The 136,605-nt window shown below is 59.1% G+C and overlaps 4 protein-coding genes and 1 long non-coding RNA gene across 20 annotated transcripts; 3 read left to right on the forward strand and 2 right to left on the reverse strand.

Annotated features, from left to right (window-relative positions):
* Nucleotides 1–11,578: 11,578 nt before the first annotated feature.
* MRGPRD (MAS related GPR family member D) lies at nt 11,579–30,897 on the reverse strand. Its single transcript, XM_013060029.2, has 2 exons — nt 30,789–30,897; nt 11,579–13,825 (listed from the first exon to the last, which is right to left on the reverse strand). Exon 2 carries the CDS (start codon nt 13,822–13,824, stop codon nt 12,880–12,882), a length of 945 nt encoding a protein of 314 aa, XP_012915483.1. The 5' UTR covers nt 13,825; nt 30,789–30,897; the 3' UTR covers nt 11,579–12,879.
* On the reverse strand, nt 26,114–32,777 carry MRGPRF (MAS related GPR family member F). Of its 2 annotated transcripts, XM_013060027.2 has the most exons (4): nt 32,642–32,777; nt 31,264–31,394; nt 30,789–30,902; nt 26,114–27,932 (listed from the first exon to the last, which is right to left on the reverse strand). In XM_013060027.2, the coding sequence occupies exons 2-4, from the start codon at nt 31,267–31,269 to the stop codon at nt 26,949–26,951; spliced, it is 1,104 nt and encodes a 367-aa protein (XP_012915481.1). In that variant the 5' UTR covers nt 31,270–31,394; nt 32,642–32,777; the 3' UTR covers nt 26,114–26,948. The 2 variants fall into 2 exon arrangements, with proteins under 2 accessions (XP_012915481.1, XP_012915478.1); XM_013060024.2 differs by lacking the exons at nt 31,264–31,394; nt 32,642–32,777 and adding an exon at nt 31,035–31,167.
* On the forward strand, nt 32,353–43,899 carry LOC101687446. The gene is made up of 2 exons (XR_006602275.1): nt 32,353–32,662; nt 43,433–43,899. It is a non-coding gene; the product is annotated as an uncharacterized LOC101687446 (long non-coding RNA).
* A 9,442-nt stretch (nt 43,900–53,341) lies between these two features.
* Nucleotides 53,342–88,703, forward strand: TPCN2 (two pore segment channel 2). 15 transcript variants are annotated; one of them, XR_001180664.2, is made up of 27 exons: nt 53,343–53,524; nt 56,691–56,755; nt 57,468–57,544; nt 57,917–58,094; nt 60,083–60,199; nt 64,144–64,250; nt 64,795–64,867; nt 66,085–66,187; nt 67,110–67,175; nt 67,941–68,089; nt 68,460–68,560; nt 69,101–69,182; nt 69,400–69,486; nt 70,239–70,358; nt 70,480–70,539; nt 72,374–72,502; nt 73,276–73,325; nt 74,699–74,798; nt 76,488–76,559; nt 76,898–76,971; nt 77,461–77,542; nt 77,631–77,713; nt 78,199–78,280; nt 78,635–78,729; nt 86,766–87,333; nt 87,677–87,841; nt 87,927–88,703. XR_001180664.2 is itself a non-coding variant. In XM_013059975.2 (26 exons), the coding sequence occupies exons 1-26, from the start codon at nt 53,428–53,430 to the stop codon at nt 79,723–79,725; spliced, it is 2,619 nt and encodes an 872-aa protein (XP_012915429.1). In that variant the 5' UTR covers nt 53,342–53,427; the 3' UTR covers nt 79,726–79,990. The 15 variants fall into 15 exon arrangements, 13 of the variants coding, with proteins under 13 accessions (XP_012915429.1, XP_012915431.1, XP_012915430.1 ...); XM_013059975.2 differs by lacking the exons at nt 86,766–87,333; nt 87,677–87,841; nt 87,927–88,703 and adding exons at nt 79,201–79,368; nt 79,524–79,990 and having other exon boundaries at nt 53,342–53,524; XM_013059977.2 differs by lacking the exons at nt 86,766–87,333; nt 87,677–87,841; nt 87,927–88,703 and adding exons at nt 79,201–79,357; nt 79,524–79,990 and having other exon boundaries at nt 53,342–53,524.
* A 38,545-nt stretch (nt 88,704–127,248) lies between these two features.
* Nucleotides 127,249–130,842, forward strand: SMIM38 (small integral membrane protein 38). Its single transcript, XM_045068870.1, has one exon. It carries the CDS (start codon nt 127,249–127,251, stop codon nt 127,402–127,404), a length of 156 nt encoding a protein of 51 aa, XP_044924805.1. The 3' UTR covers nt 127,405–130,842.
* Nucleotides 130,843–136,605: the final 5,763 nt, after the last annotated feature.

Genomic DNA, 136,605 nt, shown 5'->3' on the forward strand with positions numbered 1-136,605 from the left:
TCACACACCTTCCAGATCTGCGCCTCGTCCTCCAGGCCCCCAAATGCCTGTGGTCACTATGTACCTCTCTGCCCTGCACCCTGATCTGCCAACTGCTCCTCTTTGCTCAGGTTTCAGAATGTGCTCGCCTGTCCCCGGACCCCAGCAGCGGCTTCACCCCAGGGCCGCGGTGTTCCCACCACATGCTTCTGCTCCAGATGCCCCTTTCTCCTCTGCTCTCTGACTCGGGGCAGACGCTCCGAAGGGGACTGGGAGTGGGGAGGAGGGACTGTGGTCCTGTCCTTCCCAGCGTTCGCCCAGCAGTGGCAGCTGCCTCCTGTCCGGGCCTCTCCTGGTACTTCCCAAAGCAGCTTCTCGCCTGACCTCAGAGGCTGCACGGTGCCCCTGGAGTTCTGTGGGGCTCGTCCTGTGAGCTCCTGCATTCTGGACACGCTCTCTGTCCCCATCCGTCCTCCCTGTGCTGAAGGTGGTGGCTGCTTCCCGTGGTGATTCTCTCTGTGAATCTCAGTGTCCCAGATGAGATCCCGTGGTTCAGGGCGCCTGCTGTGGCTTCCCTTATTCCTGACCAGATCCCCGCGGATCCCCCGGCCTTCCAGCCTCCTGCCTTGATTCTCAGCCGGGCAGGCAGAGCGGCCATCCTGGACGCAAGCGGGGTCTCTGGAGTCGGGCGGACAGAGCGCGGAGCTTGATGGGAACGGCCCGCGCGTGTCGGCCGGCACCGCCAGCTTCGTGCTCGGTTTTCATCTTCCCAGTGGCCGGCCGTGAAGTCCACGTGCTAGGTGGTGGGCAGGGCGGTGACCAAGAGTGAAACGAACGGACTAGAAGGTGTACAGAGCCATCAGAACAAGCAGACGTGGTGCAGGGAAGCCCTGTGGGGTGAGACCTCCGTGCAGGGGTCTGCGCGCGCTGCCCACGTGGCTCTTTCTGTGACCCCCACCCCCGGGCGGGAGCATTTGCCTCTTGGAGGTTTCCAGGCATCCCTTGTCGAGCGCACCACTTGGGTGGCCCCCTCGGCAGCTAGGGCAGTGTCTCTTCATGCTTCTGTCCAGGAACCTTTTCTGCACCCATTGTGCTGATTCCTCTGCTCTTTTTAATTTTTTTTTTAAAGATTTTATTTATTTGAGATTGAGAGAGAGCGCACGAGGGGGGTGGGGGGGAGGGAGGAGGGGGAGAGGCGGGAGAAGCAGGCCCCCCGCGGAGCAGCCCCTGCCCCCGACTCAGGGCTCCATCCCAAGACCCGGGGTCATGACCTGAACCGAAGGCAGGCGCTTAACCGACTGAGCCACCCAGGCGCCCCTTCTAATTAGGTTGTAAACATTTGCCCACGTTTTTACGGTTGAAGAACTATTTCCTGTGTCCCTCTGTGTCGCGCCCTCTCTATGGTGTTGGGGGGTGTTGGTGTGTTGTTTGAGGTCTGCTGCTTCCTGCCTCGTTTTTGTTCCATATTCTTCCTGTCTCCCGTTGGCACGAGGACTGTCCCCAGATGCCCGGTAGTCACGCGCTCGTGCCCAGGGAGGGGCCGGACCCGGGCGTGCCCTCGGGCCTCACCCACCGCTTCCTTCCTCCCTTACACCGCCGCACCCCGCCTCCCGGGCCCCCGGGGCCCCCGTCCCCGAGCCTTCAGGGAGCGCGTGGTGCGTGTCTGTTTCGCGAACCTCCATCGGTGTGGGGGTTCTGTCCGTCCTCTGTGCCCCGAAGCTCCTCCGTGACGTGAAAAGTCTTCTTCTCACGGACACTGTGTAAAGTGAACCAGTGGAATCATTTTTTTTTAATATTTTATTTATTTACTTGACAGAGAGAGATCACAAGTAGACAGAGAGACAGGCAGAGAGAGGAGGAAGCAGGCTTCCTGCTGAGCAGAGAGCCCGATGCGGGGCTCGATCCCAGGACCCTGAGATCATGACCTGAGCCGAAGGCAGAGGCCTAACCCACTGAGCCACCCAGGTGCCCCAGTGGAATCATTTTGTCATTGCAACACACGGTCACGAGCGGGAATGTTTACCGGTAACGGGAGGACGTAACACTACGTACTCAGTGTCCCACTTATTCGGAACACCTGTCTACGCACAAAAGAAGGTGACAAGGCATAAGGCCAGACGGTGAACGTCTGTCACCTTTGGGATTTGGTGGGATTCTTACTATCTTGTTTGCACTTGTCTTCCTTCAAGTTTCCGCTGATGCTGAGTACTGGTTTTGTTGCTGGAACGGAATGACTCCTATTGGCTGGCTTTGCAGCCGTCGGTGGAGCGGGTCACAGGCAAGGGCAGGCGGGAATCCCCCTGGGTCTGGGGTCCACGCGCACCATGTGGGGCCCCGTGTGGTCATTGACTGTGGCTGTGGGTCTCACACGGGTTGGAGGAGGGGAAGGCAGGTGGCGGGGAGAGGAAACAGGCCCCAGCTGTGTTGTAGGAACATGGCTCTGGGGAGGCCATGAGGAGCGGGTGCCCCGGGGTGGGCGCGGATCGCATAGGGGGCCCTGCTGGGAGGGCAGCAGGAGTGTGCGGGGGCGCTGGGCAGGGCGGCGAGGCCCAAGTGTAGAACATTCGCAGCTTCGGGCATCAGAGCTCGCCCAGCTGACCCATGGTGGCACGAAGGGTGGGGAAGATCTTCAGGTTTCTGGCCCAGGTGAACCATGAGTGGTTGAGGAAGGGCCGCCCCAGTGTTCTTAATAATAATGTATTTCTTTCGCTTTTAATCCCCACGTGCCGCCCGGAAGTTCTGCGGGCTCAGGGATGTATGCGTATGAGGAACTCCGGATTTTCCAGTCCTGTCGGGCCGCGTGGCACCTGCCGGCAGTCTGTTCTGCGGGAGTCCCTCCGGGGCTCACCGTGGGCGGCACGGGGCCGGGGACAGATGCACGGAAGGCTGCAGCGTCTTGGTGGAAGTGGAGCTTCCCGGGAGCTCTTTGTCCTCTTCAGGGAGAGGGTCCCCGTCTGAGCTCTTCCCCTCGATGACCCAGGGTCTGCCTCCCGGGGGTGCTGGTGCGTGTGTATTGGGTGGCAGAGCCGTGTGTGTGTGTGTGTGTGTCACGTGTGTGTGTGTCTGTGGGAGGGGCTGGTTAGGACTCCTGGCCTGGCTCTCGACAGCCCCCCACCCCCAGGCCCACTCCCCGGGCGCTGCTTTTTTTTGTGGAGGTAAAATTCACAAAACCTAAAACTAACCGCTATAAGGTGTGCGGTTTGGTGGGCTTCGTAAGGATGTACAGCTATTATCTGTAGCCCCAGAACGTTCTCACCACCCTACAAGGAAGCCCTGTATCCGTTCGCAGTCACCTCTCCTTCTGCAGGCCTGTCTTCTGTCTCTATGCACTCTCTCTATACGACATTTCTCGTATGCGGACTCGTACGCTCCGTGGCCTTCTGTGTCTGGCGGCTTTCACTCAGCAGAGTCACTTCAAGGCTCACCGACGGCCCAGGATTTCCTTCCTCTCCACGACTGGACACGATTTCATTGTACGGCCAGACCCCACTTCATGGACCCGTTCCTAGTCATCCACTCAGTTGGGTACATTTTTGGCTGTTGTGAGTCATGCCGCCGTGGACATCCGTGTACACGTTTTTACGTGAACGTGTTTTCACTGGTCTCAGATGGTCAGTTGGAGTCCCCTTGACTTTTTTTTTAAGATTTATGTATTTATTTTAGAGAGGGGTGGAGGGGCAGAGGGGGAGGGAGAGTCTTTTTTTTTTTTTTTTTTTAAACGGTTTTACTTATTTATTTGAGAGTGAGAGTGAGAGTGAGAAAGCATGAGAGGAGGGAGGGCCGAGGGAGAAGCCGGCTCCCCGCTGAGCAGGGAACCCCATGCGGGACTTGATCCCGGGACTCCAGGATCATGACCTGAGCTGAAGGCAGTGGCTTAACCAACCGAGCCACCCAGGCGCCCGGGAGAGAGCCTGGAGCAGACTCTGTACTGGGCACAGAGCGCGGTGCGGGGCTCAGGCTCGGCCCCGAGATCAGGACCTGAACCGAAACCAGGAGCTGGATGCTGGATGCTGGACTGATTGCACCATCCCAGCGACCCCCCCCTCCGACCCCGCCGTCCTCCCCTGACTTCTTGAAAAGTGCCCCAGACTTCCAGCCTGCCTTGTCCGCCAGGCTCTTCGTGACGCCCACTCCGTTGGCCCTTACTCTCCTCGGTGAGGGGCGTGTGCTCGCTAGCTCCATATTTCAGGCGAGGAAACTGAGGCACAGGGCCACGAGAAGACTTGCTGACTCTCCCTGGCCGGTCTGGCCTCCCCACCTGGGCTCCACGCCTCCCTCTGAGCGAGGAGAGCGCGGCTAGTGCCTGTGTGGGCTGGGCCGGGCTTGCTGGCAGGCCGGGGGACGCGTGCGGGGCACTTGCTGACCACCAAGACACGGGAGACCGTTGTCCAGGAGGTGCCCATGAGGGACCGTGACCGAGGAGGACACCACGCGCTGCAGTTAAGGCTCCGAGGAAGGTCCCCGTGGGAGAGGCGTCTCCACACCTGCGGTCTCCACGCCAGCGTAGGGAGCCTGCCGGACGCTGGTGCACACTTCCTGCTCGCAGCAGCCCCGGAGAGGAAGCGGGGGCATAGCCACGGCAAGGTCCCAGGAGGCTTAAGGACCAGAGCCGGGATCAAATCCGTTTCCAGCCAAAAGTTAGGATTTTAATCACCGGCTACACCACTTCCCCCAGCCTCCGAAATCTCATTTTGCGACCAGAGCCGTTCCTTGTTATAATGGTTCTCCTTGGGAAAAAAAAAAAAAAAGTGAAGAAATCATGATAAAAACTGCTCATGATATGCTAACTGAGCACAGCGGTTTTAATATTTTGCAGATTACCCTCCGCACGCGTCACACGTTTGCACGGTTGCCATCAAACTGCCCAGACCCAGTGAGCTCCGCTGTTTCTCACTGAATGAGACACAAACATTTCCCATATTTGTATTTGTCACAACTGTCATTTTAAATAGCCTCCTGGGGTTGCATTGTGAGGTTCTCCATAATTTTGTAAACCACTCTCCCCGGCGTTTCTTATTTAGATGAATCGGCACGTAGAGCCCGCCGGCCAAAATCTGGGCCACCACCACCTTCTTTGTATGGCCCGCAAGCTAAGAATGGATTTAACTTTTTTAAATGGTTGGGAAAATAAAAGTCAAAAGAAGACCTACAGTAGTGGTATTAAGTGTGAATTTCAGTGTCTGTTGGCAAAGTTTGATTCCAATTCGTTTACCTGTGGCTGTTTTTGACTGAAGTGGTGGTGCCAGGTAGCTGTGTGGGGACTGGGTCGTGCTCAGACTGTAATGTTTCCTGTCCTGGACTCAGGACGGAAAAAAGTTTGCTCACTCCTGAGTAAGATCATTTATGATTTTTTTTTGGATTCTTTATTTCTTCAAAATATATTGTGAAATGGCAGGTGCTATCCAATCCTGGGGTACAGTGGGGCGTGGAGTGAACAAAGCATCAGGGTTCCTGATGCCCTTGGGAATGGAATGTTCTGGAAGTGATGCTGGATGGGGTGGGGAGAGGGACAGTGAAGTCAGAGTATCTCAGAGAGTGGCCAGGGGAAAGTCATGGGATCCAAGAAGACTTCTCCAAAGACGTGACACCTGCGGAGGTGATATTGGAACCGAGATCTGACGTTGAGAAGGGGAAGCCATGTGAAGAGCATGGACAGGAGTGACTGCGATGTTAGCCAAATCGTCATCGGGGTGATCATTTCAGGGTGTGTGTAAGTCAAACCATAATGCCGTACACCTTAAACTTGTAGAGAGATGCATGTCAACTAGTTCTCAGTCCAACTGGCAGAAGAAGAGTTAAGTGCAAATGCTCGGAGACAGGAACCCGACGGGCACTGTGGAGGAGTCAGTAGGAGGGAAGCGTGAGAGGGACAGAGTGATCGGAGGGTCCAAGTGGTGCGACCTCAGAGACCATGGAAGGGAGCTTGGATTTTGCGTAGAGCCAACCTGTATGAGGTCCTTGGCAGACCCCCAGGATTGTAGAAAACAGCCTTCAGGGACAGAGAGAGTGCAGGTTTGATGGAGAGAATTGGGCGGATGCAGAATATTTTGGGTGTTGGAACCTACAGGGTTGCTGAGAGACTGTGGGAGATGAGGGGTTGAAGAGAGGGGTTAAGACACCTCCTCAGGTTTTTTTTTTTAATTTTATTTATTATTTGACAGACAGAGATCACAAGTAGGCAGAGAGGCAGGCAGAGAGAGAGAGAGGAAGCAGGCTCCCCACTGAGCAGAGAGCCCAATGCGGGGCTTGGTCCCAGGACCCCGGGATCATGACCTGAGCTGAAAGCAGAGGCTTTAACCCACTGAGCCACCCAGGCGCCCCACCTCCTCAGTTTTGGGCTTAGGCAGCTGGGTGGATGGGGTTATAATTCCTGAGATAGAGCAGACCAGGAGACGAACGGAGTTTTGGAGCTGGGATTTACACAGGACTGCAAGGACTCTTCGGGTGATGTGTGAAGTTTGTGGAGCCTATTTGACACCCGAGGAGAGATTTTTTTTTTTTTAAATTTATTTATTTGACAGACAGAGATCACAAGTAGGCAGAGAAGCAGACAGAGAGAAAGGGAGGAAGCAGGCTCCCCGCTGAGCAGAGAGCCAGATGTGGGGCTCGATCCCAGGACCCTGGGATCATGACCTGAGCTGAAGGCAGAGGCTTTAACCCACTGAGCCACCCAGGCACCCCCCCGAGGAGAGATTTTTAAGAAGCCAGATTGAGGGCGCCTGGGTGGCTCAGTGGGTTAAGCTGCTGCCTTGGGCTCAGGTCATGATCTCAGGGTCCTGGGATCAAGTACCACATCGGGCTCTCTGCTCAGCAGGGAGCCTGCTTCCTTCTCTCTCTCTCTGCCTGCCTCTCAGTGTACTTGTAATTTCTCCCTGTCAAATAAATAAATAAAATCTTTAAAAAAAAAAAAAAAGAAGCCAGATTGATACGAAAGTTGGAAGCTCAATAGGCAGGCGGGTGATGGGGTACAATAGGGGACAGGGTATCACGGACTCTATAATGCTAATAGGCCATGGGACTAGATGGGCTCATGTGGAGGACAAATCAGGTTAGAGGAAATAAATATGATAAGTGCTGATTATATTTCCTTTCTTGGACAACTCTTTGTTTTTACTAGTTATTGATTGCCTTGTTTTTCTCATTTGCTTAAATTTTATGTACTTTTAAAAATGATTTTATTTTATTTATTTGACAGAGATCACAAGTAGGCAGAGAGGCAGGCAGAGAGAGAGAGGAGGAAGCAGGCTCCCTGCTGAGCAGAGAACCTGATGTTGGGCTTGATTCCAGGACCCTGGGATCACGACCCGAGCCGAAGGCAGAGGCCTTAACCCACTGAGCCACCCAGGCACCCTTTTATGCACTTTCTATGCACAGCCTCAAACACTCTCATAAAACTCAAAACCCCTCTTTCTTGCTTTTTGCTATTAGTGGCCTTTAGAGAGTAAAGGTATGGTAGAATTGTTGTTGTTTTTTGGGTTTTTTTTTTTTTGGAAGACTTTTCTTTATCTGGTCTCAGACTTGGGTTGATGGTTGGATCATAGGCTGAGGATCGTTTTCAGCCTGATGCTGGAAGGCAGTATTTTCTGCTGCTTCCTGCAGCACCCTGCACGGTCTGTTTCCTCAGAGTTTCTTTCTCCATTTTGTTTTCACATCTTGTCTTTCATGTTTAAACTTTCCCTGGAGATCTTCCACTCTATTTTTATTTAAGAGTATGGTACTAAGAGCTGATGGATAATTCTGTGGATGGGGGGGCCGGCTGAGTTGACTACTGGCTTCACTATCAGTTTATAGAGAAGGGACCACTGGTTTTTGTAAGAAAGCACTACACACACTCTGTAGGTCTCATCTCTTGGATAGGCCATTTTGCAGGATGGTAGACAGGATAATGGTCCCGCAAGGATGTTTGTGTCACTCACATCCTCACCATTAAGGATGTGAGTGACTTTAATGGTGAAGGGACTTTGCAGACATAATGGAGCATCTTGAGATGGGGAGGTGGTTCTGGATTTTCTGGGCTGACTTAATAAATCCTTAAAAGAGGGAAGCAGGCCTGTGAGAGGAAGGTGATGGGGTGTAGCAGAGAGTGATGTGAAGGTGGTGGCTGACTGGCTTTGATGATGGAGGAGGCCGATGGCCTCCCGAAGCTGGAAAAGGCAAGGACACAGATTCCCTTCTACAGCCCCCAGGGCGAACTCGGCCCTGCTGATCCATTTTAGATTTCAGACCTCCTAAACCGTAAGATTATACATTTGTGTTGTTTGAAGCCACTCAGCTTGTGGTCCTTTGTCGCATCAGCCACAGGCATCCTAACACACCCGGTGAGGACCCTCCCACCTTCTGCCCAGGGAGCTGGGGGGTCTCTGCTCTGACCAGGGTGTGCTTTCACTTTTGTCTCCTTTCCAGAACGGCCCCATATTCCTGCTCTTGGTCTTGTCGCCAGATACAAACCTGAGGCTGGTTTGTTTTACTTTGGAGAATACTAAGCATTTGTCATCCGCTTGGTGTTTACGAATATGAATTTGGGCTGGGCTCTGAGTTTGCTGAAGAGTGTGAAATGCAGCGATGCGCTCTCCCACGCCGGCGCCCACCCTCCAGAGGCAGGACAGCACGTGGGCCGAGCTCAGGGACCCTAGAGCTGAATACCTGGCCTCAGAGCCTCCTTCTGCAGCCTCCTGGTTCTCCGACAAGCCAGTCAGCCCTTTCCCACCCAAGCTGCCTCAGCTGTAAAGGAGGTGCTGGTAGAAGCACCTCCCAGTGCTGCGGGGGACTGTACAGTTCATGGCCGTATAGTGTTAAGAATGGCGCCTGGTCCGTCGCGGGGGCTGCCGGCCGGCAAGTCATGGCTGGTTTACAGTCACGTGCTGCGTCCGTATTATGTGCCTGGCCTTATGCGGTCCTTCCCCTGCTCTAGCTCATTTCAACTTCACTGTAAACCTGTACGGTAGATTCAGTGAATTCTTTCCCTACGAGCAATCCCCTGGAAGGGGAAGTCCTGGGTCATGTCGCAGCGGGGGACGGAGAAGGGGGCGGCTGTGGTCATCATGCAGGGGGCCTTTACTTAGCCCATGGCCTCCCCTGACCCGGCTGGGTAAGGGGAGGCTGTCTCAGGCGCCCCTGGGATCCAAGCTCAGGGGGCAGGGACTCCAGGGTGGGGATGTGGCTGCTGGAGGCTCTGTGCACGAGAGGGGCTCTCGCGGGGGGCTCTGGAGCTTCCAGGGCTCCCCGGTACTTGCCCCTTCTCCAGGCAGGCCTGCTCCTCTTCCGCCAGGCAAGACACTCCAGCCCTTGCTGGGGGAATCCTTTCTAGGAGGCTGAGGGTAGGGGGCGGGGCCCGGCGGGAGCTGGGCCCGGGTGTTCTTGTGGAGCTTGCTAGGCAAAGCGGGACTGGGCGTGGGGCTCAGGCGCGGCCTGGGAGGGGCCTGCAGTGGGCAGAGCAGGAGCCTGTGGGGGTGTGTGGAGCCTGGGGCATAGCTTAATTGAAGGGGCCTGCTGGAGTGGGTGCTGGGCTTGGGATGGGGCTTGTCTGGGTGGGGCCAGGGCTGTGCCCTATGGCAGGGGCAGGCGCGCCCAGGGTCCTGATTCGCATCCCTGTTCCGGTGATCAGGTTCTGTTTGTGCAGGATGAACAGCCTGGCCAGAGGACAGCCAGCTTCAGGTCACTCTCGGAGGGCTGAGCACTCTGCGGGGCGGTCACTGTGCCACAGCACCCTGTGTGCCTCTCTCGTGGGGCCTGAGAAGCTTCTCTACACCTACACCTGCAGGGTCTCGGGGCTCTCTTAAGTGGCCCTCTCTCCCCTGCTCCCCACTCCCTCATCGATGCTTGAGAAGGGAGAGGAGTCTGGGGCAGGAGGAAGGTTCGGGAGGTGACGGCCCATTTCTCCTTTTTCTCTCTGCATTTCCCTCTTTTGCACGCTCCTGGCTCTGCCCCAGACAGACCGCAGGGAGCCAGGTCTGGAAAAGGCAAATGTTCCCTTTGACAAAAGGGAGGTGAGAGGAGCCTCTGGGGGTGGGGGTGGGGGATCTTGGCAGCAGAGTGGACTGGAAGGGAGGTTGTGTACCGCCAACCCCGCTGTCCCTGTCATCTTGACTTCTCTTGTCCTCCTAGTGCCCCTGGCCAGCCCTCTGTTTACTCTCCTGAGTAGGTCCTGGGCTTTCCAAGTTTGCAGCAGAATGCCCCAGTGCAGGACAGAGTTCAGCCCTGCCTCAGAAAATGCAGCATAGGAGACTCAAGAGCCAAATAAATCACGACCTTATTTGAAAGGAGCGTTCATCCTTTGGGAGCCTGCAAGTCCCCTTGCGCTGACATCTTTTAATGGACCCTGGTGGCCCTGGGACAGGATAGAGTGGCCTGGGATAGCTCAGACAGGGCTGGGCTGTGCCCATATATCTCTAACCCACTACAGGCCCAGGGTTCCACCTTTGGGGTGGTGCTTCTCAGTGCCCAGTGATGGATGGATGCGGGACCTGTGTGTCCTTTCCACAGAGAAGGTTGGTAGAGGAGGGAGGTGATTGTCCCAGTATACAGAGGAGAAGACAGCTCAGAGAGGGTGCAAGGTGGGCCCAAGGGCACCCAGGACAGTGGTGACAGAATCGGGATGAAAACCAGAGCCCGTCCTTTTCCTCAATCACTAAAACAGCTTAGTGAGGACTGCTCACCTGTACAGCTCATCAGGACTGACAGCCGGGAGGGATGGCGGACCAGGCCTGCTCACTGTAGTGTTGGGTTTAATGTCCAAAGGTGCAGCTCAACCCAATTCTCAACTGTTTAAAAGTGATAGATCTAACAGCGAAGAATACCAAAAGGTCAAAAGTCAAAGAAGGCAAGGAGATGCAAGTGCCCTCCAGAAGAAAGCTGGTGCAGCCAAGTTAGTATCAGACGAGATAGATCGTAAGGCGTATCATGACTAGGATCAATGATAGTAACTTCATAATTTGTCACCAAAGCCCCAACTCCCCAGGATGATATAACATTCCTAAATTTGTATGCTCCTAATAACCTAGTTTCAAAATAGATAAAGCAAATTGGCAGCTCATGCACGGACTTGTTTTTTCATTCTGAAAGTCAAGTTCTTTTTGACGGATGTCAGTCTTTGCCATTAGCCTTGGATGAGGCTGAAAATAGCCAGGCCCGCCTCACAGGGAGATTGCCCTCTAGAAGGGAGAAAAAAAAATATCACAGATTCATGAACAAGCTGGAGACGAGTGGCTGGCCCCAGCTCTGGAGGGTGTGGGTTGTGTACTGAAGACACACTCAGTACTCACAGATTTCTTTCCACAGTGTCACAGAGAGTCCCTGAATCGCAGTCCTAACCTCAAAACAAGACATTAGAATTTTGAGTTGTCATTCTGTTCACATGAGCTATCCTGGGCCATTGGAAGCAGCCCCCTGCCCTGTGGTCCTGGGGATCCTCCTACTCATGGATGTCTATGACAGTAGCTCAGTGGTCCCCCTTTGAGTCCTGCTGACCATCCTGGAGTTTGGTAATTCCTCTGTCCTCCATCCTAGTACAGATTCTGTGGGGACCAAAGCTTATCAACAAGAGGGGGATGCTCCTTAAGAAAAAGAAAACAAAATCATAAATACAAAGTTAGATGCAACAATGACCATTTATTTAGAACAGGACAAGAAATCATAGCAAACTGTAGATTTTTATAAGTGACAAATACCACAAATAATGCAAAATACAGGAAAACATCTGCAATATTTTTTCTACCATTCTTGCTGCGCACTCTTTGACATTTTTTCATAGGTAACAGTTTTGAATTTCTTCCATAAAGGGAACTGAGAATTAATATAATCTTTTTTCTTAGCATGGTTGATCAAAAATTGTGTTGTATTATAAATAGTTTAAAGATACTACTTAGCTTTACAACCCACTCTTTTTTTTTTTTTTTCCAAATATTTTACTTATTTAATTGAGAGAGAGCAAGAAAGAGAGCGTGAGCAATGGACAGGGAGGAGGGGCCGAGGCAGAGGGAGGAGGAGACTCCCCGCGGAGCAGGGAGCCTGACACGGGGCTCGATCCCAGGACCCCGGGATCATGACCTGAGCTGAAAGCAGACGCTTAGCTGACTGAGCCACCCAGCACCCGTCACAACCCATTCTTGTAATGTCACTAACATCCTACACATTTTTAGGACTAGTAACAACTCTGGGAAGACCCCTATCCAGTTTTTTTTGCCCCTGCCTCCTGGGCACAGTCCCATCAAGATCTGTTGTGCATCTCCAGGGGGTCAGCAGGGGCTCTCCTGGTTCCAGGGCAGCCTCCTGGAGCAAAGCAAACAGACCTGCCGTGGTTGCCAGGTGTGGTGCTGCACAGCAAGCCGAAGGCAAAGGTCAGGGGTCAAGCGCTGTCCTGGGCCAGGTGGAGGACGAGGCTTACGGCCAGTGGGTTTGGTCAGTGGTGGACATGGCTGGCCAAGGACTGCAGTCATGGAAGGGGTCAGCAGGACCCCTGGTGGAAGGCAGACCATGGGCATCCCCCTGGCGGTCAGCTGGTGCCACCAGCATGTGCCCAAGGACCAGCATCAGGCCAGAAAGTCACAGGACCCACACCCTGCCTCCTGCACAAAGATGTCCTTGGAGGGGAGCAGGAGGCTTGGAGAATGTGCTTCTGCATTCACATGGAAGCAGGCTACCCACCCACAGAGCCTGGGGGACAATCAGGCTCCACAGGCCAGGCCTCAGCGAAGGAGAGCCCTGTGACACCCAGGAGAAATTGCATTTTGTCTTCCCAGCTGAGTCCCATTGTGAGAGCCAGACCACATCAAGGCATGGGGGGCTTTGGCCTAGAAGAAAGAGACCCCAACAGGGCAAGGGGCAAGGCTCTGGGGCTGTTAACAGCAGGCCAGACAGACACTGGGCAGGGAAGGCATGCAGATCCCCGGGGCGCCCAGGCTCTCAGGCCCCCAGCTCGTTGGTGCCCGTGGGGGGTGTCTCCCTCCCCTCCCTGTCAGGCTCCTCCCTCAGCACCCTGCGGAGTATGGCCCCTGGGGACTCCCGCAAGCAGCAGTGTCCCTGGCTGCCCACCACGAAGTAGATGACAGGATTGGCACTGCTGCTCAGGGCCGAGGAGAGGCATGCCATGTGGTGGAAAAGAGTCTTCTGATTCTGGGGCAGGTCCAGCCAATAGAGGAAGAACCAGCTGATGCCGAGAGGCAGGGCGCAGATGAGGAACATCGTGACAGAGGCCAGGATGACCACGTACAGCCGTGTGGGCTGCGGCCGCCCCCACTCCTGTGAGCTCCTCCGCACCCGCACGAAGAGGGTCACGCTGGACAGGGTCATCACTGGGGTGAAGATCCCCATGATGAGGAAACTGAAGACGGAGTCCACCGTGTAACACTGCCTTAGGCTGGCCCAGAACTCCCTGCAGAAGAGTGAGACCAGCACGTTCATCAGGAGGGACAGCAGCCAGAGCAGGGCACACGCCACGGCTGACAGGTGCCGGGGGCGGCGACACTTGTACCAGATGGGAAAGAGGACAGACAGGCAGCGCTGCGCGCTGATGGCCGTCAGGAGGGTCAGGCTGGTGGTGTAGGCGAAGGACCTCGCTCTCTCCATCACCTCATAGGCCGGCAGGGTCGGGTCGAGAGAGAGGGTGACGGCCGTGCAGAGGAGGAAGAGGAAGTCAGCCACGGCCAGGTGGAGGATGTACGTGCAGAACGGGGTCATCTGCCCCGGGCAGCTCAGCAGCCAGACCACCAGGCCATTGCCCATCATGCCGCACACGCAGACGAACGTGGCCAGGATGCTCAGCACCTCGGGAGCGGTGTCCGGTGTGTTTATCATGGAGTCATTTGGGGAGAGCTTCTGGACATAGGAGTCCGCTATAATCCCGTTCATCCTGTGGAAAGAATATGGACCGACTTGAGGTTCTGTGTTGCTGGAGCCCCAAGGGGCTTCTTGGGGCCCCACACCCCAACTGTCCAGTTTCAGGGCTTTCTCCTGGGTTCTGTTTATAAGAAACATAACCAAGAGGGGCACCTGGGTGGCTCAGTGGGTTAAAGCCTCTGCCTTCGGCTCAGGTCATGGTTCTAGAGTCCTGGGATCGAGCCCTACATCTGGCTCTCTGCTCAGCAGGGAGCCTGCTTCCCCCTCTCTCTCTGCCTACTTGTGATCTCTGTCTGTCAAATTAATAAATAAAATCTTTAAAAGAAAAAAAAAAAAAGAAACATAACCAGGAGGCTTAGCCCATTCCCTGCTTTCCTGGTTCCCATCCCGCCAACTCTGCCAGCCCTGCTGTGACATACCCCAAGTTGTTCTAAACACCCTTTGTCAAGTGAAGAGGTTCTCTTGCATTTTGAGTTTATTATTATTATTTTTTAATCATGAAGAAGTATTGACTTTTATCAAAGGCTTTCTTTTCGCTCTTGACTTACCAAGTTCCCTTTACACATGAGACCCTCAAAACTCTGTTCTGGCTTCTCTGTCCTACATACTGCTTTTATGGGCACGTGTGTTTAAAATATGTAAGTGGTTTGGTGTGAGCTCTGGTGCTGTGTGGCTGACAGCCACTCAGTACTCGTTCTGTGCCCTTTTCATGATGTTTCATCCTCCAGGAGACCACTGAGCTCTGGCTGGTTTCCCCCTTCCAGAGAGCATCTTCAGGCATAAAGCTGGGGTGATCACAGGGCTCATCTCTTCTATTTCCCTTTTCTTGGAGCTCACACTCCGGGGATGCCTCTTGTCCAGTATCTGAACACAGCTGAGTCTTCTGTTTTCTCCAGTTTTCTGGTTGTTGACCGTGGGAGGGCTGGTCCAGTACCAGTTCCTCCCTTGTGGCTAGACACAGAAATGCCTCTGATGTATTTTCCTCTTGATCATTGCTGGTGTGGAGGAACCCTGTTGATTCTTGTCGTTTTTATTAATCAGGCAAATGTCCTAATATAGCGGACCATACCTATCCATTTTTCTGTTGACAAGTTTGATTTTCTTATCCCTCTAATTTCTTTTTCATGTCTTATAGCATAGCCCAGAACATCTAGTCATCTGCTGAGCGCTGGTTGCAGTCAGGTGTGCTTATCTTCTCCCTAAACTTCAAGTTTCTCTATCAGATGTGATGGTTACTCTGAGTTTGTGGTATTATCTTTGATCAGGGTGAGAAAATTCCCTTCCTGGTTGTCTGAGAGTTTTTATCATAAATGATGGAATTGATCACAATTATTTTTCTGCATCTACTTAATCCCTTTCTTTTTTTCCTCCCTTTGTCTCTTTATGTGGTGGATCTATAGTGGTACGTTTTCTGGTATTTACTCCTTGTTACATTTTTAGGATAGACCATTTCTATTTGCTCTGGTCACTCCCCTTTCCCCTCAGGTATCCTGGTTTTATTTAGAAAATGTCCCCCCATGTTCATAAGTGAAATTAGCCTATAATTTTCCCCTCTTGTACTATCCTTGTCTGTTTTTTATTTCAAAGATGTGAGATTATACTGGTTGCATAAAATGACTTGAAGAGATTGCCTTTTTTCTCTACCTTCTGGAACAATTTGTAGCATGTAAGGATTATCTTTCTTTGAAGATTTGGCAGAAGGTAAAACCATCTGGTCAGGTTATTTTTATGTGATTGTTAGGAGACAGGCATGGCTTTGTGAAAAGAAAATTACAAGTGCAACTATATAATAGGTTTAATCAGATTTTGAATCTCTTCTTGAGTTAGAGTAGGCGATGTTATTTTTCTGGGTAATTCTTCATGCTTATGGTTTCACATTTATTGGTAGATACTGTAAATAATCTACACAATATTCCCTTATAATTTTTAAAGCCCTAATTCAATCTTCCATTTTAAATTTGTGTGCTCACTTCTTTTTTTAAAAAATCAGTTTGCTAGAGGCTCAGTTTTACGAGAACTTTTTCTTAAACGTCTCTATTGTTTCTTTGTTTCCAGATTTCCGTTTTATTTATTTATTTATTTAAAAGATTTTATTTATTTATTTGACAGAGAGAAATCACAAGTCGGCAGAGAGGCAGGCAGAGAGAGAGGAGGAAGCAGGCTCCCCGCAGAGCAGAGAGTCTGATTCCGGGCTCGATCCCAGGAGCCTGGGATCATGACCCGAGCCGAAGGCAGAGGCTTTAACCCACTGAGCCACCCCACTGAGCCACCCAGGCACCCTCCAGTTTTCTGTTTTAAAAAAAGATTTTATTTATTTATTTGAGAGAAAATGAGAGAGCATGAACAGGGAGGAGAGGGAGAAACAGGCTCTCTGCAAACAGGGAGCCCAACGTGGGACTCGATCCCAGGTCCCTGGGATCATGACCTGAACTGAAGGCAGACGCTTAACTCACTGAGCCACCCAGGCACCCCCGGTTCCAATTTTAATTGATGCTTTTACTTCTTTTACTTTCTTTGGATTTACCTTGTGATTGTTTTTCAGCTTCCTGTGTTGAACTGCTAGGCAACTATCAAAATTTCTCTTTCTAAGGGGCATTTTGGGCTCTGGATGACTCCTAAGTATTTCTTTAGCTGTTTCATGCATTTTGGTTTATAGTGTCTTCATTGTTGTTCATGCCTAAATATTTTAACGTCGAAAACCACTGAAAATACGTAAAATTTAAATTTCCATAAATTTGTTACAGATATTATTTCATAGCACTACGAATATTTTTATCTGCCACAAATAAGTTTTGTCATTTTCTCTTCGGCTTTTGGAATCTTTGTTAAGTGGGGACAAATCTGAGATGATCATGCCGTCCCTGTCGAGTGTACCTTTTATGTGGTGGCCTTCTTCACTTTATTTTTTATTTTATCTATTTATGAGAGTGAGGGAGAGAGAGAGGGAAAGAGCGCACAAGCCAGGCAGAGAGGCAGTGGGAAAGGGAGAGCCAGACTCCCCGCTGAGCAGGGAGCCTGATGGGGAGCTCAGTCTCTGGACCCTGGGATCATGACCTGAAACTAAAGCAAATACTTAACCGACTGAGCCATCCAGGCGCCCCAGGCCTCTTCACTTTCAATGCTGAGATCTGCTACCAGGATTTGGCCCTGGTTTCTGTTGGTATCCACAGGGTGTCACTGGTCCAGGAGCAGGTCTGTGGTGGGGTTCATGGGTCGGAGATGTGGCATCGTGCAGACGTTTGTAAATTCAGACTCTGTTACTGTGAATGCTGCAAATCTGGGGCTTTAGTTCCTGAAATTGGTGCCTGACTCAGCTCATGCACCCTTCCCCCACAGTCTCAGGCAGGGGGGAGGCTCCTGAGGGCATTCTGTGCAGAAAGCTGCTTGTCTAAGCAGCAGGGAGCTCCTGGGCTTGGCCTTGTGGAGCCCCCTCTGCTCCAGCTCCAAGGGACTTCCCAGCCCCACAGCCCTTCCTCATCCCCACCCCACCTAAGCCCCATCTGATGTTCTCTGGGCCACCGGCGTCGCTCTAGGACCCAGAGATTTCCTACCTCTCCAGGGCTGGGTAGGAGGGGGATTGTGTTTTCTCCCCAGTTTCTCGGCATCCACAGTGGGAGGGTGGGACCATGACCCACACAGCCTCCATAGGTGCCCTGTCTGTCGTCACAGTCAGGAGTCCCTCCCGCAGGATCCACAGATGTTTAAGTAACATTGATCAAACTTCTACTATGTGCCAGGTACCTACATGGTGCTCTGTGTCCCACGGGGTAGATGATAGCATATGGACATGCGCGGAATGCATGTCCGCACCCAGGAGCACAGATGCACACACAGATAGTACAGATACACATAGAAACACAGTATAGATGCACAGCAGTGGCCAGGACACAGAAAGGCCGTCCTCATAGAACTCAGGGTCCAGGGTGGGGAATGTACAATAGACAGGATTATCCCCTGTCCCCCAGGGGGTACATAAGAAGGCAGGGACCTGCTGGAAGGTGCTGAGGTTGGAGGGCGGCAGGGAGAGGCTCGTTGGAGGGGCTGCTATGAGAGACCCATTGCTGTCTGTGCAGGGGGCTGGGACCCTGCTCCCCTGGCCCCTCCCCAGCCAGCGGAACCCTTTACACACCGCCCTCCCGAGCCACTAGTGATTGGTCCCTGCCCAGTGCCAGGCTCAGCGAAGGAGTGTCCTCGAAGCCCCACGCTAAGTAAGGAATGTGTGGGCCGCTCCCCAGGGATGGAGGACGCGGGTGGCACCTGCTCCTCGGGCAGGGCGGGATGCACTAGGTCACCCTGTGGGCCGACTGACGCCCCCCAGTCCAGTGCCCCACCCCACCTCTGAGTGCATGTAGTGCCCCCCGACCCTCTGCTCTGGTCAGGGTCCCAGAAGCCTGGACAGGGGCCCTCCGCACACCTGGGCTGCTTCTCAGCTGTCACCTGATACCCCGCTGATGGGGACAGAGGGTGGACCAGGCCAGGGCTATTCTGGGTCCTGGGCTACAGACCTTCCCGGGGATGCTGCTCGAAGGGGAGACCATCGACAAGCAAGAATATGCAGCTTTCGGGGTGGGAACTTCCAGAGGGGCTGACAGCTGCTGGGAGAGCAGTTTTAGTAGCCAAGCGGCAGTGGGGACAGAGCGCGTGGAGGGACGACGGGTGTGCTGCAGGCGCGGCGGCTCCCTAGACCCCTCCAAAGGGGCGGCTCTCGGCAACAGAGACCCCCAGATGTGCCGAGGAGGCAGCTGTGGAGGCAGGGGTGCGGGTGACCCTTTGAAGGGGTGTTGTAGTGGGCAGGGGGGAGGCGAGGGTAGAGAAATGGGACCAGGGACGGAGGACCCAAACGGGAGCTGCTCAGCAGAGGGAGACCTGAGGGCGCAGGCACGGTCACGGCTGCAGGGGGGCGGGGGGAGTGCGCCTGGGGGCAGAGTCGGTACCGCGGGCAAGCGGCCTGGGAGCTGGGCACTGCCCAGGAGAGACGGGAGAAGCGGGGAGCCCACCAAGCTTGCGGGACCCCATGCGGGAAGGTTCCTCCTTTCCAGTGAAAGAAGGAAGAAGAGGGGAGGGGTGTGGGGGGCGGGGGGAGGGGGCCTCCTCCTGACAGCTATGGGCCCAACTGTGTCCCCCTCAGTGATCTGTTGAGGCACCAAGCCGCTGCGCTCCTCTCAGAGGTGGGCCTGTACGAGGTGTTCAAGGTGAAACGATCCGATCCGGAGGGCGGGTCGTGATCTGGTAAGACCAATGCACTTCTGAGACGAGTTGCTGGAGCCTACTCTCCTCCCCCGCTGCCTCCCCTCTGCTGGGCTCTTCCCTGAGCCCCGCACTCCCTCCGACTCTGAGCTACGAGGGTTGTCACTGGGCCTGTGAGCCCCTCGGGCAGGCCAGCATCGGACTAGAGCCCCTCCACGCCCTCCCCGCCCTGGGCCCAGGCCTGCACGTAGCCAGTGCTCAGTGATCACACGTGAAAGGTGATGGTTTAGAAGACGGTGCCTGTCGAGTTAGCTGTAGGATGCCTGTCTTCAGAAGCCTTGTTTGAATTTCTGTCTACCTCACCTGACGCCTTCGGGAAATGTCATTTCTAGCTAATACGGTCCATCTCTCCTTGTCCTTTAAACGTTTAAAAGGTCACCTAGATGAGATAGTAAAACAGTCTCCTTTAAAAGGTCTGAGGGTCAAGAGGACGTAGGTTTTGCTATGCCCTCGTGCTGCCTCCCAGTGTTAACGGTAGGATCACACCCTTGAAGGATTTTTTTTTCTGTGCATTTCCATATAACGTTTTTACAGAAATGAAAACCTATGACTTGCTGCTTTCCCCAAAACAAAGTGAATGTCTTCTTCAGTTGTGCTCACCTGACACCTGTATGTCCCTCCTTTGTCCTGGCCTGGCTGTCACCACTGATGGGGGCTCCCCATGTGGCTGGCCCCCTGGGGGTGATCTGAACCACTTTAAATATGGGTGTGAGCTAGGCTTCTGTTGTCCGTTTTATTTGGAAGATGCCAGCTCGGGGAAGTTGAGGCACCTCCCGGGCCATCCAGCCATGTCTGGCTGAACAGGGACTCTCGCCCCGGGGTTGTTGCTAGGCACCACCCATCACCACCATGCTCTCCTCCACCCAGAGAGTAAAAATGTGAGGCTCCTACCTGCTCCCGACTTGGTGCTCAGTCCTTCGGGGAAAGGTGACCGGGCTCTGGTGTCTAATTCCAACGCCTGGAAGCAGCTCCACTGGCTCCATGCCCCCGAGCTGCTCCGGCCCAGTCCCTGCTCCCGGCTCTGCAGGGCTTCTCCCAGCTCGCCTTGGCTGCTCCCCACCCTGGCCTCACAGGAGTCCTGTCCCTGGGATGCCTTCACTCTGCTCTCTGAGATGCTGGAAGGGGAGCTTGAGGCATAAATACAGGAAGGCACCCACCCCACCCAGGAGGCCTGCAGACAAGCTGGCTGGGGACTAATGGACCTAGCTGGGTGTGGGCTCTCAGGCTGCCCATCTAGGCTGGGGGATGCCTTTCAGGGAAATGAGAATAAGGCTGGGGGCCGTGAGGAGCTGCGGGAGTGTTCACGTCCTTCCTGTGCCATCCTGGCAGTGTCTCCCTGCCTGAAGGCCATCTGGGACAGCCAAAGAGGCCTCAGAGCATCAGCAGGCCCTATCATCTCGGCGTTAACATAGCGCTGTGCAGGAAAGAGGGTCTCTTGTGGGCCGGGAGAGGCCATTAGGTCGACACAGCCCTCTGCATGGAGAGATGCTCTGGCTAATGGACCTGCCCAGGGCTCTGCTTGCTGAGGGGCGGAAAGGAAGGAGCCTGGACCCTGGACTCCAGAGCCCCATTTCAAGTCTGAGTTTGTCCGCCTATTAGCTGGGGAGCTTTGTGGTTTAGGGGACCCCTCTGAGCATCCGAGGCCTCACTGAAATTCATGGAGTCCCTTCCGGTCTCTCTCAACAACTTGAGTACAGCGCTCGAGGCAAGAGAGAGGGAATCATTCTGACCTCAGTTGGTGACCTTTCCCCGCATAGGCTGAACCCACTTTCCTGCCTGGGAATTCACGAGTCCTCTAAAACTGAGCCCCCTCCCGGTTCGGATGGAGGCTGACCTCACGGCTGTGTAGCCTGGCGGTCCGATGCCCCGCGGGACATGGTGGCTGCTCTTGGGGTCTACAGGCGTTGACTGACGGGTGGCTGGGGCCTGGGGCTGTCGTGCCCACCCTCATGCCCGGTCCTGGACGTGAAGGAGAGGTCGGTGTGGGAGACCTCTGGCCTCAGCTTTGGGAAGACACGTGAGTGAAGAGAGGAGAGGCACGAAGCTCCGATGTCGAAGTGTCACCAACGCCCCACGTCATGGACAGGTGACGGAGGACAGAGAGGCCCCATTGTGCTCATGGGTGTCCCCAGGGGACACAGAGCATCCCCATGTCAGAGGAGCAGCTCGGACCGTCCCAGGCTCTTACTCTGGGCTTGCCGAGCCGGGGTGGTGGACGTCTTACCCCGAGGAGGTAACACCTAGCCTGAGAAGGGGAGGGGACACAGGTGACCCAGGAAGACACGGGCTTCCTGGCAGGAGCTGTCCCGTTCTGGCACCTTCTGTGGCTAGAACTGGGCCTGGCAGGTACAGAGGCTCACATTTCCCGACTAGTGACAGGTGAGGGACAGAGTCCCTGGAATCAGGGGCCCGGATCCAGCTGTTCCCGGCCCGCGACCGCACCCCGACTTCTCAGCGACAGGAGCCAACCCGGTTCCAGTGTGGGCCCGTGCGTGCGCGTGCATGAGTTCGTGCGTGCGCGGGGACGATTGTACGCGTGGGTGGGTTGGTGCGCCTGCGTGAGTAGTTCGTGCGCGTGCGCCTGAGTGCGTGCGCCTGCGCGCTTCAGTGCGGCTTCTGTCACGTGCCGCCCAGGAGCCTAACCCGAGGGGAACGCGGGACCCGGAGGAGGCGCCGGCTTGGGTCGTGCTGGTGACACGGCGAGGACCGGCAGACCCCACGGGCCACCCGAGGCCGCGGGCGTCGGGACGCGGGCGACGGGCAGCGCCTTGGACGGCGGCTGCGGTGCGCCCTGGCTGAGCCGCGCCCGCCCCGCGCAGCCGGGCCGCGCCGCTGCCGTCGGGCGTGGAGCGCGCGGTGCGCCGCCTTCCCGCGTGGGACTCTGGAGATCCGCGCTTGCTCCTCCGGGGATGGTGAGTGTGGCTGCCGCGGGACCGCGGCCCTGGAGGGCGAGAGTCTGGCCGAGGGGCGGACCGCCCCCGGGGCCTGGGCCCAGGGCTGGGGAGGCGGGCCCCGGGAGCGGACTCCGGGTCCTGTGTCTTGGGTAGGGGGAGCGCACGTTCCGGTGGCAGCCCCGGGAATGGTCGGCGGGAGGGAGGCGCCTGCTGGAAACCGCTGATGGAGCTCCCGGGTAGGGCAGTGGGTGGACTTCCGAGACACCCACCCCTCCGCACCCCAGCCCCGGGCCGACCAGACTCGTTTCTGTTTCTTATCACGTGCTGTGCAGATCGGCCGGGAGCAGTCTGTCCGGTGTGACCTCGAGTGGCCTAAAGCACAGGGGTGCGGGGCGGGGGTGGGGGCCTGGGACTCTGGGGCGCTAGGACATTCTTGGGGGGGGCGGTGTGATGGAAATGTTCTTCGAGCGAGGACACAGACGTTCCTCGCAGCGATTTGGTGAGGTCGCGAGTGTGCATACGTGTGTCAGAGATCATCGACCGCGTTAACAGTTCATTTCATTGTGCCTAATGTCAACCGCAAGAATTTTCTTTTCTTTTTTTTTTCTTTTTTTTTTGGACGAAATCTGCCCGAGTAGGTGAGCCTTCTCCCAAATTGCCAGGAAGCTTAGCGCTGGCATTCTGACTCACTGCGGCGGACTTTTCCATGAACTTTTGTTCTGTGAACGGAGCCCTGTTGTCTCCAGCCCCCAGTGGCCTCAGATACACGACTTCCGTGCTCGCATTCCGAGTTGCCCTGAAGGGACCGTGTGGACGGGGTGATCTCTGCGACGGGTTTTGGTAGCTCCCTGGTCGGGTCACGCACGTCTGTAAGAGCACCTTTCCTTGGGCTGGGCGGCTTCCCATCCGGGGAGAGGTGACTGTTAATGGACCCACCCCTTCATCCCACCTTCTAGATGGATCCCGCGGCTCCTGGAAAAGACGGGGTGTCTTGGCAGAGGATTCTAGACCAAGACGTGCACATGTGAAAGGATCTCAGGCTTCAGAATTCTGGCCCCAAAGAGAAAACTGGGTTATCTCACAAGCACAGCCGGCAGGGTGGGAGCCAGCAAGGCCGATGCCGGAGAGGCGTTTCTGTTTGGTCTTACGGAGACAGGCCAGGAAGACGCAAAGAGGCCTCAGCTCTCAGGCTGTGTGTTGTGCTGTGTGCCGAGCACGAGTCCCCGGCCTGCTGCCTGCCCGCTTCATCTGCCAGCTGCCCAAGCCTGGGTTGCGCCCTCCTTTGGTCTCAGGCGCTGGACTGTTGGCTCCAACAAGGCCGGTCTGGGTTGTCCTTGGACTTTGATGGGCCTGTCCTGTCTAGTCAGTGCGGCATCCCCGGGGCCCCTACTGCCGGTGCTTTGCTGGTGGCCACTGCCAGCGGCCTGGGTTCCAGGGCAAGCACGTGGCCACCAGAGAGGTGGGACAGTGACGGGGGCTCCACCCTGGGTTCGAGCCGCCTGTCCCTGGGAGCCCAGCTGTGCAGGTTAAATGAGCTGGTGGAGGTTTTAGCCCAGGGCCCACTGCACACAGCAGGTCCCCTGCGAATGGCAATCTGTGCCCTGCTCCCCAGGCTGGGATTGGTTCTTCCTTGTCCCTCCTTCCTGGCCACCCTGCTCTCTCTTAGAAGGGACACTTTGCCTCTGCTCCAGAGGCCTGTGCTGGATCTGTGAGAAAACCCAGGCCCACAGCTTCCGGGTGGCAGTACTCTGTCTCCCTGAGGCATGCTCTTGACTTTGCACATTTGGCCCTGTTTCTTATGTGCATCATCCAGGAGTGTGCTTGTCCAGACAGCGGTGGCGGGGGGGCACCGAAAGCAGGGCCCCACAGCCCTACCCTGGCGGCTCTGCAGTCCTCGCCCCGCATATCTGGTGGTGGTAGCACGTTGTGCTTAGTAACAACTGGAGTGGCAGGGAGACCAGTGTTTGTTCCTCGTGGGGCCAGCTACGGGTTCCTTCGTAGGGATGGCGATATGCAGCCCCTGAATTCGACTCCTGCGCAGTGTTCAGGGGAGGGCGGTTAGACCCCTTGTTCCAGAGAGTTCCATGGTGGAGATCTGTGATGCTCGGGTCCCTCTGCTTCCTGACTTTCCCAGACACCAGAAAGAAGGAGGCTGGGGTGGTCCCAGCTGAGCTGCCTTTGGTGGGGGACCGCAGAGGCTTCTGTGCCCCGCCCCTGCGGCCAGCTCCCTGGGCCCAAGGTGGGAGGAGGAACGAGCCCTTCTCCTCTGCTCCCGCCTCTCCATGAGCTCAGATGGGAGGCTGTCCAGGGTGGACAGGATGTGCCGGCAATCCCCATGTGGCTGGGGACTGGGTGGGGGAGGAGAGGCCTTACTCTCGGGGAAGACTGTAGGGATCCGCACCTGAGGAGGGTCCAGACGCTGGGCAGGGCCGATCCTGGGGTTCACCCCCCACCCTCCCAGCCCGCTGCCCACTAAGCACGGCCAGATGTGTATTCTTGTGGGGCTCCAGCCCTTCCCCGATCTCCAGGTCCTGCAGTGAGTGAGGCTGCCCGCCCGCTCACTGGGCTGGGTTCTGAGCTGCTGCAGCTGGGCCCAGGCCAGGAGGTCAGTTCCTGCTCCCAGCGGGTGGCGAGGGGTAGCTCCTGGCATTAGACTCAGGGCCAGAGGCCTAGGGTGGGAGCTCCTGAGGAAGAGGTGAACCTCCAGGGACTCAGATTCACTGGGTCCCAAGACAGTGGCTCCTCAGAGGCTCCCTTGTCCGTCTTTAGGACTGGGAGGCATTTCTTTCCAGTGGAGGCCTGCTGGTGGAAGCTTTCCCATTGAGTGGATCCCGCCCCTCATTCGTATCCTCAGGACCTGACTTGGCTTCTTTGAGTCCCCAGAAGTGTCAGAAGTGTCTCTGCTTTTTTGGGGATTCTTGGACTGGCTTTCAGGGTTGGAGGGATGGGTCAGGAGGTGGGGGGAGTGTGCGAGGCCGGGGCGGGTGCACCCCATGCGGGGAGTGGGAGAGGCTGGTGCCCCGGGCTCCGCTCTCTGAAGCTCTTCTGCCTCCAGACACTCAGGGTTCTCTCTCTGCAGAGCAGGGACCTTGATGGAGGAGCCTCTGGGCTTGTTGGAATGGGGAGCACAGGAGCAGAGGCCTGGAGAGGCCAGGAGGAGCGAGTCCACCACCTGGGGATTGGTTGCCAAGAAATGCATTTGGGGGTCAGCCCACCCCAGGGTGGTCCTTCAGCCCTTGCTCTGGGTTGACCAGGGTAAGGAAGAGCAAGTTCAGGGTTTGCAGGTGGAATGCCAGGCACCAACTGGGCCAGCAGGAGAGGCTGGAGGTACCGCCGCACCCTGGGTGGGCCGGCTGGTGGTTCTGTTAGCCAGCTCCCTCCTAGCCCTCTCCCTGCTTTCTGCAGATGGGGGCCTTACCCCAGCCTGGGCCACTGGTGCCTCTGCCCTGGTCTGTCCTTGGGCCTATGTAATGAGCAGGTTCCCCCAGAGCTTCCCTGCCCTGGGGCTGGGGTCCCAGGCTGGACACCTGGAGCCCAAGACAGGCCTCTTCGGGGACTGGCTGGAGGTGGGCAGGGGGCAGTCAGGGAGCCTCTGACCCAGCCCTAGTTGAGCTGTCTCTTGGGAGGGGCTCCAGCCTATTGCTGGGCATTGGGTAGGTACCAAGTTCAGGGAGGCCAGCCCCAGCCCCGCGTCAGAGAGGGTGGGAGAGGGAGGGGCATTCTGGACAGGTGGCAGGAGGAGAAGCAGCAGCCGTACCCAGGGGACCTCTGTGTGGACACGCTGTGTTCCACGACAGGACCTGTATTAAGCAGCACATGGAAACTGTTTCCAGGGGGACCAGAGAGCCCTGAATGGGTGAGAAAGGGCATAGGCTTTAACCAAGAGGACAGGGCAGCTGACCAAAGCTCCATTAGGCAGAGGGGTGGTTACCCTACCAGGAGAGGGACCACTCCAGAGGTGTAGATGGACCATTTGGGAGAGGGAGCTCCCCAGAGGTGTAGACGGATCAGCCAGGAGAGGAGCACAAATGCCAGAGGACAGAGCAGGTCGGGTGGGTGGGGCATAGCTTGGGAAGGCGACCATCTGGGTGGGCTGTTCGTCACCGACGGGGCCTCACTGTGGAGCAGGTGCAGACAGGACAGAAGGCAGGAAGCCTTGCTCAGTGCACGTTATAAAATGTTTATTGATATACATTTATTGTCTTCTATAAAATTTGCATTGGCTACACAGGGCCCCTGTGCTTGGAGGTGGAGCCAGGGCCCACTCCTGGGTGAGGAGTGGAGCCCAGAGACTCCTGGACAGTGGGCCAAGGTTCGAGAACCAGGTGCACAGCAGCATGGACATGCTGTGCTCTGGGAGGCTGCCCAGGGGCTGGCCTGCAGGGAGTCGGAACTGAGAGTGACCTGCCCCAGCTGCCCGAGGCCGCTTCTCGTCTAGCTGCTTGCCATGACCGGAAACTCCCCCATCAAAGTCACCAAAGGATTCAGGGCAGGGATGTTGGGTGCAGAAGGACGGAACTACAAGGCAGGTTAGCCGGAACTCTCTTCCAGGTAGCACCGTCCGTTCAGCTTGGCTCGCCAGTACTGCCTTGAGGGGGCGGAAGGGAGCGAACAGGTGCCCTGACGGGGGCAGAGCTGCAGCCCCGCGGGGGAGCAGTGGTGCTGGCTACATTGCTTTCAAGGAGGCCTGATTGAAAGGGGTAGGAGGGGGAGGGGGCTGGCTGACCCCTCGTCCCCTCCTTTGCTGACCAGCTTCTGGCCACGGAGGAGAATGGCAGGGGAAGCTTGGCCCGGCCAGAGGGCCTGCATGTAGGTGGCTGCTCGGTCTCCCGGCCAGCCACCCCAGAGCCTCCAGCCCACGGAGAAGGAGGCACGAGGAGCCAGAGCAGACCTTCCGCCTTGCACCTGGGCCCTGTGGCCGCGGCCCAGCTCCTGTCTCGGCAGCAGAGGATCTCCGGAGGCTACGGCCCCTGCCGCCCAGCTGGCACCTGCCTCTCAGGACGCGTTCCCGGTGGGGCACTGCATCTCCATGGTGACTGTGTTGGGCGTGCCGCCCCCGGCTTCCCCCAGCTCGGCGCCGTCCCGCAGGGCCCGCTGGAAGACCACCCGGAGAGGCTCCCACAGCCGCTGGGACTTGTCCCTCCCCGCCAGGAAGTAGACGACGGGCTTGGCGCTGCTGTGGATGCAGATGCAGAGGTCGGTGACGTACTCAGGGAAGGGGGCCGGGATCTGGAAGACCCAGAAGAGGAACCAGTCGATCCCCAGGTAGATGGAGGACACGAGAAACACGGACACCATGGCCAGGATGACGTGGTTGAGCTTGGCAGAGCGCTGGCGTCGCCGGGCCCGGCATTCCACGTGCAGGATGAGCAGCAGACAGGGCAGCACCATGAGCGGGCAGAAGACGAGGAACAGCAGGATGCCCAGGAAGGTGTCCATGCGCCCACAGGCGCTGCCGGAGCCCCGTGAGGCCAGGAACACGCAGCAGTAGTGGTGGACGCCGGTGACCAGAAGCGACAGGGTCCAGAGCAGGGCGCACACCACGGCCGACAGGCGCTTGGGCCGGCGGCGCCAGTACCAGACGGGGAAGACGACGGACAGGCAGCGCTCCGAGCTCACGGCGGGCAGGAGGCTCACGCCGGCCACGAACGTGCAGAGCCCCACGACCCTGGTCACGGCGCGGACGTAGTCGGCGAATGTGCCCAGGAAGCCGCCCGTGTTCAGGATGGAAAACACAGCCTTGCTGAAGAGGTAGCTGACATCGGCGCCGGCCAGGTGCAGGAAGTACACGGAGAAGGGGCTCCGCTTGATGGAGAAGCCGAAAAACCAGAGGACCAGCCCGTTGCCCACCAGGCCGCACAGACAGAGGAGCAGGAAGATGTAGTTCATGATGGCGGGCGGCGGCAGCATGGTGATCTGCTTGATGGTCAGGAAGCCGCGGCTGTAGAGCTCGGGGGCCTCACTCATGTCAGGACACATCTGGGCGGGTGCAGAGGGGGAGACACCTGTGATGCGGGCCGGGCCCCGCCCCCAGACCTGCACCTGTGTCCCAGCTGATCACGGGGGTGAAGCCAACGAACTGGCTGGAACTAGAGCAGAAGACAGCCCTGCTCCCACCTAGTGCCCCTGCTCTGTGTCCCCAAGTCTGCAGCTCGCGGCCTGTAGGAGCCAGAGCAGAGACCGTCAGACAGAATAGAGGCCCGGGACGGCCCACCTGTGGGAAGAGACTCGTCCAGAGGTGTCTGTGTCACGAAAGATACGAACCACGGAAGAACCTTTCCAGGTTGAGGGACCGTGGTGAGCCATGGCCAGTAGATACGACACCTAGATTTCAGAGCGGCCCTACGGGTCACTGTGAAGGCTGCTAGCGGGGTGACGGGGAAACGCTCGCCTGCGCCGGGTATCCTCGTGCTGCACCAGCGTTAGATTTTCTGAGTCGGAAGATGCCCTGTGGCCCTGTACGGGAAGCTCCTTGTTCTCAGAGGCCCCAGGCTATTCGGGGTAAAAGGGGGCTTGATGTCTGCAATTTACTTTCCAACAGTTCTGGGAAAGAGTCTGTCTTGGGAGGCATCGAGAGAAAACACAGGCGCCAAAGGCCACCTGCTGCTGAAGGACACACACGTCTGCACTGCACTGTCCGTGCAAATTTTCTGTGCATTTGCCAGTTTTCACACCAAAATGTGAAAATATTTATTTCAAAAAAGTAGAATAAAATAATTGAAAAGGTGGACCCTGGCCCTCACTGGAGTGGGAGCCTGCCCTGTCGCGGGATCAGAGAGACAGAGGGATGTAGAAGTGACCCCTGCAGGGCTGGGGTGACCCTGGGTGTCTGGATCGTGAGGGATCTGGGTGTGGCCCAGCCCCCCCCTCCGGGAGGTGGAGACTTGTGGTGCTCTGGGGAGGCATTCTGATGCTCGAACAGTCTGGCCGACCGAGGGCACGGGCTATCTTGCCTGCAGGGTCTGGGCCGGGGATGAATGCGTGAACCCGGGCCCGGAGCAAGACACTGGTTTGGGGGGCGTGCACACAGCAGCACCTGTCCCGAGCACAGTGGCAGCTGCTCTGTCCAGCTGGTGGGTGCTGGGGGGCGGGAGGGGGCAGCGGACACGGGACCGTGGGCTGAGTGGCCCGTCCGTCATCCTTCCCCCCTCCCCAGAGAAGCCAGGAAACCCTACATCGTGATGTGAACTCCCCTGATCTTTAAATGTTCGCATTTAAAAACATCGTGTGGGCCAAACATCACACATCCACAAGCTGGATTCCTTCTCAGGCTGTCACTTTGAGCTCCCATTCCAAGCGACAGGGCTGCGCAGAGCACAGGAGAGCACTCCCCTCCTTCGGCCGGGCAGACGTCACTAGTCCATCCAGCACTCCCTCCCACAGAGCCTGGGCCTGACACCCCCACCCTAGTCCCCGGCAGACCCCCCCCCCCCCCAGTCAGGCGGGCTATCGGTTCCCATTGCTCAGGACTTTCCCCAAGAGGAAACAAACGGAAAGGTTTTTGAGGCTGGAACATTCCACCGCCTTCCAGATGGTCCTCAGCTTTGCCAGGTACCCCATAACGGGGGGAGGGGGTTCTGTCAAGGGAGTCTGCAAGCAGAGACTGGAGGTGTTGGCGAGACTTCGGGGAGACTGTGAGGTCCAGGCAAGCACGCGAAGGGGGTCTTCTATACCAGGCGCGCTTGTTGGCTCAGCATCTCTGTCCGTCAGCCTCCAAACCCCTTAGCTCGCTCTTTGCTCAGCCTTTCCTCTTGGTGGCTTTGACCACTTTGGGCCGCGGAGCAGTGGTCCCCAAGACCCAGTGCCCAGACAAGCCCATGCCGAGGGATCTCTCAGAGCTCCTCACAGGCTGGAAAAAGTCTGCAGTTCCCTCCCCTCCCCGGAGTCAGAGCGGGAGGGCTGGTGAGTCACTGGGCGTGTAGCTACCACCCCAGCCACATGCGGCCTTGGAAAATGCCTCTTCTCAGCCCGGCTCCCCTCCCTGGGCTCTGCCTTTTCTCTGGGGATTTCTGGAGACTTCTCCCCAGCCGGTCCCGTCTCTTCCTCCCGTGGCTGCTGCTCTACAGTGGTCACCAAGGGAGAAGACCGAGGGCCACAGGCCCTGGGCAAGAGTCCAGGCTTTGTTCCGACCTCTGGGCTCATCCCAGTCGAGGTACCGTGCTGTCGTGAGCCTCCGTTTTCTCTGATGTGGAGGAAGTTGTACCGGATGAACTCAGAAGGGCCTTCCAATGTGGAGCGAGCTTTGCCCAGGATTGAGAAGGGGGCTCCGGAGTTTTCCAGGAGCTCAGAGAAGTAGGGGGCTGGCAAGGGCAGAAGGGGTGGGTTGGCTTGATGCCTTGTTGGGGTCTTGGCCACAGCCGGTGCCGAAACGTAAACCATGACTACCAGACCCTGGCCTTCAGCAGCTTGGGCAGGGTGGCCCAGCGCCTGTGATGCTCTGTGGGGCCCATGGCTTCAGGGACGCCTTGGAGCCCGCTCCTCCGGGTCTCCTGGCAGGGCCTGGCCCTGGGATATAGCTGACCCCCATCTCTTCAGGGAAGAGACGGAACAAGGCTGCTCGAGGGAGAAACGGCTCACACAGGGTATGCACGGCGAAGGGATTTGAGGCTGCTGGGGATGCTGGCGACCGGGGGGCCCTGGGAGCAGGGCTGGGGCACATCGCCCAGAGGGTCTCCTGCCCACCAGTGTGTCCTGAGACAGAGGATTGGTCTGCGTGGCAGAGTGCAGGGGGAGGGGACGCTGGGCTGAGCCCGCCTCTGCCACCCCACCCCTCCTCTGCCACCCCACCCTGCCCCACCGTGCCTGGAGCCCCCTCTGCTGCCCAGCAGCACTTGCCTTACTCCGGCTGCCCGGATGGGCCTCCCAGGAACAGTTCCCCACCATCTCCAGGCCTGGCGAGTCCAGACTTCTCACGGCTCTGCTCTCTGTGCGCTGGCCCGCACACTTCTCCTGGCAAAGGCAGAAGGGGTGGCGTCAGGGCAGCGGTGTTCCCCACCCGCCTAGAAGGCCCCTCCACCTTCCAGCGCCCCTGCCCCAGCCCCCACAGCTGTCTCCTTAGAGGACAGGCCAGCAAGCAGGCACCTGGCTGCCTGAGAGGTGGGCTCTACGTGGGCACAGGGTGGTCCTGCGGGGTCCAGGGTGGGTCATGTCTGTACACACTGCCCCCTCCTGCCCAGGCTCCTCGTTCACGTCTTTGTCACGGCCAAGATGCTTACTGCTGCTTGCTGGGGGAGAAGCCTCTGGCCTCACCCCTTCTTGCTTGGTCTGTGTGATTTCTGAAGCCAGGTGGCTTTTGGGCAGTTATGCTCACGCGCATTGGCCTTGCACGTCCTTTGTGCCAGCCCACGGGGGCTCAGGGCTTCCCGGCAGGCAGTCCCAGCCGTAGGGTCAGGCCCCGTGTTTGTAACGCGCTACGGTGCAGGGTCTTCCCACAGTAGGTGACTGCAAGGCAGGACAGCCTGGTCAGCCGTCAGCATCACTGACCCCACCATCACCCCTGGGACAGCGACTCTCAGCCAGAAGCTGGACACCACGCCAGCCAGCCAGTGGCTATTGCCCCCTGCGGTCCTTGTTACTGGCTAGGAAGCAGGGATCATCGTTCCCCTATGACGGGGCCTCCGAGGCTCAGGGAGGTGTGGCCACCTGCCCAGGGGTCCCCTCGGTAACACCTGTGCCCACTGTAGCCCGGGAGATTTGCGTATCGTTGAGCCCCGAGGGGCTGCAGAGGAAGAACAGGTGGAGGGAGTTGGCCAGGAGAGCCCCGAAGCAGCCCTGGCCCCAGGCCGGAGGAAGGGCAGCATACTAAGCGGCGGCCCCAGGTCAGGAGGCCTGGGAGGGGTGACAGCCATGAGGGGGGCATCCCCACCTGACGGAGATAGCTCCATCCTGGCCAGGCAGAGCTTCTGGCTCCATGTGCCCCAGGTCCCCTTTGAATGGACTCCCGCTCCCCAATTTGAGCCCTGCCCCAGCAGACAAGCACGGAGCTGTCCCACTGTGTGGTTGGAGAAGCTGAGGCCAAGCTGTAGGCCACTGGCCATGCCCTCCTCTCCAGAGGGAACGCTGGGCTCCTCGGCCAGCATCCCCCAGAAGTTCTTCCCGGCCCGCCGTGGCACGTGTCCCTCCGCTCCCTGAGCCAGCGTGGGACCCAGGCAGGCGCTCCTGTCGTCGGGCGGGGAAGGGTGGCCAATGGTGGCCTGCGACCCCTCTCTCGGACAGCGCGGCCATGTGCCCCGTGGTGTGGGCAGGTGTGCGTGTGCCTGGCGTGTGGGTCACAGCGCGGCATGCGGTGACAGCGGGGCGGGAGCCCTTGTACTCCAGAGGACGTGGGCGTGTCCAGTGCGGGCCACTGAGTGCGCATCTAGAGCCCACACCCCCTCCAGCCGGGCCACTGGCCCAGCCGCCTCGGACGGGCCTTCCCTGCGCGCTGGGGCTTGCCCAAGCTCTGCCTGCCTGCGGGCTACCGGCTTCGCCCCCGGCCTTGCTGGTCCCCTGTGCCCCCCGCTCACAGTGCTCCCAGTCCCCCTGGCGGTCCTCCTGGTTGGATGCCCCCCCCGGGCCTGGGCCGTCGCGCATGTCCGGCCGCCAGCCTCGTCGTTTCTCCTCAGCCAGGTGGACCCCCCGCCGATACCCAGATGACCCCCAAGGGTGGCCGGCTGGGGCCAGGCACGAAGTAAGGGCCCCCAGCTCACCTCTGCGGGTCGCTTCCATAGGTAGGTGTCCCTATTGTGTCTCTGAGCTTTTCTCCTGCCTTGCCTGGGGCAGTCCGAAGGGCTCGTGCCCCCTACAGAGATCTAGAAGCCAAGGGAGCCCAGAAGGGCTTTGAGAAGATACGTGTGCGACGTTTGTGTGGCACGTGTGTGAGCACGGGTGAGTGTGTGCGCTCCTCGGGCTGGGATCCGGCTTCTGCTAAAGCAGAGGACAAAAGCTGCCGGCTCCGTGCACTTCTGACCCTCCCTCCCAAGCGCCAGGCCTCCGAGGGCTCTGGCCACCTGTCCACCTCCTCTTTCAGCCCACCTCCCCCAACCCGCCCCCACACTTGCCGGGGACAGGTGAGGCTGTCCTCCGGAAGGCCCAGGTGGGCATAGCCAGACTGCAAGCCCCCAACCCTTCTTCCCAGCCCCTCTGTTCCCAGCTGTCGCCGGCTGCGCCCCACCACAGGGAGGCTGGGGTCCCCTGCTCACGGCTCAGCTGGAGGAGGCTAATCTGGGGACACCGGGGGCTGTCTCCTGGGAGGATGGGATGCAGCTGCTCCGCCTTCTGAAGGGCGGCCGTGCAGCGAGCTCGCTGGCGGGCATGGGAGAGCCCTCTCTCTGCGCTTGGGACGCGGCCGGCTGGGTGTTCCTTCCCGCCCTTCCAGAAAGCAGACTTGGATGGCTGGCGTGGGTGGGGCTGGGGACAGAGCGGGACCCCCCCACCCCCAGTCAGGAGGACAGAGCAGGAGTTGGAAGTAGAGGAGGGTGTGGGGGTCGGGCACTGCCGCCAGGACAGGGACTCTCAGAGCCACGGGAGTGTGCCCGAGTCATCTCTGGAGCCTCAGGGTTCCTACTCGCAGCCACGTGATGTCTGGGGGCCGAGTGCCCTGACAGCACCCACCTCGTTCTCCCTCCCCGCCTGGCCTTCGCCCTGCAGCCCTGGTAGCCAGAAAGCCCTCCCCTGGGCCGCGGCCCGCCCGCCCCCGGCACAGCTACCTGCAACTGTCCTGACCTTCTGAGGTCTTTCCTTCGCGGAGCACGACACTCGCCCCTGGCCGCGGATCCCCGGGGCAGCAGGCCAGCTCCGAGCACGGCCTGGAGCCTCGGAAAAGGCAAGCTCAGAGTCGAGGACAGCCCTTGCCTGCCTGCCTGCGGAGGAGATGGCTTGGGGAGCAGAACCCGCCCCAAACCCAATTCCAGGCCTGGAGGGAGGGGGAAGGGGAGGAGGAGGGGCTGAGCCAGGGCTGGGATGAAGCTTCGGGAAGGAATGCCCCGCTCAGGAGCCCCCCCGCCCCCCCCAGCCTCACTGGGAACTCATCTCCCTGCCTGGTGACGTCATGTTGGCAGGAGCACTGCTGCCGGAGTCCAGCTGTTCCTCTCCCTCGGTCCCGCAGCTCCTCGGGGCTGCCCCGGAGAAAGCACAGGGCTGGGCACTTGCTTGGTTCCTTCCTTCTGCTCCCGCTGGGCATTTCGGGGCATGCAGCCCCAGGAGGGGCAAGTCGCCTCCTATTCAGGGCCTGATACAGAGGAGCCAGGAGGTAGTGAGGCGAGGGCTCCCTGGAGAGAGAGTTGCAGGCACTTTTGAGAGGTAGGCTGAGCAGCAGGACAGTGGAGCCACCCAGGGGCCACCCCATCCCCCTTCCCACCTGGAATCTGCCTAGGGCCCCCTGCTGGTGTATGGAACTGGGAACCCCCTTTCCCTGGCCCTAATAGCAATCAGATGGCGCAAGCGGAAAATCACAGCGCTTGCCTGGGGATGGGGGGGCGGTGCGGGTGGCGGGCTGTGCTTGCCTGCTCCGCGGGGGATGAGTCAGGCTTGCCCCCACCCTTTGAGCCTTCTCAGGGTCCTGGGGCAGTGAGCCAAAGCTTGAGGGGGCGATGCAGGAGTCTCAGGGGTGGCTGCGAGGTCGGGGGTGGTGCAGAGTGGCTTCCTAGGGAAGGCCCCCGCCCCTTGCCCTATACCAACTTTCTCATGCCCCCTGGAGCCCAAGGGAATTCCCCGCAGTGCTTTCCCTGTGGGAGCAAATGGTGCCCAGCTTGGGGTGGGGTGGGCATCTGGAAGAGGACCCAGAAATAGAGCTTCCCTTGCACCTGCCCTGGGAGCTCCAGGCCTCCGGCCCCTGGAGGAACCCGATGTCCCTGCCCAAGTGCCACCGCAGAGTGCGTTTGTTCCCCGCAGGGTGCGGCTGGTCCTCTGGGGCCTTTAAGGCAAGCGGGAGGGGAGGGCTCTAGGACGCTGAAGCTCTTGGCCACGCCTGGCCGCCTGGCCGAGAGGGAGCCTGGGCAGGGAGCTGTGGTGACCCTCCCCTCCTCTTGGGGCAGGCCAGCTGGGGCCCAGCTGGGCTGCTTGTTTACGTGGGGAGGTGGGGGTGGGGGAGGCCGGGGGAGGCCGAATCCAGGCAAGTTCCAAGTGTAATTGCTTTTGGACACTTAAAAGGAATCGTGTGAAGGCAGCAGCTCTGAGGTCCACGCCTTATTTGGTCTGGAAATTTGTTTCTTTTAAAACTAAGGAGAGGTGCTTGTAAATGGGAATGCCATCCTTGGGCTGAGTTTGCTGGGGTCCTCTCGCCACCCAGTGTCCCCAGCTGCTGTCCCCACGTGGAGCAGCATGTCAGGGCGAGGGGGACAGGTCTGGAGGCCGGGCTCCTGCAGGGACAGTGAGAGGGCCCCCAGCTGGGCTGGCGCGGAACCCGTGGCCTCAGGCTCTGTGTGTGGGCCTGGCGGCACTCACCCGTTCATGCCCACCCTCCCACCACAAAGTGGAGGACCATGCTGAGGTCACACAGCCATGGTCCCTGCTCTCTCACATCCTGTCCTCACGCTCTGAGCTGCTCCTACCCTGCCCTCCTCCTAGTAGAGAGGAACTTTATTTTTAATGGTCCCCTGCCACGGGGCCCGCCACACCCTACCCTACGCCCCCTCCCGGGGGTGCAGGCCAGGACCCTCCTCCGCTGGGGTCCCTAGGGGCAGGAGGCGGGTTCTGGCAGAGCTAGCTCACGACAGCGCCCATCTGGGGTCTACCATTGCCCAGCTGCTCCTGGATGAAGGGTGGGGTGTGGAACAGCCTGTGGCTCCTCCCGTGGTCCCTCCGACCCCACGAGGTTGCCCAGCCCCCAACGGAATATTCTACCACAGCAGATATTTACTGAGCATATGCTAAGTGCCAGGCACTGGGGCCCAGGCCGATGAACCTGACAGTCTGTGCCCTCAGGGAATAGAAGTCAGGCAGGGCGGCTCAGAGTCAGATGGCGCAAACAGGTGTAAAAGCACACCTGGACAGGGGGCCAAGTAGATCAGGATGATTTCTTTGAGGAGCAGATGATGGAGCCCATGGGAATGTCGGGCAGGGATGACTCCGGTGAGAACTGGAAGGGAGGCATCCCTAGCAGAGAAAATGGCACGAGCAAAGGCCCTGGGGTAGGGAGGCATGCGGCACAGGTGAGTTGGGGTAGATGAGACCCCAGCTGCCAGGCAGCTGTGAATAGCCCCTCCGGGCCCAGGACGTGGCCCTCCTTGTGATGACTTCACTTTTCTGCTGCCATTTGTGCCATGTGCTTGGAGGACAGGTGCAGGGCTGACTGACAACCCCAGCTGCCCCCTCCTGCATCCTGTGAGCCAGGGCCTGCCTTAGTTCCATCATTCAGTCCTCACGGCATCCCCTGTTTTACAGATTCATTCAGCATGCACGTCCTGAACACCGACTGAGTGCCAGGCCCTGTGCTATGCTCAGGGAATCCACTGATGAATGAGACAGATCGTGATCCCTGCTGGCAAGGTGCCCGGGCTGTGGAAGTGAGGAAACGGACGCAGGGAGCAGCTCTGTGTCCCCCTCGGGCCCCCGCGTTCCCACTGCAGAGCCTGAGCCAGGGCCCGGTTCTGCCTCTGCAGGCCCGGTACTGGGCGGGGAGGTGTGGGGATTGAGGAGGAACGATCCAGAGCCCCAGGATCTCGTCCTGGCTTCGCTTCTGATGAACCGAGGAAACTGGGCCTCAGTTCCCTCAGTTGTCCCATGGAGTTGGGGGGGGGGACAGGGACCAGTGACCAGTTGATACCTTGATACCTTGCTCTGGTCACCCTTCATTCCAGCTCTTGAGGCTGGTTCTTTTTTCACAGAGGGCTACTGAGGTACATTTCACATACCAAACAGTTCACTTCTCTAAAGCACACAGTGGTTTTAGTACCTTCACAAAGTTGTGTAGCCATCACCACAGGCTCCTTCGGGAACAATCTGTCACCCTCAAAAGAAACGTGGTACCCATGAGCAGTCACTCCACATCCCCCTCCCCAGTCCCTGGTGACCAGGCATCTACTGTCTGTCTCCGGGGATTTGCCTGTTTTGGACATTTCATAGAAGTGGAATCACACACTTAGTTGCCTTTCTTATCTTGTTTATTCCATTCAGTAAAAGTCTTCAAGGTTCATCCACTTTGGGGGCACATGCCAGTGCTGTGTCGCTTCTTATGGTCATAGGCTGGTTCCTTAGGACCATGTGCTCTAGGACCTGTTCTCTTCCCCTTGACTAAGATCCTCCAAGAGACAAGGCCAGTGTAGATTTGGTCTGCATCTCCTGGGCTAACCCCTTTGCCCTTTTGGTTTCAGCTCTGGAGATTAAAAAAAAAAGGTCTCTCTGAGGTCTAGTTGGCTTTCCTGATGGGCAGGGGTGAGTGGGTTCCCTCCTCCTCTCCCCCTTCTCCAACCAGGCGGACTCTCAGTGATGGAAAGTGCACCTCGGGAATCTGTGCAGAAGCCTACCTACTCCTTTGTCTTGCATGTGGGCGATTATTCATTTCTTCATTCATGCATTTGTTCCTCCATCCGTCCACCCATCCATCCATTCTTATCTACATTTAACACATATTTACCGAACACCAACAATGGTGCTGGGAAGAAATGGTGGATAAATCAGAACAGGAGGAGGGGAAGGGCTCATAGAAGAAACAACACAGAAATTCCGAGTGAGATCCATGCAGTGCAGAGAATTAGCAAGGATGGGGATCGAGAATGATGTGGCGAGAGGGCGGGGAGATGTAATTAATGTGAGCCTAAAATACTGACATCCAAATACCCAGGTCTGACAGTTTGTGACCTTACGAAGCAAACGAGACTTTGCAGAGGTGATAAAGCTAAGGATCTTGAGATGGGAGAAAATCCTGGATCATCTGGGTGAGACCGTGTGGTGACACGGTCTCTATAAGACGGAGGCAGGAGGCTCAGAGTGATGTGTGATCCCTGGGGTTGGTGGGGGAGATGAGGTGGGAGGTGTGATGACCAGAGTCAGTGGGGAGAATCATCATTAGTGATGACTAATGAACAAGGTCGGAGGAATATGAAAAGGAACCTCGAGCTAAAGAATGCAGGTGGCTCCTAAAGGTTGTAAAAGACAAGGAAATGGGGTCTCCTCTAGGTGCTCCAGAAGGGACAGGCCCTGCCTCCTTCTTGGTTTTAGGTTTCTGATCTCTAGAACTAAAGAGAAGAGATGTTTGTTGTTTTAAGCCCCTGGGTTTGTGGTCCTTTGTTGCTGCAGCCATCCAGAAGTAATACAGGTGGTAGCAGCACTTTTGAGCAAGGTCAGTGCCTTGGAAGCTCTTTCTGCTTGAGTAAGACCTGCAGCATCCAGGATGAGAACAGCAGGTGCAAAGGCCCTGAGGTAGTAAGGATTTGGTGTATTAGCAGAACAGAAAGGTCGGCCTGAGGGCAGGAGTGTGAAGGTGTGTGTGATGAGGCTGGGGAGGTGGGTGCCGCCTCCAGCCCCCTGGCCCCCCAGGTGAAGTGCTGCCTCCTGGAGCTCAAGGTCAGGATGCTTGTGGGCACAGCATCTTGGCCAGTTTCCCATCTTTCCAGTTGGATACTCTCTACCTAGTTTCCAATTCCTCACTTCCCTAAGGCCCAGAAATTTCCCAACTTCGCACTTCTCTCCCTCCCCATGGCCTGGACTTGGGGCAGGCTTCTGGCAACTCTGGCCTGGCCTCCCTGTGATTCTCCTCCACTTTAACTGTACTTAAAATTTTGGGACAGGGTAAGCAGTTGACTTGGGTGATGATCTCAGGAAGCACTACAAGGCAGTGGGGAAGCTAGCCGAGGAGGAAAGGAGTCATGAGAAGTCCCCACCTTGTTCAAGGGGGTCTAGTCTTCAGCCCACCCTGGCCTCAGCCTCTGTCATTGGCTCATTGTGACAGTCAACACCTGCAGACCCAGACAGGAGCCTAGGGCAGGTGGCTGGAGGGTGAGGAGATAGGCTGAGACCAGCAGTCAAGCTGGCCGTCAGACCCTCAAGGGGATGTTCAGTTGTTTTTTTGCTTTGGGGGAGCAGCCTCCTGTTGCACTAAGTCCCAAGGTCATGTTCTGCATTCCCATCTATGCTTGTGTCATGCATACATACAAATACACTGAAAGTGTGTGCTGGTGCCCACATCAAGCTGGTTACGGTTTTCCCTGGGGCTAGTGCAGAATCGTAGTGTCTTCTCAGGTCTGGGTGAGCTGGTGTCTTCTGTTTGTGGGAGGCCACGGTTCCTAAGCTTTCTGGCATAAGTAGGTATTTTCCAGAGAAAACTCAAGATTGTTTGGCTTCTGGTACATCTGTTTGATCTGGAATTTTCCCTGAAGCCTGGTTCCATCTGCCAGATGAACAGATCACATTGGTTGTGTGTATGTGTGTCAAGTCTTCTTTTCCATTTTTTTAAGAAGATTGATTTATTTATTTTAGAGACAGAGGAGGAGAGAGAGAGAGAGTGAGTATGGAGCAGGGGAGGAGCAGAGGGAGAGAGAAACCCAAGCAGACTCCGAGCTGAGTGTGGAGCCCAGTGCGGGGTCGATTTCATGGCCCTGAAATCCCTTAACCAGCTGCACCACCCAGGCGTCCCTCAAGTCATCTTTTTTTCTTTTCAGGAAGTTTTAAGTTCCAGGATATTCAAAACATGGTGGTGAAATGCACCTAACATAAAATTTGCCATTTTGATCATTTTTTGGTGCCCAGTTCTGTGGCTTGAGCTACATTCATTGTACTGTCTCCAGAACTCTGTCCTGCAGAATAGAAACGCTGTGACCACGAACCATTCACCCTCCAGTCCCGCCATCCCCCTGGCACCCGTCGTCCTAATTTCTGTGAATTTCACGACTCTAGGAAACCTCACAGAAGTGGGATCACACAGTATATGTCCTTTTATGACTGGCTTGTTTCACACCAGTTAGGGTCCTCATGTCCATCTGTGTCATAGCAGGTGTCAGAATGTCCTTCCTTTTTAAGGCTGATACTGTTCCGGTGCCGGGATGGACCACATTTTGCTCGTCCTCTCATTCACGGAGGGATACTTGGTTTGCTCCCGTGGTTGGCCGTTGCCCATCCTGCTGCCGTGGACACACCAAGTATCTCTTTGCAAATGTCTCTTTGACACCTGCTTTCAGTCCCTTTGGGGATATTCTGGAAGCGGAATTGCTAGACCCGATGATAATTCTAGTTTGACACTTTAGAGGACTCACTGTGCTGTTTTCATCCTCCCAAAGTCCCCCAGACAGTGCCCAGCAGAGGCTGCTTCTCCACGTCTTGGCCAACACGTGGCATTTCCCATTGTTTTCCGAGCGCCTCCTGATGGGTGCGAGGTGGGCTCTCATTGTGGTGACCTATACTTTACTTTTGAACAAAGAAACAGTGCTATCCTACCTGATAGAACCCAGCTGTCCTTGACAACCAAGGACACACTGACCCTCCTTCCAGAAGAGCAGATCCAAACTCCTTTTGGCCCCTTATCCATGTCTGGGTGGTGTTCACTCCTTCTACCTGTGTCATATCCCTTCTGGATCTTGTAACTTGAACACTAGACACTGGGCAGCCACTATGAACACATTTCCTATGAGCTAGAACAGGAAGGGGAGAGGGGGAAGAGCACGTCCACACCCACAGTAGCCCTTGTTCCTGCAGCTCGGACGAAGCAGGTGAGACTTCCTTTTCCTCTACCTGTCCAGACCATTCCCTTGGCCTTCTGCACTCATCTCGGCTTGGCTGGGTTCTTTGGCGAGGGGCTATAAACCTGCATCTTTGAAGGTTCCATGACCTCAGGGGCCTACCTCTTGGGTTGCTGGAGTTTCCCCCGCATGCCTACCAGGACCTGGGAGTTCTGAGGGTGTATGCTCCCTATTGCCTGGTAGGTTCCCAGTTTCTGCTTTGAACCAGGATCAGCCATGCCAGACAGCATAGTGGGACCCTTCGCTGCCTCTTGGTTCAGAGCCTAGATGGCATACTAGAGTCCTGCTGAGCCCATGCAAAGTAGGGCAGCTGGGGACACAGGCTGGGGACACATCGGGGCCGGTCATCTGGTGCATCTGATTGTTGGGAGTCTCCTCTGTGAGGCTGGCCTTTAGGGAGGCTTTATGTGGGACCCAAATCTCTCTCTGCCCGCTTGGTGCCCACTAGAAGAGAGTCTTCCCCAGACCTTCTGTGACCAATCTTGTTTCTCCCGAGTCCCTCACCCTCCATCAGACGCCGCCAACAAGGCAGTGTAGACCCCTATTTCTGACCATCGCTCCAAGTTAAATGAAAATCCAGGGGCGTCATTGAAAATTCGGTCCTTATAGCCGCTTCTGGACACCCTCCGACCACCTCTCCAGGGCTGCAGAGCCATAGCTGTCTACTGTCTGTTGGGTCACTCGGCCTCAGCTGTGGAGAAGTGGACACGGCCGCCTGGACGAACCATAGAGCCTTCTCTTGTCCGGGACCCCGCTCGGACCCGGCAGGCATCAGCTGGGAGGGCCCATGGCATAAAAGAGGCTAAAGAGGCCCATTAGGCATCATGCTGCTTGCTTTGTCGTAGAAGCCGTCTGGTCCAGCGGCTGGTACTTCCTCTTGGAGGAGATACCGCTGCGCACCCTAGACAACTGTAGCACTAGCCGTTTCTCTGAGCTCGCAGACCCTTGCCTTTTGTGGGGTCCATGTCCCACCTGCTGGTAGGCACATGTCTCACCGCGATTTCTAGAGTATTTATGCCTCTGGCTCATTAGGTCCGAGCTGCACAGTGTCTTCAGTACCCTGAGTCAGTGTGTTGTCCTGTGGAGTGGCAAGGTCCCCAAGTCCCAGAGTGCAAGGTCATGACGCAGGGCTGGAGAGTTAACGGGCCCAGGGGAAGATGGGGCAGGGGTACTATTGTCGCTGCCCAGTGGAAACAAGCTTCCCATTTGCTTGTGTTTTATAAATAATGAGTTTGGGGAAAAAGGATTTGCTGGGTGTTGGGAGCATGTTGATTTGCTCTGATGGAGACCCCCCTCGTCTGGAAGAACGTGTGAAACTGAATTCACCACTGATCGAGTCCACAATATTCCTTTTGGTTTTCTATTTTGTGTGTGGGGGTGGGGAGAGAGAAGCAGTTCTGGGGGATTCCACTCAGCCATTTCTGTTACAACAGCCCTCCCCTGCCAGCCAGGGAACCACCACCGGCTGAGATGGTCTGTGCCACCCTGCTTTCCAGAACAAGGGGGATGAGCACATGGGGACTTGGAGGACCCACGGAGCTTGGTATGAGATGGGTCAGTATCAGAACCCTGTTCATCGCTTGACCTCCATAAAGAGGACCACAGGGGTGATGTGAGTTTCCCAGAATTCACATCGGCTCAGACCCAGGGTGCTCTACTCTACCCCTCACACATCTGGATCCTTCCTTTTCTCCGTTACAACTGCCCAAGTAAATGGCCTTTTGGGGGGAAGGCAAGGAGATCTGTACATTATACATTTTTGGTAGACAAGCAGGGTCCTTTCTCAGGGGGCTCCATAAAATCTGGGGCCTGGAAAAGGGGTCGGGATTCAATACCATAGTGATTCAGGCCGGTCTGTTGATCAGATCTAGACGGGTCTGGCTTATTCCAGTCGAGGAAGGTCTCAGTAGGGCTGCTCATCTGTTTGTGAATTATGTTAAATTATAGTCATTCAGGTAACAAATGGCTGACTCTCAGCACTTTTGTGTGATTAAACCAAACATTTTGCTCTCACATACTTCACCATCCAGTAGCCATCGTCAAAGATCACCATGGGTCAAGCTTTTCTGGTTATTACTGTTCTTCTTATGGCAATTACGGCCTCCTTGGCTCCCTGGCCATGGGCTGCATGGGGCGCTGTCATCTCCAGTGAGTTCTGGAAGCCCATTCCTGGGAAGCCCCAACATTACGTTTCTCCCACTTTGGTCCAACACCCTGGGGGTAGGGGCTGTTCCCATACATATTCTTGAAGTTCCCGCCAATGGGAATGGAAAGCACCTGTCCAATTCTGGTGCATAGTATGTCTTCCTGGGTCAGATATTTTGTTGCCATGCTCCCGGACTGTTCTGAGGTTTGGAGGTAGGTGCAGATCTAGATGCAGGAGGTAGAGGTGGGCTCTTGAGGACATGTCAACGCAGGAGTAACCCTTATAGTTTCCTCAAGTTAATGGCCTTCGAAAAAGGACAGGGCTGCTTTGACCAGCAAGAGAGTTTCTGTGGAATTGGGTCATCCAGCGTCTTCAGCTGCATTGGAGTCTTTCCAAATGGAATTCATTCCAGTGTTCAAGGCTCCCCTCTTCCCCATTTGATGCCCTCATGTAACTGAGGAGAGGCGCGTGGCCATGAGTTGAAATGGTCGTGTCATGTGGAGTTCAGCCGCCCCCACCGGGTTAGAATTTGGGTTTGGATTTTCAGAAATCTCCTGTGGCTATAAGAGATGGGGGCTTTTTTCAGGCAGTCGTGGAAGTGTTCTGATGCTTCACCTTGGCCGTGCACTGAAGAGTTAATGCCTTGGGCTCGTTTTTTCTCCCCTCCTCATGTTCCTCTGCAGTCGGAAGAGGCCCACCAACTCCAGGTCACGTACACGCTGCGGGGCGTGATTGTCACTGTCAAGGCAAAGGTTGTCGCTTGATCCTCTGGTACGTGCTGGAAGCCTCGTTGGGCAGAGCACACCGTGAACACCCCCGTTCATCGCTGACTTGAGAAATGACAGCTCCCATGCTCCCACCAAATTCCCACCAAGCAGGATGTGGAGAAGTACGTATTATTCAGCCTTCAAGGTCAGGGGCTCCGGAAGTGGCCAATCCAGAGCATCTCCCTTTGACAAAGAACATCGGGTGGCAGGCCTTGATCTTGGAGCGCTGGCCGTCAAGGAGGGAGGGCCACAGAGAGTGGCTTCACTATGGAAGCTTGCTGCTTGCAGGTTCCCACCGAGGTTGCCTGTCGTGGATGCTCTCTGTCCCGTTCCCGGACACCCGGTCCTGAAAGCCCCCCAGTAAACCTACATCTCCATTGCTATCTGCGGGTCTTTTCTTCAGTCTCTCTGGGTTATCACCCGGCGTTGGCTTAGAGTCTGCTAGGTGCGGCCGCACAACCTCCATGGGGCTCATGGTGATTGTTTAAGTAATTGTTTTGGCTCCCTGGGTGCGTGAACACGGGTGTCCCAGTCCCCTCTGGTAGTTGGGTGCCTTTAAATGGAATCAGGCCGGAGACCACATTTCAGAATCTCATCTCCAGATCTGACTCCTATTACAGAAAGTATCCATCTGAGTTTGATCAAGAAAACAGAGTCTCTCCAGGTATTCCAGAAATTAAGGCTTTACTATAGAAACCGGGGCTTCTCTGAATAAGAGCTTTGGGTAAAGGTCTGGAAATCCCAGAAGATCAGGGAAACAGTCACTGTTCACTTTGACGTGGGACGCTGGAGCAGAGGGGACACACAGGTCAGGGAGTGGTCCAGAGGCAACCACCTTTGGTCACTAGGGGTAGGAGGGAGGAGCCTGGGAGAGGTGTGGAGACCCACTGCTCACTCCTACCCAGAGCCAAACGGAAGCTCCCGGAGACATCTGTGAAGCTGTTGTATCTGGTTGGCACAATGGCTAGAGAATTCTGCTTTACAGATAACTTACACATCTTTTGAAAATGCCTCTTATTGGTAAAGCCTTACTAGGAACCATTCAGAGAAGGTGATTCTGGGACATGCCGTTCTCAACCTTAGAAGGAGTGGCAGTGGCATGTGGTGTGTATCAGACAACCCCGTGTTAGCCGGGGATACCGTGACCAGGCACCATAGGCCGGTGGCCTAGAACACACAGTTCTAGGGGACTGGGGACTCCTAGAGGCTGGGACTCCTAGAGCAAGGTTGACAGCACCTTGGTCTCTGGTGAGAGCTTTTATCCTGGCCTTTGGATCACTGCCATCTCGCTGTGCCCTCATGTGGGCACAGATGGCACTGATTGCTGCACGCCCCCCCCCCATGACCCCATGTAACCCTCACCACCCCCGAGGGCCTGTCTCCAAATACCACACGGCAGAGTCAAGGGCTTCAACACAGGAATTTGTGCGGGGGCGGGGGACACAAACATTCAGCCCACCGCACTGGCACACCCTCTGTCTCTTTTTTCTATTTTAGTGCGTATTTTTTGTATTTATGATACTCGTTTCTGTGGTTGCCTTCATGACCTTATATAACATCCACAGTCACTTATGTTTCTGGTCTTTGTCAATTGGTTTCCTACTGTGGGTGGTGTGCTCTTCTGTTACGTCATTAAGATTTTATTTAATTTCACGAATTATAGATTTTGATACTTGCTCTGTTCCGTTGCTAGCTTTCTTTGTGGGATTCCTCTTACGCATCTCTTGGATCTTCTTTGCCCGTTTTCTGTGTCTATAATTTTGTCTCAAGGTTTTGTTTTGATTCATAAAGTTTCTTGTTTTCCTTAACCCTCGTCTGTGCTACCTGTTGGCTCATCTCGGTTCCTTTCTGATTCAGCTCTCACTTCTTAGATTCCTCTCTGGTTTTAATTCTTTTTGGTTCTGCCACCTCCTTCCAGATTTTCCTATTTCCACTTGCTTCACTTTTGCGTTTGTTCTCATTCTTGCTCAGGCTGTCGGTCACAATATTTCTTTCTCTCTAAAGTAACAGACATTGTTCAGCCATAAAACAAAACAAAACAAAACAAAAAACCAAAGCGGAATCCTGCCAGTTACGACAGTGTGGATGGACCTGGAGGACGTTAGGCTGAGTGACATCAATCAGGCAGAGAGAGACAAATTAAGATGTGATCTCGTCTACCTGCAGAATTGTAAGAAAAACAAAGTCGCAGAAATCGAACAGAATGATGGTCGCCAGCGGTGGGGGGAGCAGGGCAGGGGACATGGCAGGAGGGGTTAAAGTACAGACTTCCAGTGAGAAGATCAGCTAAGCTCTGGGCATGTAAAACTTCTGAAATAGCAAATGTATAGTTTTTATCTGTTCGGAGGGCATGTCTTTGCAGCGTGTCTTCCGGGGGTTATCACTTTTCCTCACCCTCTCTTTAATACAGTGTTTTTCCGTGTGTGTTTTAAAGACTTTATTTATTTATTTGAGAGAGAGGGTGAGAGAGAGAGAGAGAGAGAGAACCGTGGGAGAGAGAGAGGCAGACTCCCTGCTGAGCAGGGAGCCCGACGTGGGGCTCCATCTCAGGACCCCGGGATCCTGACCTGAGCCAAAGGCAGACGCTTAACCGACTGAGCCCCCCAGGCGTTCCCCGTGTGGGTTTTGACTATAGTTCTTTTCTGCTGCTCGGGTTTCTCCCAGGAAGATGAGTTTTTATGAATATTCAGAAGAGGTGGGCTGTAAACTGTGCCTCTTATCTGGGCCTCTGCTTCACTCTCCCTGGTCCCTGTCCATTGGAAGCTTTCCCTGGCAGTTTCTTCTCAGTGCAGGGCTTTGTCCTGTAAGGTGGTTTCACTTCATTAGCCCCAGAGTTCACGGGGCCCAGACTGCTCCAGCACCGGGCCCCTGCTCCTGCTTCCTTGCACTCACTGCAGATGGAAGCCTGTGTGTCCGCCTCTAGTTACTGACTCCTCTCCTGCAGCTGATGGGGCCACCAAGCTCGTCAGTGAGTATCTCTCAGGGACCCGGAGGTCCTCCACTTCTCAGGCCCAGCAGGCCTGGCTGACCCCCCTCCCTGGCCTCTCCTGCCATGGCTGATGGCACGTCGGGTTGCGGCCCTTGGCGCTCTGTCCCTACCCACTTGCATGTTCTGGTGCCTAGCTGCCTAGTTGCACTGCGGCTGGTGTCCGTGAGTTTTGAGTTTTGCTCTCTTAGGCGCTCTGTGCATTTTTAATGGGGCATTTTGGGAGATCAGAATACTATAGCCTCAGCATTCCTTCTTCCCCAAAATGCCTTCAGGCCCTACTGGCTAAGCAGCAGCAGAAACATCTGCTCGGGAGTCAAAGGGTTGACGATAGCTCGCAGCCGATCATTCTTTAAGGCGAACAAGCAGAGCCAAAGATCAGAGCATGAAATGCTTGGGGGTCTTGGTCTTTCTAGGCCCCCATTGCCAGACTGCAGAGGTCAGAAGAGAGCAGCAAGGAGGACCACCATGTACTGTTGCTGGGTTGTACACTGCTTCGCTGTTTGATGCAGGGTGAGTGTCTCCAGGGTGGCATGCCCAGCCAGCTCTGAGCCACTGCTTGGGTCCAGCTGCCGGGATGCTGCTGAATTTCTGAGGGGCTTGTATGGTCCATTGATTGGTCACTGGAGATGGATGAGGGCTTCTCCTCTACCCCACAAAGCAAATCTTGACCATAAACCTCCAGGTCCTCTAGCCTGGCTTGGACTCTTGCAGGTCAAGGCAGGACCAGCCCTCTCCAGCCTGGATGACCACAAGTGCCTCCTTGGCCTGGAGTCCAGGGACCTGCCCTTCGAGACCCCAAGCATTGGGTTTCCTGGTTCTGGGCTCTGCCCCTTGGTCCTGGGACCAGCTGAGGCTGGCCTGGCTGCGAGCTCAGAGTCCAAGCTGTTTTCCAGGTGGTTGTGGGGTCTGCCTCCACCCCTGCCCCACGGTCTCTTGCTCATCCACTTTCGCCTTCCCCGCAGCCCTGAGGTGGGCTTCTGCAGCGCTCCATTTCTGTGCTGTGGCACCCCCAGCCTTTTCTCTCTCTGCCTAGGATTCATCATCGAAGGGCAGGGATGCAGATATCCACCCAGAACAGGGTTTCCCACCCACAGCCCTCTTAAGGCCCAGGAGTGAGAACACATTCATGCCAGGAATGTGTCCCAAGGGATTCCCAGGAGGCCTCTGGTCTCCTGATGTTGATGGTGGGGGGGGCTGCCTCCTGCTCCCTCTAATCCACCACCCAATGCCAGCCCACCACCCTTCAAAAGCACAAACCCATTGAGTCTCTCTCCCCTGCCTAGATCCTCCAGCAGCCTGCCTTGCTTTTAGAGTGAGATCTGTACCCCTCAGTATGGAAGCCCGGCCAGGCGGGTCTGCTGCTTCCCCCTCACTTTGCCTCAGACCCCTCCTCTCAAGGTCCCTGTCCTCAGCCTGCTGTCACCTATGTGCTGCGCCACCTGCTGCCCCACTCTGTGACCAGCTCCTTCTTCTCCTTCAGAACTCAACTAAAATGTCACCTCCTCCCAGAAGCCCTCCCTGACCATCTCATCTGAAGATGGCCCCACTATGGGTGTGCTTTCTAGAATGGAGATATAATTCACCTACTATAAAATTGACCCTTTAATTATTTCTTTTGAGAGGGAGAGAGCAAGAGCAGGGGGAGGGTTGCAGAGGGAGGGAGAGAATCTCAGGTGCGGGGCTTGATCTCCTGATCCCAAGACCATGACCAGAGCCCAGACCAAGAGTCAGATGCTTAACTGATTGAGCCACCACCAAGCACCCTTTTAAAGGCATAGAGTTTGGGGGTTTTTAGTATATTCACACGGTTGTGCAGCTACCACAGCTGACTGGTTCCGGAACGCTTTCATCACCCCAAAAGAAACTTCGAGCCCATTGGCAGTCCGTGTCAGGCTCTTCCAGGCTTTGACTCCCCTAACCTGTCTCCGTGCACTTTCCTGTCCTGGGCATTCCCACAAGTGGACCTGGCTTCTTGGCCTGAGCGGGCTTGGCATTTCATCTCTTCCTACGGCTGAGGCCCATCCCCCGGCTCCCGCACGCTCCTTTGTGTCCTCCGTCCTTCGCCCCTTTGTGCAGAATGCCCTGTGGGCTCCCGACATCCCCGCGCGCTCTCCTCGTTGCCCATCTCGTTGATGGGACACCCCCTCCGGGAGAGAGAGGGCCTGGCCTGGGTGCTGCTGGCTGCACCCGGAGCCGGCACACGGGGCGCCCAGCGAGCAGGGGTGTGCGTGCCCGTCACAGCGGCTGCCAGTGGGGTGGTAGCATCTGGGCTCCCGGATCTAAGCAGGCTGGTGCCTCCAGGACCGCGCCCTCGAGCGGCCCCAGCCAACGGCCAGTGTTGCGGGGCAGTTGTGGGAACACCCGGCTTCCTCACCCCTAGAGGGGCTTCTGGTTTGAGGTTCCCACCGGAACCGAGCCCGTTGCTGTCAGCTGGGAATGTGCCTTCTATGGCTTCTTTCCCGTCGCTGACCTGCTTCTCCACTCGCATCTGGACAAGCTACTCCAACTCCATGCCAGGGACTGCACCCCAGGCTCCCCTCAGGCCTTCACTGCAACCCTGTGCTCCAGGCGTGGCCTTCAGCTCCACGCTCGCCTGCCCCTGCCCCACTGACCCCCAGCCCCCCCCCATCCCTCCCTTGGCTGCCACCCCAGGCAATTCAGTTCCCAACAGGACAGATGATCTGGGTCTCCCCGGATTTTTGTTGCTTGGGTCACGTGTGAGAGAACTGAAAATAGCAGGGGCAGCCTGGCCTGGGAAGTATCTGGTTTTTCCAGAGGGGGTTGTCCCCAGGGCGCTGCGGAGGGGGTAGCTCACCAGCGCCCCTGCAGATGGCCCCAGGCTCGGCTCTCCCTGGCTCTGGCCAGGCTTGGCAGCCCCTGTGTCCCACCCACCATGTGACCGCGGACGGAATGCGTGGCCTCTCTGAGCCTCAGTTTCCCCACGTACACCAGGGAGATAATTGCTGCCTTGTCCTCAGCGGTAGTTTTGAGACGAAGAGTGACACGGGCCTTGGGAGTCCTTTGTGACGTTCAGACGCTGTCGTTTCTCACAGACGTGTACTACAGGGACATTGGGGGAAGAGTGGGAACGGGGACTGAGGCCCTGTTGTGGGTCCCTTCTCCCTGCACTCCTGGGAGTCTGCACTGTCTCGTTGACCCCACGTTACGCGTGCGGAAACCGAGGCCCAGCAAGGCGCCACTGAGCTCACGAGGTCGGAGCTGTGGAGGGATACGAGGTCAGACGAGGGATACGAGGATACGAGGCCGAGCACCTTCGGTGTTCCTGGATGGTGCCCAGGCCCGTCCTGCATGTGTCCGTGCTCCGTAGGAGGGATGAGTGAACGGATGCAGCAAAGCCACCTCTAGAAAGACTGCTGTGGGCGCGTGCTCACTGCCCGTGTGGCTTTGGGGAGCCCCGCCCTGTGGTGGGCGGTGGGCCGGAGGTAGCCAGGAAGGCAAGGAACATGACCCAGAAGCATCTAGAGCAGGCCCAGGGAGTCCGACCTGTGATGGAGGGTGTCTCCAGGCTGCAAGGACATTTGGGCCCCTCTTGGGCTCTCCCCTACACCCCTGCAGCCTCACCAGGAAGTGCCCATTTCCCATTAATCTCCCGGTGAAATCAGTTGCCTGACACCTTGCCCAAAGTCACAGAGCACCCCCTCTACTCCCCGGCACGTGTTTGGGAACCGAGGGGACATTTCTGACATTCAAACCAAGTTTCAAGCCACCCCCGGTTGGGGGTCTTGGGAGAAAATGCTCTCTGTTGTTGGTGTAAGCCTCCAGCAGCGGCCCTGGTGTGAGAGGCATGAAGCGATCCTTGGATCCTTGGGCTGAGCCCGAGTCAGTGTCCCCACCAAGAGGACGCTTTCTCCACTGCAGCTTCCGGGGAGCACTGGCAACAAAGAGACATTGGAAACACAGCTGTGTGCTGGTGGGCGGGCTTTTCAATTCCGTGAGTGGACGGGGCGCAGGGAGTGAGGAGGCCGCTGTCCTGGTGAATCTCAGGTTTGTTTTCTTGCCTGGAGTTGGGCCAGGCACTCCCTTTCTCATCTACTCTGCACACTACCGGCTCTGACTTTGCCCGGTGCCGCCTCGGGGTAGGTCTCGTTTTACAATCCCAGCCGTGCCAGGGCCCAGTGCAGCCTTGCCCCAGGCCTGGTGTGCTGTGGCCTGCCCACCCGCTACTCCTTCCTCTCCTGCCTGGGGTTCCTGTGCTCAGCGACGGAGTGAATGACTGGCCAGGGCTGTGTTCAGCCACCTCAGCCGGAATGCCACTGGGCACCCCCCCTTCATCCGCCAGCGAGGGGCAGTGACAGCTGTCTTGGCGCACAGGATGGACATGAGGACAGATAATTGTGTGGGAGATGAACTTATGGGCACAGGAATTAATGTTAAAGCCTTGTCATCTATTGCAGCAGGCATCCTTCTTTTTAGAGAGAGAGAGAGGGAGTGTGAGAGTGAGCGGAGGGGCAGAGGAGAGGGAGAGAATCTCCAAGAAGACTCTGCGCTGAGCCAGAGCCCAGCTTGGGGCTTGCTCCCAGGCCCTCAAGACCACAACCCCAGCTGAAGTCAAGAGTCAGTCACTTAACTGAGACAGCCAGGCACCCCGGCAGGCATCCATCTAAGATGACCCCCACAGAGCCCCTCCCCTTGAAGGTGGGCTGACCCCAGTGACTCGCATCTCACCAGTGAATGCAGCAAGGGTGAAGGGACTGGGCTAGACGGGATATGACTTCTACCTTGTTAGTCCTCTCTCTCTCTCTCTTTCTCTGGCTTTTCTCTCTTGCCTGCTCTGATGAAGCTGGCTGCCCTGGCGTGAGCTGCCCCAGGGAGAGGACCACATGGCAGGGAACCAAGGCCCTCAGTCCAACAGCTCCCGAGGAACTGAATCCAGCCGACAGCCACTGACTGAGCCTCGAGATGGGTGCAGCCCTGACGGACCCCTCAACTGCAGCCTGCGGGAGACTCAGTCTTGGAGGCCCCTGGCCAAGCTGCATTCAGGTTCCAGTCTAAGAAAAAGTGACAGGCCACTGATGTTCTTTTAAACCAAGAAGTTTGGGGATTATTTGTTACGCAGCAGTAGATGACCAACACACGTATTTACTTTAAAGGGCCTCAGAAAAAAAGCGTAAGTAGCTCATCGTTTGGGTTTGCAGACATTTATTGATTGATTGCAATGAAACTCAGGAAATGGGTCTGTTTTAATCAGCTGGAAGGAAACCTAAGATAAATAAAAGAGTAAAAATAATAGATAAGAGTGAATGGAGGGGGATGGACAATGACCAAATTTTGATAAGAATTAAGATATTGGGCACCTGGGTGGCTCAGTGGGTTGAGCTGCTGCCTTCGGCTCGGGTCATGATCTCGAGTTCCCGGGATCGAGTCCCGCATCGGGCTCTCTGCTCAGCCGGGAGCCAGCTTCCTCCTCTCTCTCTCTGCCTGCTTCTCTGCCTACTTGTGATCTCTCTCCGTCAAATAAATAAAATCTTAAAAAAAAAAAAGATATTGATGGAACAATAATTTCAAGTCCTTTGTTCCTTTCCCACCTAAGAAGGATGTAATCTTTTTCTTAAAAAATTTTTTTTTAAAAATAAAGATTTTATTTGCCAGAGAGAGTGAGCGAGTGCACAAGCTCAAACCAAGGGAGAGGCAGGCAGAAAGAGTAGCAGGCTCCCCGCTGAGCAAGGAGCCCGATGTGGGACTTGATCCCAGGACCCCGGGATCATGACCTGAGCTGAGCCACCGATCAGCTTTCTTTCCTGTGGAGGCGGAATTCTGGTTCCTGGTACCTTCAACCTCCCAGCAGCCTCCCAGCATTACACGGGTGGTTAAGGTAGGATAGCTGGCAAAAGGGATTTGCAGATGTAACCAAAGTTACTAATCAGCTGATCTTAAAATAAGAGTGTCCTGGGTAATCTGATGCATCCAGTATGCTCACAGGAGCCCTTACAGGGAAAGAGATATGGCGGAGGGAGAAGCTGGAGAGGTTGGAAGCATCTGGCTGCCTTTTGAAGAGTCTCACTGGAAGCACGAGAGAGGTTCAGTGCGCCCTTGCTGGCTTTGATGACGGACGGGGCCACGAGGGAAGGAATGTGGTGGTCTCTAGGAGCTGAGAATGACCCCTGGTCGACATCCAGCAAGAAACAGGGACCGCAGCCCTAGCCAGCCCATGAGTGAGCCTGGCCCTGACAACTTGACTTTGGCCTTGTGAGGCCCTGATGTGAGGACCCAGTCTAGCCGCTGGACTTCTGACCCCCGGGACTGAGAGATGATACGTCGAGGGTGTTTTTGATAAATTTGCGGTAATGTGTTACTGCAGCAATGGACAACAGCTGTTTATGTGCTAGTGTTGGAAACACTTCATGTATGTGTATGTTGCAAATATTTTTTTTTCAATTGTGTGTGTGTCAATTGTCTTTAAACCTTACCCTTAATTATATTGACTTACATAGTTCATTACCAGAGGGTAAACTCAAGTTCCATTTTTTGGGGGTGTCCTTTGGTCGTGACCCCCATGTACCTAGTGCTTACAAGCAAAACACAGATTGCTGGGCTCTGTCCGGAGTTTCTGATTCAGCAGGGCGGGGAGGGCCCAGGATCTGCCTTTCTAGCCAGTGCCCAGCAGCTGCTGACGCGGGTCTTTGAGAAGGCGGTCCTCCCACCCCCACCGAGTCCTTAGAACCCCTCCCTGCCGGTACGAACCTGAGCCCCACCCCTTGGGAGGCAGGGCCCGGGAGAGCCCCGCCTCCGCGCGAACCCTCCGTTCTTATTGGCTGATGGAGAGGGGGCAGTCCCTAACGTCACAGCGCCATCAGCTCCTCCTCCTCCGACCTCCAGGGGCGGGGCCTCCACGCCTGCGCAGTGGAGCTCGTGCTGGGCGTCCGGCGCTCCCGGCCGGGTTAGAGCGGCGCGCGGCGGTTCCATGGCGGACCCCCGCGCGGAGTCGGAGCCCCTTCTGAGCCGGGCCCGGGGCGACGGCGGCCGCGACTGCCGGGCGGGCTCAGCCTCTTGCCGCCCCGGTGAGCGGCTGCCTGGGAAGGGGAGCGGGCCGCGGGGGTCGCGCACGGGGTCCTGTCGGCTCCGCGCCGTTCGCCGTGGCCACTGCGGTCGCGCCCCACGGGCCAGGGTCCGAGCGGGCGCGGGGAGCGAGGGCAGCCGTGCTCCGGGGGACGGGGGCTGCGCCCTGCGGAGTAGCGGGCGCCCGGGCCGGCCACGCGCCGCAGGGTCGCGCCCTGCCTCCCACCAGCCGGCCCGCGCCCCGCAGCCCCATGCAGCCCCCTCGATGAACCTCGGGCGGACCCAGGCCTCGGTGATCGCCTTGGGGCCCCTAGGAGGCTGCACTTCCGTTTTCTTCTCGGTTATGATGGGGGAAACTGAGGCACAGAGCGGGGCGCTCCCCTGCCCCAGCAAGGTCACACAGCCGGGAAGTGGCTGGGCCGGGGTTCGAGCCCTGCTGGGGGTAGACTGGGCAGATGTGGCAGTCTCCTCTCTCAGTCTCGGTGCTGGACTGTCCCCAGAGGCTGGTGCCCCTTCAGCTTGGGGTTCGAGGGTGGGGGCAGGCCTCCCCAGCCCAGCCCAGCCCAGGGAAGCTTCCTCCCTTTGCCCTCTGCAGCTCCCTCTTGCCCTTCCTGTTTACCAGCGGCGCTGCTGAATCCCGAGGCGGCTGGGGGCCGGAGGGAGGAGTCCATCTGTCTCCTGCAGAAGTCCGGCGTTGGGTGCTGGGTTAGGGGTGGAAGGGCCTCAGCCTCATTTTGCTGAGGAGAAAACCAAGGCTCAGAGCATCTCCGGGACCTGTCCAAGGTCAGCGCTGGGCTGCCCTGGGGCTGCTGCTGGTATCTTACTGGGTGTTCCTTCCCGGAGAACTTTCCTTTTCTGGCTTGCATGCTTTCTCTGTCCTGGAGGGGCCCATAGCATGGGGGCGGGGAATGGCTGGCCTGCACCCTCACCTCCCGCGGGGGCTCTTAGGTGGGGCTCTGTGCACCGGGTGTTCGAGCCCTGCAGTTGGATCCTCCTCCTCACGGGTCGGGGCACTGTGCTGCTCCGGGCCCCGCAGACCCTGCAGTCAGGTCCTTCTGACCCAGCCTCTCCTCATCCGCCCCAGGGGACAGTAGCTGTTTCCTCTTCTCATTCCTGGTCGGGGAGTCACCCTCTTTCTGGTCATGGAGAAGTCAAAGGACGAGGGAGCGCCACACTGTGGAAGGGGCTTCTGGAGTAAAAGCATCGGGAGCTACGGCGGCCCAAGCAGTCTGCACAGCCGTCCGGTTGTGTCTGACCTGGGAGGGGGAACTGAGGCACAGAGGGGAAGCGGCCTGCCCAGAGTCATCAGGGAGCTCGTCGGGGCTCCAGGCAGGTCGTGCAGGGTGGAGTCTGGAACAGGAAGGAGAGGGGGCTCGGGGCAGAGACTGGCCCTGGGCTGCTGGGAGACACAGTGTTTGAACCCCTGTTGTCCTCTGCTGTCTTCGGCAGACGTTCTGCCCTGACGCTCTGACCGGGTGTGCCCGCTGATCCCTGCTTAGGGGACATAGTCCTCCTGGTAGGGCCACCAGCCTGAGCCAGGGCTTGGGGTCTTGGGAGAACTTGGCCTTGGCAGAGCCACGTGGAGGGCTTAGGGTGAGGCTTCAGCAGAACGAGCGGTGGGTGGGTGAGGTGGGCACCGTAGTGCCAGCTGGAGGCAGTGTGGACTTTGTCCAGGAGCACTGGGGACTCGTGGGAAGCTGTGACGTGCTCACGACTGAGGGTTTGTGACAGGGTTCCTCTGGCCTGCTGCTGTCAGTGTGCGAAGTAGGTAGGGAGGCCTTTCTGGGGTTTGGGGCCCCGAGGCCCAGGCCAGAGGTTTGATGTGTGCAGGCAGTTCCCAGGGCGCCTGACACCCCTGGCTGGCTACGGCTTGCCTGGACCTAGGCCCCTTCAGTGGCACCCCGGGTCTGCGTCTAGAGCGAGCCCACAGGCTTTTCTTGTCCAAGAAGCTTGTGTGCTTAGATCTCTCCAGGTGGCGAGCTCATCTTATCATCTGGGGTTTGGGTAACTCTGGGCCCCTTCTGGGCCCTCAGACCACCCTGCCCTGTAGCCACCCTCCTGTAGCCATTCACTCACACCATAAGGAAGCTTTGAGGACACTCTGTGCTGACCCCTTCATGGTCCCGGGCTCTGTGGGTACAGCAGGGAGTGGACCAGTGGGCCGACGGATCCCAGTTCCCGGGATGCTGTCAGGGGAAGCAGGGTTCGCATCCTCACAGCCTCCCTGGGAAAACTTATAGGGCTCCTCAGGGTGAGCGCGGAGGTTGTACGTGGGGGGAAACTGAGGCATATAGCGGTGGGTGTTTGCTGTGATGGCAGAGCCAGGCTGGAGTCGTGCCTCCTACTTCTGTCCAGGGTCCCCTGTCTCCTGATAGCCAACTCCCCCACCCCCCTCCGCCAGGAGCCCTGAGGATGGGGGAAGCTGCTTCCCCGGGGAATGGGGGCAGAGTAGACAGTGGCCTGCCGCCTGCCCTGCGTCTGGCTTCGGTAGCTCTGCTCTAGAGGCGTGCATGAAGCTGCTTCTCCCCGTCCAGAGCTGCTGGCGCAGAAGGACCAGAGGCGACAGGAGGATGTTCAACAGAAACAGCTGCCTGGTTTCGAAGCCCCGCCCTGGGAGCTGCTGGGGGCTGTGTGCCGGCTCCCCCTGACCTCCCCCAGGGCCTGGGCTGCCTGGGTTGCCCCCTCTCTCCTGGACCGCAGGCCGTGTGGGGTTCTTCTGTTGCAGAGGTGGCACTTGGCCGTGAGCAGTGGCTGCATCCCAAGGCTGCAAGGACTGACCTCGCAGCCTTTGGCTCCTTGATGGGCCAGGGCTGGGGATGCTGGGATGAGGCTTCAAGCCGCCCAACTTGTCCCAAAGGCCTCTCGTAGTCGGGAGCCTGTGGGGGCCCCTGTGGGGCGCATCCATCCTCCTGTGCCCTGACACCCCCCTGCCGCTGGGGGGTGAAGACGGCAGGAGGGGGCCACAGTGGCCCGCTCACGGAGCACGCTCTGTGTGCTGGGCCAGGCCTGGGGCCGCTCCTGTGCGGACTTGCTGCTGGGCGAAAGGCGTCTCGCTGCAGAGCCTGGGAAAAGAATGCCTGCAGGTTCTTTCCTCGGTCTCCGTGGTCCCGTAGCAGGCGAGCATCCCGTGGTCTACGTTGTCACCCAGTGTGGCTTCTCTGCCCGCAGGTGCTGCGTCTTGGCGGGACCTCTGCTTTGACCAGGCTGCTGTCTTCATCGAAGATGCGATCCAGGTGGGCGGCACCCGCTCCCAGTGGCTGGGTCTGGGCTGGTCTCCAGGCGTTTGTGGGCACTGGGTGATGGCCGCCCTGCTGATTCCCACTTGCTGTCCTGGGGCAGGGGCCTTGGTGGCTGAACCATGTGGTCATCATAGCCGTGACAATGGGGCCTTTGGGGATGGGTCGCTTGGAATCCTCCCTAAAGTAGGTGGGCGCCAGGTCCTAGAATCGATCACTTGTTTTGTTGAGTTCCCTCCTGCTGAGAGCCTGGCCTGTGCCTGCCTCTCCCAGGGCCTACAGAAGACGCCCAGGGGTGGTCAGACCATGCCCCCTGCTGGAAAACAACATCCAGGCTCGATTTCGGAAATAGGATATGGAAGGGGCCATGTGGGGGGCTAGGCGGGTGGGGGGGGCAGCCTGGAGAGTGACACAGCGGGGGGCCTTGCAGAGCAGAGTGGGGACCCTCACAGGCAGGCAGCGGGCGCAGCTGTACGTTAGGAAGTGGGCGTCTGGGCGGGGCCGTGGGGCTTCGGGTGCCCTGCGGGGTCACGAGACAGCCCTTTGTCCACGCGTGCCACTGAAGTAGACTCTGGCCTGCAGCACGTCTCTCTGCCTCAGGGCTTGTCGTGGGGCCAGTGGGCGCCCAGTCTGTGGCTGGCCATGCGTGCGGCTCCGAGGGGACCCCCGCTCACACCCCCCCCCCCCGCCATGTGATGTTCACTTTCAGTATCGCTCCATTAACCACCGCATGGATGTCAGGTCGATGTGGCTTTACCGGTTGTATTACTCGAACGCGTGCCAATGGTGAGAAGGCCCACGCGTGCGGCCTGGCCGGGTGCGGGGAGGCCGGCCTCACGGTCCACGCGGGTTCCCCTCCCTATGGCGGAAAAGGAGCCGCTTTCCCCACCTTCTGGGAACAGACCCCCGCCCGGGGAAGGAGAGGCTCTCCCTGGGGGTGAGCTCCAGGCCTGGCCTTCGAGCTGTGACCCGAGCACTGGATGTGACCGCGCGAGAGCGGGCACAGACCGGGAGGCGTGGGCTCCGCCTGTTGAAGCCGTGGAGTCTGTCCTCGCTTCCCAGGCATCCTGCCTGCGGATCTAGTTTTGGCCCAGAGCCCTGCTGGTGCGCGCATTTTAATTAGTTTTTGTTGGTTTTTCTTCTGTTTTTTTTTTTCAGGATATTGAGCTTCACCATTTTCTTGATCCTGTTTTTGGCCTTTATCGAGAGCCCTTCCTCGCTCACTAGCACCGCGGACGTCCGCTACCGCTCGGCCCCCTGGGATCCACCCTGCGGCCTGACCGAGGGCGTCGAGGTGCTCTGCCTGCTGGTCTTTGTGGCCGACGTCTCTGTGAAGGTGAGGTGGGCGCCGTCAGGGGCCAAAGCCCAGGGGTCAGCGCCCTCCCGGCCTGTCCGCTGCTTTCCTGGTTCATTTACCCTCCAGCTGCCTTTTTCTCCGATGGCACTTTGACCCCCTGAGCGGAGGCCTGGGTGGTGGAGAGTTCTGGTCGCTGTAACAGGGGCTCTATCTGCTTCCGCCCTCTCCAGACGAGACCGAGTCTCGGCTCTGCCTGTCGGGCGCCCAACCTTGCGGGACCTCCGGGGGTGGCCGAGGGTCTGGCGGTGCCCTTGTGAGGAGAGACTCCAGTAGAGCAAGGCAGGGCCAGTGGTCTCTCTCTTGCCCAGCCTCCCACCCCCAAGAGAAGAGGAACACGGGAGGAGGTGGGCGTGGGACGGAAGGGGGCCTGTTGCCACGTGGTGTGGGCTTGAGTCTAGATTCTGTCTGACCCGAGTCCTTCCAGAAGCTGGAGGTGGGCCCAGCCTCGCTCATTTGAGGTTCTGAGCCGTGTCAAAGGTTGAGAGCCCTAATGGTTTCCCTGTGAGAGGAGAGGGGCCGGGAGGCCAGGTCTGGCTGCGGGTCGTGTGCTGCTTTTATCAGACAGCTCTGGGGCTGGGCCGTCGGGACACCGCTGGCCACACAGGGTGTGGGGCTGTCCCCAGAGGCCAGGGTGCCTTTACCTGGCCCCTGCTGGGCTGTCCCGCAGCTGACGCTGAGGCCGTGGCAGCTTTGCCTTGTTTCTTCAGCCCGTGATGTGTCGAGGGGGCTTGGGGGGTTTTTAAGACTGGAACTGAAAGTGGTGAGACATTCTCATTAGTGTTTTTGAACGGCTGGTGCTTTTGGGAAGTCTCAAAAGTCAGAGCAAGTGTACATTTTTATCTGCGCGCAGTGACATCTGGGTGGCCTGCCGTCCGTGACGTGGCTGGCCAGTTGGCCACAGAGAGAGACCTCCGGCCTGGTTGATTTTTACTGGTTTATTTAACATTTTTTTTTTTTTAAGATTTTATTTATTATTTATTTGACAGAGAGAGATCACAAGTAGGCAGAGAGGCAGGCAGAGAGAGAGAGGAGGAAGCAGGGTCCCTGCTGAGCAGAGAGCCCGATGCGGGACTCGATCCCAGGACCCTGAGATCACGACCTGAGCCGAAGGCAGCGGCTTAACCCACTGAGCCACCCAGGTGCCCTATTTAACATTTTTTAAAGAAATATTTTATTTATTTGTGAGAGGGAGTGAGTGCACAAACAGGGAGGGGCAGAGGGAGATGCAGGCTCCCTGCCGAGCGGGGAGCCCGATGTGGGGCTCAATCCCAGGACCCAGGATTGTGACCTGAGTCGAAGAAGACAGGCTTGACCGACTGAGCCGCCCAGGTGCCCCTCAGGCCTGGTTTACAGATGGTTCTGGGTGTGGGCTGGCTCTAACCAGAAGTGGACCATGGGTGGTGTTACAGCCCCTTTTCCAGAATGGTTCTTTTTTTTTTTTTTTTTAAAGATTTTGTTTATTTATTTGACAGACAGAGATCACAAGTAGGCAGAGAGGCAGGTAGAGAGAGAGAGGAGGAAGCAGACTCCCCGCTGAGCAGAGAGCCTATACAGGGCTCGATCCCAGAACCCCAGGACCATGACCTGAGCTGAAGGCAGAGGCTTTAACCCACTGAGCCACCCAGGCGCCCCACCAGAATAGTTCTTTTCCAGAGTGGCTCTTGGGCATAAGCTAAGCTGACAGTTGGGATGGGCAGGACGGCTCGGCCCCCGTTATCGACGTGGAAGCAGGCAGGAGTGGTTAAGTGCTGAGCCCAGGATCACTGGCTGTCCGAGGTCACCAGCAGGCTGGGCGGGAAGCTCAGCTTCTTGCTCCCCGTGTCACGTGGAGGCCACACTGGCCGCCAAAGCGGCCCTGCTCTGGCTGCCCCGGCCTCACCTGTGTGTGCCGGCAGGCTGGGGCTGGCTGTGGGGCTGGTGTCTGCGGGGCCGCCTGCTCGCCCGCTCACCCCCTGCCCCTCTTGCAGAGCTACCTGGTTGGGTGGGCCCAGTTCCGGACGAACCCCTGGCTGCTGGCCTACCTCGTGGTGCTGGTCGTGTCTCTCACGGACTGGATCGTGTCGCTGAGTCTGCTTTGCCAGGAGGTAGGTGGTGCGGTGGCTTGGGGTGGGGAGCGGGGAGCTCTGGGTGGCCTGCCCCCTGCCCGGCTCTGCCCACCCTCGCAGCCCTCCAGTCAGCCATCGGGCCGTGGGGCCATGTCCCATCTTGCAGAAGGAGGCACTGAGGCCTGGGGAGGGCACAAGGACCCCTGATTCCTGCCTCACCATTTTCCAGCTCAGCTCCTCCACCGGCTGGGTCCCCTGCCGCCCCGGGGCCTTGCCCTGGCCACGTGCCCAGACCTCTGGGAGTGCCGCAGTGGGAGAGTCCATGTAGCCGAGTGCCCCGTCCTGCCCCCCACCCAGATGCACTGCCCAGTGACTGGATAGGACAGAAGCGGGGAGACTTGGTATGGGGACATCCGTGTCCATCAGGAACAGTTGGGCACACGAGCCTGTCAGGTGCTTTAGCCAAGAGAGTTTGTATAGAAGCTTACACAGGCGTTGAGTAACCCACAGAGCAGAACGGGGGTGGGGCGGAAGCTGCAGGAAGCTCAGGGGAGGGGCCCCCAGAACCGGGGCCCCGCCCTCCAGGCCCTGGAGCCGGGCAGAGCACCCAGATCCTTCCGGAGACCGCAGGAAAGGGAGGCTGGCAGCCCCCGGCATGGGCACTGCCCTAGGGCCAGCAAGGAGACGGAGGGCAGTGGCGCGTCCCCCTCTGGCCTCCCAGCCTCTCCCTGGTGCCCTCACTGGCAGGAGTGAGCGGGCTGCGAAGGGGAACAGAGCTGCCGGCAGGATGGCCGCTCAGTGTCCGCCTCCCACTTCCTCGCAGGAAAGAGCTCTGTGAACGTGCAAAGCCACGTCTGTGCAACAGGCAGGGGAGGCCGCGCGCAGCCTCTTGGGTTTGTGTTGTTGCTGGTTGTGGCCCTGACGGATCCTTCTGGGTTCCTCCTGCTCAGGCTCCCCGTGCCCTTGGCCGCAGCCAGCTCCCTGCTCCTGTGGCTTCTTCCCCTCGAACAGGGACCCAGACCTTCGTACCTGGCCGGTCTGTGGCTTCAGGGGTCCTGTTTTTGGAGTCTTGGAGTTTTCCGATAGTCTTTCTCCTGGCTGTGCCTCGAGCCCCAACCCAGACCTCCCCGCGCCTCATGCAGCAGCACTGTCCTTGGCAGTGGGAGTGGTGCTCGCCCCGCCACCGGCATCCCACTCTGTCCACGGGGTGGCCATTTCCAGAGCAGCAGGGCACTGGACTGTGGCTGCGGAGTGGAGGATGGCCGTTCTGTTCTGTCCTGGTGCTCGGAGCCTCTGGTGCACATCCTGGGGCCACCGGGCGCTGCCTCCCAGGGCTGGTGTCCCTGAGCCCACCTCATGCCATCAAACCCTTCGGGGTGGGGCGGTGTAAGCCGGGGAGTGCCGTGGGCTGGTTGGAAGCCGCATGGCCCCTGAGACTCAAGTAGTGGTCTTGGGGCACTCCCAGGCAGGGCCCTAACCCGCATGCCTGGCTGTCCAGTGAGGACAGATCGGCACCCTGCCCAGGGAAGGGGCCCATTGCGGTCACCTGCCCAGCTGCCACGGCCACATCGGCGTGGGTGAGCAGAACTGGGCTCTGCTTCTAGAGGGCAGGCCGTCCGTGGTGGCCTTCGGGGCAAAGGCTCGGACATTACAGGACATGTCGTTTTGTCTTGTGGGCGTTCCCTCTGTCCGTCCACGCACACACTTCTCAGACCTTTCCCCACTGTTCAGGTCTGTTCTTTCTGTGCCCTGACCACCCCACGGGAGTTGTTCTCTTTCTCAGTACGGACAGGCTGGACCCTAACCCGCTAAAATGCTTTCTCTTCAGCACCCCCTGTGGCAGTATCTCCTGATGGAGGCCATAGCGCCACACACGGTCCCCTTCTGGGTGGGGTCAGCATGTCACCCAGAACTGTCCATGGACCAGGTCTGCGGTCCTTCCCTGTGGCCAGCTGGCCGGTCCTAAGGAACTCCTCAGGGGCACCAGGGGAGGGAGGGTGCAGACGGACTGGGGGCCTCCCCCCGGCTCCAGCCTAGTCTCTCTGTTTCTACCTTGTAGCCCGGAGGTCAGATCACGTGGGGTCTACCGGTCACTGGGTAGGCCGTGGTCACGACTCTTTTCTCGTGGGAGGCGAGGCATCTGCCGGTTCGTTGGCGGGCTGTGACTCTGGAGGCCTCGTCAGGGGCTTCCCTGGCGCTGGGCCAGCTGCTCATCAGTGTTGAGTCCTGCGGCTGTCCCTCCCCGTCCTTCATAAAGGTCACACATCCCTGTGTCCATGACCCTGATGTGGCCCCAGCATGGGGAGGGCTCTTGGGAGGTGCGAGCTGCACCCTGGTCTGTGATTACAGGCGAGGGTCCAAGACCCTGGGTGTGGGTGCCAGTAGGACCTTCAGCTGCCGCTTGGCCTAGGGAGGTGGCCGAAACTCAGGATATGGTTGCTGAGACAAGGTTCCGTCCAGCGGCCGTGCGCAGGTCATGGGTGAGCTGGGGACGCTGGTTCCTCAGCCCATGGGCACAGGGGGGCAGTGGGCAGAGCCCGGAGTGTCCGTTTATTGATGTTACCTGGGGCTTTCTGGTCCTGTGCTGAGAGTGGGGCCCCCTTCTGACCATGTGTGTGGCCCAGGGAGGTTGAGTCAGGCCTTGGGCTCCCGTATCCTGTGGACGACCTGGAGGGTCTGCCGTGTGCCCCTGCTGGTGGGACCTCGTTCTCTTGAGAGAGAGCCCTCTAGAATGAGGAAACCCCAGGTACGTCGTGGCATCTGGAGGGCCATGGGTGCTGTGCTGGAAGGGGTGGCGTTTGCGCTGGCCTGGGACGGACGAGGACAGTCCGCTCGCTGAGCAGGGGGTGGCCTGAGGGCTGCAGGCAGCGGGATGGCAGTGGCGTCCCCTGGACGGGCCAGAGTGAGCCTGCGGGCCAGTCCTTCGGCCTTGCACAGGGAGGGACGCGGTCAGCTGGGCTTCTACGACAAGATGTGCGGAGATTTAATGTGACACTTCAAACCACGCGGCCGAGGCGATGGGGTGATTGCGAGAGAGGTGTTAACGTCTTCATATGGAAGGGACGAATCGCCAAAAAATCACAGAAAGCAAATAACCACGTGGCTTGACAAGTTCCCCAAGGCGAGAGGCCACAGAGGGGAGGAAGGGGCGCTGGGGGTCAGCACTCGGGGGTCAGGTATGGGGAGCCGGCCGGAGGCGTTGGGCAGACCCGGGCCCAGAGGTCACTGAGGCTGGGGCCAGCTTCCCGGACAGGAGGACCGGCTGCGGCAGGGGTGGGGCGTGGGGGGCAGGGTCTCAGAATGGGTGGTGTGTTGGCCAGTGGAGGAGGAGGGACGCCTGAGGGAAGCGCTTGAGAGGGCTGGGGTGTCCTGCGGGCAGTGGGCGTGGGGGGCTCCCCTGCTTCGGACGGGAAGGAAGAGGGAAGGGGGCCACCGGGGCGTGTGCGTGTGTGTGTGTGCGTGCGTGTGCGCGTGCCTGCCTGCGTGCGTGTGCGTGTGCCTACGTGCGTGTGCATGCGTGTGTGCCTGCCTGCATGCGTGTGTGTGGAGGTGTGCGCGTGCAGGGCATGCCCGTGGGGCGTGTGTGCTTGTGGAGGGCGTGTGTGTGTGTGTGTGTGTGTGTGTGCATGCTGGGGCTGCAGGCTGCAGGGTGTGGCCTGGTGGCCGTGTGTGCGGGAGGGAGCCGCAGAATGGGTGGGGCGGGGGAGGAGCCAGGAGCGTGGAGCAGTCCCCCACCTCCACCCCGTGGGACAGACAGCTTTGTGGGGCGGTGTGGAGCCCCCCATGGTGCTGCAGGGCTGATGGGAGCTGGGTGGCCCGTTGGCAGGGGTTGGGGGAGGCTGCGGAGTGGGAGTTGGGGAGCACAGAGGAGGGGGGCTGGGGCCTGGAGCGGCTGGCCGGGAGGGGTCTGAGTGGGTCTGGGGGGCCCCTCGGCAGGTCGGGTCTCGGGCCTGGGTGCAGAGCCGCTTCCCGCTGTCTTGCAGCGGCTGCGGGTCCGCAGGCTCCTGCGGCCGTTCTTCCTGATGCAGAACTCGTCCATGATGAAGAAGACGCTCAAGTGTATCCGGTCGTCGCTGCCGGAGATGGCCAGGTGGGCGCTCCGTGCCATCGGGGGTGCTGGGACTGCAGCCTGGGGCACGACTGGCCCCAGCCTTGGAGGCCAGGGAGTGGGTTTCCGGGGGCCCTCCTGGCAGCCTCTCCGCGGTCTGGGACCCGCCTGACGGCTGCAGGGCCCTGCGGGTGCTCCCTGGCCGTCCCCGCTGGGGCCGTGACCCCTCCCCCCACTCTCCTCCCATCCCCCCCCCTCCTGCAACCTGCCTCCGTTCTCTGTCCCCTGGCCTCCCTCTGCCTCCGGTCCGCTTCCCCCGGTGGCTCACGGGGCTGGCCCTCGCTCTCCAGCCCAGGTGGCTGGATGTGGCCGTCCCCTCTGAGAGTCCAGGGGTCCTTGGACCCCCAGACCCGAGGGTACCGATGGTCCCTGCCGGGGAAAGCGCTCCCTAAGGACAGGACTGGTAGTGAGCACAGGTCAGGCTTGGGGGCAGGGAGCTCCCTGAGTGCTCGGGCGGCTGTCCCTAGACCCCATCCCGCTGGGTGCACGGGGCGTGGGTCCCGTCTGAGCGCCTGCGCCTCCCCAGTGTCCTGCTGCTGCTGGCGCTGCACCTGTGTGTCTTCACCATGTCCGGGATGCTGCTCTTCATAGGCGAGAAGGTACCGTGTTCCGCTCTGTCCGCGCCGGGAGCCCAGGGCTTTGATGGACGGGTCGGCCTTGTCCTCCAGGTAGCTGTTGGGCCTGCAGAGCTGGCGGACTGGTTAGGCCACCTGCCCTGGCCTCGTAACGGGGGTTGGTGGTGGTCCACCTAGACCCCAGGTGTCTCTTCAAAGGGCCAGTCTTCATGTGCCTGTCGCCATGGCCTCATGGGCTCAGGGCTGGGCGGCCTGGCTGCTGCTCCCTCTCCTCTCTCCTCCCCTCCCTGCCCTGTTGCTGACCCAGATTTCTCTATACCCGTTAGGTGGAGGCCCCCTCAGACTGGCGCTGGGGGCCACTGGGTGGGCTGTGCCACCGTCCGCCCCACGGCGCCCGTCTCCCTTCTCCGGCTGCGGGCTTTTGTCCACCCCCAGACCCCCTTCCCTTCCCACTTCTGCTTCTCGGCTCCCTAGCGGCTTGTTGCTGTGTGGAGGTGTCTGCCGCCTCCCACCCCGGTCCCCGCACGCCATGTGTCTGTGGTCCAGTGTGTCTTACCTCATGGCCTGGCTAGGGTCATGGTCGTCCTCGGGGTGGAGCTGTCCCGCATCTCTGTCCTGGGTGTGGCCGAGGGTCAGCTAAGGCCAGTTTCTGTGGAGTTTGTGGCGGTATTCGGGGGCTCAGACTGTCCTGTCCGTGAGGACTAGAGACTGTCCTGATTTTGGGAGAGCTGGAGCTCCCGTGTGTGCGCACGCACGTGTATGCATGTTTGCACGTGCGTGTGTGCATGTTTGCACATGCCTGTGTCCATAAGTATCTTTTGAGTGTGTCTGTGTTTGTGTAATTGTGTGTGCTGTGTGTCTCTCTATCTGGTTGTGTGCTGTGTGTGTGTGTGTGTGTGGTCATGTCGTTAACCGGGTGTGCCGTGTCTCTGTGTGTGCTCCAGCCGGGGTGGCTGAAGGCTTTTCCCCGTGGTTCTGAGCAGACCGGCTTCGTGGGCCCGTGGCCTATGGATATGCAGCCGCCCTGGGCACTGGCTCTTGGGCCCAGAGGCCCTGAGTTAGGCTCCGTCTGGCCACGAGTGCAGAGTCTGCTGGGAGATGACGGGAGGTGCAGGTCAGGGTGCACCCCAGGTGCTGCTGGGGTGCTGACCCCACGGTGGCTGGAGCTCTGCTGGCCGCAGGCCATGGCTTTTGGGGGACAGAGGCCCGACGGCCCACACAGCTGCCCCGTTTGTTCTCAGCAGGGCGATGGGCAGGACCGGGAGAGGCTGATCTACTTTCGCAACCTGCCGGAGGCTCTGACCTCCCTCCTGGTGCTGCTGACCACGGCCAACAACCCCGACGGTGTGTGTGGGGGGGCGCGGGGCCCGGGGCCGGGGGGATGAGGTGAACCCGGAGCCTCGGCGCGGGGCTCTGGGAGGCCGGAGCGCATCGGGCTTCTCTGACGCCGGGTGGAGCGTGAAGGGGCGTCGGGTTCTGTCCCTCGCTCATGCCTGGCTTTTCTTCCCGTTTGTCTTTTCCCTTCTCCTTCCGTGTCTTCCCGTCTCCCCCACGTCCGCTCCTTGCTCGCTCCCTCTGCCTCCCGCTCTGCTCCCTGCACCTTGGCTTCCCCGACTCCTGTGTCCACGGAGAAGCTGAGAATGAGCGCGGTGACAAGTGCCGCGCGTGGCGGGTTCCCTGGTGGCTTCCTCTTTGAGGCCCAGCCACTGTCTCTGCCGCCGCTCAGGCGTGGCCGTGGGGTACAGCTCGTCCCTGAGGTGACAGGCCCGGGGTGTTTGGTGGCTGTGGTGCTCACGTTTGGGGCTGCTGCTGGGGCAAGGGTGGTGGCCAGGATGGGGTGCTGCGGGCCTCTAGGGCCTGGCTGTGGCCTGGCCGCCCTGGCTGGTGACTTCCGTCTTGGGCTGATGCCCCCGTCACGGAGCCCTTCCCGGGAGGGCAGCCCCCAGCTTCCACGCCCAGGGAGAGCTGTGCGGCGGGACCCTGTGCGTTGTCCCCCCATGTCCTGTGAGTCGTAGCAAGTCACCCAAGGGAGAGCTGAGCTTCCGCGAGTGGGGAGTTCCCAGGGAAGCGGGTTTCAGCTTCGTGCAGGGGAGGAGCAGCCTCGGAAAGGAGCGCGGTCCCCGCGGCAGGGGTGTGTGCGCAGAGGTTGGCATTCGGAGGGGAGCCAGAGCCCCCCGTCTGCTGAGGGCATGTGGTGGGGCCGTGATGGGGTCAGAGCGGAGGCCGAGCTTGTGAGCGTGTTTCTGTTTCTCCGTTTTCTTCACAGTTATGATTCCTGCATATTCCAAGAACCGGGCCTACGCCATCTTTTTCATAGTCTTCACCCTGATAGGTGAGTTCGGACAGACTTGAGGGATCACTCGGGACGAGATCCTGTCCCTCGTGGCAAGATCCCGAATGCCCTCCCGAGTGTAGCATTCCCAGCCCTGTGTGCCCTCCCGACCCTGAGTCTCCGCCGCAGTGTGTCGTCTCTGACCACGTGACTTCACCTGAGCGTGTCCTCCTGTGACTTCTCTTCAGCCGCCTTCATTGCTGACCTGGCTTTACTTTGCCTTCCCGACCGTGTGACCGCGCTTCCGCGTGTCCTCCCCGACCGTGTGACCGCGCTTCCGCGTGTCCTCCCCGACCGTGTGACCGCGCTTCCGCGTGTCCTCCCCGACCGTGTGACCGCGCGTCCGCGTGTCCTCCCCGACCCTGTAACTTTACCTCAGCGCTCCCTGCTGACCGCACTTCAGCGCCCTCCCGACCCTGTGACCCGTGCTCTCTGACCTGTGACTTCTCCTCAGCGTGGCCTACCTCGTGGTTTTCAGTCGTGACCACGGATGGCCTCTGTCCTCGGTGCCCGTGGCTGGGCAGGCCCGATGGCCGCATGTGCATTAGACGGGGACGGGGAGGCCCGCATGTTGACTGGTGCGCCCCAGGCCCCTGGCAGGAGTGGTGGCCTCTCCCTGCCCTGGGCCCCTAGGTGTCACCCACCCCTGCCCTGGGCCCCTGGGTGTCACCCACCCCTGCCCTGGGCCCTTGCAGCTGCTGCTCCTTCCAGACTCGGCCCCCCCATCGGTGGTGGTCCCCACTGACTGGCTTTTTCCACTCAAAGGGAGCTTGTTTCTGATGAACCTGCTGACGGCCATCATCTACAATCAGTTCCGGGGCTACCTCATGGTGAGCCGGGCTGCTGTCCCTGCGGCTCCGGGAGGAGCGGCCCCTGGAGGCCAGGCGGGCCACGACCAGCAGGGCGGCCCCGCGGTGAGGGGTGGCCGGGTGGCGGCCGGGCCCCTGGGGAGCCGGGGTGCACGGTGGTGTCCGGTGGTGTCTGGCGGTGTCTGGGGGTGTCCGGCGGTGTCCGGGGGTGTCCGGCGGTGTCCGGCGGTGTCCGGGGGTGTCCGGCGGTGTCTGGCGGTGTCCGGTGGTCTCCGGGGGTGTCCGGGGGTGTCCCGTGGTGTCCGGGGGTGTCCCGTGGTGTCCGGCTCCCTCCTTTGGGGAGTCCCGTGGGCCGTGAAGTGTCAGGCCGTCCCCCGGGGCCTGCGGGGGCAAGGGCTGCTCCCTCGGGGCATGGGGCGGGGGTGCGCGGCCAGGGCAGGCCTGGCCCCGCCGCTCAGAGCCCTTGTCCTCGCAGAAGTCCTTCCAGACCTCGCTGTTCCGGAGGCGGCTGGGAGCGCGGGCCGCCTACGAGGTGCTCTCCTCCGTGACAGCAGAGGGAGAAGCCCACCCCCGAGAGTGAGTGCCGGGGCTCCCGGGCGCCCTGCCTGAGCCGGGGTGAGGGGGCTGCTGGGAGGGGCCGTCGGATGCTCCGCACGGCGTTTCCGGGCAGCGCATCTGCCCAGCCCCCCGTGGCCGCTGCCTGACGTGAGCGCTGCCTCGGACTCGCGAGGACGCCGCATCCGTGGTGCTGCAGGGCTCTGTCGCCCTCCGGGGTGACTCGCTTGTGCTCCCGACCCCTGGATACTGTGGGCTGCCGAGGGCCGCAGGGCCTGCACCGGGGGCGGAACCGGTGGGGCCTGTCAGTGGACGGCGGCCGCCTGCGTGGCCCGTGAGCCGCCCCGGCCTGTCGCCGTCATGCCCTGCGCCTCTGCTGAGCGCCAGCACGCTCCTCTGGAAGGCGGGACAGGGTCGCCTGGGCACTTCAGATGACGGGACAACTGATGCGCGCGTGGCGGGCCTCACAGAGGCCCTCGTCCGTGCTGCCTGCCAGAGTTGGGGGCGCCGCGGCGTGCTGAGCTGGCGAGGCTCACTGGGGTGCGGGTGTCTTTTCCCCAGAGTCGGGGTCCGGCCCCGGGACTTCCTGCAGGTGCTTCAGCGAGTCCAGCTGGACGGCTCCCACACACAGGCCGTCATGGAGGTATTCGGGGCCTCCCTTTCCCCCGGCCCTCCCTAGCCCGTGCTTCCGAGCTCCGCCTAGAGGTCCCCTGGGCCACCAGCTCCCTTTCACCACCGGGGTGTCGTTTCAGATCCGCCGGGGCTGGTCTGGGCCGGGTGGGGCTGGGACGCGCGCTGTCCTGTCCCGGGCCCGCCCTCCCCTCGGCCCGGCCGACTGGGTGTGTTTCCCTCCTCTGCAGAAGGTGCGCTCCTACGGTGGCGACCTGCTGTCAGCCGGCGAGTTTCAGAAACTCTTTAATGAGTTCGACAAAAGAGTGATTAAAGAGGTAACCAGGGCCAGGCCACGTGGGGTGAGTGGGGAAGGTTGCAGAACCTGTTGGCTTCGATCCCTTGGGTGACTCTTAGTGACCAGTGCCAGGACCCGCCTCCCCAGGAATTCCAGCCCCTGGGATGGTAGACGGCTCTTGGAAGCCGGGCGGTCTTGTCAACCGTATGCACTTCACAGACCACAGGGACTGCCTGGGCCAAGTCTGACCCAGAGGAACTGTCCACACGGTTTTCCCTGTCTTCATGACAGACTCTTACCTGCTTCCGTGTGTCCTTCCCCAGGACAGTCCGAGTTTGTCTAAAGCCTTTGTTTTGGTCCGTGACGCCGATTTGTCAAGTCCCCAGGTGGCCCTTGGCATCCAGCTCAGCCCCGTGTCCACCGAGAGCCCTGTTCCGGGTTAAGCTTTCAGTCACTGTCCCATACTCCTTCACAAACGCTTTGTGTCGTGTGGGAAATGCTTGGCATATATTCAGATGGTGGCCGCGGGTTCTGTCGTGGTTTACGTGGCGGTCCGTGGCCAGTTAGAGTCTCTCTAGTTCTCTCTGACGTTAAAAAATGACCGTGACAGACATCTTAGCGTGTGCGGCGAGTTCCGTGTTTGAGATTATTTTGTTGGGCTGGAAGACAGGGATAAGGGAGGAGGCAGGAAAGACGGAGTCCCAGAGTAAAGGCGGACGGGCCCTGCTGGGCAGCGGCCGCCGTGGCCCCCGCGGGCGCGCGCTGCTGAGCCCGTGCGCATTTCCTCCCCAGCCCCCGCCGCGGCCCGAGTACCCGTCTCCCTTCCTGCGGAGGGCCCAGATCGCCTTCAGCCACCGCTACTTTGACTACCTGGGGAACTTCATCGCCCTTGGGAACCTCGTGTCCATTTCTGTGAGTGCGGGCCCACCCTCGTGAGGACGTGGGACGCGCCTCGTTGCCCTGCCCTGACCGTGGCCTTGGCACCCGGGCGCCGGGCCGGGCTGGCGAGCCGCCTCCCGCTCTGGCTCTGCAGGTGTTCCTGGTGATAGATGCAGACGTGCTGCCCGAGGACCGAGACGACTTCGTCCTGGGGGTGAGCTCTGGGGACGTGTGGCTGGCAGGCGTTCGCCAGAGTGACGGGGAGTCAGCGGGAACGAGAGGGCACAGCCTCCCCCTCCCCAGGGCCCTTGTGGTGCAGAGCCCCTCCTTCCACTGTGGGGAACCCCCACAGGACGGTGGAAGAGGTGGCCGGGCCCGGGAGGGGCTGGTGCGGCAGAGGCGGCAGGTGGGGCCGCTGGCGTCTTCCGGCTTTGTGTGGCCCTGGGAAGGGGGCTCCCCCACCCGGTTGCTGCTGAGCCGGTTCTCAGCCCTTTCTGGAATGGCGAGCGCCCCTCCTAATGCTACAGTCTTTTCAAACTCCGTGAGAATGTAAAAACAGTGTTTTCATGTTGAATTTTAAGCAAGATAGCCCCAGTACCCCCACAGTACTCAGTGCCAGCACTCTAACAAAGCAAGTGTTTTATATATATATATATATATATATATATATATATATATATATATTTATTTATTTTAAAAGATTTTATTTATTTATTTGACAGACAGAGATCACAAGTAGGCAGAGAGGCAGGCAGAGAGGGAGGGGGAAGCAGGCTCCCTGCTGAGCAGAGCCCGATGCGGGGCTCGATCCCAGGACCCTGAGATCATGACCTGAGCCGAAGGCAGAGGCTTAACCCACTGAGCCACCCAGACGCCCCCAAAGCAGGTGTTTTAAAGTTTACTTTGACGAAAGATCTTGTGAACAATTTTAAAACTGAAGAAAGTGAGTAAACGTTCTCTGATTACGTAGGAAAAAGCTTTTATCTGATATAGAGCTGACCCAGTGCGTCGTGCATATTAAACAGAGACTAGACTTCATCGTGGCTTCGAAATGGGAAAAATGCCTTTCCTGACCTGACGCTTGAAATTCCTTTGTCTTATCCTTCAAGTCCAGTTCTCAGCTTTCTTATTTCCATTGTATTTCCTTCCTGGACGACACCGGCGGGCTTCTCAGGCACTGGAGAGGCGACTGGTTTTTATTCCTGATGAAGTCAAGTCGGATACAGTTGACTTGTATCTTACCTGCTTTAACAGTAGTGGTTAAGCGCGGGGGTCAGCGTGATTGTGAGAGACGTGAATGCCGTGGGGGGTGTTGGGGTGCCTGCGCGCTTCCATCCTTTTCTGCCCCTGATAATAGCTCGTGATACGGGGTCAGGAATGTTCTTCCTGCCTTAACGGTGACCTTGTCATGGGTGTGAGTGAGGCAGCATGGAGAATGTGGAGTTTAGGCTGGACGGCGGGGTGAGGTGACCGCGTGGCCCTCCCATGGCTCTGTGCTCGCTGGGGGAGGGTGCCCGGAGGCTCCCAGTAAGGAGGGAGCCCCTCTGTATTTTACTGACTGGCTTCAAAGGGGACAGTGACACAGTGGTCTGTGGTGACCTTCAAAGCTAAGACCTCCTCTGCCCCCCCCCCCCACCAGGGGCTGGGAGGACCCTGCTGAGAGCCAGGCGCACCCACCAGGGAGACCACTGCCCATGTGCACTGTTAGAGGTTGCCCCGATGTTCCCATGGAGAGTGGCCAGGAGGGGTCGGGACAGAGAACTGGGGGCGTGGGCTCGGGTGGCAGCCGAGATGTGGCCACACAGGGGCTGGTGGGGGGGGTGGCGGGGGTGACCAGGCTCTGCAGGCCCAGAGGGGATGGAGGGCCAGGAGAGCGGCTGTGCCAGCGTGGGGTCACCGAGGGGAGGTTGGGGGGCAGGGAGAGGTGGGTGCTGGAGACGCCCCGTGGCGGGGAGGGCATGTGGGAGGAGCAGCCCTAGGCACCCCGAGGAGCCAGTGAGGGGCACGCGGGGGCCGGGCTGCCTGCTAGGTCCCTGTCTTCCTCTCAGATTCTCAACTGCGCCTTCATCCTTTACTACGTGCTGGAGTTGCTGCTGAAGGTGTTCGCGCTGGGCCTGCCGGGCTACCTGGCCCACTCCAGCAACGTGTTCGACGGCCTGCTCACCGCCGTCCTGCTGGTAAAGTCGGGGGCCGGCCGGGCCGCTGGCCTCCCCAGGCGGGCGGTGTGCTCTCCGCAGCTGGCTCTGCGCTCTGTCCATCTCAGGCTGTCCCTCGGGAGTGGAGGCCCCCAGGGATTTGGGCTCCTGCCTCCAGGGACAAGGGGCTTTCCCCAGTGTTAGCTGCGTGGTGGGCCGCCAGCGGGAGCCTGCAGGAGGCTGGGTTTCCGCGGCATCTGAACGCGGTGGGGGCAGGCTGCCTGTCCCGCCCTGGAGCGGGGCCTGGAAGGAGCCTGGGGTCTTCACCTGCCAATCAGCCCCAGCAGCAGACCTAAGGATGGTGGGACCTTGGGGAGGACGGAGGGCGGAGGGCGGGGTGGGGGTGGGTCTTGGGCACCCCCCGAACCACGGGAGTGGAGGGTCACGTGCGGTGTGTGTGTCACGGCAGCCATCCTGATACGGTGTTTATTCGTGTTTGCTGTGGGCCCTTCGGGACAGGAGCAAAGACAGTCTGAGAGGAGAGCCTTCCGTTTGCCCTTGACCTGGGTCTCCCCCAGCCTTTCCGGTGTCGTGCCCTCGGGTGTGCGGGCCGCTGGGTCCCGAGACCTCGGTGTCTTTCTCAGCCACAGGAAGCCCCACATTTGGAACCTACCCATGGGGACAAGAACGGAGCTCTGACTTCTTCCCAGAGCCCTCTGGTGGGGAGTGTGTTACACACGAGCTGTAGAGTTTGATCGAAAGCCGCCCAGATAGGTGTTGCTGTAGCGATGCCTTCTTTTCTTTTGTAATTAAAGGTTTTGGAGATCTCAACTCTGGCTGTGTACCGATTCCCACACCCGGGCTGGTATGTGACTGGAGAGAACCGAGGGAGGCTGCAGCAACCAGCACCCCACCGAGGCCCCAGGGGAGGGTGGCCCGCGGCCCGGGCACCCCGGTCTGCCTGCTTGTGCTGCTTGGCTCCAGGGCGAAGCCCCCGGGTGTTAGGAGGGCATACAGCTGGGTGCCTGGCCGGCCGAGGACTGTGGGAGCTGTCCCCTCCCCTCGCTCTTGGGAACAGGTCCTAAGTCACCGTCAGAATGATAGCGTTCCCAGAGCTGGGACAGGCCTTTAGAGGGCAGCGGGCTCAGCCCCAGAACCAGGATGGAACGCGCGACCCCGTGTCCCGGGCTGTGGAGACCCGCATCTTAGAGCCGGGGTGACTCCTGAGCGCTGGAACAGGGCTGGAGGCCGTGTCCTCTCCCACTCTGGGCTTGGGTTAAGTGCCCTGGAAGTTGGCAGGGACGGGGCTGCTGCGTGAGCCCCACTGCCTCCGCTTCTGGCCGCAGAGCAGTGCGGATGTCTGGGCCGGGGTCCCAGAGCGCCTCGAAGTGTGGCTTGTGGAGGCTGTCAGGAGGTGTTGCCCAGAACGCGGTGGTGCCAGCCAGTGACCTTGCCGGCCCCGGGCATCCTGGCAGTCCTGGTGTCTTGGCAGGTCTGTGGGCTGCCTTCCTCCTAGTGGAGCAGCTGGAAAGTGCTGGAGACGGGGAGTGGGGCCAAGAGACTTGCTTTAGGGTCAGCGGGCCCAGGAAGGGTCTACGTGGGGCCGACAGGTCGGGCTGGACCTGCCCTCGGTGGTGTGGTGGGGCATGGCGGCCGCAGGGCCACCCTCCCGCATTTCTGAAACGCACAGGGAACCCACCGGGCGCATGCGGGAGTCCCAGGGGAGTGTTGTGCGGGGGGGGGGGGGTGGGGGGGGCGGGGAGCGGGTTTCCAGCTGGATGGAAACAAGAGCCTGCCGAGCCCCTGAGGGACACCCGGAGGGGCCGGGTACGGGAGGGGGTCACGGGATAGGGGATGCGGCTCAGGAGCCAGGGTCAGGCGACAGGGATAGGAGATGAGGTCAGAGGATAGGACCGTGGCTAGGGTCAGGGGTCAGCGCACCGGCTCCGGGACCAGCAGGACCTGGCACAAGCAGGACCTGAGCTGGGTGTCGCAGCGTTTGGAGCCTGAGTGCTCTCCTGGGTAAGACGACGAGGGGTGTGACAGCCCGTGCCATCCTGGGCCGGCAGGGGTGGCCGTCCAGGCTCTGTCCTGTGCCCGCGACAGAGGCCCGCCCCACCCCCACCCCCGCCCGCCACTTGCTCTCTGCATCTGTCTTTGTCTGAACACGCATCTCCCTGTCTTCCTATTGCCGGCGTCTCGAGGCTCTCCCAACCCGTGTCCCGTGTGTCTCTCCAGGAAGCCAGAGACGCTGGGCCTGCTGTCACTGTGGGACATGGCCCGGCTGGTGAACTCACTCATCGTGGTCCGGTTCCTGCGCATCATCCCGAGCCTGAAGGTATGTGGGCGTCTGACCTCCCGGCTCCCACCCCTGCATTGCTCTGGAGAGTGGCTGGGCCTGGGCAGGGCCGAACTGAGACCAGGACGGTCCCCCTGGGCACCCTGGTCCCCTTGGGCTGTGTCCCCAGCCGTGTGCTGCTGCTGGGCGGTGCTGGAGGGCAGTGTGAGCCTGCGAACGGCCCAGCCCTGCTTGCCTGCACCAGGACAGGGAGGGCCGGCACGGGTGGGTGGGTGTGGGGCACCTTGGGCCACCGTAGGGATAGCTCTGTGCTTTGAGGCCATCGCTGTTTGTGAGGGGTGGGGGCTGGAGCCCTTGGAGCCAGTGTGTTCCTGGGTGTCCTGAGGTTTCCAGGAGGCCACTGGTGTGGGCCTTTTGTGGCTTCTGGTACTGAGGGCCAAAGGCGAGATTGGCCCAGGCGCTCCTCTCCAGGTTCCCCAGTACGGGAGTGGGCGTGTGATTGGCTGGTGCCAGTCTGCTCGACTCCCAGTCCTGGTGGCTCGGGCCTGTCCGTAGGCCTCGTCACCTCCTCACGTGTCCACAGGGAGGGACACCAGCCTGAGGGGAGGGGAGCTCGGTGAGCAGGGCCTTTGGGCCTGGAGCCCACCCAGCACAGAGGGAGAGTTCGCTCCTCCTGTCCGTTTTCCCAAGAACTTTTCTGGAGGGAGAAAGCCAAGGACATCAGACCTTTCTGTGTGTCCAGGTCCTTCCCCCGGGCTCGTCTGTCCTTCCTGGGAAGCTGCCCGCCTGTGCCAGTGGGGCTCCCTGATAGCTAGTGGGTCCTCCCGTCGCATGGTGGCCTGGCGGCCCTGGGTGTGGATGGGGGGGCCGTGCCCGGTGGTCGCACACGCCACACCCCATGTGGTCACACATAAGCACACGCGGATGCACGTTCTCAGACGGCACCTGTCACCACGCGGACGTGAGCACACCTGCAGCGTCACCATAGACTCCAGCCTCATGCACACGCTGAACACGCACGTGAGCGTGTGCACAGTCCCACATGTACACACATGCAGAGTGTACACGTGTGCTGCCGTGCCTACACACAACATGGACACACACGCACGTGGCTGTACGCACACACAGTGACCCGTACGTCCACACGCACGTGCACACACGCTGGTTCCGGGTGTTGGCGTCTGGAGCAGTGGGCTGACGGGAAGGCCATTCTGGGGCTCAGGTTCCCGTGTCCAGGGAGCGGCCCTCGATAGCCGGGGTGCCTGGCTGGGTGTCTGAGCCCCTTCCCAGGCCTGACCGCGGGTGAGCTACACACCTCAGGTCTGCACTTCTTTGGAGTTTCCGGACCCGGGAGGCGCTAACCCAGCCTTCGTGGGCGCTTGGCAGTGTGACCTGAGCTCCCGCGTGTGCGGGCTTCGCCGAAGGGGCTGAGATTGAGACCGTCTGCGTCTGGGTGGACGGCGGTGTCTGTGTGCGGTGTATGTGAGTGTGTGCGGTGTGTGTCTGTGCCTCTGGAGGGATGGATGTGGGTGTGCGAGTGTGCAGGCGTGTTTGTGGGGGGCCGTGGGGTGCGCCTACATGTGTGAACGGGCGGCGGCTGACTGGCGAATGCATACGGGTGTGTGGGTTGTTAGTTCACTGGTGCTTTTCCGGGTCAGGGTAGTGGGCAGGGTTGGTGTCCCCTCAGTGGGGCCAGGAAGAATAGGGCCTGCCATCCTCTGTCCTCAGCTAATGGCTGTGGTGGCCAGTACCATCCTGGACCTGATCAGAAACATGCGGGCTTTTGGCGGGATCCTGGTGGTGAGTCTGGCTGGTGGGCTCTGGCCAGTGGGGGGGTGCGGGCACGAGTGGAGCCGCCTGTGGGTTCCGGTGAGTCTGAGCCCAAGGCTGGCTGGCCGCTCTGGAGGCCCTGTGTTAGGGCCCCTGGGTCCTTCCCCCTGGCCCCTGTTGTTCTCTGGCTTGCTTGGTGGTCGTGGCTCCTCCCTCCTTCCCTCTGGGGCTGGAGAGGGTACTCGGGAAGAGAAGCCCCAGCGTTCCCTTGAGGGGAGCAGGGCGGGGCACAGCGTCGAGGGCTGGGAACATGCTGCCCTGCGGGTCCGCCTGCGGGGGCCGCTGAGCAGGCCTGGCCCGCCCCCCAGGTGGTGTACTACGTCTTCGCCATCCTGGGCATCAGCCTGTTCCGCGGCGTCATCGTGGCTCCTGGAAACGGCAGGTGAGGTGGGGCCTGAACGTCCCAAGGGGAGAAGTGCCTCTTGGGGGTGTGGAGGGGCGTGGGGCGGGGTGGCGGTGTGGGGGTGTGGGGGTGGCTCCCTGGGAGCGGGGGTGTCTCCTAGTTCCTCTTCCTCTGTCTCCCCTCCTTCCCCACCCCGCCAGATGCCCTCACCCAGCATCTCTACCAAGTGTTTCTGAAGCCTTGTGGCGGCTCCCAGCCCTGCACACCCCAGGCCAGGCCACACGCTGGTGGAAGGGGGCCCGGAGCCAGACGTGGATCCCGCTGTCCCAAAGCTCTGTTTCCCACGCACGTCTGCAGCTCTCGGCTCCTGGCTGCTCTCACAGCACCTCCGGACGGGGGCTGCCTTTCCTCTCCGGCTTCTCCGGGCCCAGAGGGCTTCCAGCTGGGCAGGGGCTCAGGCAGGGCTGGGGCGCCGCGGGGTCCGTGTCCTGGTCCCCATCCCCGACCCAGCTTGCCGTGTCCCCGCAGCCTGAGCCCTGACAATAGCTCGGCACCCTGCGGAAGCTTCGAGCAGCTGGAGTACTGGCCCAACAATTTCGATGACTTTGCGGTGAGCCCTGCACCCCCGGTCCTCGGCGCCCTCACCCTCCCGTCGCCCTGTCCCGGCCCCCCTGGACCCCGTGTCTGCCGCCTCACAGGCTGCCCTCATCACTCTGTGGAACGTGATGGTGGTGAACAACTGGCAGGTGTTCCTGGATGCCTATCGGCGCTACTCGGGCCCGTGAGTGACCCCGCCCCGACCCTGCACAGTGTGTCCCCGGCCGGCACGGCCCTGCCCTGTCCCCGCTCAGTGTGACCCTGGCTGGCATGCCCCACCCTCTCCTCTGCACAATGTGACCCCACCCGGCACTGCCCTGCCCTGTCCCTGCGCAGTGTCACCCCAGCCGGCATGGCCCTGCCCCATCCTTAACGCAGTGTGACCCCGGCCGGCACTCCCCTGTGCTGTGTCTGTGCAGTGTGACCCCGGCTGGCACAGCCCTGCCCTGTCCGCTGCGCATTGTGACCTCAGCTGGCATGGCCCTGCCCTGTCCCCTGCACAGTGTGACCCTGGCTGGCACACCCCTGCCACATCCCCATGCAGTGTGACCCTGGCCGGCACGGCCCCCCCCCCGTCTCTGCGCAGTGGGACCCCAGCCGGCATGCCCCTGTCCCTGTCCCACTGGCACCGCTCCCGGTGGCCCACGGCTGGCCTTCTTGTCTCCATAGGTGGTCGAAGATCTACTTTGTGTTGTGGTGGCTGGTGTCGTCTGTTGTCTGGGTCAACCTGTTTTTGGCTCTGATCCTGGAGGTATCCGAGATCCCTGCCCGGCTGTCTCAGGCGGTTGCTGACTCGCCACAGACGGCTTGAGGCTGTTGGCCGGACCTGTCCAGAACGGGGCAGGAAGGGGGCTGTGCTGGGTCCTGGTGTGGTGCTGCTTGAGCCGGCTGCCGGGAGCCTCCTAGGATGTCCTCCCTGTGGTGGGGGCTGGGGGAGACCTGTCAGGCTCCTGCAGGAGTGGGCGGCCGTGTGGGGCCCTGGATCCCAGCATCCGGGAGGGGCTTGGATCCCTGCACTGGACGCCTGGCCCGCACTGGGGGGCAAAAGGCTGGGTCGCACGGGGCTTACACCCACTGGCCACCCTTTCCGCCTCCTGTTTGTCAGAATTTTCTTCACAAGTGGGACCGCCGCAGTCACCTGCAGTCCCTTGCTGGGGACCCGGACAGCACCTACCAGACGAGTGCAGAGCTCTTGTTCAGGTGTGTGGTCAGGAAGGGTCTCTGGGGAGGGGAGCAAGGGAGGGCGAGGCAGCCAGTGGGGGGGGTGTCCTCGGTGACCGCAGCATTCCTCCTGCCGCTTCTGCGTTGGGACCAGGGTCTGGGCTTCCTGTTCTGGCGCTGGGGCTGGGACCTCTGTCTTGCTCTCCGATGAAGTTGTTTAAGACAGCATCTCCGGTTCGGTTAGTCTCCAGGGGATGCTGTTGGTGGGCGGCCCTTACCTCCGCGCGCCGCAGGACAGCGGGGTCGCCCAGACAGCTGCGGGCACGCCTTCCCTCCCCGCGCCTGCGCTGTGTCCCGCGGCCCCTCTGCGCGGCCACTGGCCAGCCTGGAGGGCCACCCCGCCCCGCCGGCTTCCAACCCCGGGCTTTTAGGAACGCCCTGCACACGTCCTGGAGTTGGGTCTAAGTCCCCATGCTCACTTGGGCGCGTGTCTGATGATTCCTAAATGAGGAGCAAGGCGGCCCACCCTCCCGGAGCTGCCCGAGTCCGCCCTCTCCGGAGCTCCCTGCACGTCTTCTCCCCGATTCCCCAGGGAGGTCCTGGAGGAGCCGACCGAGGACGAGCTCATGGAGAAGCTGAGCCACCACCCGCACCTGCGGCTGTGCAGGTGATGTCCAGGTGCGCCGTCCCGGCGAGGGCGGCGGGGGGCCCCGTGGCCTCGGGACTGACGCCGTTGTGGGAGGAGGCGGCCGCCCTGAAGGAGAGGAAGGAGAGACTCTCCATGGGTGGACTAACGGACCGAGGGACGGACGGAACTCTTCCACCCGCCCTAGGCTGAGGCTGAGAGCAGAGGCCCCGGGTCGCTGCCGATCCGAACCACTAACCACCGCCAGCTTTTCTCCGTGGCTCCCGGTGGGCTGCTTGAGCTTCGTGTGGCGTCTGGGCCGCGCCGCTCTCTTCGTAAGCTGGCTTCGGCAGGACTCCGGCTTCTCTGAGTCCTGGAAGAGGGGACTCCTCAGGGACTCTCAAGACTGAGCAGCGGGAAGCCGCGGCCTGCCTTCCAGAGCCTGTGACTCCCATGGTGCCTTCACTGCTGGGGGCTTGCAGGGACCAGAGGCCTGCCTGGGGCCCGTGCAGGCCAGCCAGCAGCTTCCCAGGGCATTAGGTTTGGGATCCTGGTGGTTTTACGTGAGGAGGATCTTAACCGTTTTATTATTTAATGGTTCGTGTGAGTGTGATTGGGTGTATTTCTTTATGGGTCAGAACGCCAATAATTTTTATCCTGAAGTCTTGCAAAGAATGAGGTTGTCATTCTTTACTGGGACACAACGCTGTTCCTACTTCTCTGGAACAGGGTGGCCAGTGGTTCAGGTTGTGCACTACAAACCTGGGGTAAGGGTGTGTCCAGCCACTGGCACATCTGCCCATGGTGAGGGCTCTCTTTTTCTAATTTGTGTAATGGCTTGTGTGAGCCAGTGGTGGCTCTCCTTTACGTGTCCACAGGGGTGTGGCAGAAGAGGCTAGTAGGCCAGGGAGGAGGGAGAGTGAGTGATGCGTGGCTGGCCACTTTGTCCCTTGAGCCACCGTGGGTCCAGACTAAGAAGTGGTTTTCTCATTTCAAGGGCCGACTCGAGTGATGGGTGGGAGCTGCTGGAGGCCTGTGGGTGCGGACTGGCGTCCTCGCGGAGCGCGGCGCCGGGAGCGGTTAGCCGCGTCTGCTGTGGGTGCGGACCCCGTGGGGGTGGAGTTGAGAGCGTGGGTGCAGACTCCGCGGCGGGCAGCGACCGCCTCCGTCTTCCCAGCTGCTCTGGGAAATGGGATTGGAGGAGAGTAGCTAGAAAAAGGAGCTTCTAAGATGTCCAGAAACCCCAGCGCTCTGGGCTGTGTCTCAGGGGCCCAAGAACGTCGTAGTTTCTGATCTTGGACTTGGTCTGAGATCTGGCGCCTTGATGTTGCTGCCCCTCAGGTTTGGGGGCTCTTTGGGCGCTGTGAGGACTCTCCCAGAGTCCTCTGTCCCCTCTGCAGGCTGCCTTCTGGGAGAGCTGGTTTTGGGCGGGGGCACCTTGTGGAGCAGTGGGTTAGAAGTGTGCCCCCAGCCTGTCTCGGCAGAGCCCTGCTGGCCCTGGGGACGAGGGTGAGGCCCCCTGGTCAGCTGCTGTGCGCACCTGCAGTGGGGTCATTCCTCTGCCCCTGCCCTGAGGTCTGAGCGCCATCTGGTGGCAGGATCTGGTTCACATTTAATGCAAGCTGGACCCCATGACCCTCAGGGGGAGCTCACGGCGTTCCTGGGGCCAGCCGGCGTCGGGGAGCCCAGCCTCACTGTCCGGGCCGCAGGCTTGGCCACCTGCGAGAGCTCGTTCCAGAGGCTGCTTGCCAGGTGGGATGTCACGTTCTCTGCCCTGCCTTGTGCAGGTCCCTGAAGGTCTGCCTTCCTGCTTCCTGGCTTGTGTGCAGAGAAGTCCCCTCTGGTCGTTACCGTCATGTGGTGACGAGTTCTGGATGACCCATGTTGGACCCTGGCAGACCGTGCTGTTCCGAGCTGGCGCTGCCCTCAGGGTGGGGTGACCGGTGCTGGGGCCAACGGGCTGGTGTCTCTGAGATGCTCTGGGTCAGGGGCACTGACTGTCCCATCTGTCCCCCTGAGACTCGGGGCTGAATTCACAGTCGAGCTGGGGCTCAGGTTTTGGTTAAGGGAGCAGGGCTGGTGGGGGTCTCCTGGTCTGCTGTGGTCCCGGTGGCCCCCCACCCCAATCCTGTCCTCAGCTTGGGTGCTGCACTGGGTAAAACCCATATGAGAAAGGGCATGTGCTCGTGTGTCTCAGATGAGCCCTTGCATCTCTGGTGGGGCTCATGGTGGTTTTTGTGGCTGTGGGGGCTCCGGCCCACTGGTCCCTGGAGTCCCCCAGGGCCATGCAGGAGTCTGGGACACCTGGAGTGGTATCCCTGCCCCGGGGAGGTGGGAAGAGGCAGGAGCAGGAGCAGGAGGCCGCTGTGCCCAGAGGAGCCCTGTGGCTCGGGTCAGGCTCTGAGGAGGGCCCTGTGTGTCCGCAGGCTGGGGAGCCCTGGGCTGGGTGGCAGCGAGAGGCGCCATGGAGGCAGCTGGCCTGGTGGAGGGGGGCAGGCCCGGGGGGAGAAGGGCACAGGCTGGGGTGCCCGCTGGGGAGGGGTCGTGGGTGGGGTAGGGTGGTGTGGGTGTCTGTGGGCCCAGAGCCACACACACCAAATAGCAGGGCCTTAGCTCCTAGTCGTTGATGGCCCCGGAGTGTGGGCAACGCTGGGACCTGGGTGGGCACCCAAGCCACAGCCTGCCTGGGAGGCCTGGGTCCTGCCCAGCAAGCACTTGCAGCCTCCACGTTTTGCGGGGGTGGGGGGGTGTCTCACGTTCCCCCTGCCCAGCTCAGGGCCATCAGCTGCCCCGGGCCCCTGAAGGTGAGCTGCTTCTAGGTCCTGCACGGACGAGGAGGGCTGCGACGCTCTTGTGCTGAGCTTCCCCGTGGAGGCCCCTGCCCTCTCTGGGGAGCTCTGGAGGGACACAGTTGCCATTTCTGGGGCGGGGGTGGAGGTGGCGGGCCGAGCAGGAGTTGTCTCCTGTTTAACAGCCGCACGGAGGGAGCTGCGCTCAGGAGAAAGTTGCAAGTAGAGCTTTTTCCGGAGTCAGCGGAGGGGAAGCCGTGGTTCCGGTGCCCTTGACCCTGCCTGCCTCAGGGAGGGCCTCCCCAGATGGCCGCGCGGGGACCGGGTCGCCGTGGGTTCCTGCCGGCCGGCGCTCACTGAGTTCATGGCCGTTCTGAGCCTCCAGTCCTGTCCTCGGGCCCCCAGGGTCGCCAGTAATCTTGCCAGACAGGTGTCCTCGGCCCTCGTGAAGGCCGCCCAGTGACAGTGTGGGAAGGTCCCCAGGCTGGGTTTACGCAAGCTGTCCTCAGGAGCTCGGTTCTGCGGTTTTTGCAGGAATAGCCCAGAAGCGCATCCCGGCGGGCGGTGGGAACTTTCCGTTGGCCCCGGGGCTGTGCCTTCCCTGTCACTTGGGGCGGCAGCCTGCCGGGCTGCCCAGCGTCAAGCTGCTCCTTCTCCCTTTGCGGCGAAGGGGGTGCTTTGAAGCTCCGAGTGTCCACCGCCCCAGACTTCGCCTAGTTCCTGCGCCTCCTCCCGCGTTCCTCTGCGCGCGCCCTGCTTCCTCTGCTCGGTGGGTCGTGTGGAGGCTGTTGCTGGATTTTACTTCATGCCCAGATTCTCCCTCCGCCGGTGGGAACCACTTCTTCTGGCTTTCGTGTCCATTTGCTGTCTTTGGAGCGCTGCTTTGCTTTGTGGTCTGAAAAGATGTTCCGGGCTCATGTTGCGTCTTCTCCGGCCCAGCCCCGGAAGCGGCCGTTGCTCCAAGGGGCCCTGCTCCTTTCGGCGGGAATAGCATCGAGGAGCCAAGGTGTCGGTGTGAGCTGTGCCTCCTGCTATTGGGGTGTCGCTGTACGCGGGTTCTCTTGGTACATGGAGCTAGGGAACGTGTGCGTGCATCTCTCTGTGTGACTGTCTGTCCGTTCGTCTCTCCATCCATCTCTTGGTTCGTCTGTCCAACTGTCCATATGTCCATCCGTCTCATGGTCCATCATCCATCCGTCCATCTATCCATCTGTCCGTTGGTGTGTGTGTCCATCTGTCCATCCATTCATCTGTCCATCTGTCGTCTATCCGTCCATCCATGCGTTGGTCCATCCATCCATCCATCCGTTCTTCCATCTGTCCATCCGTCTGTCCATTCATTCATTCATCCATCCATCCATCCGTCCGTCCATCCATCCATCCATGCATCCACCCATCCAGTCTATTAACAGCTACGAGATCACGCTAATACCTCCATTTTCAAACCAACACCACAGGCTGTGCCTGGTTTTCTCTCTGCAGGTTTGTAAGCCCTTTATTTCTGAATGGTTCCCGTCCATCTGTGCACTCACTTGATTATTCTGTAACTACTCCTCTCCCCTCGCCACTGCCGCCTCTTCCCCACAGAGATGCCCTCCTCGCCGCATGTGGGTGCCCTTCAGATGCCCTCCAACCACAGACCTCCAGGAAAGAGCTTTCTAGATGGAGATGGTACTGGCAGGCTTTTTAAAACTAGGAATAGTAAAATTAGAGCCTGGCCAGCTCATTAAAACCAAGTAAGTTAAAAAAGTAAACATTAGAAGAAATATTTCTGTATTTTTTTAAAGATTTTATTTATTTATTTGACAGAGATCACAAGTAGGCAGAGAGGCAGGCAGAGAGAGAGAGGGAAGCAGGCTCCCCGCTGAGCAGAGAGCCCGATGCGGGACTCGATCCCAGGACCCTGAGATCATGACCTGAGCCGAAGGCAGAGGCTTTAACTCACTGAGCCACCCAGGCACCCAATGTTTCTCTCTATTCACAAATAAACATGATTGTCCAAATAGAAAGGCTAAAATTATTGAAGAGTAAGAATTCAGCAAAGTAGCTTGCTGTAAGAGTAATACACTGAAATCAGCCGCTTTTCGAAACACGAGCAACAAACTCATAAGTCTCCTTTAAAAGATACCAAAAAAGGTACTAGGGTACTATCTACCCGAGAGTAAAGCCTTCGGGGTCCTTAAAGATACACTGAACGTGGGATATTCAAGGTCTGCACACAGGAAACTAAAGTGTTGTTCACGTCCAGGGCTGTGGACTCTTGCGAGGGGCGTGTGCTGGGTCTCATAACCGCCCGATCGCGGCTCTGCGGGCCCAGCTGCGCTGGCGCTCTTCACGGTGGGGCAGGGGCTATGCCCCACCCGGCTTCTCGGGGAGGAGCCCCTGCCTACGCTCGTTCAGGTCGTCAGCCAGAGTCTGTTTCCGAGGCAGGAGGGCTGAGGCTGTAGGTAATAGCACTTGGCGTGACCCTGTTTCCTCGTTGGCTGTCCGTGGAGGGTGGCTCTTAGGAATTGGAGGCTGCCTGTGCCCCCTGCCCTGCGGCCTCCAAACCTCAGTCAACAACAGAGGACCTGCTGCGAGTCCAGTCTCTCCCCCTGTGCGCCTCTTCTCCAGGAAGAGCCCTGACCCCTTACACACTCACCTGATTAGGTCAGGCTCACCAGGGTGCGCTCCCTTCCTTGAAGTGCGTGGTGTCGCAGATCAGCACCCAACCCTAGGGGTGAGTCACAGGTCCACCCACACCCGGCGGGAGGACATGTACAGGGGTGAGGGTCACGGGGCGGGGGTCATCTCCGAATTCTGCTTACCACAGCTGCCCTCTTCATGGCTGGAAAGCGTTGATATTGTCAACATGCCCGTTTCCCCCCAATTAATCCATGGACCTGTTAAAATTCTAAACAATGCTGATTTTTTTGACAAAGTTTGAGAAGCTGTTTGGAAAATTTACATGAAACTGAACATGCAAAAATAGCCATGTTTCTTCTATAGGACAGTATGGTTGAGGCCCAGGGTACCTGGCTGGCTCAGTGGCTTAAAGCCTCTGCCTTTGGCTCAGGTCATGATCTCAGGGTCCTGGTATCGAGCCCCGCATCGGGCTCTCCGCTCAGCAGGGAGCCTGCTTCTCCCTACTTGTGATCTCTGTCAAATAAATAAAATCTTTTTAAAAAAATGTAGTTGAGGACCTTTGCCAGTGTTCCGGACTCACTGTGAAGCTATGGTGACCCGGACAGCCCGACCCCGGTGTCGGGGCCAATGGAGGGAGGGAATGAGGAGCACAGAGTTGCCAGCAGCGAGGGGCTGGGACAGCTGGGAGGCCCGTGCACCCCCGGGGGCTGGAGTGGCCTCGGTCAGTGTGTGCTGGGCCGGCAGGTGCAGAGCCGTGGTGGCCGTGGCTGGGCCTGCAGCTGGATGGGGTCCAAGGACCTGGGCGGGGTCTGCTGCCGGGACCTGGGAGTGGGGTCTCAGCAAGCGGTTTGGGGCCTTTCATGTGGTCTTGTCCGCTTGGCACAGCAGGGACGAATCCTGTCTTTCACCAAAACAGCCAGGTTTGGGTTTTCTGCCTCAGAGATAATTGGTGGTTCTTATTATTAAAAGGTTAGAACAATCCTTTTTTTTTTTTTTTTTTTTTTTTTAAGTGGAAGGCAGGCACACTCTGCTGCTCTTAAATTTTAAGAAGGGGGCGTGGGGCTCGACAATGCCCTTCACATCAAAGTGGCCAGCAGACGCCACGGGCAGGGCGCGGGCAGCTCAGCCCCGGCCCACTGATCACACTGGAGGCCGCAGCCATTCTGGTACCACAATTGGAGCCGCACCAGGGCGGCGGGCCCGCACCTGCGGGAACCTGTGCGGCCTGGCGGCTGCCCTGGGTTTAACAGCAGTTGGCTAATCCGTGTCTGGGCCCCGGCAACACCTGTCGCCAGGTGAGCCAGACCTGCCTTCCCCGCCTCCCTGGCGTTCCCCTGCCCCTCTCAGCTAACGGGCAGGTGGACGCGGCTCCCTAACACCGGACTCCGGGGCCAGCAGCTCTCAGAATCCCCTGGAGGTGGCTCGCTCTGACAGAGCTGTGAGCCACAGCCCCAGCGATCTGATTGGGGTGACCGGGGTGGGGGTGCTAGGAACCTGCGCTGCTGATACGTTCCTAGGGGATGCTGCGACGGCTCCAGAGACCAGAGTTGGAGAACAGCCGGCTCAGGCAGTTAGCTTTTCTCCCTCCTTGTTTGCTTGGTTTCCCCACTGTTGTCGGTGAATTATAAAACAGTACGTTGTGGGGGCAGTTACAGAAAGGACGCCTTTCTGAGTGGTCCTCTCTGGGCAGAGGAGTCAGGAAAGGTGCTGGCTTCTGTCCCGGCAGGCAGAGTCCAGGCAGCACGATGTCCTCATTGCCACCGCCCCCCCCCCCCGCCTTTTCTGTTGCCTGGGTTCCGGTTCTGTGCGCAAACAGCACAACTGGACATGGAGAACCTGGCTGGACCCCAGGCTGGGCGAGAGCCCTGCCAGGGTTTGGGGGAGTGGGTGTGGCGGGCAGGGACACAGACCAGGGCCCTGGTCCCGCCTCCGTGGGGGTCCTACCACCCTCCCCCAGCAGCATGATCGTATGCTCTCCGTGCTGTTCCCTCGCCCTGTGGGGCAGTGGGTGTTTTCATTCCTTCCTCTGTCCCCAGGGCCTGGTGGTGTCTGTGTGCGGCTGATGCTCAGTGAGTATCTGTGAGGGGAAGAATCTGGATCTCTTGCTGCCGTCGAATGCCGGGAAGAACAGATGGCGTCTTACCTCCGACACTAGCATTGTCTAGGCATATGCGCTGCGGGGCTGGGATCTGTCAGGTGTGGACGCAAAGTGGGATGAGAGCGGAAAAGGCTGAGGGCCAGGAGCAGGAGGAAGCGGATGCATGTATGCCCGAGGAGGACCCACACCCGCCCTAGGCCTGCGAGGAGCTCCCCGGTGGCCTTGGGGAAAAGGGGAACAGGTTTCTGCTGGAGGCGGCGGCAGGTGGCTGGTTAGTGCGAGGCCCAGTGGGGGTGGAGGCATGTCGGGTGGGGCTGGGGCCCGCGGCCTCGCTGTCCTCGGCTTGTTTCCAGGTCTTCGTGGGGGGCCCACGACGGGAAGGTTGTGAAAGCCGCGAACACGTAAAGGGATTCTCAAGAGACCAAAGCAGTGATGATAATTAAGATGAAGAACCGCGATTTGGGCAGCGGCTTCCCATGTGCTTTTCTGAGCCCTTCATGAGGCAGGTGTGGGCTTGTTTCGTCCCATGGAGTCACGGGCTAGGGCGGCACTGACAGATGGGTAAACCGAGGCACGGAGTACAAAGAGGCGGAGGCCCCCTGGTTGTTCACGGCACTGCCTCCCCCTGGCTCGGCCTCTACCTTACCTCCTCCATCCCTCCGCACATCACGCCGCGCGTGCCCGAGACAAAAGTCTGTGATGTTTGTAGAGACACGCATGCGGCGTCAGACGGTCCTTTCCTGCACGCAGGAGGGTCCCGACAGTCCCCACGGGGTGCGGGAAATGACAGGCATGACCAGGGGCGCTTTGGGGGGCAGGCTGGGCTCCTTGTGACTTCCTCCCACTTAGCCACCATCCGGAGAGGCTCCCGGCACCCGGTCTGGGCCCCGCCTGCCGCGCGCCGTGACCTTGACGTGCAGTTAGCCTTCCTGAGCACTCGCTCCCTCGACTGGAAAGGAGGTGGGGGCTGCGGACTGGAATAATGACGCTGAAGGAGCCGGTGTGCTGACCCCGGTGGGTTTTCGAACTTCAGACCTCCGCGCTCCTTGTAAGTGGGGAAACCGAGGCACAAGGTGTTTTTTTTTTTTTTTTCTTTTAGGAGCCTGTGCCCACAGGTGGCCAGGCGGAGTGTGTGCCCAAGGCTGTCATGAAGGCAGATTCGCTCAGCCCTGAGCAGCCTGTGACAGGGCCTGTGCCTGCCCACGGGTATGACACTTGCTGCTGGACCCCGGACAGGCCCGCACACATCTCCATCGCAGTGGCCTCTCACCCCCCCACGTGGCCCGCCTCTGGCCCTGGGAAGCCTGCGGTGGTCCTTGCCCCATCGACTAGAGGCTGGGGTTGCTGTCCTGCTGCACTGGCCTCCATCACTGTCCCCAGCGGCCCTCGAGGTGACCCCGAGCCCAGCACATCGTGTTGGCAGCTGGGGGGCGCACCATGGTGGCAAAAGCCGTGCCCCTTCCCCTCTGGGCACTTTCGGTCTCCTGCGAGCGAGAGGGCTTCCGAGACGGGGCTGGTGTGTATCCGTTTCCTTGGCCACTTCCGTTCCCGTCGGCAGAGCTCCATCTCGGGTCGTCTTGCCGCCCGCGTTCAGGTGGAAGGTTCCTGATAGCGCCCCCCGTGCTGGGTTTGCCTAGAAGCAAAGCCAGCAATGCCCCAACCCGTTTCTCTGTCCTCTTGATGGCTCCGAGGCGGGCGGCTTGTCCCTTTGACCGTGTTGCAGTCGGACCCTCCTACACTGACTTCTCCCCTGACAAGGGTGTTTAAGGGAAGGACAGGACGTCTACCGGGCGTCCCCCAGGCCCAGGCAGGAAGTGGATTATGGAGAAAGTCGGCACGAACAGCTTTAGAATAAACCGGAAAGTTCCTGATTGGACAGACAGTGGACGTTGGTTGCCCTTGCGGTGTCCGGGGTTTGTCAGGCAGCTGCCGAGTCTGTGGCCCCTTCTTAGAAAAAGGTCTTAGAACTGTACCCTAAAACACGTGGAAATACAAGGAGAGTAATTATATGGAGAAACTGCTAATGGGACATTAACAAATCCAAACGTGGGACAGAGAGCCACAGCCTGCCCCCAGTTCACAACATTTTGAGATGTGGGCCCGGGCGGCCACGTCACGGGAAGGTACCTGTGATTTCTGCTCGGGAGGGCAGGAGTTCTCCTGATCCCTGGGGTCTGGTTTTGCCACCCAAGTCCCCAGGTTCCCGGAACCATGGAGGTCCCGGAACCATGGAGGTCCCCATTGATTTCCTGCTGGGACTCCCCCTGCCCCCACCTTCCCTGAGTTATGGGGACACAAGTGACTTAGTTCTGATTTCGGCCAAGGCTGAGGGCGGTGGCCCCACCCCGCTGCCAGGAGGCCTCCCCGGCGCCCCCATCGGAATGAACCCCCTCCTGCTCCCACCACGTTTTCTGTCTGGTCCAGCAGGTGGCGGGGAGCCTGTGAGCACCCAGGGTCCTGGAGGGTCTCACGCCTCCTCCATCCCCATAAATGAAGTAAATCCCGACGGATGTGACTCCTGACCCAACCCAAACTGAGTCTGAGTCAAGAACAGACGTTCTGTGGTCTCATTTCAGTGGCTCCCAAACGTGACCTGCATCAGAACCTCCAGGGGGTGCTTGTGGAACCCAGATCGCTGGGCCCCACTGGAGGGTCTGATACAGCAAGGCTGGGCAGACCAGCTGGGGAACGGGCATTCGGAGCCTGTTCCCAGGCGATGCTCACACGGCTGGCTAGGGCCAGGCAGTCAGTGGGGGTGCCCCTTCCCCTGTGCCTTGAGGATCAGTGGAAGCCCCCCAAAGTCCAAGTCCTGACCCCCGCCCCCCTGTAACTGTGCATATGAACTCACGTGGAAATAAGGTTTGGCAGGTGTAACTATGTGAAGGCTCTTGAGACGAGATCCTACTGTCTTTCGAGTGGGCGCTAGATAGAATGACAAGCTTCGGTGTAAGGAGAGATCACAGATGTGGGAGGGGCCATGTGAACACGGAAGCAGTGGTGGGAGGGAAGGGGCCACAAGTCCAGGGATGCCTGGAGGCTCCAGGTGCTGGGGCAGGAGGGACCCTGCCCCAGAACCTCTGGAGACAGCACCCTGCCCACACCTTGATTTCTGACTTCTGCCCAAAAGTGGGAGGAAATCCTTTTGTTGTTTATGGTCACAGTGGCCACAGGACACTTGCACAGCCCCGGACAAGAGCTAATGAATAGTGGTTCTTGTGTTTGCTGAGCTCCATGAGGCTTCAGAGGACGAACCCCAGACCTTCAAGGGGACCAGTGCTCAAGGGAAGAAGCAGTGTGGACAGTGTCCTGCTCCTGCTTCCCACCCCTCTCCTGAAGGTGACCCAGAGCACCCTTGAGAACACGCCTAGGCCTGCACTGCGTTGGTCCAGGGCTCTCATTAGGGCTGCGACCCAGGGACTGCCAGAGAGGGCATCTCCTTGGTCTTGTTTGGAAGCGGAGTCTCCAAGGCGAGGCCTGGCTGGGGAGGCCGGCTGGGCGGGGCTTGTGCTGCGGGGACTTTCCTTGGGGCTGTGGCAGGATCCTAACCGCCTGCTCTGGGCCCAAAGGCGGGGATCCGTGGGGAGGCATGTGGCCACAGGGCTCTGTGGTGGCCCCTTCTCCCCGCTGCCCTTAGTGTCATTAGTGTGGCCTGGGGTGGAAGTAGCCTCGAGGGGCTGTGGGACTCCGGTTAGGCAAGGAGACGGGCCTCGGGCCGCGCCTGGCATTTCCCCTCGATGCCGCTGGGGCAGAGGGAGGAGCGGGCCCTGCGGACACCCTCCCCGCATTCGTGCGGCCCGTGAGCTGTTCTCCGGCCCCTCCCCTGGCTCCCGACAGGCCGGTCTCCCTCCGCACTGGGTGCCGGGCCCGAGGCTCCCCTTGTTTCCAGGGTGGGGGGCACCTTCTGAGGAAGCCGAGCAGCACCCCCCCTCCACCCCCGGAGGAGGTGTGTGCAGAGAAGCAGCACCAGCGCGCAGACCCAGGACCGGAGGATGGGCTTGGGTGTCCTGGCTGGGGCAGGCCTTCCTGTGGTCGGGGCCGGGCCACCTTGTCAGTCCCCTGGACACCTGCGAGCCAGCTTCGGTGACAGGAAACGCAGGTTCTTCATGCTGCCCCTGCTGGCAGTGGGCTGGGGGCCCCAGGTGTGATTTGCATACAGGTGAGGGCCCAAGACAAGGCCCCGGGCGCCCAGCGGCAGGGCCAGGTGGGACGCACACACCTGGAGGGAGGTGGGGCGGCACACACGCAGTACTGAGGCTGGCCAGCAGGGGGCAGCAGAGCTCCAACAGCAGGTGTCCCCTCCGGCTGGGCCTGGACCCAGCCTCCCTCCCTGACTCTAACCCCAGGCCAGGGGGACAGGGGCAGCTACCCTGTCTGGAACTTCTTTCCCAACATTCTCTGCAAAGGTGTGTCTTCCCACAGACATCCTCGACCCCCAGGCCCATGCTGGGAATGTCCCCGGCTGCCCCAGGCTCGGCTGCCTCTGCAATGTGCTCTCACCACTGTTTCAAGTGGCCTAAGGGATGCGTGGGACCCGCGTGCCGGCAGTGTCCTGGGGCTGCCGAGTCCATACAGACATCTGCTGAGCTGTGGGTTCTGGTATGGAGGGCAGCCTGGCCCTCTGGAGGGCAGGCAGTGCGGCTGCGTGAGCACGGAGGGCAGGGTGTGCCACGATGCTCGGGACCCTGAGCAGGCGGGGCGCTGGCTCGGCGCTCTCCGGCCGAGCTGACGCTTCTGGCTGGGTCTGGAGGGGTCTCGGTGCCCGCCCCGCCCACCGGCCCGCGGCCCACCCACGGAGGCAGCTCCCTTCTCCCCGGGTGGGGACATTTCTGGGATGTGCTCACATCTGATGTCCCCAGAGGGAATCTGGGTGCTGGGGGGTGGGTGGCGTGGGTTTTGCTGGGTGCTCTCTCGCGGCTCAGAAGACCTGGCACTTCTGTGGGTTCTCTGTTCACGCGGCCTGGTTTGTCCAGAAGTCTGCCTCCTCAGCATGAGCCCTCCCAACAGCAACTCGAGCCTGTGCCCCAGGGCCTTTACACAGGACACCACTCCCACCCTGACAGGATGACAGACCCTCCCCTCCCCCATCGGCCTTGACTTTCTCCTAGTCCTGTTGCCATCGGCGGATTGTCAGGTGCGGAATAGGCTCTGTTTATAGTTTCTGTGTCCTGGAATGTCAGCTCCACCAGGGCAAGGACAGTATCTTAGTCACCGCTGAGTCCCGAGTGCTCAGAATATCACCTGGCACTTTGTAGGTGCTCCCCAGATTCCTGGGGGCTAAGGGAACAGATGAATGAATGAGTGGACACTGGAGCCTGGGCCCAGCCCCCGAGGCCTCCCTGCTCTGCCTCTGAGCAGCCAGATGTAGGGGTGAGAGGGCAGAGCGCTCCCTGCCTTGGGCTCAAACACCATCACGCCTGGTTAGCAGAGGGGCAGGGGCTGAGAGGTGAGTGTGGCCACTCTGGTCCCCCAGGTGCCAGACAGCAGGTGGTCCGGGAGACCCCGAGGTGGGGGTGCCTGGCTCAGCTCCTGGGGGTGGGAGGGGGTGCTGTGGGGGTGCACCCAGGCCCTGGAGGAGTGGGCTCAGGGGCACCTAGGGCAGAGCTAGGGCGATAAGCCCTGAGGAGACAAGGGGGCAGATCCCATCTCTCTGCCCAGAGCCAGGCCCTCCTGAGGCCAGGTGCCGCGGGGACAAGGACAGGAGGGGAGTGGAGGGGACCTAAAACCACATCCTTGGAAAAAATGACCAAGTAAGCTTCTGGGTGCTGGGCCAGCCTCAGAGCAGACCCAGAAGGACCCCTGGCTTCCCCTTCCTCTGGGGGACAGTGCGCCAGGCATGCCCCTGCATTCTCATTTCTATCTCACAGAGGCAACTGAAGCTCCGAACATTCTGGAGGAGCCCCGTCCTGCCCCGTTCCCCGTGCATGTCTAGGCTGCCTGCTTCCAGAAACCAAAGTGCCGGCCGCTGTTAAGGGCAAAAGGAATTAGAATCACGTCAGGGTCTGCCTGGGGTAAGGGCCACCCCAGGGAGAACAGGGAGACTGGGTTCGCGCAGAACCAGGGGCCTCTTGTCATCCTTGAGTGTCTCAGGCGGCGGGTGGCCGTGGGCTTGTGGAAAGCGGGCGGATTCTTGTTCCAGAGCCCCAGGCAGGCTGGCCGAAGGCAGGGGACAGGCCCGGCACGTGGCCAGCTCTCGGGCTCCGGGAGGGTCTTGCAGGTCCCTCGCTCTGATCAGATGCCTTTGGCATTGTTTTGAGATGCAAAGAATGTGTTTCGGGGCACCGGGGACCCACGGTCTTGCTTTCCGCTGGCCACATAGTTTTGTCGCATAACTAAAGGGCAGTGACTTTTCTTGACCACAAGGCAGTGAAGGTATGCAGGACGGGCTCTCTGCTTCGGCCTGGTGGCGGTGGGGGTGGCGGCCAGGGGAGGGGAACTCCAGGCCGGACACGGGGAGGGGTGCGGGAGGAGAGAAGGGCCCCTCCTGGCCAGGGCCACGCTCCGCCGGCTGCAAGCAGGGAACCCGCCCCGGAGCGGCCATCCTTCAAGGCTCCAGGATCCGTGCTTCTGGGTGGAACCTTCTGGCACCCATTTTTCTCTTTTTTCCCTCCGGGATCAAAATTCAGCCACATCCCCGGTTTATAGATAACGTGGCAGGAAGAGGATGGACACGTGTTGGGGGTGGGGAGGGAATGGGCGGCGTGGCTACTCCCCCCGGCACCAGGGGCTGCGTGTCGTACCAACTTCCCAGGGCACCGTGACAAGGTACCACTGACGGGCTGATTTGAAGCAAAAGACATTGGGGGTCCCCGCCTCTGGAGGCCAGAGAGAAGTCTGGGATCCAGGGGTCCGTAGGGCCGTCTCCCTCTGGAGGCCCTAGCAGAGGGTTCTTCCGACTTCTTCCAGCTTCGGGGAGCCCCGTCCCCACAACCCCCACCCCTGTGGCCACACAGCCCCCTCCCCTGCGTGTGTCTTTCTTCTTCTTGTAAGAACACCAGTCATCAGACTAAGGGCCCCCCTCCTCCAGTGGGAAGACCCTGCTCCCACAGAAGTTCACACTCCGAGCTTAGGTGACGTGAATTTGGGGGGGACACGATTCAACCCGAAAGAGGAGCTTTCTCTTGGACAAGCATTCGCCAGCGGCAGCTCCGCCCCGGCCTCCCCTGGTGGGCGCCCCAGCCCAGCCACGTCTCCAGCGGCCCCGCGCTAGGTGTCGGGCGGACAGAGGGCCGGAAGGGTGCGGGGAGCTGGGGATGGCGGCAAGGGTGGACTATGGAGTCCCATCGGGTTCCAGGCCTGCTCTTGCCAGTTGGTGGTGGTTTGGCCTGTGGGTTGCGGAACCCACTCGGGCCTCGGTGTCTGCATCTGTGAAATGGGTCTGTTGCTCCTCCTCCGGACGGGTGTCACTTGCCGACTCCCTGAAGTAAGTGGAAAGGACAGAGAACAGATCGTTCGCGTGGGACCGGGAGCAGGGTCTTTGGGAACAGCCGAGGGTCCCCATGCTGCCGTCCTCTTGCTGCACAAACCCTTTGCACCTTGGTTGCTTTCTCTGTAGCAGGGGGTCGTCACCTGTGCAGTGAGGACAGGTAAGAGGGGGCGGGAAGGTGAGTGTGGGGCTAACCGTCCACCCAGCTCAGCCGCGCTGGGGGCGAGATGGTCAAGGACAGTCTTACGACTGTTTCTCCCTTCCCGCTGCTGACTTTGGTTCTAGAGCAGGTTTTGTTGGCATTGTTCCTGCAAGTGCCATCAAGACAGACCTGGGGGACGATTCTAATTATCAGCCACATCCCGAGATGAAATTGGTCCTAGAGGGACCGTGGGTGAGTCTGGAGGGGCAGAGGCCGGGCTGCCAGGAGGCTGGGCCATGCGGCGACCACGGCCGCGGAGCCCCCGGCAGGTTTGTCTGCAGCCAGGAGACAAGTGCGGGCCGTGTGACGGGCGGGCCACCCTGCGTCCACCGCCCCGCGAAAAGCATGCGTTCATTCGGGACGGCGCTCCTCCTTCCAGAAAGTGGATCCCAGGGAAGGCGATTAACTTCTGGTCTTTTCTCTTGTAACTTCCCTTTTCCACGGGAATCCCTTGTCCCCGCACTGGCCAGACTTCCTTCTGGAGGCCGCCACCGTGTCCGCTGGCCAGGCCTCCGGTCCCGCTGGCTCTGTGCGTCCTTGCTCTGGGCCTCTCTGTCAAACAGCTAGTGAACCCCGCACAAACCCCAGTGTCCTGGGGGTGCTCCTGTTGGAACGGGCCCCGCCACGGATCTTCTGTGATGTGGGGCTCAGTGGGGCATGCCCGTGGTCGGCCCCCTGCGGCCAGGACGTCGTCTGGGTGAGCAGCCCCGGCCTCACCCAGCCGCCGGGGCCCCCACGGCTCGCTCACCCGGCACAGAGAAGCAAGGATAACCAGGAGCGGCACTTTTGATCTCGGGATGGCTGGCACCTTCGCCAAGAGCCCCCAGATGTCTCTGCCTGGCTCAGGCCCAAGCCAGCTTCGCAAAGGGCAGCTCCTTCCAGAGAAGCTTTTGGGAAACACCTTTGACAAATGGCTTCGCGCGGCGGCCTGGAGCGCCGGGGACCCAGCCACAGGGCTCCTGCTTGGCTCCCAGCCTGGGTCCCAGGACGTGGGGCCATATGGCAGGTTCAGAATGTGAGCCAGGCCCCAACATTCCTGCGTGGCGGCCCGGAGGCCCCCCACGGCCACAGCCCACTCCCCGTCTCTGCCAGCGTGGAGTTGTCCTGAGATTCCAGTGCACTTGGGGCGGGAGGGGGCGGGCGGGGCCGGGAGGGGGCCGGAGGGCTCCCACAGTTAGAGGCGAGCGCCAGCCATCAGGGCATGCAAAGTGCCACGGGGACCCCCCCTGACCCCCACGGCCGCCGCGCAGCAATGCTCCCCCAGCCTCTGACGCGGCTCTCAGAGTCAGGGACGCGGCCGGGGCCCGAAGTTATTTTCGTCCGGCTCAGCCAGGCCGATGGTCTTTAATGAGGCCATCACGAACATTTCCTTGTAAGCTCGTTTTAAGGAAATGTTTGCGCACTGAGCACTTTCCCACAGCTGTGGGACAATGTGCTGTCCCTTGCCAAGGATCACTTTTGCCATCCTCGTCTTTCCTGTAGCTGGAGGTGGGCCTGGAGGCCCGCCAGGCCCGCACTGCCAAGCCGCCTCCATTGATCATTATCAGGATGCATTTGATTCATATCTGACGGAGCGAGAGGCCGGCGCTCGGCCGGCGCTCGGAGGCCCCGCTCTGCCTGCGGGGTCTGGGGGGCTGCGGCTGGCGGCGGGACGGGCGCCCGGGCCTGGGGGGAGTGGGGGGTGTGGGTGACCGCGCTGGCTTGGCCACGGCCGTGTGAACCGGCAGCCCAGCCGTGCGCCCAGGTCTTTGAAGCACTTCCAGTTTGCCCGGCTCCGTACGCCCAGTGTGGACCTTTGCCTTTCCAGTTCATCCAGATCCACGGAGCAAAACCAACTGCCCAGTCCCCCTGAGGCCTGCTGGCCCTGCCTCCCGGGCCTGTGCGCCTAGGGAGGCGTTTGTGGGAAGGTGCCTCGGGGCTATCCTCTGAGCCTGTCCCAGCCTCCTGCCTGCCGTGGGGACCGGCTTCCTTCTCAACATCTTCCTGCTTGGGGCCACTTGGAGGCCACAGCCCTTGGGCCGGCCCTCTGCCGAGCTGTCAGGATGGGGACCTGCCATGGGACAGGGACACCGCATGGCAGCTTGGGGGTTTTCAGGAATCACAGCCTCTGGGCGGAAGAAAGGGGGTCTGGAGCACAGACGTCCAGGCAGAGGCAAGGAAGCCGCGTCTGGTATGCATGTGGCTGGGGTGGTGACGTGGAGAGGTGGAAGCGGGCTGCTGCCGACAGAGGGGTGGGCAGGCCAGGGGCACCTGCTGTCTAGTGAGTGAATGACCAGGAGGGTAAAGTGTCGAGCAGGCGTGTTCTAGATGGGGAGTCCCTCATGTTTTTGGAAATGGAGAACTTTACACAGGAAGGGCCTCTGGAGGCCTTCACTTCAGACCCCGTTGTCTTGGGAAAGCTAAGACCCACTGAGGCAAGGAGCAGCCTGGGCCGTACAGGGAGAGGCCCCCCCCCCACCAGGCCCACTTGGAAGGGGTCCTCAGATCTCTCACAGAGCATACCTCAGGGCCCGGGGTACTGTTTTTGTGCTGAGGAATACTGAGGAAGGCCCTGCCATTTATGCCACTGTGTTTGCTGAACACCAGGGTTTGCTGAGCACCATATCGGCCCAGGGATGTGTAGTGAGCATGGCAGGTGCCGCCCCTGCCTGAATGCCGCCCCAGATCACCTCTTCCGTCTCAGCTCACATCTATGAAGTGGGGTACCTATGACCCCCACTCCTCAGTGCTGTGGGATGGTCATAGCTGGTCACAGCCACACCTTCCTCATCAGGGCTGTGCCTGGGGTGTTTGTCATGGCTCCAAAAAGGTATGTCTAAGTCCCAAACCCCAGAACCTGTGAATGTGACCTCATTTAGGGAAGAGGGTTCTTTGCAGATGTAATCAAGTTAAGGGATCACAAGATGCGACCATCTTCGATGATCTGCGTGGGCCCCAAGTCCACTGACCAGTGTCCTTATAAAAGACAGAAGAGAAGAGAAGATACAGAGAGGAGGAACCCCGGGACCATGGGGTCGGTGTGTGTCCAGACGCCCTGGTGTGCTGGAGTCCCAGGAGCTGGACGAGAAGGCAGGACCCTCCCCCAGGGCCTCCAGAGGAGCGCAGCCCTGCCCAAACCTGGATCTTGGGCTTCTGGGCTCCACACTGGGAGAGAATATATTTGCTATTTTGAGTCGCCCAGTCTGTGATCACGCACACATTCTCTCTCCCCGACACGCGGCCCACACCCTCAGATCTCTCAGGTGGCAGCTTGGCTTCCTGAGAGGAGGCCCTGGTGCCCATCAGAGCACCTGCTCCTGTCCCTTTAGGAGCCCCACTGCAACCCATAGCCACGCACTTATTGATCCTTTAATGATCAGTGCGTAGTCACTTATTGGTTACTCTGATGACTATTAATTATTATTAAGTGAGTGGATACCTCCTCACCCACCCACCCACCCGTCCATCCATCATCCATCTGACCGTCTGTCCATCCACCCATCCATCCATCCAACCATCCACCCGCTCAATCACCACTTACTGAGCGCCCACTGTGCACCAAGAATGAGAGAACAGAACCCAGGTGGGGGAAGTGGCGAGAACCAGGGAGCATCTGTTGTGCCCGATGGTGGTGGTGTGCAGTGAGGGTTTGGGTTGGGCCAGGGGTGCTGCTCCATTTCTGGTGAGTCAGGGAAGTCCTCTTGAATGAAGGGCCATTTCAGCAGAGACCTGTAGGAAGGAAGGAGTGGGGAAGCCATGCAGTGATCTGAAGGAAAAGCCTTCCAGGCAGAACGTGCAGCTAGTGCAAAGGGCCTGAGGAAAGCCTGGTCTAGGTGCTGAGGCTTATGCAGGAGGCTACACCAGGGAGCAAGATCTTAGGGGAGGAGGCACGTGGCCAGACCCTGTGGGCCTCATAGACCAGTGTAGGGACTTCACTTGTGAGTGAATGAGTCCAACCCCTGCAGGCGTGAGCGGAGGTGGGATTGGAGAAGATGCCCATTACTAAAGCTCGCCCTGATGGCTGTGGCATCTGTGGCCTTTGAGCTGGACAGTCTGGAAATGAGCACTCCCAGGAGCCATCCTGGCCTTGGGCTCCAGAATGGAGAAATTTGTGGGAATTTCCGGGAGACACCAGGAAACTGAGGCTCGGAGAGGAAAGTTCTGCCTCCGGGTTCCTGTGCTGGCAGAGCCTAGAACCTGGTCCTACATGAGCGTAAGGGTAGAGCTGTGACCTGTCTCTGTGCACCCCTCCCCCACAGTCTCTGCACCTGACGTAGAAGGGAAGATTGAGAAGCCGGGGCATCCCGACCTCTGCTCTGGGGGTGAGGAGTGGAGGTTAGGGTCCCTGGGCAAGAGGGCTTTGAGCTAGAGGTGGGGTTTGGATGTGGGAAATGGAGATGTAGGTATTCTAAGGGGGGGAACTGTGTGAGCAATGCCCAGTGCTGGAAAAAGGAGGCCACGAGGGTGGCCTCGGGGAGTCTTTGCGGCTAAGACGAGGGGAGGGAGATAGGGCCTACCAGGGCCTGCTGAACTGAGGTACTCGCTTCGCCCTAGAAAATGCAGATTATTCTACTAAGACAATTGTCTTTTTGGAAGATAACGAATGTCACTCACCCAGCCACCCACCCACCCACCCATCCATCCATCCAAACCCCCCTCTCTCCCTCTCCCTCCATGCGTCCTCCAACCCTGCATTCTGTGGCAAGCCTTCTTCTAGACTGGGGATGTAGGCTAGACCGCTCTCTGCTCTCAGCCCTGACCGGTAGCCACAGACACTGAGCGAATCATTCTGCAGCTAATTCCACTAGAATGGCGAGGAGCACCAGGAAGGAAAATGCAGCGGCCGCTGAGCGGAGAGCTGGGGTCTTGTCTCATGGGGTGGTCATGGTGGGCTTCTCTCCGCTGAGATGAGCTGGGGTAACCTGGTCAAGGGAGTGGAGAAGAGCCATCCTGGCAGGGGGAAGCGGAAGATGCCCAGGCCCCTGAAGCAGGAAGGTCTTGGTGAGGTAGGAGGACCATCCGGAAAGCCAGTGCGTTTGGGGGAACAGTGGGGGTCCACGTGGAGGCTGCCCAGGAGTCCGGGGACCCAGGTCTTGGGTCAGGGGATGACCTGATGACGCCGACATTGTCTGAGCCCCTCAACCGCTCTGGGGGGGAGGCGCGGCAGGCTCGGTGTGGACCCCTCTACTTTCTTCTACGCTGTTGGCTTTCTCAGAAGGTGACTCTGAAAGGGGCCCTCAAGGTCAAGACGGGCACTTGGAGGCTTTGGATGCCGAAGCAGTTTTACTTTGACCGAGTTAGCCGAAGGAGCACGTGGGCCTAAAATGAGGCGAGTGTGTGTGTGCTGGAAGCGAGTTCGCACGCTCAGAACTCCTGTGGCAGGGTCCGCGCGGCTTTTCCCTGTCTGCTAATGGTACAGTCTGTTCGGACCTTTGGAACATTCCTCAGCTTTTATTTAATGTAGGAAGAATCATTTCTGGAATTAGCATATAAATTGGCCAAAGTCAGCAGCTCTGGAGAAGGCACTTGCCCCGGGTGTCGGGGCGGGATGGCGGGGCCGGGGTGGGGGGCGTGAGGATGAACCCGTTCTCCTTCAAGGGGCAGAGACAAGTTCTGTTTACAAGCCTCTGGGCTGTCTCCCAGAATGTGCAACTGGGGAAAGGGTACCTGTGCCCTCAGCGATGGCCTCCGAGAGGCGGGGGAGGGGGATGGGCTCGGCCGTGAGGCAGGAGGTGTGACCCGGTCCGGGTACGTGGGAATCTTTTCCAGATAGATGGCTTGCTGAGGGAAACGTTTCCCACGAACTGCCTCATAGAACAAGGTTATCGAAAGGGGAAACCCAGAAATGTTCCCTCCCTGGTTGTCATGTCTGGTCTGGTCGGGGGCAGATATTTGACACATTTTATAGCGCTAGTAGTTCTCGGGCTTTGGGATAGGGGTGACCAGTTGATCATTAACTGTTTGCTACGTGTGGCATTCCAAATTCTGGCCCGAGAGAGCTCTGTGCCGCGTGCCGATTCCGCCTACGCATTGGGCCATGGCCGGGCGGGCGGGCTGCTCCCCGAGGCCAGGGGCTGGGGCCCGGCAGGGGCGCTCGCTGGTCCTCTCGATGGCCCCGGCGCCCCCTCCCCGGACCGGGTCCCCTCTCCTCCTGGGCCTTCCCCGCGGCCAGTGTTTTGGGGTTTCTCTCCCTACAGGAGATTCCTGCCCAAGGCCAGTGCTTGGCCTGCTCGAAAGTCTCCCAAACGGCTCCTCGCACTGCAGAGTCGGGCCCCTCGGCCGGGGTGGGAGCCGGGAGGTGACACTTGCGACCAGATGCTCATTTTTTACATTCACTGGATTTTTCTACCGAACTTCCAGAAACGCCCTTTTCTTGCAGAATCCAAAGGCAATTGCGAGGCATTAAAAAAAACCCGCTCCCCGGACCACGACCCCTCACTCGGCTCAGCTCGCTGTCCTGCCTCCCTGCCCTGCCTTGGGCCCCCGGGTCCCGCCTCCGAGCCTTCCTGGGCACCGAGGTCTCCGGGGGACACTTTCAGATGGCAAATCTGGTCCCTCACCAGGGGCTTAGAACTTTCTGTGGCTCCTCGAGAAAAAGCTCTAACAGAAAAGCTCCAACCCCTGGTTGGCTCCTCGGAGGCCCCACCCAGCTCGCTCGTCTCCTTTCCCCGCTCCGTGGCAAGGGGCCTCCGGGGACACCCCCCGGGCGTGGCGTGGCCGTCCCTGCCCTCCACCTGTGCACCTGCAGCTCCCACGTGCAGACGCTCCCGCTCAGGCTTACAGGTGCCGCGTCCCACGGGGAGATGGATCCAAAGGCAGCCAGAGCTGGGACCCAAGGGTGCACGGGCACGGCCAGCGGGGAGCAGCCGGACCTGGGCTTGGGTCTGGGCCAGCGGCTGTGTGACCTTGAGCAAGTTACCTGGCCTCTCTGAACCTGGCTTCTTAGGCCCGGAAACAGGAGACGCAGTCGCATGTGCCTGCCACGGGCCTGGCAAGCGCTCAGTGACCAGGTTTTCAATGCGGTGGCCGGACCTTGGCAGGTGGAGCCCGGAGCCCAGACTGGGAGTAAAAAAGCCAAACTTGGTGCCAGGAGGGGCGTTGTGGGAAGATGCTGTTTCGTTTCTCTGCAGCCCGCATTCAGGATGGGAGTTGCGGGGGGTGGGGGCGTGCGTCGGGCACGGGGTCCCATTCAGCTCTGCCCCCCTCCTGCTGGGTGACTTGGGGCCAGAACCTGGCCTCTCTGGGCCTCTGTTCTCACCTCTCAAGTAGGGGGCTGCTTCCATGCCTTTGGGGGCTCCCTTGGAGCTAGCTGCCCATGGTGATACGGTGGGGTCCTCTGGGGTGTCAGGCCGGACTGTCCCTCGGCCACTCTGTGACCTCCAGCTCCCCTGCAAGGCCGGCCCGATCACAGAGGGCCCGCGGCCTAGAGCCGAGACAGACCCAAAGCACGATTTCCTTTCATGGGCAGCAGACTCGGGGTAGGAGAGAAAGTGCTAGAAACAGAAGGGCCCTGAGGCAGGATTGCTCCATGGTGAATGCTTGAAGCTGCCTTTCCTTCCCCGGACCCTGACTCTGCGAGGGCCCACCTGCTCGAGACGCGGGCGGAGGCTGTGACCAGCTCGGTCCGATTGGGGCCGGGGAGCCGCCGGGCACACAGCCACGGCTCGGACCAAACAGGGGAGGCAGTGCTCGCTTATCGAGGCTTTACCCCGGGGCACCTGGGCCGAGAACATTCTTATCTAAGTAGAGCCTGCCCCCAAAGTACTGGCGACACCCCCCCATCCCGCGTCCCTGTGAGATGTCCCCCAGAAAAGGGAAGAGAGTGTCCCTGTTTCGATGAGAAGAACACAGTCTCCTTGGGTGCAAGCCCAGGCCGGGGCCCATGGAACATTCCCATTTCTTGGATGAACAGCCTGAGGCCCAGAGCGGGAGAGCTTGGCCCAGGTCAGCCGCTGACGTCTAGGATTCCGAATCTCGGGTGGGATCTGAAGCCGGCGGGGGCTGACTCTCCAGCTCGCCTGTGACCCTGACCCTCCCACCTTCCCCAGCCAGGGGATGCCTCCAAGGGCGCCGGGAGAAGGCCAGGGAAGGGGGGGACAGGGGTCCCCGCAGAAGACCCTCCCCCAATCCCGGTCTCAGGATCCTTCCCCAGCGGCTAGGAGCCGGGGTCCCAGAAGGAATTCTGCCGAGAGAGAGCTTTTTCCCCTTGAAGGAATCAGAAGCACACACACACACATTCCTCCGAATCAGGGGTGTGCCAAGCAGGCAGGGAGGGCAGGGCCCCTGGACCGGCCCGCCGCCAGCAGTGCGGGCACATGACGGCCCTGAATGCTGCTGGCAGGAGCTCAGGCCGGGCGTTTGCAGTGGGCGGCGGTGCCAGGGGCGGGGGTGGGGGGTGGCCTTTCACCAGCTTGGCACCTTGGACATGTGACGGTCAGGGCAGCCCGAGGGGTGCCTGTGTTTGCTGAACCTTCCGGGCCTGGCCTCTGCGCCCACACTCGCCGGTCCGGGGAGCTGGGGGAGGCGGCGTGAGGGGGGAACGCACGGGCTTCGGCATAGCCAGGACACGGGATCCCAAGTGGCTTTTTCTAACTCCCCCGATTTCGCCGGGAGAGGCTCTTGGCAGTTTCCACAGCGGGGTCACCGTCACCGTCCAGCTCCACGTTAGTGAAGGGGCAGCGTGGGGCTGTGGGGATCGCGTGACCCCCCAGCGTCACACGGTTTCCTAGGCGCCGTGGTCTGGATTCCTGGCCGCACCCCTGTGTGTGCCGTGGTTCCTTTAGGAATCGTACAAGAAATGAGCCGGCATTTATGTGTGCTGGGGGAGGTATCAGTGTCCTGGGGCAGCCGTAACACAGGACCATAGACGGGGAGGCTTAGAGCAACAGAAATCTCTCTCTCCCGGTTCTGGGGGCCACAGGTCGGGCCGGCAGGGCCGTGCTCTCCCTGAAGGCTCTGCGGTGGGGTGAGGGGATCCTTCCTGCCTCTTCCAGCTCCTGATGGTGGCCTCACCCCTGCACTCCCTGCCGCCATGCGCTCGTGATCTCTGCTCCACTTTCTCCTTCCCCTTAGACACAGAAACCTTACGGGGTCTTCGTGGCCCTGTTACCGGGCTGTTTCCCAGCCTCCCTCAGCTGGAAGAGTGTCAGCTCCCTTCTGCTGTGTAACGAAGCACTGCAAACCGCGGGCCTTAACACAGCCAGGATTTAGGATTTCTTGTCATTCTGTGTTGGCTGGGCGACTTTTCACGTGACCTAGCTGGCCTGGCTGGGGCCGTGTGATCCGGGATGGCCTCACTCCTATTTCGGGGCCTTGGCGGGGACGGCTGGGTTGCCGGAGGTGGCTGATGCTCCTCTCCCTGTGCTCTCACCTCTCGGAACACTAGCCTGGGCTTGTTCCCACTCCAGCTGGGGGTCCCAGCACCCAGAGAACAAGCCTGAAGCGGAAGCTCTTTTCCAACCTCTGCTCGTGTCCCTCCTTCTGTTCGGGGATGAAGCACAAGGCAGGTCACGGGGCTGAGCCGAGATTCTGGGGTGGAGAAATAGACTTCACCCCTTGCCAGGAGGCGTGACAAGGTCAAACTGTTGGGCATACAGGGGCGTGTGTAGAGGGAAGCATGAGCAAATTGGGAGTCACTACCCCCACGAACTGCCCCTGAGGCTAAGCAGCGTGGGTCTTCCAGAATGTGTCCTTAAAGGGAAACCCCTTTCTTCCCTTCTTCCGTCCTGCTGCTTGGAATGTGCATGTGAGGGCTGGAGCTCCTGCAGCCATATTGGACCGAGGATGATCACCACACCCTGGAGCTGGTGAATCAGCAAGTTGAAGGGAGGCTGGCATCTGGCTAAGTCCTCGGAGTCTTGGACTGCCCAGACTTGGACTTGTCTCACATGGCAGCAAAGTCACCTGTGATCACACTTCATGCCTCTAAGGGGTCTGGGCTTCTTGGGGCCGACAGTCTGGGTGCCTCTGGGCTTGGGTGCTAGGGGCAGGACTGAGGGAAGATGGGCTTTGAGGACCCGAGACCCAGTGGCACAGGTGGAACCCTGGGTCTTGGGTCCTGCCCATCTAACATGACGCAGTGGCTCTGATGCATCCTTGCTCTACGACCGGAGGATCCGAGGCCTGTATGAGTCAGGCCATCCAACTGTGCAGCCAAGCTCAAAAGCACAGAGCTGGTGTGGGTTGCAGTCTGGGGCCAGTGGACCAGCCTGTCATTTATACCTCTTGGTCATTCCGTCCTTCATTCATTCACCCACCCCTGGGCTCACTCCCTTGTTCACTTGACACTTTGTGAACTCGTCCCCTGGGCCAGGCCCTGCCCCCAGCACCGCGGACAGCACGAGCCTGCGGAGCTGACCTCCCCCGCTTGCTGCTCCAGGTTTGTGGGCTTAGAGACCTGTCAGTCATTGGCCTCATGAGATAATGCTGTCTCTTGGGGATGTGACCCCTGTCCAGAGGCAGTGCTGGGCGAGGGAGGGCAGCCTCCCGGGGAAGGCCCGGGGGTCTCCCAGGGTCGGCGTGGGCACGAGCGGCTGTGACTTGTTCTCTGTGTAAGCCGGCTCTGGACGCGGGGTCTCATCTGTAGAGCAGGGACCCTGGTGCCCCGCCCGGGGGGCTGGTGAGAGGATGTGGCTGTCCCACGTTCAGAACGTCATGCTGGGGCTGCTCTCCTGCACGACTCGTGCTTCAGCCAGTGCCCTGTGGGCACCGCCCGGGGCTGCAGGCCGAGGCTGCAGCGGGGTGTCCTCCTCTGGCTGCCGTGGCGGCTCCCGGGCCCCGCAGCCAGCTCAGGCAGCCGTAGCAAACTCCCCAAACCCACGGGCTTGCACAACTCCTAGGATGCATGGTCCCCTGGTCCTGGGGGCCGAAGCCTGAGAGGCAGGTGTGGGCAGGGCGGGGTCCCCTCTCCTCGTATGTGGACAGCCGTCCTCTCTCTGGGTCCCCCTGGGGTCGTCCCTCCGTGAGTGTCTGTGTCCTGATCTCTTGTCATAAGGGGGAGGGCGCCCCCACCATGGCCCCACTGTAACTTAATTTCCTTTCTAGAGACTGTCTCATCAGAGGCTCTAGGGCTTAGGGCTTCAACGTATGAAATTTTGGGGAAACCCAGTTCAGCCCATAACACGTCCCTGGGGCGGAAGGTGCCCGGCTGGGGACGGGGAGACACCGGCTCTCTGAACATGGTCTGGGAGACCCTTACCTGCTTGGGCCAGGATGGCGAGCGCTGGGCACAGCGGGTGCTGCCCGGGGAAGCAGACAGACTGAAGCTAGTAGACGGAGACTCTCGAATTCTGCCATCGGTGTCTTCTCCCTCGGCTCACTGCCTCACCAGGCATCCTGGGAGTCCCCACGGCATGCTGGAGAAGGCCCGAGACCCCCGGGGTCGGAGCGCTGGGTGGAGGGGGCCTGCAGGCGGGGGGTGTGCCGCGGTCTGGCGGGGCCTCGGGACTCAGGACTCCGGGCTCCAGTCCTGACTGGCCGCTTCCCAGCTCTGAATGGCGAGCTCCAGACCTCCCTTCGTCTCAGGGTCCTTGTCTGTGGGGTGAGTCACCGTGGAGCCTCCCGGGGTGGCTGGGGTGATCTCCACGGGCCCGAGAATGGGGCTTATCCTCAGGTCGCTGGCGGCGGCGAGTAACAGGATGTGCCTGGGGGTCACCAGACCTCACGTGACTGCGTGGGCTTTGGCCCCACAAAGTGTTCTGCTATGTTTATTATCTCGACCCTCAAAAGGACACTCCGGATGGCAGGAGGGCCCCGCTCTTCCGGTGGCTTAGCAGGGCTGGGGGAGACCAAGGTCTGGACCGGTGAAGTGGCCGGGCACGGTGCCCTCCGCCCTACCCTTCCGTCGGTGGCAGCCCCACCCCGTCTCCTGTTCCTGCCCATGTTTGTTGGGCCCAGCGTGTCTCCCGAGGAGGGGCCCCCCCAGGCTTCTCCCCAGAGGCGTGGTGGCCACCCTCCCCGACAGCGGCCTCCTTGTCCTCGAAGGGAAGAAGCAGAAAGGGCCTTTGGGCGAGTCGTGAGGACCCTGCCGTCTCTGCCGATGGCCCTCTGGCGTGGCCTGGGTCCCCAGCGCCCTCCCTGCCCTAGGCACCCCTTGTGCAACCCCTCCCCCGCCAGCAGGGACTCCCAGGTCTTCCGCCCTTGCCTGTTCCCCACACTGGTGGGGTCTTCTGCCCTTGGCCCATCTCCACCGGCCCAAACCTCACAGTCACATCTCTGTCCTCTCGGGGACATTTAGGGACATCCTCGTCTCAGGTCCCTATGCCCTGGTTTTTCCAAACCCCCTGTTCCCCACAGCTTCTCTCTGTGTCCTTGGCTCTTGGTCCTGGGTGTGGTCTGCCTTCTGCCCTTTGCCCTTTGTTGGCCTTGACCTTGTGTCCAGCATGGGGCAAGGTGGGCTGACAGAGGCGCAGCCAAGGCAGGAGCCAAGAGACCGCTGGTGGGAAGTGCGGCCCCGCCCATCTGTCTCCCTGGCATCCCTGGAGACCCCGGGGAGAGCCAGGACAGACGGCAGGGCTCAGAGGGCAGCTGGGCCAGCCGTGCGTCGTTAGGGAGGAGGAGGAGGATTCCAAGTGGCGGGAGAGTTTGCAGTCAAGGGCAGCATGCCCAGGACACCAGAGGACACAGCCCCCGGTTCTGTCAGGGCTTGCGATGGTAGCGGGAGATCAGGGAAGGCTCCCAGGAGGAGGTGACTTTGAGGCTTTGAGAATTACATAGGCGTTCACAAGGGAGACTAGAGGTGGGTTTAGGGAACAGATAGACACCCAACTGGGGGGCCCTTCTGGAGCCCAGCAGCAGCAGAAGGGTCTCCGACCTGGTGGGCCCTGGGCACCTGTCGGCCCCGGGTCATGCAGCCGGTTTGAGGCCGAGCCAGGACTGGAACCAGGTTTATCTGCCCCCACATCTGGCACGCATTGTTCTGCAGCCTGACACTGCCTCTGAGCAGCCAGCCCAGCCCTCCTGGGCAGTTAAAATGCAGTTGAATGTACAAAGTTCAGTTTACATACAAAGATGGCCATGCCTGGGCAGGTGGCTGAGGGAGAGCACTGTTCGAGGAGCCCGGAATCCCTCCCTGAGTCCCCAAGTGACCTTGGGCCAGTGAGTGCCTTCCCCTCCCGGCGTGTGCACGTCCTCCTCTGGGCGCTGCTCCGACGGCTCCGACGGGACCTGGCTGGGCTGTGGACAGTGGTGCCCGGGGGCTGGTTCCAGGCTGCTGTTTACTCGGGTTCTGCATGGAGGGTTTGACCTCACGCCCGCGACCCACCCTCTGGTCCAGCTGAGCCCGCCTCCTCTCTGCTTAGCTGACTCACAGCTCTGCTATGTGTCCTGCAAACACTCTGAACCCTCGCCCCGCAGCAGGGCGCTCTGTGCCGGCCGATGCAGGCCACACTCTGGGCTCCGAGGAGGACGCGTTTGGGTCCCCCAAGAAACACCCGCCATCCTCCATGTGCCTCTCCCTGGTGACGGCGTGCTCCCACATCTGGGACCTTACAGCGCGGGGTGTGCCTCTGGGTCTCCTGTGGAAGTTCTCCTTCATTCTTATCCTGACCCGTGGTGGGCTAGGGCGGAGGGACCCAGAACGCCTGGGTCCTGTCCCTGACCCGCTCCTGCTGGCCCGGGTCCTGGGGCAAATCAAGCCACCTCCCTGGGAGAGAAACCAGTGGTTTACAGAGACAGTGGCCACGGAGCCTTTCTCCTGCTGACCTCTTCTGTGTGGCCCCAATCTAGATGGGCTGAGGAGGGAAGGCTCTGTTTGAATTCAGGGGGTCTGGAGAGCGGAGGTGGCTTTTGAACTCCCATACCCCTGGGGCCCTTGGATCCCCACCAGAGGGAAGTCACACTCAGAGTCCCCGTAATCTTCGAGGTCACTCCCTATGCGAATCTTCTGCACCCCACTCCAGCCCAAAGTCAAGGTTGGGCCTCGGTGGGGATTTGAACCTGGGGATCAGGACCCCAGATTCTACAAGCATTCCAACTACGCCCTGAGGTTGGTTGGCACCTGTGACCTCTGCTGGAAGCCAGCTTGGTGGCGTTGGGGACGCGAGGGCAGAGCCTGGTGCTTGTCAGGCGTTCCAGAATCCTTGCTGAGTGAGGGCGGACATGTGGGGTCCTCGGTCGTTCTCCTGCCGTCTCTCCCGTCTTTCCTGCGGAAGCGTCGAGCTCCGGCTCCCTCTGGAGACACTTGCCCTCCCCCCCGCTACTTCCCGGGTCAGCTCACAGTCACCCACACTTCCTGTCGCTTTCTCCCCATCCCAAAGGACTCCAGGGGCCCCTTTGTCCCACTGCTGGGCTCCCGTGCTCTGTGGAGAGTGGCCCGAGGAGACTGTCCTGGGTTGGGATGTGCTGTGGGTTAGGGGAACAGAGATGGTACAGACGGTGGCCTGAATGCCAGGGCAGAAGGTGGCTGAGTGGCTGGAGCCGGGACCCTCAGCTCCCGGCCTTTTTATGCAAAGCCTGTTGGATTGGAGGTCCTGGAAATACAATATGAACTCGAGGGGGATATACATTATTTTTCGTAGCCACATCTGAAAAGTAAAAAGAAAGAGGTAAAATGGATTTTAATCACATTTTTATATCACACGAGCTGTCCAAACTATTATTTCAGCATTGTAATCAGATCTAAATTATTAACAAGATATTTTACATTCCTTTGCATGGACTTAATTCTCCGAAATCCGAGGTATTATTTTTATACTGACAAGCACATCTCAGATCAGACCCTAGATGTCCCACGTCCCGCCACAGCCATGAAGTTACGTTAAACAGAAAGCCTCTTTATGTTGCCTCGGTTTTTCAATTTAAATTAGTCCAAATGAAATATATTGAAAAAAACACATTTTCGGGGTCTGACCCGCCACAGACCATGTGTTCCACAGCCGCGCGTGGCCAGGGGCTGCCGTGTCGGACGGCGCTGTTCTGGAAGCTTCTGGGTCCTCCTCCTCCTCTTCCCTGTCCAGTCCCCTTCCCTCTGGCTCGGGTGGGCCTGGGCTCACCTGAGACACTCGCCTGTTGGAGGATGGGGTTTTGGAGACATTGGACGGGTGATAAGATGGGGGTCTCCAGGCTTGTGGGGGCCCTTCCCCACGGCTGGATTGTGATGGCGTCTGTCCCATTTAGTCTCTATCTTGTATGAGCATCAGTGTTTACAAGTCAGGGCCAGACATGTCCCTGACAGTGGTTTACATACAGATGGCACTTAATAGTGGCTTGGTGCATGAACGGTGCATATGGTGGTCTCCCCAGGTGGAGCTGCCTGGCGCTGCCTTTTCTTTTTCCTGCTACGGGGGTCTGGCTGACCTTCCTCGGGACCTCTACATTCTGGGGTTGTGCATCCCACGCGTGGGCGACCCTGGCCTGTCACGGGGGCTTGCTTCTCCCCACACACAGACTGTAGCCCGTCCTCCTGATGATGTCCTGGGAAGCCGCTGCTGCGTGAACCCCATTTTGTGCATGGGAAAAACCAGGCCCGGAGCTGCCCAGAGCTGCAGAGTTTGCAGCCGGCCGAGGTGGGCTTTGACCCCAGCTAGGTGGGCTCCCGCCCTCCTGACGACCACTGAGTACTTGTCTGTTCCGACAGCCCAGATCCCGGTTCCAGTCCTGGCTCTGCGGCCTCCTGGCTCTGGCCTCGGTTTCCCTAACGGTTCCCTGAGTGGGCTGGACCCTCTGAAGGCTGAATTCCTCCCAGCTCTGGGGCTCTGCGTCCATTCTTGCGTCTTCTTTTCTAAGTGATTTTATTTTGGTGATGGGGCCGAGGGAGTGTGGGATTGGGGGACATGCGGGAGGAGAGGCCCCTGCGGGAGGAGAGGCCCAGCACACGGCTCCCGGAGGCCAGGCCAGGCAGCCTGCCCAGCCGGATCCTGACGCTGGGAGAAGCCCGCGCTGCGTCTTGGCACTCAGGCCTCGCAGCTGCCGGGGGCTGGCCGCGCGCGCGGTCACTGGGCTGGCGCGGGTGGCCGGGCGGTCGGGGCGGGCGGGGGGGGTGACGGGGGCCCCCGCATCCATCACTGCCAGCAGCTCCCGCGGGTCCTGCCAAGTCGTGGTGGAACCGGGCCCAGGTGCCAATGTGCTTGGTAACTGGATTGCTATTTGAAAAATCAAAGCGGTGTCCAGAAAATCCAACCTAAGCATTCGTACCGGGAGCCTGGAGCCAGGCGGTGGCGGCCCGCGTGCGGCTGTTTCGGCAGCGTGGCCAGTGGGAAGGTGCCCTCGGACGGAGCAGATGACGGCAGGGAATGCTACCCACCCAGGCTCGGGAGGAGGGAGAGGAGGGCGGGGAGCGCGGGCTGCGCCGGACCCCTTTCCAGCTGCGGAGGGAAACACTGTAATTTCTTTAAAAGTCAGAATTTTAAAAAAAATGAACTTTCAGGTTGAAGGAGATGTTTTCATATATGTACTGGGTTGAGTCGTGTCCCCCTAAAATTCACGTCCGCTGGGAACGTCAGAAGTGATGTTATTTGGAAATAGGGCCGTTTGCAGAGGTAACTGGTTAAGATGAGGTCACAGTGAACTAGGGTGGGCCCTGAACCAGTGCCGGGCCATGCAAAGACAAGGTCAAGGGGCCGCATGACCACAGAGGCCGGGTTGAGGGGAGCAGCTTCAGCCCAGGGGGTGTCGGGAGCCCCAGAAGTTGGAAGAGCAGAAAGGGTCCCCCCGTGCCCCCAGAGCGTCCGGAGAGAGTGTGACCCTTCCCACATCTTGACTGCAGACTTCTGGTCTCCAGAACCGGGAGAGAATTCTGCTCTGTGTTAAGTTGTTACGACAGCCCCAGGAAGTAAAGCAATATATAATGTTAATCTGTTTTCATTGCAGTGCAGTTGTAAATATAAATTATTATTATTATTAGCAGTAGTATTTTATGGAAGAAGGAACCCTTGGAAGCAAAGGTACCAAAGGCCCATGACGGTCTTAATTCAAGGCGATAAGACTTGCCCCACTTCCAGGAACTCAGCTCCTGGTCTGGGGGCCGTGCGGGGCCCCGTGGGAGGCTTCCTGAGCGAGGGGACCCCGATATCTGAGTGGGGTTGAGGTTGGCAGGGGAGACGGAGCTCTGGAGCAGGAATCTGGAGTTCCAGTTCCAACTCTGCCAGGCCCTCCTGTGTGACCTTGAGAGGGGACGTGGACTCCTGAGCCTCAGCGTCCCTGTCTGGGAGCTGCCCGCTGTAGAGCGCGTGGTGCTGTCCTCGTGGGTCGCGCGGCTTCCGAGCTCGGGGACGGCGAGGGTCCTGCGCGGCGCCTACCACCCGACGGGTCACCCTGGGCTTGCTGCTCCAGGTCTGCGGGTGCGGCGCGGGAGGCCGGCATGTGCGTAAGGACGTTGTCGCCTGGCGGGGTTTTCCATCGGGGTTGGCAAAGAGCGGCTTCCTTCCATGGGCGCAGTTCTGGATGGACGCCCGCCTGCCTTCTGCCCCGCGTGGGGTCCCTGTCCCTGCAGGTTTTCCTCCTCACGGTCAGCTCAGTACCGTGCTGGCCCTCCACGGAGGCCCTGGAGGCTGTCCCCCCCCCCGCCTCTCCCACCCAGGCCCCCCTTCCCTCCGGGGTGGCCCCGTGTCTAGGCCAGACCTCGTGTGGGGGCAAAGTGCCGCCCCAGCCGCCCGTGGGGGCCCAGAGGAATTCTGGGCTGGGCTATGGTGGCATCTTGGCCTGGCTGCCCTACCAGGCGGTGGGCTCTGGGCGCAGGGGTGCGTGGCAGTGGGGGCGGGGCAGGCCTCCGTCACTGTCCTGCATGTCTGTCATCGCTGGGAAGCCGTCTGGGGAGACCGGGATGTGGACAGGATTTCAGTTCTCACCGTGCAGAGGAGGAAGCCGAGGCAGACTGGTCTGCAGGCAGCACAGCCGGGACGAACGTGCAGGAGGCCATTCTGGGAGTCAGGGAACAGCAGGTCCTGTCCCCCTGGCACGGGCCCTTCTGGGAAAGTGGCAAGGCTGGCCGGAGCCACAGGGACTCCGTGTCATTCCTGCCTCTAGGTGGGGCATTCTACACACGCAGTTCCCAGAGCTTAGAACCCTGAGCTGGGCACGCACAGGGCCTCCTGGCTTCAGAACGGCTCCTCGGGACTCTTGCCCCTTCTTGCGGACCTCCACGGGACGCAGGGTGGACAGATTCTCCAGCCTGGACGCACGACACCGCTCTCCCCTCCGCCCTCTCTCTGGGGCCAGGGTTCCTCCCCAGACAGGCCTGAGACATGGCCAGAGCTCCCTCCTCTCTCTGCTGGTCTCCAGCTCCCTGGGCCCCAGGGGGCAGCTGGCAGGAAGAACGGTGGGAGCGTGTCTGGGCCGCCACATGCCCCGGTCTAGGACGTGACCTTGGGCCAGAGGGAGTGGTGAGCTTCCTGAGGGCAGAGGCCGGCTCAGTGCCCCTGATGCTGCCCCCAGAGGGATGAGTGTTTCTTGACCACTGAGACCTTGCTCCCTCCCGATTCTGTTTCTCTCCTTGTGAGCTTGGGCGGTCAGTTCCCCTGAGGCCTTGTCCCTCCCTGTAGGAAGTGGGTGAAGGCAGCAGCTGGCTTGGAGGTTCCTGGGGCGCCTGCAGGACAGCCTCGGGGGTTTGGGGTGTGGACGCTGGAGTCAGGCTCATCTTTGCTGGTGATGGCAGCTGGGGTTACTTCTCCAGGCCTCAGTTTGCTTTTGTGCAAAATGGAGAGAACACAGGAGTGTTCTGGGGACACGGCACATCCATCGTTTGGCGTGTGCCTGCTGTGTAGGACATGGTCATCTTACTGCGACTCTATCACTTTTGTTGATGAAGATGATGAATTTTGAGGGGAGGTTATCAAGCTATGCTTAGCATATGGGAAAAGCCACCCTTTTGATGGTTGGATGCCTTTTGATAAAGGTACACAGCTGTCAGGGGACAGAGCAGCACCATCGCCCCCAAAGGTGCAGGCAGTGACTCTCCCCACTTTCCGCAGGTCTGGAAAGCACAGACCTGCTTTCTGTGCCAACGATTTTCCCTTTTCCAAAATGGTGATTAAGCGGGGCCATGCGGTACATCACCTTCGGTGTCGGGTTCCTGTCGCTTGGCCCTGGTCTGAGGGTGTCTGGTTGGTCCTTTTTACTGCTGAGCATTCCCGAATGTTGCCCGCACGCTGAGTTGTTGGGAATTTTCTTTTCCACCTGCCAGGTAATGAACGTTTGAGTTGTTTCTGGTTGTGGTTAATGTCGATAAATCAGCTTGCACAAACATCTCGCTCCAGGCCTTTGCATGGATGTGTTTTCCCTTCTCATGCGTGCATGCCTGAGGGTGGGCTTGCTGGATTTACGTGAAGTGGATCTGTAGCTTTATAGGAAACTGCCAGACTCTCTCCCAGCACGGCTGCCCCGTTTCGCATTCCCACCAGCTGCGTCTGAGCGTTCCAGTCGCTCCGCGTTTCGTCAGCACTTGGTGTTGGCAGCTTAAACTTTTAGCCATCTTCGTAAGTATCGCATTTCATCTAACGATGAGGAACGTTGTTTCACTTGCTTATTTGACACCCAGTTTGTTCTGATGTGACATGTCTGTGCAAGTTTTGCTCACTTAAAATACTGGGTTGTTTGTCTTATTATTGAGTCTCAAGAGCTCTTTGCATATTTTGGACATAAGGCATTGATCTGATGTGTATTTTGCAAATATTTCTCCCTGTCTCTGGCTTGTTTGCTCATTTTATGAATAGGGTCCTGTCTGCTGCTGGAAGAGGCAACTCTGCCTTCCTTTTCTGCTGGGGGTAGCCCCTGCTCGGTGGCCCCGTCCCCCTCCTCTCTCCTTCATTCAGCCTGGGGCACTTTGCCCATCGGTGCTGTGAGCTGAGCCACTTTGGCCCAGTGCAAACATTTTAGTCATACTCTACCAACTCCATCAGTCCCAGTAGGTTACTGGTTCCATTTCTCAGGTGGGGAAACTGAGCTTTAGAGGGTTAAGTTACTTGTCTAAGACTCAGGAGTGGCAGAGTTGAGAACCGAACTAGGACTTCACGATTTCCCTTGACGCCATGTTTGCTTTCGCAGGCCGGCGCTCTCCAAGTGGGCTGAGCTGCACCATGCAGGGACCTGGGAATGAGGTACCTAGGGATGGCTGGCACAGCACGTGGTTATTTCTGAGTGAGGAGGTTGTCTCCTCTGGAGCGTAAGGGCAAGGATTTCTCTCGTTTGGTGTCTTTTCCCGAGAAGCATGGTCGTACGCCCCCAGGGACTTTTGCAAAGGGTCAGCTGCATGTGAGAATGAGCCTCTAAACATGGCATCATCTCTCCACAATGCCCCTCAGGGTGGTGGGTAGACTTGTCAGGCCCCCGATGGATTTGGGAATCATAGCATCCCTGTGATCAGTGTTTGTACACAGTAGGCACTCAATAAATGCTCATAGTGTGAATGAACGAACTTGGAGCCATCCATCTAGTGGATATCACCAATTATAACAACACCCAAGGGACCATGATAATCAGGGTCAAGGCCGAGTGTCCAGGGCCATTTGAGAATTGAATGACGTGGTTGTTGCGTTACCCAGGTTCTGGGGTCAGGATCTCGAGGGGAGATGAAGACAGGCTGTTGGGGCAGGGCCTGGGGTCTTGGGAACGTGCTGCTCGCAAAAACCCAGGTCAGTGTGACCCACACCATGTTGTGGGTAAAATTATCCCACTGGGGCCCAGGATGAGCCGGGGCTGGCTGTCTTGGGGTCCCCACCAATGCTGTCTGTCCTTGAGTGGATTTTGTTGCCAGTGAAGACATGGCTACCCCAGTACAGGGCCTGCTGTGGCCCCGCAGTCTGTCCATTGCAGGTTCTTGGTGGAGATGAGAGGCCTCCAGCAGGAGCTGGCCCAAGTGTGGACTCTCATCCCGGGGACTGGGGCAGGGAGGCAGGGGCTCGGACAGAGTAGCCTCTTGGCCTCAGGTCCGTGGCAGGAGTCCTGCTGCCGTCTGAAGCTTAGAGGCGAACTCCTCACAGAAAAAGCACGTTTATCACCCTGTTTCGGTTTCCGGTGTTAGGATCACAGCGAGTCCCCGAGTTGGAGCTTCTGGGTTTGAGCTGGAACATTCTTCACGCGCAGCCCTGCTGCTTCCCTCTCCAGCCTGGACACTTTCAGGGGCCGGTGGGTGTCCGAGCCAGAGATGTGCTGGTGGGAAACTGGGACGTGCAGAGGGAGGACCCTGGCTTGGGGTCACCCAGCTCCTGGGGGAAGACGGTGCTCATCTGCCGGGGAGGCCAGCAGAGCTAGGGTGACCGGGGCAGAGCGGAGGCCAGACTCCTACTGGTTTCCCTCTGAACTCCGGGCCGGCAGACAGGTAAGGAGAGGCTCGGTCTGGCTTAGTCCTGCTCTGTGACCTGGCTTCGGGTCCAGCGGTGATGTGTCCCTTCCCTGGCACCTGGGGGATAGGCAGGAGGCTGTGTTGCACCAGCGGGGCCAGCTGCTGTGGGCCTAGAGGGCTTGGGAGCTCTGGGAGGCACAGGAGGCCCGGACAGGAGAAGCGAGGGGGGCCCGCCCTTGTCGCAGGCTGTCCACATGCCAGGCTCCGCGCGGGAGCCTCTCTGCGGACAGCCGCACCCAACTCTCCACACCGAGGCTCCTGCGCTGTGGCACTACCGGCGTTCTGGGGGGGGTATGTCCTGTGTGTAGGCTGCTGTGCAGCGCCCCATGGCCTCTACCCGCCGGATGTCCGTTACCAGCCCCCGGCTCCACGTGACCACCAAGAATGTGTTCAGGCGTCCCCAAACGTCCCTGGATGGGCAAGATCACCCCCAGTTTCTAGAGGGGGGATCTCAGGGCCTTAGGGAGACTGGTGACTGGTCCGAGGTTTACCGATCGGGCCCAGGGGAGGGTAAGATCTGTACCCAGGGCACCAGGACAGGCTCCTCAGGAATTGGAAGGAGGTGAGCTTGACCCTGACCCCCACAGAAGGACGGGCTCAGGAACCGGGAGAAGAGGTCAGTCATCTCTCCCCGCAGGGCAAATCTCCCTAAGAATGAAGGGCCGAGAGCAGCAATGAGCACTTACTTCTCTCTCAGACGCACGGATCAGGCCTTCGGAGGGCCTTAGCTGGGTGGTTCCGGCCCACTCAAGGCCGGCGTCTGCGGGAGACCAGGGCTGCTCCTCCGCTCAGGCTTGGAGAGCTGGTGTTGGCGGTGGCTGGAGGCCTCGGGTCCCCGCCGCACCGGCCACTCCGCGGGGCTGCACGGCGGCCGCCTCCCCACGGTGAGTGGCCCCCGAGGACGCACGCAGCTCAGAAACCGCCCTGCAGCATTTCTGCAACCCCGTGGGGGTCCCCCCACCCCGACCTCGTCAGTCCTCTTCGGAGTGGGAGGGTCTGCCCAGGGCGTTTACACAGGAGGTGAGGATTGTGGGGGGCGCATCTTGGGAAAGGGTAACGGCAAGCAGGAGAGGCATCCGGGTCGGGGCACTGTGCGCGAGGGCGGTGTGTCCGGGGAGGAGGGAGAGCAGCCTGGTTTGTGGGAGGGACCACGTGGCATGCAAGGGATGAGGCAGAGAGTGGCGGGTGGTGGGGGCACCTCCACGGCCAGGCAGAGGCTTGGACTTGACCCTGTGGGACAGAGTGCCCCACACACCTGTGGTCCCCTAGTGGCACCACTGGATGCTGTGGGGTTTTGGGGGGTGTCTCAGTTCCCCCTCAGCAAAAGGGTGGGGTGCAAGGTAGAAGAACCGGGTGTACAGAAGCGGTGTGGGTCACTCTGTGCCGTGTGTGGCTCTGCACCGTGGTGTCCCTCGCCAGGCCTATCAGAGGATGGGGGTCGGGGCCCAGCTGACAAGTCAGTGGTTCAGTGTGGAGCGCCCACCGTCCCGCCACCTCCTGTGGCCTCCACTGTGGCCTGCGGGTCCACGTCTTAGGAGGTCTCCATCCCACGCTTCCTTCCAAGAGGTGACCGGGAACTGGGGCCCGCTGCTCGACCCTACCCTCTCCCCCTGCAGCCGATGCCTCCTCTTCCTGCTGCCTCTGGGGGTGCAGCAGTGCCCAGATTCCCACAGCCCCAGCACCCAGGGGGATGGGGGGCTTTGGGAGTTTTGGGGCAAATGCGCGTCCAGGAGAAGCCATGTCCGACCCCAGACTCCACTTACTCAGCAGGAAATCTCACGGGGTGCCCTCCGAGGGTTATCTTAATCCCCTGCTTCCTCTGCTGTCCTCCTGCTGCTGAAACAAAGCTCAGAATAAAAAAAAACCCAGAGATTTTAGGAGCCGGAAGCACCCTGGGCCTCATAGACTTTCCATTGTGCCTGACGGAGGGGCAACCCTCGTCTGGGCTTTACGTAACGTGGCTTGGCCGCCGTGCCTTCATTGTCCTACACCGGCGGCCACAGAGCCCCATGTCGGCGGGCTGGTTCCCCGGAAACATTGCACACATGATCCAGGCTTAGCGGGCCTATGTGTGACCTCAGATCACCTGGACGAGAAACGGCGGAGAGGAGGTGGGGGCTCCGGCGGGGAGGGCCGGGGGGAAGCAGAAGTCTTCCCGGCAGGCGCGCCCACCAGCGACGGCCAGAGTCCCCAACAATCAGGGCGACTCTCCTCTAAGCAAGGGTCTTGTGCATACCTGCAGCCTTCCCGCGGCATGACCCCACCGTCCCGCGTGCATTCTGGGAGAGGGATCGGCACGTGATGGCAGGACTGGCCCTCGAGGTCTGGGGGGGTGTGGCCTGCACCGGGGACTGTGATTAGCGGGTGTCTAAGCCCACGGGCTGGAAGGTGAGGAAGGCGCTTCCTCCGAGGCCCCTGACGCAGCTCAGCAGACACAGCGCCCACAGGTCAGCGGTGCTGGAGGAACGGGGGAGCTGGGTCAGGCTCTGTCAAGGTCATGTGGGGGCAAAACGGGCATTTGTGAAGATCGATTTAGGAGAAAACTTAAGGCAACATTGCAGCCGTCTTTGGGCAAGTTGGCAGAGCGGAAACCAGCGAAAGAGTTTGGAAACCTCTTGGTGGGCTCCGGTTCCCTTCTCTGTGCTACCGTGTGTTAAATAGCCCTGCCTGCCCCCCAGGAATAAACACAAGCCCCTCTACAAAGAGCTGCTTTGTCTGACCTTGGCTGGGAACGTGCGCCTCAAATGCTTTGGGCCTCGACATCCGCAAGGGATCGCAATGGGGCTGCACGTATTGATTCTGGAGGTAGAGGTGTTAGCGAGCAGGTGAGGTGGCAAATACGGCATCCGTGAACAACGAGGGACGGTCTCTCCGCCTGGAAGGAGAAGGGGAGCTCGAAGACCCTCCCCGGATAGGGAGGTCGGCGGGGGGGCTCTCTCAGAAGGCAGAATTAAAGCCCAAACCTGGAGGTCGAGGCGGAGGAGACAGCCCGTGAGAGCTGTGTCAGGGTCCGCACAGTGTCCTTTCTCAAGGTCGAGTTCAGAACGGCCACTGATTTCCATTAGGCGTGATCAAGGGGCAGCGGGCTTTCTCTCTGCCCTTTACTTAGGGCTTGCCCGTGGCCTGTGTTTTCTCTTGCCGTAGCTTCTCTCAGACTGTTTATTTTTCTTCTCATTTGACCCCCTCTTCCTCTGCTCCTTTGGACCTTAGATACTCGATCTCTGCTCTTTTAGTGGTGACCCTCGAGACTTCGACGGGGCGTCATTCGTGACACCCCTACGTTAGTCCGTATTTTATCCTTGCAAAGATGGGGGGTTTCGAATGTGTTCCCCGTCCTCTGACTGATACTCAGTTGTGTCACACACTTTTATTTCTAATGTTAAGCTCCCCAACTTAGGCCTGATTTTTCGTGTTTGGCGTGGTCAGTGCGGCTCATACAGACCCAGGTGCCCCCACGCCCTTTGCTCACGGTTTTTCTTGCATTTTCCTTCCTCGGTTATTCTCTTTGGCCCGAAATGTAATTTTGGGGGATTGTCTTCACCGGCAGTCTATTAGCGGCAAACATCTTAATTTTGGCTTGTCTAAAAGTAAACGGATCCGTCTTCTCTTCTATGGCTTGTACGTCTGCGTCCTGTTGAGACGGACCTGCTCTAGGCTCCGTCAATGTCCGTCGACACTGTCCTCTGAAATTTGTATGGTTTCGCCTTCCGCGTGGACTTGTTCAATCACCTGGAGCTGATTTTCGTGTGAGGCGTGAGGTAGGGGATCTGTGGGGCTCGTCAATTTCTCCACCCAGTATTTTGGGGTCTAAATAAGGCACACAGTAGGACAGCACGTCTCCACCAAGATCTGTATCTGTCCCCTATGCTGCATAGCCAGTCCCCGATAACATGAGGCTTAAAGGGGCGTCCGTCGATTAGCTCACAGTTCATAGGGCAGAGGTCCAGGTGGGCTGACAGCTCTCTGCTCAGGATCTTGCAAGAGTCTAGGGTTAAGGTCTTATGGGGAGGCTCTGGAGGAGGACTCCACTTCCAAGTTCACTCGTGCTCTTGGCTCCTGGAGGCCACCCTCAGGTTCCAGCCATGTGGGCTAGACAACACGGCAGCTTATGTCTTGTTCAGTTCTCTCCGCTCAAGTTGCTTCCATGTACAACCCACCCGTGGGAGGGACCATGCCATGGCGCTTGTGTTAACCACAAATACATGACTCGCTTTGGCCAATAATGTGTGAGCAGCGGTGGGCATGGCTCCTGGTGGGGGAACCTTCAGGGAAGCACCAGGGCTGGTCAGGGGGGAAAGGCAGTCCGGCGGCGGGGAACACGTGGGCAAGGATCGTCCCTGTGGTTTCCGTGGGTTGAGGATCGGCAAAATTTGAGTAATTTCAGCTCCAGGGGCACTGAGGCCTCCCCGGTGGTGTGGCACCTGCCCTGGGGTGATGAGGACAGGGGACCGGAGCTCAGAGTGGAGGAGCCCCGATAAAGGAGGCGGTTGGGGTTTAGGCTCTGCAAGGCTGGTTTGTCTTTGGGACGCACGCTCCCGGGCGAGCCGTTTGCCGTCTCTAGGAATGGGCTGACCCCGGTAGGGGCCGTCCCTCCAAGGTCAGCGAGGCCCAGAGCACGGGAAATAAGATGCATGCTTAATTCAGTGAACAATACTTAAAAATCATCGGAAACGGCCCACTGGTCCGAGACTCAACTCTAACCTCCTAGGAGAGGAAAGCCAACACGGAGACCAAGGACAAAACTACAGGACACTTTCTCTCCGCCAGCTTGGCAAACAGCAGAAGGCAGCGTTGCCGAGGATGGGGAGGAAAGAGGTCCCGCGTGTCGCTGTCCGAGCGGTCACTCGGCCTGGAGAAGAAAGCAGCATTCTCCTTGTAAAGTTAAAGCCACGTGTTCCCTGTATCCACACACACGTGCGCAGAGCTGGATACCACCCCCTAGCGCGTGTCCTTACTGCCTCATTTGTGGGCGGACATAGTTTTAGGGGCTGTTTTATTCCAGCCCCTGCGCCACGCGAAGGCGCTGGGTTCTGCCTCCCCGCTGCCGTTGAGACGCGCGCGGAGGGTCCCACCGTCCCCTGGACGTCGGCGCTGCCTTGCCTCTCCCGCTGCCTCCGAGTGACTCTCCTCCGCTGACGCGGCCTCTTGCAACCACGGGCCACGCTCATGGCCGGAACCGCCCACATCCGTCCCATCTCCGTGTTTTCATCACATGACAACCCCAGCACCTGTTGTTTTATTTTTTTTTTTTTGCTTTCTGCGGCCTAGGGGACACCCCAGCAAACGGCCTCCGGTCACTGTGGTGATGAGGATGGACTCCTGCTGCTCGTCACCGGCCCCGGGGCCCGTCCGTGGGGCCCTTCGAGGCGACTGTAACTTATCCAACCTTCTTTCAAGGCAGGGGCCTCTGCATCTGTCACCTAGACGTGCCTGATTAAAGTGAAATCCAGGTATTTTTAAATTGTTTTTGAAGATTTTATTCACTTATTGGACAGAAACAGAGAGAGAGCCATGTAGTGAGCGGCAGCAGAGGGAGACGGAGAAGCACACTGGCCTCCAGCGGAGCAGGGAGCCTGAAGCGGGGCTTGATCCCAGGACCCCGGGATCACGACCCAAGCTAAAGGCAGAGGCTTAACCCACTGAGCCCTCCAGGCGCCCCTCCAGGTATGTTTTAATTCACTCGGCTGACGTGGGACTCTCTGGGGTGTCTGGATCTGTGCATCTGTGTCTTTTCTCAGCTCTGGAGAAGGCCGCGGTCTCTTCCGCTCTTCCGTCCTCTCCTCTGGGCTATGGCGGCCGTGAGTCCTGCCGTCCTGGGACAGACCCCCACACAGCAGGGCCTGTGCTAGCGGACAGGTGCAGAGCCTTCTCCCCGAGCGAGCCTAGCCTGCGGGCAGGCCCCGGCTCGCCTGCACTATCCCGCGCGGGTCACCGGATGCCATCACCCGCTGGTGACAACGGGGACTCCAGGAGGCGTGCGCACGCAAGCTCCTTGGGGTGGCCTTGAGAGCGTGGCGTTTCTAACGGGCAGGCCCCTCTTGCACGACACACATTTTAGCGGGGATGGGACCCCGTCTTCCGGCTCAGCCCAGCGTTGAGGGCCCACTGTGTCCTCACGGCGGTCACTCTCCGGCCTGTTCCAAGGGTCTCACCAGCGTCTCCCACATCCCCGCCGCCTTCCCTTTTTAATTCGGACATTATTAAGAGAATCGGAATCGAGGCCCAGTCACTGCGGGGAAACAGCTGAGATCTCCCCCAGCCCCCTGCTCACTACATTTCTTTCATCTGCGAAAAAAAAAAAAAGTGATACCATTAGGTCATCTCCTTTTTTTTTTTTTTAAATCTCCCATTTCTGGGAAAAATCTTTATTTTGTGTATTTCTCAAGCATCTTGACATGCCGGCTCAGACTAACGGAGGATCACTTCCTCCCAGCTCCCCTCCAAATTCCTGCCGGTTTTATCTTTTGCAAAGTCCTCTGTGCTGCAAAGCAACCCCCCTCCCTCAACACCCCCCCTCCTTGTGAAGAAGAAAGGGCCCCCGGCTCTCTGAGGTCTTTAGGCAAAGCAGATACATCCCCACAGAGCCTTCAAAGATGCCTCCTCCCAAGCCGGGGAACTTCTGCCCGTTAACTCTTTCAAAGAGCTTTAGTCCGCGTGTGAAAGCCGTCTGGGTTCATTGATAAAAAAAAAAAAAAAAAAAAAAAAAAACCCACAAAAAACCCCAAAAAACCCAGTATTGTTTTTAGCACCATTGAAGGTATTAATGAATCGTATCGGAGGACAGTGAGTCTTTGCACGGGGCTGTGGTTATCTCTCTTGCCTTAAATCATGAAACAATGTCAGAATAGAGACGCCCCCCCCCCCCAACAAGCCATCTCCGGAGAGGCTGGCGGGACACCTCTCCCTCCCACACCCTGAAGGGTTAAGCAGAAATGGTTAATATTCCTCCCTCCGGCCCCCCCGTCCCGTATGCTCATGTATGAACCCTCATTCAGACAGGAGCGAGCCGCTCCCGGCCCGGCGACAGCTCCCCCTCCTCTGCACGACGCGTCTGGTCATGCACGCCACGTGCACGGGAGCACAGTTCCACGAACACGCCACACCCAGCTCCACCGCGGGCCCCCACCGTGCACGCACCGACGTGCGGCCCCACATCCCGAGTGGGGTTCGCTTTGTCCCTTTCTGTCCGGGGGGCTCAGCCCGAGGTGAGAACGAGGGAGTGAGGTTATTAAGAATTCTGACAAGGTAGGGCTGAATAAATTGTGTTTTCTTTGTGCGCCTTAATCCGGTGTTGTATTGGCTCCTCGGACACGGCTAATTTATTTGGAATTTCATTCTGTTCCTGACAGCGTCCTTCACTAGCTGTTTGATCACCTCGAGCAAAGTTACATACCAGCTTTCAACTGTTGCAAGGGCCGCGGTGTAATTTTTCTCAAGTGCATTCTCCTGGGTCCGGCTTTCTGCTCGCAGCGGAATGCGTCAGCTGGCTGGGGGAGAAGCCGGCCCGTGCAGGGGTCTCCCTCGGGGAGGAAGCTCTCCACTTTCCCCCACTTGTCCCACTGTTGGGGATTTTAATCTGCTTTTGTGGGGCAGGAAGAAAGAAAATTAATTTTCGCCCGTCTGTGCGTCGGGAGCGTTTTAGTGGAAACCCAGTTTGAAATGCACGTTCTGTGGACTTCAGTGCCCCCCTCCCCGCCCCCCTGCACGCACACAGGCTGTGCTTTGAGCTGCAATATTATCAGGGAAAGAAGTAATTCAGACACAAACCTTCCAAGGGTGCTAAGCCCCGTCTACACTGCTCCTTGTTCCTCCAGCAACGTGTGCCTGTCTTGACCTTCATTCTCTCTTAGCTCACATATTTCTGTAATGTTTGCTTGTTTATTTTTTTGTAATCGCGAGCATGTCTGCTTATTGAAAAAGAAAAAATAATGATGATTTTCAGTAAGCCTCACTCTAGCACGGTTGTGGCTGGTGGTTTTATAATGTGGGCAGAATTCGGTCTCATGGAAACGCGCGCTTCCTTTACTTGGGGCTCTTGGCCCCGATGCACGCACCTTCCCACCGAGCACCTTCTAGGTGTCCGGGACGGTGCAGACTCTGGGGATCTGGTGAGAGCTCACATGCCAGACTCACATCGAAGACCGCAGAGATGTCCAGGGCCATGATGGAAGCGGACACCGAAAGCAGCCAACCAACCCAAACCAGGGGGATAGGGTCCTGGGTGAGAGGACCCAGCTTCCCTCGCCAACTCCTGCCCCGGAGTCCCTCACTGAAGTCCACCGGCTCCTTGTGGCCTTTGAGCACAAAGTCCTGCAAAGTACGCTCCTGCCCGGCTTGCGGACAGGGGGAAGGGAGATTGCCCCCTTTGGCAGAGGAAGAAGCTAAGGGCCAGATCACTGCAGAGCACCCCCAGGAGAGCCAGCAGCTCCGATGGGGCTCTCGGGGCTGGTTCTGATGTCGCCACCCGCAGCGACAGCTGGTCCAGGGTGGGTGGCGGGCTGTGCCTCCCTCCCTAGCCGCCCTCCTCGGACTTCACCTTAGAAAGGGCTCACCTGGCATCCTCTTAGGGAACAATGCGGGAGGATCTGCCTGATGTTTTTTCAACAGTAGGCCATCTGGGTGTAGGAAGACCCCTTGGCTCTTTGCTCTGACTTATCCTGGGTCCTCAATCTGTCTTTAGGGCTCCCGGCTAGAGCCTCCCCTGCTCAGCTCTGTATATCGTGGAAAACTCTGACTCCCTTTGATGGGGACAGTCATTATCTTTGTCACAGGTTGCATTCGGGCCAGGTGCTTTAAGAGGTGGTGCGCAGGAAGAAACACGAGTTCTGGGGGGAGGGGGAGGAGGGCAGAAGGAAGGGGAGAAGCTGGGAAAAGGTGTGACTTTGGCCACAGTCCCAGGTTCACGGTGATCTGGAGTGGAATTGTGGGGCCTACTTTTGGCCTTTGAGTTTGCCCTGACCTGCGGGGGAGCTGGACGTTCACCCCGCCCCCCCCCCCCAGCCCAGCCCGTCGGTCCTGGGCATGAAACCCCTTGGGTGTTTGTTCTGGGTCTCGGTGCTGGGTGGCCCCCACAGCCAAGCACGTACCCCGGAGGAGAATTGTGTTTGGAGCAAAAGGACGTTGAAGCCAGGGGTCGGGGGCACAGAGATGGGTAAAGGGTCCCAGGGTTATTTTCTCCTTGGGGGTGATGGCCACCTTGCTAAGGTCTAAGGTCTGCTGCACCTGCCCATTAGGCAGACCCTTCTCAGGAGAAGTCAGCACTGGACACAGCCATGACATTGTCTAGGGGATGGGGACACTCACTTCCTCTCCTGAAGGGCGTGCTGACCTTGGTCTTGCTGACTCTGGGGCTGGGGCCGCTGTGATCTCAAGGAGTCTGGGCACATGGACGCCATGTGATGAGGGCGCTGTTGACTTTTCGTGTCCCATGGTGTGCTTGGCAAACAGGGAGCTTTACCCAAGGCCACCTTGTCCCCATTGGCTGGGTTGGGAGCTGTGCAGCGGGAGGCAGAGGACGGGGCTCTCTGGCGCGGGCTCGCCCCTCCAGCTGGCCCAGGTTTCCGACCCGGGGAGGCTGACCACTCAGGTAAGCAAAGTGCCCGCTCGGGAGCCAGCCTGACTTCATGGCTGCTTTCCCCTGGGACCTTGCTCCAGATGTAGATGGGTGGGTCCGGGAAGGCGCCTCCCGCACACCCCAGAGGAATCATCTGGAACACTCTGGAAGCCCTCATCAAGCAGTCACATCTTCAGGAATGCTCTGTGTGATTACTGCTTCCCCATTGTGCTCCCACTGAGTTCTCACGTGAGTGTGATGTGATCTTCAAACCTCCGCACAAGGTGTACAAGCCCAGAGCTTAAGGTCACCTGAAAGAGTCATGGTCAGCAAATGCGCTGGGTCACCAGGCGAGACCCACCGGCTGGTGGCTACCTCCGCGGACGGAGACAGAAAAAGACATCTGCCACCCAGAGAGCAAAGACGGGCCTGGTGCACTTTCAGTCGGGTGGTATCTGAGCTTGTAGGAGTGAGCGTTGATGGAGGAATGCCAGGGGGACTCGTGGTAGGTCTGGCCCAGGGTGAGCGCCCGGCACACGTTCCTGGGATCATCATCATGAAAACCACAAGCGAATGCTTCCACTGTAGCCCTCTGCGCATCTTAGGTTGTGTTCCTTGTCAAAGCCTTTGCATTTAGTCCTTAAATAGAACCTTCTGGAAAGGCTGACAGGAGCATATTCTCATTTTGTAGGTAAAGAAGAAATTCAGGAACTGGCTCCGGGTGGCCGGCACTCCTGGAGGCCTCTGAACCTTCTTCTGTTGCTGTACCTGTGGCTGGACCATTTCCCAGGTGAGGACCGGCTGGGATCCCCAGCGCGGGGCTTTCAGACACTTGGATCCTCTCTGCCCGGCCCTGTGAGCCCCAATGGGGGCCCCTTTGTGTTATGAGGCCATAGCGTTGGAGCTGGAGGAGGCGACCTAACTGTCTCTTCTCCCAGGAAAGCATGTTCGGGAAAGGCCAGCAGTGGGGGGTGGGGGGTGTGCAGAGGCCGCGCAGGTGTGCGCGGGGATGCACATCTGTGCTCGAGCGTGCATGTGTGTCTGTGTGCACGGGTGCGTGTGTGGCAGACCCACAAGGGCGGGCGGATGCTGTCATTTCAGAAACGGTGTGGGGATATTTCTGAGGACGTCCTCTCCGGCCGCAGTGGGGACAGTCAACGACCCCGCGCTCCTGGCCCACGCCGCTCCCTGGATCCGCACGCCGGGCCCTTCGGATCAGACCGGGGCCATCTGCCCCGCTTTCCCGGGAGGGGTCTGCGCCCGGAGAGGCGGAGGCCGGGCCCCGCGTCAGTCACCAGCGAGGCTGGGGTGGGCCCCGCCGGGAGGCCGAGGGTCACCGCGAGGGCGAGAGGGGACCCCGCGGGGTCGGGCGCTGCTGGGCGCGCGCCCCTCCCCCCACCCCAGGCTCCGATCCCGCCCGCCGCTGCCCTCCCGGTCCCCGCGCGCCCCCTCCTTCCCGCCCGCCCCAGCCCTGCCCCGCCGCCGCCGCCGAGCGATAGCTAATTGGGCAGAGAAAGGGCCCGATTGTGCGCGCGCCGGAAGCGCGGGCGTGGGCGGCTGAAAGCGCCGGAGAAGGTGGCCGGCCTCGCCCCGCAGCTGCCGCCGGAGCCGCCGGGGGTGACGTCAGCGCTGGCGAGCGGGGCGCCCGCGGAGAGGGGGGCGCGCGCGGCCTCCCGGCCCGGCCGCTCCACAATGCGCCCATTGTCGGCCCCGGGGCCGCGCGCCGCGTGAATGGCGCCGGGGCCTCTTGACCGCGGAGGCCGCGAGCCTCGCCATCCGGCCTCGCACCCGCCAGGGAGGCCCGGGGTTGGGGCGAGGCCGCCCCGGCCTGCCCCCGGCGGGAGCAGGCTGCACCCCTAGCGCGGCCCGGGCCCGGGATTCGCCCCTCCCCGACCTACCCCCGTGTGCTCCCCCCCCCCCCCCCCCCCCCCCGCCCCCGGCCCCTCCGCACCCCGGGGCTGGGCCCGGCGCCGGAGCGCGCGGCCTCGGCATGGCCTCGTGGCTCGGGGGAAGCCTGGGCTCCGACCCGCTGATGGTCCTGCTGGTCCTCGTCCTGCTGGCGCGCTTCCTTCTCTGGTCCTGCCTCGGCACCTACATCGACTATAAGCTGGCCCGGCGGCAGCGACGCAAGCCCAAGGAGGACTAGGGCCCCGGCAGGACCGGCTCTCAGGGCCATGCATGTGCGGGTCTCCCCTCCCGGAGGACCGTGTCCCAGAGGCGCCCTGTCCTGAGGCTGAGGGTGTGTGTGTGGGGGGGAGGGGGGCGAGCAGGGCAGGCAGACCCTCCCGCATCCCACCCACAAGGCAGAGACCGACGGTGTCCCACCGGACTGACTGGGCTGTCCTGGTCACTGCCCACCTCCCATGCCGGGACAGAGGGGCCAGCGCGGCTGGTCTGTCCAAGGTTCTGGGGCCTGCCATTGGGGGTGATCGTGAGGGTGGGTCTTGCTTTAAAACGTGCTCTGCCTCCAATTCTTTATCTGTATGTTTGATGGACAAGGTGGGGATGAGCCAGAGGGTTGGGGGTTGGGAGGGAGGAGGTGGCCTCATCACAAGCCAGCTCTGCTGCTGGAAGGTGCCCTGTGTCTCAGCTTCCGTTTACACCCTCCAGCCCCACCCCCTCCCCCACCCCGGTGGGATCACAGAAGTTCAGACAACTGGCCTTGGCCTTCGCTTTCCCTTCCACAGACGCCCGGAGCGTCTCAGCACAGACTTGTGACACCTGAGCTCAAGCCCAGCTCTGGCTGACTGTGGGTCGACTCTCTTTCTCCATCTCTAAAATGGGCACAGTAATCCCTGCCTCTCTCAGAAGGGTATGAGGAGGGTTGGAGAAGGGGTGGGGTGGGGGGCAAGCCTCCATATTCTGCGCGCAGTGGGACATGTGGAGGACAGTGGAGGAGAGAAGCCAGGAGCCCAGGGCCCTCTCTTCCTTTGTGCTTTTAAGTGTGCGGCTGAGCGGCCGCTCCGAAGGTGGACAGGCGGGGCATTTGATGCGCGCCAAGAGTCTGGCTCCTCTCTGCCGCCCATCTCCCGGTCATGGTCATATCCCGCCTAAGGAGGGTGGCTCGTGCTTCTCATTCTGGTGGCAGATTGTAATCGTCCTGCAGATTCTAGCCAACACGATGGCCAAGCCACCCCAAGACCAAGAAGCACAGGCAGGGATAAGATGTCCCGGGAGGCTGGGGCCCGGTTGCTCTGTGCTTTCCTACAAGGACTGGGCACTTCGGTCAGAGCCGAGTCTTAAGGAGAAGTTGTCGCTGAGCTGAGCGAGCAGACTCGGGGAGCCCTGGCCAGGAACCGCCCACCTAGCCTCGCGGCATCCTGGCAGACGGATGAGGGGCCTGAGCCAGGGATGCGGTGGGAGCCGATGAGCTCACCAACACGGTGAAGAGCTTGTCTCACTTCTGAAGGACCTGAGCTAACCACAGGGATGGGGGAGCCAGTCGGCTGAAGCGGTGACCTTCTGGGGGGGGGACCGACCGGCCTCAGAGACTTTGGGTGGTGGGGTGTCTTGGAGGACAGTCTGTAGATGAGGGTGTTTTCTTATGGAGGACAGTCTGGGATGCCTGCACAGGGTGGGGTTACCATGCATGGAGTCATCCAGGGCTGGGGGTTGGGGGGGAGGTGGCTGTCCCCTGGGCCGCTGTATTGGCCAGTGGCCTAGCAGAACTCGTGTCTTCACTATGTCAAGAACCTGAATGCAGGATTAGGGGAGGAAGTGTTCTCCTGTTCTTAAGGAAAATGTTCAGTTCTCTTTAAAATGATCGTGCACGATTTCACCGATCTCTCAAAGAAAAATCACAGCTGTCGCCACGGTCCTACCAAGGAGGGTAGCCCACTGTCCTGATTGGCCTAGGACAGCCCCAGTTTTAAAACTGGAAGTTCCATGTCCTGGAAGACGTCTCTGTCTTGGGCAGAGCGGGCCCCGCCCCTGCTCAGGTGGAGAACTCAGTTCACACAACCTTCTACCGCGTCTCCAGTGGCTGACCTGCCCATCAGCCACCTGCCGCCTGCGTGTGCACGTGGGTGCATGGAACGGCACCTCCAGGCGTATTTGAGCTTCACCATTTGGTCCAGTGGGCCAGAATTCTGGGGATCTCGTTGCAACCCCTTCCTTTGGGGTTGTCTGGTAGAGAAGACAGAAGCAGGAGACTGCTGCCAACACAGGATCCCAGAAGAAGACCAGATTCTGCCAGTGTTGAGTCCCTTTCCACTTAAACTAGTCAATATATTCCCCCCGCCCCCCTTAAGCCAGTTTACATTGGTTTCTTAGTTCACAACTGACAAAATTCTATTTGTGCAGTTCTCTGCACCCATGCACCAGCCTTCCATCTGGTGTAGGACTGGTTCAGAATGAGCAACCACTCAAGCAGGGCATCCGCATGAACGAGAGGCTGGGCCCTGGCCTGATAACCAGGCAGCCACTGCGAGTAACAGCCGGGTCAGCAGTGACTTCGATAAGAGAAGCTTTTCCCCCCTTCATTTTTCTTTTCTCATGTTGCAAGAAGTCTGGCTTTTGTCATTCCCAGGCCACGGTATGGCAGTTCAATGCTATTACTGAGGACTTAAACCATCCCATATTTCTGTTCTGCCGTCCTTCACACACAGCTTTGGTCTTCATGGTCACAAGAAGGCTGCTGCTACTCCAGGCATTCTGAATGAGTCCCAGGCAGGAAGAGAAAAATAGGGTGATGGAGGGGGAAGAGGCACTCCCCTGATATGTAAAACGCTTATTTGTACATCTTATCAACCAGAAGCATGTCACATGGCATCCTGAGATGCAGAGGAAGTTGAGAAATGGGGTTTGTTAGTGGGGCTCGCTGTTACCCTAGATAGCGTCAGGTTTCGGTTATAAAGGAAGGCTAAATGGATATGAGGTAGGCAATTGGCAATCTCTGTCACTGGTCCTTTGCCTTTATTTGTAGTTGTCTTTATTTGGGACCTATTTTGGGTATTTGGGTGACTTTTGTGGTACCCTTATGTGCCAGCTTTGCCCTTGTCTGCTCTGCAGGGATAGTAGCTGAGCTCACCCGTCTTTTGCAGTTCCAACATGGAGTCACACTGGCTTCTTGGGGCTCCTAAGGATTCATACTATTAAGAAAGTCTGAGGCTGAGCCAGACACCTTCCTTCTGAGAGAAGCATGGTGATGCTCCTTGGTCCGCAGTGAGCGGAAGGCACGGACCTGGGGAACAGCTGATGCATAAGTGAATGGTGGTGATGGCTAGCGGGTATATAAATGGAGGGGGAGATGTAGTCCTCTACTTGGTAAACACACAGAGTGGAGTGCTCACAGTGTGAGAGGCAGCATGGATACAGTGTATAAAAGTGTCTGCCCTCAGGCAGCTTGCAGACTGGGAGCTCAGAAGTGGGCAGAGAGACCTGTAAGTAGATATTAGATCGGCACTTAGGCAGATGGTTAGTTAGGGCTAAAAATGTGGCAGGTGCAAATTAAGATATACCATCAGTGTAAAATATACACCAGATTTGGCAGGCTTGGTACCAAAAAATATTGTATCATCTCATTAGTAACATTGTTTTGATCATTGTTTTGATTATGCATTGAAACGATAATATTTTGGACACTATTGGGTTAAATAAAATACTAAAATTAATTTCACCTGTTTCTTCTAATGTGTTTTAATGTTGCTCCTGGAAAATTTATAAGCACATTTGCAGCTCACATTTTTATATCACAAAGCATTGTGCCAGAATTGCATAATGTACAGAAAGTGCCCTGGTGGGCAAATGCACTCTGTGTTCTAGGAACGCAGAAGAGGGCTTTCTTGAGGATGGTTTGAAGTGCCAATGTAAGTACTACACACCAGAGCTTATGAGATGCAGCTAAAGCTGTTCTTACGGGAAAATTCATTGCCTTAAAAATACTTAGATGAACAAATAAGGGAGAAAGAAAAATTGATGAATTAAGTATACAGCTCAATAAATTTAAAAAAGAACAAAAGACAAGCTAAGAAACACAGAAGACAGATAAATAAGGGTAAGAGAGGGAATTAGTGTGTAATAATTAAGTGATAAAATTAACAAATGTTCCCAAGTCCTGAATTTTTAAAAATAACATTTCTTTTGGATTTCCCTTTTCTTTTTAAACATTGTGTTAAAATACACACAATGTAGGGTGCCTGGGTGGCTCAGTGGGTTAAGTCTCTGCCTTCAGCTTAGGTCAGGATCTCAGGTCCGGGGATCGAGTCCCACATCAGGCTCTCTGCTCAGTAAGGAGCCTGCTTCCTCCTCTCTCTCTCTCTGTCTGCCTCTGTCCCTACTTGTGATTTCTGTCAAAAAAAAAAAAATACACACAATGTAAAATTTACCATTTTAATCTTTTTTTTTGTTTGTTTGTTTAAGAGGGAAGAGTGAGAGAGTGTGAGCCTGAGCAGGGAGTGAGGCAGAGGGAGAGAGAGAATCTCAAGCAGACTCCAGGCCCAACATAGAGCCTGACTCGGGGCCTGATATCATGACCTGAACCAAAATCAAGAGTTGAACAGTTAACTGACTGGTTGAGCCACCCAGATACCCTCCTCCACATCTTAACCATTTTTCAGTGTATATATAGTTCAGTGGTATTTTTTGGAGGTGGGGAACAAAAGTCAACCACATTCTTATGTTTCAAATTTACCAGTAAAGAGTAAGCTCCTGAAACCCTAGGGTCCCACCCTTGACCTGAATAAAAGCAGAACCCCAGGCTCATGTGCTGTCTCTCTAGCTGTGCCCTTGCTGTGTGTCCCCAAGTGTGCTGTGTACTTTCTACCTCTAAACCTTCATTTTTTTCAGTTTCCTGTTGGTTGTCTTGCAATCACAATAAGAACCACAGGGGCCATTCTAACCACAACCTTGGTTATTGGGAGACTGAGACCACACACAATGCCTCCTTTAAGACAAGAAGGCATAAAGACCCAGAATGTTTCAAAGGAGGACTGCTAGCCCATGAAATACTCATACCATTTACCCTGCTCTTAGCTCCTGCAAGAAGGAAAGCTTCCAGTTTTTTGTGTAATCATCTCCTTGATTCCAAAATCCAGCAAAGATAGCATGGAAAGAAGAAATGCATGTTGATGTCACTTAGGAAAAATGATGCAAAAATTCGAATCACTGCATTAAGCATCACATCAGGGAGATAAAACATCATGACCAAGTGGGGTGGGTTCCAGAAATGCGAGGATGGTTGAATACTAGAAAATCAGTTAATATTATTTCCCATACTAATTGCTCCGAAGAGAAAAATAGCTTCATAATTCCCTTAGATTTATTTCCAAGATATTTGGATAAAATTCACATCCAATCTCAAAACAAAACTCATCATAAAGCAGAAGAAATAGGTAATATATTGATATGTTTTAACCTGAAAAGGTAGTTCTCTCTTAACAGGGAAGGTAGCCTCAGGACGGATGGGGTAGTGCCCGCAGTGTCACTGTCAAAGTCACCGTCAGGGTCACCTCTTGACTGGTGGAGAGGAAGGTGCTGCTGGATGGGGTTCTGGGGTGAGGCGTAGCCTGAATGATTGGGAAAGAGGAAGTACAGAGGGGGAGGTATGCTGGGGAAGAGGACAGCCTCACATTGTCACAGTTAGATGATGGTTTCTTTGGAAAAGCAGAAGAGCCTTCCCCAAGAATGATGGCACATGGTTAACCCTTCAGGAAAGTGGGCGGACCCAAGTCCCTATGGAGAGACCACCTACCGCAGGCAGGTCTATATGGGGATACGTTGGCACAAAAGACCCCATTTGTAAGAGCAATGTGCAGAACAGGGCATCTGGGAGCAAACTTCATAAGAGATGTGTCAGATGCTTGGAAGGTCAAGTTCCCTTCCGTAGGTTTTGGGGTACGCTTTGAGCGCTACAGAGTCCCTGTAGGTGGGAGACCTTGGGAATGAGGGAGGTGGTGGGGGAGGAGAGGGGCAGTGGAGAGGGTCACACCTGACCCTTGAGGATAGACTCGACCCTGTCTGTCTCTCACTTCCTACTCCGATGCCCCGCGACAGGCAGAAGGAGTCTGGCGCCCCGCTCGGACCTCTGGAGTGCGCTCTGGCAAATGTCACTGCAGCTTAGCCAAGACTGCACAGAGCAAAGCCACGACCTTTTTTGGGAGGGAGGAGGGTGCCCATATGTAGGGTGGCTAATTGTCATGGGACTGAGGCACATGCTTGGGATTGGGGGTTCCCTGTGACACATCTGCCGTTCTAAAATCAGGAACGTCCTGGGTGCACTGGGATGGTTAGTCATCCCGTTTGTATGAAGTTCTGGGTAGTGATGAATTAAACTACCCAGAGAGTTCTGCTCTTTGCCCTGGGAGGGGGTCTTAGGCCCTTGGAATGTTCTGCCTGATCCCTGTACCTGGGACCTTGGGCCACTTGGGACAGTCTAACAGTGGGATTTGTTACAGGGACTTTATTTCCAGCTGATCTCCAAGAGGGGCTGGGGACCGAAGGCTGGATATGTGGGTGGTCAACTGTGTCTAGGGGGTCCAGCCCGACAAAACCTGCACACCAGAGCTCATGCTGGGGGGACTTTCCTGGCTGGTGATATGCTGTGTGGGTCACACATCCTTGTGGGGTGGAGCTGATACTGTCCGTGACCCCGCAAGGAGAGGGCGGCCAGAAGCTCGGTGCATAGACTCTATCCGGACTCTGCACCTTCGCACCTCTGTCCTTGGCTGATTTTGATCTATATCCTTTTGCTACAGTAAAAACCCTCCACGGTGAGCACAGAGCCTCCGGTGAGCCCGGAGTCCTCCTAAGGAGTAGTGAACCTCAGGTGGCTTCCGGACTCTTGGACTCGTAATTGAGGTCAAAAGTGAGGGTGGCCTTGGGAATGTTCCTAACTCCTGCACCTTCCTTTTCTGCTCCCCCCAACCCTGAAAACCACAGAACAGGATCCCCAGAAAAGCCGGCCTGCTTTCTGCCTCTCCCCCGGCGACCTCCCCTCCGCCCGCAAGAGCAGCCTGTGGTCCCAGCTTCTCGCTCTCCGCTGGGGCTGTTCTGTGAGCTTTCAAGGAAACACACGTACCTTCTCCCGACCTATTCTCCCGTCTTCTGTCCTATTCTGTCCCCACGCATCAGCTTCTGTGGGGTTTCTATTTTTTCTGTAATGTGCATTTTTTTTTTTTTTTTAAAGAAAGAAGTAAAGAAACAACGGCGTTGTACATATTGAAAAAACGCGGCTAGTTCAAATCCACGACGTGAGGGTCTGGAGGGGCTCAGGGAGGGTCTGCACTTGTGTGTTGAGGGACAGGGGTCAGTGGGGGAGGGATGCCTGGAGTGCGGGGGTGGGGGGCGGGTGAAGGGCGTGGCCCCATGGTCTATGCACGAATGTCATCACTAGAAATGCTCCCTCCATCCCCCACGAGGCCGTGCTGCGTGGGAACTGACTCTTTCGATTGCCCCAGGGACTTGGCACCCGGCTCTTTCCCCCGGATGAGGGTCATTGAGGAGGACCGAGCCAGGCTGGTGCAGGGACACCTGGGCTGCCTCTATGGCCATTCTGCATGGGGACAGGATGGGGAGCGGCGACCTCCAGAAATGGCTCACTGGTCCTGACTGCATTCCCCAGATGGGATGTGACACAGGACACCCTCTGCCCAGCTGCCCCTTCTGGTGTCCCGGGCGTCCTGAGACTAGATATTTTGGAGGGGCTGGCGGATGCGGGGCAACTACCTCACCTCTCAGCTGGACATTGGCCCCAGGGTGCTGCGGGACAGCGTGGCCCCCTGCCCCTCTCCCCCAAGCCCCACTTGGCCGGGGCACAGGCGCTCAGTCTCGGCGAGCTCCCCCGAGAGCAGCCGCAGAGCCCCCGTGGTGGAGATGAGTCACCCGTTCTAAAAATAAAAAGACTGAAGCCATGAAAGAGCATATTTCCTTTTTAAGCCAGATGTGTCTGCTGAGGGACCCCCCAGGAGTCCGGTAGTGCAGGGAGGGCCGGGAGCCTCCGCTGCACAGGTCGTCCGGGCTCCTACCTCCCCACCACCCCCGTTCACACTCACCCCTGGTATTAGCACCTCTACAGCCCCTGGGGTAGTGGGGAAAGGAAGTTGTATAAGGAGCACCCACAGCAGGCAGGTGGGAGGGGCGGAGTGCTCAGAGATACGCACAGGGGAAGGGGCACTAACTCTCTCAGGGTCTGCAGAAGGCTTCCTGGAGGAGGTGTCACCAGAGGTAGGACCTGGGGGCTCTGATGGGCAGATGGGGGGAATGGTGTTCCAGGCAGGAGAGAGAGCATGAGCAAGGGCCCCGTTGCTGGAATGCTCGTGGCACACTGGGGACCCTCAGGAGGACTTCTCAGACCACCCAGTCACACAGGCACATTCCTGGGCCCCTAGACCCCTCTTTGAATCCCAGAGCAGGGCCTAGGAACAGGATCAACAAGCCACGGGGTAATTCACCAGTTCTCTGAAGTTTGAGATCCCCTAGTCTGGCTGCTGGGTACATAGAGGAAGGGATAAAGATGTGCAATGGTGAGATGGGTTCGAGTTGTTAGGGCTTTGACGTTCACCTAGGAGTTTGGACTTTATCATCCTGGCAAGAGGGAGCTTTCAAGGGAGGGACACTCCTGGATCTGGGCTCGGGAATGGTCCCTGAGAACAAGGGGGCCAATGGACCAAAGGAGAGAGGGATTCTAGTGGTGAGGAGACTGCTCAGAGGCCTGGGCACAGGTCAGGGGGCTGGGACTGGAGAAGCGGTGTGCGGGAAAGGGCTGGGTTCTTGGAGACCGCAGGGATAGGACTTGGGTCACTCTCTTTGCCCCAGGCTTCAGGAGAGAGCCCTGCGATGGTCACTGGGAAAGTGTGTGCCGAGTGTGAGCAAGTGGGGAAGAATCGGCCACTTGTCATCAGTGGAGGAGGCGGAGGAAGAGAAGCGGGGCGGAGGGGGAGCCCTCTGGGTTTGAACAGCACATCCTCTCTTTCTACCCGTGTGACCTGAGTGTAATGCTTTAACTTCACCGGGGGCCAGACTCCTGTCTGCAAGAAGGGGACAGGATGGCTGTCCCCCAGGAAGCCCGTTGAGCAGAGCCTGTGCACAAAGACCCATCTGCGCCAGGATGTGGGAAGGCCCAGGAGCTTCGCTGGGGGAGCCTGCGTTAGTGAGCTGGGTGAGACTTTTCTGGGCGTCCCACGAATCTGGCCGGAGCTGTGATGCTGAGCATGAGAGAGAGCCCCGTATTCGTGAAAAGTGCGGCTCTCCTGGCCCTGTGAGATGGAATGGCTAGAACTGTCCCCAGCTGTCACCACGGTCACCCTTCTGCAGCCTGAACGGGACTGGGAAATGGGACTGGTGCCTGAGGGTCGTCACTTAGTGGGCAGCCACGGAACTGCAGTTCAGTCTTCTCTGGCCAATCCCAAGT

Source organism: Mustela putorius, unplaced genomic scaffold (assembly GCF_011764305.1).
Source record: "Mustela putorius furo isolate JIRA1106 unplaced genomic scaffold, ASM1176430v1.1 tig00000127_pilon_pilon_pilon, whole genome shotgun sequence".
In the NCBI taxonomy this organism is placed as follows: Eukaryota; Metazoa; Chordata; class Mammalia; order Carnivora; family Mustelidae; genus Mustela; species Mustela putorius.

Excerpts from the sequence above, each read along its gene's own strand:
- MRGPRD (XM_013060029.2), bottom strand. The coding sequence starts at position 13,824 with ATGAACGGGATTATAGCGGACTCCTATGTCCAGAAGCTCTCCCCAAAT.
- MRGPRF (XM_013060024.2), bottom strand. The coding sequence starts at position 31,100 with ATGACCCACCCTGGACCCCGCAGGACCACCCTGTGCCCACGTAGAGCC. Across the intron at positions 30,903-31,034 it reads CCCACCTCTCAGGCAGCCAG|GAGAAGTGTGCGGGCCAGCG; the intron begins GTGCCTGCTTGC and ends TGCCTTTGCCAG. Across the intron at positions 27,933-30,788 it reads ATCCGGGCAGCCGGAGTAAG|ATGTGTCCTGACATGAGTGA; the intron begins GCAAGTGCTGCT and ends GCACCCGCCCAG.
- TPCN2 (XM_013059975.2), top strand. The coding sequence starts at position 53,428 with ATGGCGGACCCCCGCGCGGAGTCGGAGCCCCTTCTGAGCCGGGCCCGG. Across the intron at positions 60,200-64,143 it reads TGAGTCTGCTTTGCCAGGAG|CGGCTGCGGGTCCGCAGGCT; the intron begins GTAGGTGGTGCG and ends GCTGTCTTGCAG. Across the intron at positions 78,730-79,200 it reads AGTGCAGAGCTCTTGTTCAG|GAGCAAGGCGGCCCACCCTC; the intron begins GTGTGTGGTCAG and ends TTCCTAAATGAG.
- SMIM38 (XM_045068870.1), top strand. The coding sequence starts at position 127,249 with ATGGCCTCGTGGCTCGGGGGAAGCCTGGGCTCCGACCCGCTGATGGTC.